Genomic DNA, 144,179 nt, shown 5'->3' with positions numbered 1-144,179 from the left:
GGGGTGTGTGTGTGTCTGTTTTTGTATGCGTGCATGCGGGTGTGAGTCTTGGTGAATGAGTACGTGAATGACTGAATGTGAGTGTACGTGTATGTTGTGTGTTGTGAATGTGTGTGTGTGACAATGTATGTTGGTGTGTGTTGCAGTGTGTGGGTATGTATGTGTGCATGCGTGGGTGGATGTGGGTATGCATGTGTGTATGAGTGTGTATGTGTGCGCATGTGGGTATGTAAATTTGTGGGGGCAGAAGAGGGAGGGGGATGGTGGGAGAGCACTCTGGGGAGGGGAAGGGGGACAAGGGAGACCCCTATCAGTGCCAGGGAAGGAATTCCCTGGCACTGATAGTACCTACCACCATGGTTTTCGTAGCAGTATGCTTGCCACGAAAACCATGGTGGTAGGCGGGGACATAATCCCAAGGGTGGGATTGTGACGCCCACCTGGCTGGAGACCGAAGTCTCCAGCCCGGTGGCCGTTACCACCCCTGCGGACGGAGTGGTACATTGGCGGTTTTGCTTGAGCCAAACTGCCAATGTCATAATTTGGGAAAAGGTACCGCCAGCCTGTTGGCAGTACCTTTCCACCAAATGACCGCAGATCGCCAGGGTCGTAATGAGGGCCTTAGTCATCAGAGAAGGGATTGCTAGCGCAAGTGTATTAATAAAAATGATTAATGAGTGTTCATGTATTCTGAATAAAGGATTTGTGTAGAAAATATAATAACGTAGAAAAATAATACACACATTTGAAAATGTGATTACGATGAGGGGCCGTCAATGTTCACAAAGTGTACTTACTAGTAGATAATATTGTGAAATGTTGAATATATGTTTGACTAATGTAGTAATATGTCATATTAAAGGTTATGTGTTATGTTCTAGGTTTATTAATTTTAGTCCTTAAATTAGCGAAGGTCTTGGCCTACTTGCCAGACCTCATGTCAAAGCTGCATTTCTTAATGTTTAATAAATGGCTGTCCTAGAGAGTTAAACTGTGATTTTCCATTTTGCATTGTTTAAAATGTGCTCATAACTAAAGGTTCACATGAGAACCGACTATTAGAAGATGCTGTTCTTGCTAATGTAACCTTTTGGGTGTAATTTGTGTTAGACTGACTTTCTCAGGAGGAGAACACTGGAGATACTGACTGAAGTAGAAGCCCCAACAATATTGTTACCTGACAAGCCAGATGATGAGGACATTGTAGAACAACCAATCAACGACATGTGAACGGAGTAATAGTAGCATTCATAGATTTGAATTTTAGTTTTATTGGACAAAATGTGAACATGCAAATAAGTGACCAATAAAGATTTGGGAAATCATTTTAGTAGTTTTAATTTAACAGAACTGCACGGGAGAGGGATAGCTCATTCTTGCCCATTTTGCGTCCTGACAAGAGACATGCTTAACTTTACTGCTTAAAGAATTTGTGCTTTCTGAACTTTGATGCGGAATCCAGATTGCCTTGTTGGTCGACTGATTTCCTGAGGATGAAGACTGACTCTGCTTGCTGATCCACACTGAGGATAGGTATTATGAATTAGACTGTTGACTATCATGTGTATCGCTTTTCCTTGCTAGGTACCAACTGCACTGTTTTGATAGAGCCATAGTTAGATGTTTTTCCAAATTTGTGTTACTAAATTGTTTTGCATGAAGCCCAACATGGTGATGCTAATCTAGTATTAGTAAAGGATCCTCACTAATGAAATTAGGCTAATAGGGAATAAGGCATGACAAATTTCTCTGCTGAACTCGGATGTATGTAATCACTTTGACGCAGTCGACTTTGTTAAAGATTTGTACCATACCCTTAGAATGTGTTGTAGTAGATAAAACTTTATTCGACTTTCCAACAAGTCATAAAAGCAGTACATAAGAACACAACTTATATGAAAAAAGCACAATAAATACAATGAACACAATAAATACCAAGATTAAAATGCATTATCATATTAATTAATCCAGTTGCGAATATTTAAGTAGGCTGGTTAGCTTGATGACAGTACACCCATGGACTTTCTTACTGTTATTATAGAGCATACAACATTTGCTAAAATTCCACATATTTCACTGGAAGAAAAGATCTGTAAATTGATGTACGCTGTGCGACACTGTCGCACGTTAATCAATCTTAAAAAAGGCATTAACTTGCGCTTTCTCTGTTTTTCATAGAATTTACAAAAAAGGACCACATGTATTGTAGTTTGTACTGACTTTGCATTGCAGGGACATGCCCCTAAAATTACACTCCAATCATTCATACTCGGAAAAGTTACTAAACGATGTAACGTAACTAGCCTTAACTTTGCATGGACAAAATGATGCTGAGGTTTTACCACGTTTACCAGGTAGGGCTGCATGCCCTCTGTGGACATGATTAGTTGGTTAGACATGACACTATGCTTTTTTGACTCTACTTCCCATCTCTGATCTTCTAGGTACTTCAAGGTCAACGCCCTCAACTCCTTCCTAGTCAGTCTTTCCAGTAATTCTGGGTATTCTTTGTGGCCCATGTTTCCAAAGAAGGTCACAATATACTTCAGCCATGGGACTCTTAAAGAACGTACTGATGCCATACAATCACGTAAAACTGCCTTGTTTAGGACAGTGTATTCTGAGGTCCAAACTTTCTGCCATAGTAATAATGGCTGAATCTTTATTAAGTTGGCTAGGAAGGGAACCCCTAGTTCAGCGTGGCTGATGTATGATGAGGTACTATTTGGTATTAACAAGTATCTCAAAAAGTCATTTTCCACCATTTGGAACAGGTTACAGTTGGTGTATCCCCAGATGCCTGATCCATACATGGCGGCCGGGATGCATTTGGCTCTGTAAACTTTTACCATATTCTGTGGGGTAGTCACCCCTAACCTTTTTGAGAAAATCTTCAGGGCCGCCGTTGTTTTCATGATCTGTACTTTTTTAGTTTTCACACAGTGTACCCAGGAACCTTATTTATCAAACATTATATCCAGGTACAAAAATGTTCGGGTTGTATCAATTTTCTCTTCTTGTGTGATACTATTATAGATTTTACTCGATTTCCTACCGCAGTTCATTGTAAAGGTGTTAGAGCGATTAACGGTGAGACCCAAGTCTGTCATGAAAGTTATACAAGTATTTAAAAGTTTTTGGAGGGCTAATGGAGTCCGGGCCGTAAGTACTGCATCGTCTGCGTAGAGTAGGGCCGGGATAGGGCGTTGGCCTATTTGGGGAAGGTCTTTACATTTACTTATTAATTCACATTCTAAGTTGTTTATATGTAATGAAAACAGGAATGGAGCTAATACACAGCCTTGACGTACTCCTCTGTGTATACCAAAAGGCCTAGTACATTCTCCTCTTATCCCATATCTCACCCTTGCTCTACACCTTGAGTACAGGTCTCGTATGAACTGTATTATTGTCAGTTCTACCCCTATACTACTTAAAATATCCCATAATTTTTTGTGTATTACGCAGTCAAATGCTGAAGATAGATCTATGAAGGCCAAGTACAAATTACCCTCCCTGATCTTTGTGTATTTCCCAATTATGATGTTTAAATTCAGTCCTTGTTCCACCGTGCCTATTCCTGTGCGGAAGCCTTAATGTAATTCAGATAGAATATCATTTTCCTCAGCCCAGGATTGCAATCTATTCAGGATGATTCTCCCAGCTAATTTGGCTGATGTATCGAGTAAGGAGATTGGTCTATAGCAAGCTGGGTTGAGGCGGTTGCCTTTTTTAAATATAGGGACAATAGTAGAATCTAGCCACGATGGTGGTGGTCCTTGCATACAGGAAGCCCTCAATACCTGCGTCAGTAGGGGGCCCCATAGTTCTATATTTGCCTTATATAAATCTACCGGGACACTGTCAGGGCCCAGCGCTTTCCCCGCTTTACTTGAATTTATGGCTTCTACTACCTCCTCTAAGCTAAACTGGGGTGTTATAATTGTGCGTGGGTTTTCCTGAATAGCAAGGCTCATTAAGGAATCTATTGATTCTATACCGCTAGGGTGACTATATATCTTAGAGAAGTAATCAATCTAATCCTCTTCTGATATTGCAATTTCCATTCTGGGGACATGTCTATCCCCTAACACAGGGGTGTTTATTGTTTTCCAAAAGAGGATGTTATCCTTTTTAAAGCTAGCATGGTGTAGGGTTTCCCATATATTTCCTTTCAATGTGGATTTCCTTTTTTTTATGGCCGCCTTATATTCCTGCCTCCGTAGACGTCTCTCATTCGAGCATCTTGTAGGGGCACTTAAGGCCTTTTTTAATCTCTCATGTGCTTTTATACAGTCATGGTCAAACCAGCCTGTTTTCCTTTTCTGTCCTGCCTTTCCCATTTTATTAGTAAGGGTTTCTTTCACACCTTGTGCTATCACCAAGAAAGCAGTTAGCCATTTTCCTGGATCTATGTCATCGCTAAGACAATCCACAAAGGCTTGGTTATGATCACAAATTAGCTGTTTCAATAGGTCCTTCGAGTCTATCTGCGACCATCGCAATGAATATCCGTTACGCGAGGCTAGCTCAATATCATTTACCAGCACGGTTTTATCCTCCGATACCAGTATAGGGGAAATTAGTGGTATTTTTAAACTCTAGGGGAAGTGGTCACTTATTGCAATATTGTGAAGTGTATAATTGGTAAGGTAATGTGCAAAATGGGTAGACATTAAAACATAGTCAATCACTGTCAGCACCCCTTCTGTTAAAAGTTGGTTTGAACTGTGGATCATCAAAATAAAGTTTGTTTACAAAAGCCAAGTTGAATTTTTGCGCCAGTAGATTCATCGCATCACCTTGCATATTATGTAAAAAATGAGGACTCAGACCAATGTCTTCCATATCCCAGCCACACACCTTCTCCGAGGTTTCTTTACAGAGATAGACATTAAAATCACCGCCCCATATAATGAGACTTTCCCATCTAGTTTTTGTACATATTTTCTCTAAGTCCTCTCCCATCTCTGTTAAAATAATAGGAACCTCTCCTGGCGATGCATTGTTGTAAAAGTTATTAATTACTAGCTGGATCTTCTGATACAGGTTACTCCTAATCATTTGGTAATATACCTTCGAAATGTGCATATTTAAATTTGATAGCGGAAGTTTGTTAGAAATATATGGGCATAAACCCCCTTTCGACCTACCATGTCTAGTCTGTACTGCCGGTGTATGGAATGTTTTATATCCATTTATATGGACAGGATTCACAAGCCAAGTTTCCTGAAGACATAGACATGAAAAATCTTCAATAAAATTCATCCAGAGCTCATTACTGGGCTTATTACTTAGACCTGCCACATTCCAGTAAAGTAAGGCTATTTCCAATTTCTGCTGATTTTGGCACTGTGCATTATTTATGGTCAGGCGAGATCTACTTCTATGAATTGTTTGGATTAATGTCAAAGAGAGATCTCTCTGGCTTGACTGCCTCCCTTCTATATTCGTTTCCAGTAGTATCTCATAGGATGTCTCTTTCTTATCCATGCTGAGTCAGTCTAGATCTTCTAGTGTTGAGAGAGGTTGGAATCTATTACAAGAAAGAATGGAGTCAGAACTAGGTGAGGGTATTTTGTGCAGTAGTTGTGCGTTGTTAAAGTAATGCCCCACAGGACTTTGATTAAAAAAAAACAGAGGTAATAACAGGATTCTTTGTTGGGTAACCTGCCTAGACCCTAGTTCACGGATAATTCTATCCACTAGGTTTGGGGATTTAAACGAAAGGACCACACAATCTCCATCCAATACTTTCTGTCTACTACCTATCCACTTAATTCTTCTGACCATTTTTATATCATCAAAAAGAGGCCCCACCATTCTAGAATCCAAACGTGATCCTATCCAATTGAGGGACTTATTCCTCAAGGCTATCCATGTTTCCCGTTGGTGATCAGCTACGGGTGGAACCTTAGCCAGGGCCACTACATATGGTGTTGCCTCTGGGGGGAGGTATAAAAAGAAATAAAAATCAGGAGATAAAGGGGCTGCTGACGTAACATCTGGACACACAAGTGAGAACATTCTGTTGCCTTTCATATAATATATGATTCTATTTTGGACAAGTTTGTAATAATGGCCGACGACTGAGACTGTGCACACAAACCCTGTGACTAAGATATCTAACTGGGGTCGGGTTGGCCTTTGTGTTTCACCACACGAGGAGTCCTGGGGGCTGGTAAACTAATTTAACTTGCACATTTTCCTTAGCCTTATTCCTATTCAAGAATAAGTTTAAATGTGTTGTAGTTCAAGCCTTGATTAGATTATGTTTCTTCTGCCGCTTTGGACAGCCAGTATTTTTTCTGTATGTGTTTCATTTGCTTTTGAGATTAATCTACATGACCTTAGCATTGTTAATATAGGGAAATAAATATGCAAACTTTTACTGAAGGTGTGGTTATTCATGACTTAAAGGTTATGGTGCTTGACAATTACTGACTCCATTGATTATTACTATTATTGATTGTTGTTGATTTTGTGCATTGGTAATTGATTATTGATTTGTTTGTACTGGAGTTATGATAAGAACATCTTAATTGTGAGTCAAAAGGTTCATCAACCTATTTGCATCCCCCTGTAAGTTTACTTTTTAAGGTCAGATGCCCTAACAAGTACTATGGAGCACAGGTACATAAAACAGATCTGCACATGATTCGTACTTGGTAACCAATCTCCCTCTTCCCCACCCCAGGGCAAGTATACTGTTTAGAAGTTTAGTCCACGGCGTGCCCTCCATTTCCCCCAGTTCGCCTCATGCTTCTGAGGACAGACCCACGCCTCATAAATTGGATTTTCTACTTGAGAGCACCAGTCCATCCCGGCTCACAATTTCGTAACTGATGGCATCTCCGGACTTTTCCATTGTTACGCAATGTCTTGTTTGGCCACTAGGCAGGCTAGCACAATGAATATTCTCTCCATTCGTTCCCCTCCCAACTCCTCCTAAAGGCCCAATATCGCCACCCTCACAGTAAAATCAATCGAGCATCCCAGAGCCGCAGAGACCTCCTGCCCCACCTCCTCCCAGAAAAGGCACACCCTCTGACATTCCCAGGCAATATGCAAGAGATGTGCCCCCAGCTGACCACACCTCATACATCCCATGGAGGTCCCAGAATTCATGTGTTGAAAGCGATGCAGGTGAGATATGTCATGTAAAAATAGGTTATCTGCGTCATCTTCAATCGCGCCGATATTGCTATCTCTCGGGGTGTGAGGTAGGCCTCCCTCCAATCATCCTCCCACCTGTCACGTAATCCGGCAAACCCGTCTGGTGCGCTAGTCAGTAATGAGTGGTAGGTCCGGGTAAAGGCACCCTTTCCCAGTCTTCTCAATAGGGGTTTCGCCTCAAGAGGGCTGTGGTCAGGGAGAGACAAGGTCAGCGGCAGATCAGTTCCCAGGGCGTGGTGCAACTGAAGAAAGGGGAAAAACTGGATATCAGCCAATGCATAGTGATCCTTCAGCTGCTGGAATGACATCAGTCCCTCTGTGATTTTTGATTTAACACATGCTTTATTCGATCGGTCGATCATCAAAGCGAATATACAATAGTAAAGGAATAAGGATAAAACCAATAATAATAGTATTATAATAGTTCTTTACAGTCCCTCTGTATTAATCACGTCTCCCAGATATGTAATTCCAATACTATCCCATTGTTGAAACCCCTGTAACTCAGAGACTTGCCAGAGCCACGTGCCCTGCCATAGGGGTGTCAGTTTAGTGAGGTGTCGCTCCCACCCATCAACTGTAGGGCCGCCCTCCAGCACCTCACCGCCACTTGTGTACACTGAGAGGCGGCTCAGAGAACCCGGCCACCGTATAGCAGTTCCAAGAGGCCCTCAAATCCTGCATGCCAGATCTCCAGCCGGTAAGCCGGATTGTCCCAACCCCATTAAACCACTCATTAATGGGGACCATCTGGGTCACCAGATAGTAGATGTATATATCCAATATTCCCATCCCTCCCTCGTATGGAAATTTCTGCAACAAGCTGAAGGCCACCCAATGTCACCCTCCTTCCCATATAAAAGAGGTGAGCTTGGAAGTAAGGGATCGGAACAAGGCCCAGGGCACTAAGGCCCATAATTATACTTTTGTAGCACAACATTAGTGCAGCGTTATGACGCAAAAACGGCGCTAACTTACAAAATACAATTGTATTTTGTAAGTTTGCACTGTTTTTGCTCCAAAAAGCGGCGCAAATTCAACGCTAAAAAAGTATAAATATGGGCCTAAGTACAGGAAGTTTATCAAGGCGTACAAGTATCTGGGGGGGCAGATCATCTTAAAAAGAGCACTGCGACACAAAGGGTTCAGGGGCAGGCGTCACCATAGGCCCAGGTCCACAACCAAGGCTCACGCAAGGGGTTGGAAGTTTAATTCCCAGGCCAGCTCTGTGATCATAGAGAGATGGATTCCCAGGTATTTGAAGGCATTGCACATTATTGGCATGGTGGGACACCATTTGTTTCCCCCCGCTTGGACCCACACCTCCACCAGTAAAAATTTCCCAGGGTTCAAGCACAGTCCTGAGGCCTCACTTTACAGTGTCAGGAGCTTGAGACATCAGGGCCAGAATCCCAAGGCCTCCTCAGAAACACCAGGACATCATCTGCGTACAAGGATACTTGATCCTCGCAGCCGCACATCCACAGTCAGCCATCCATAAGCGGGTCCCCTTGGAGGAAGCATGCTAGCGACCCAATGGCCAGGGAAAATAGTAAAGAAGAAAGAGGGCAGCCCTGGTGCTTTCCTCGCCTGATTAGGAAGGGGTCCGACAAGATGCCGTTGACCCTCACTTGTGCCGATGGGTCATGATAGAGGAGGTGGACCATCCTTCTGAACTTTAGACTGAAGCCCATACAAGTTAGTACCTCTTTCAGGAAGTTCTACACCAGGGTATCAAAGGCCTTGTGGAAATCCACCAGGAGGAGCGCTGAGTCACCCTCCAGTCTATCCGTCTGGGAGAGTGTCACTTGAACCCTTCTGAGGCAATAATGAGTGCTCCTACCCAGCATGAAGCCGCACTGGTCAGGATGGACAAGGAAAGGCAGCGTGCAGGTCAGTTGAGTAGCGAGTGCTTTAGCAAATACCTTAATGTCCGCATTAATCAACAAGATGGGTCGGTATGATGAACATTGGTCACAAGGTAAGTCGCTCTTAGGTATAACAACAATGGTGGCACAATCAAGACTGGCGGGGAATGCGCCTCGTCAAGTTTCCTCTTTGTAGGCGTTCACAAGAAGGTGGACCAAGCGCAGCCAGATCGTCTTGTGGTATTCTATGGGAAAGCTGTCCGGACCCGGGGTCCTCCCGGTTTGGAGGTCCAATATGACACATTCTACCTCTTCGTCCGTCAGAGGCAGATCCAGCTCCGCGGCCAAGGACACCGGAATAGAGGGCAGTAGAATGTCTTTCAGAATGGGATTTTCCTGCTCCGCTGGGGGCTGGGGAACTCGGGTATAGAGGTCCTCAAATTAGGAGGTAAAGGTGTGCGCTATCTCCTCCAGGCCCTCCCGAGCAACACAGGTCTGGACCCTAATGAGGGGTACCACCCAGGCTGAGACATCTCAGGTTGCCAACCAATACAGCAACTATGTGCACCCACTGCCCCATTGCCAATATGTTTTGCCCTGCGCGCTGGCCCCCCAAGTCACCAAGGACCACATATGTTTGCAATTGTAGATGAAACAAGCCTAAAAAGGAAACTCTTAGTGTAATTAGAGTAAGAACAACTCATATCAACAACCCAACCTCCCTCCCAACATCCCCCACCCCACACTTCGCCCCTTGAAGCATCTGTCGCCCTACCGCAACACATTGCAAGCTAACAAGTAAACTGTCAAGTGTGGGGGTCCTTCCATTCTGGCTTTGCGCCCCGGCAGCCGCCATGCACTGCCCTTCAAGTCCCATACACAGGGATCAACCCGCAACCTCCTGTTCACTCCTGGGAGGTCAGGATCGTCTCCGTCAATACAAACAGTGTGGGAGTGGCTATCAATTCGGCATCCAGAGCATGCTCCTCCTGTAGATCGTTAGCCGGGTGAGCATTTGTGCTCCCCCTTTGCTCCTTGGCCGCCATCCGGGCCCGTCACGACAGGGAGCGCTTCCTTCGCTGGCTCCCCTCAGGATTGCATCCTTGTCCCTGAAGTTCAGGACCCGCAGAATGACGGGCTGGGGGGTGCACCAACCGGAGGATGAGGCACCAATGAGCATTGCACGTGCTCTAGAACAAAGTTGGTGGACAGCTTTCCAAGCTGTCATCCATGCTTGGCACCACTCCTCAAGTGCCACTGCCAGGACAGGTGCATCTAAGGCCTCCAGCAGGACCAACAGCCACAAGTTGTTGCGCCGAGCCCGGTTCTTCGTGTCTTCCGCTCTCTCCTATGGATGTGCCATTGACTCAGTGAGGGTCGAAACCTGCCACTTAAGAAGGGCCAGATCTTCTTCCGCCACTGAGATACTCTTCTCCGCCTCAGTTACTTTCCCTGGTCACACTTCTAGGTCCTGCTGGATCAGCTAGATATCTACTTGAAGTTCATCTACCTTATGTTCCACAGCCCCTCACGAGTCTTGGATCGCCTTAAGGATGGCTTCAAGGTCTGGGCGGGGTGTTGTCGACTTCAGGGGTGAGCCTGCAGCTCCAGCCTCTCCCTCTGTTGTGGCAGGGAACGTATATTGGTCCATTGTTATCTGGGCCTTCACAGGAGGCTGCTGTTTGTTGCGCCCCATGGCAGCTTGAGGGAACCCCCTGCCACCGAAAGCCTCGACCACACCCTCTTGCGGCCTCAGCCCAGCTCGCATCCAAGGGAGGGCGTACCACCACTTGTCACTCCGTCGCCACTTGGTAGGGGGGAGCAAGAAGGGACCGCGAGTCGGACCTCAGTGGTCTTGATCCCAACTTTCACCTCCATGACCCCACCGACGCACCGTCCACTGAGTCTGCCTTTGTGCACCACGCTGCCTACCGGGGTGTGTCAGCAATCAACCCACCTCTTTTGTCTCCCAGTGTCACCCGCGCAGGTCTGTCCCTCACCAGCCCTTTGCCGCCTCTGGGGTCGCTGGACAGGGCCTGGGGCCTGCCAAACAGTCTGTTAGGGCCAAACCGGCCTGGGCGCTCTCTACACGTGCCCACAATTTCACGGCCATGTGGCGCCATGCATTTGTACAGCTCTGGAGCTGCTTCTACCAGCCGCCGGGTCCGCAGGACCCATCTGCAGTCATCTGCCGGCTTTCTCTATGCTGAGAAGCCCCCCAATGCTCCAGCAATCACGGGGCGAGGAAAGTCAAAGCCCCTCAGGTGGCACCCGCCATTTTAGAGTCAGGTGGGCCTGTGGCAGGCGCGTAGTGCCATCCAAGTGTAGTACCAGAGGCCTGCCGCTCCAGTTCCGACGAGGCTCCGCCTGCCCCCAGTCCGCAGCTCTGTCTCGACGGCCCGAGTTGTCGGGGTCAGGTAGGATGATGTCGGATTCTGAGCCAGCTGCGGAGCTCCACTAAAGTGCGACTGCCATGGTGGCTTGGCACACCCCATCTTCTTCCATTCTTGTTGTTAAATTCCACCCTACTTATTTTTTATTTGGTTTAAGTTGTGATTCAGCAATATTATGTGTACCCATGAGTATGCTTTTAGTTGTGTTATTCGTGCCATGATGCCATTTTGGGAGTAATTAAAAGAGAGAGGTACCTTTCTGGTTCAATAGTTGAATACTAACCTCCTGTTGAGCAACTACATGTTTTTCTTGGAGTATATCAAAATAGATAACGTTCAGCTGGATCAAAGTACATTGGAAAGTCATTACAGTGCAACTATTTCCCAAGAGGGAAAGCCTCTTCATGTCAGAAGCTCAACCAAGAGTCTTCTGTGAGGGTTAGGGAGAAACAGGGTTAGGGAGAAACATTTCTAAGTCTCTACGAGGCATTTCAAAGGAGTAAAGGCAAAGAGAAAGGTACCAATCCAAGGGGGTCAGCTTTCAAGATATGGGGTAAAAGGGGTTCAGCTTCTCATCTTTAAGAATCTTAAGTTCTTCTTCTTACCAAAGTCCTGTCAGGTATTGACATATTAAAGTTCAGAAAGCAATCTGATTCGTCAGAGCAACAGTTCAGTTGACATTGAAGGAGCATCTTCTAACAGAAATCGATCATACAACTCCAACAACTCCATCTTTTCCCAAGTCTGTCATGAGAACAGAACCCATCCATATAGTTCCAAATGAGATTGAAACAAATGTTTAAATTTCTAGTCCACAGTCCAGGATGTTCCACATCCAAGGTTGAATTCTTACAACTCTCTATGTTTATAACAATAGGCATCTATTACTAAACTAGTCTTCTCTTGGGAACGAAGTCTGAAAAAAAAGGTCACGTTATCATGGTGATTGGACATGTTCGGCACAGTCACAAAATACAGGGCCTAGCAGGCCTCACTTAGGTTAATGTAAGTGAGTTAATACAGCACATTAATACATTCAAATAAAACACAATTGTATTATGTGACTAAATATTTTATTTTACTAATCCTTCATTAGCATTCATGTTACAATAACTTTATTGAAATTACTCTGTTTATACGTTTCATTCAATATAACATAGAACTACATTTCTCTATTTTTGCACACAAATTTTTACATTTAATATATGAAATTCAACATAGTTTCAATACAGACTGTTAGTTTAGAGCCTAAATTATAACATAATCTCAGTTTAATCCTTCAAACATTTAAATAAACTTCAGTTCCACCAGAGTGTAAGTCATTAATTTAAATTAATGAACATTTAAAATGGCTTCTTAGTGTACCATTCTGCAGTCAAATTATTAGTACTTTGATTAACATGACACATAGACTGTCACGTATATATGATCACTATAATATGAGGGACAGCACTAAAATTTCTGCTACATCAATCACAAAAAATATTAGTGACTAACCAAGTCTCCTGTAACACTACGATCTTGTAGGAGCTAATAAACAAAAGCCACAGCTTATCAATAATTTTTTATTTCCTGTCCAGAAATATTCCAGTGAGTAATCCTTATTGTAAACAGAATATTCCCCCATTTTTCAGTGGGTGGAGAGTAGGTATGATCGGAACAAACAACATGAGGGGATTCATGACGAGCAATAGATGTAATTGAATGTCAGTCCAACTCATGCTCGCTCTGAAAGCATGACAGCCTCTTGTGAAGATGTAACAAATTATTATGCTCCGATGTGGGTCTCGAGTAGCATGAATGGGGCAGAAAGTTGGATGAAGGGTGAGCTTATGGCAAAAGCGGAATGCAGCTATGTATACCAGCGTTGATCATCTGGCTACTGTTAAAACTGGCAACCTTGGCTTGGCTTCCCCTATTGTTTTGCCCCCTGACCTCTTGTTCTTCTGACTTCATTTTCACTGGCTTTAGTATTCTGTGTACTTTACCACTGCTTACCAGTGGTAACACTGGCTTATCCCCAATTGGCATATTTAATTTACTTGTAAGTCCCTAGTAAAGTGCACTGTATGTGCCCAGGGCAGGTACATTAAATGCTACTAGTGGGCCTGCAGCACTGATTGTGCCACGCACTATAGTAGCCCTTCAAACATGTCTCAGGCCTGCCACTGTAGAGCCAGTAGGTGCGGTTTTAAACTGACATTTCGACCTGGCATGTGTTCCCACATGCTAGTGCCAAACCTTCCTTTTCATTACATATTTGTCACCTCTAAGGTAGGCCCTGGTTAGCTCCAAGGACAGGGTGCAGTGTATTTAAAAAGTTGGACATGTTTTATTAAGGTTAACATGTCCTGATAGTGAAAAACTATAACATTTTTTTTTCACTACTGCAAGGCCTATCTCTCCCAGCGGTTAACATTAGGGTTACCTTGAAGCAACCTTTAAGTGTAACTACCAATTGGGAAAATATAGAAATTTGAAGTTTGGTGCCTCTAGACTCACAATTTAAAATCACAATTTATGGTGAAGTCAGATTTGAATTTGGAAGTCTGAAAAATAAACTTTTAGAAAGTTGGCATTTTGCCTCTACCTGTCTCTCAATACAAGTCTAGGGTGGATAACAACTGAGCTTTTTGCATTTCCTCTAGACAGTCACACACAAAGGGAGCTTTGATGTGACATTTTCATTCTGATGGTCCATTACGAGGCTGATGGGTCTTCCTGGGCTATATGGGAGGGAGGAACTAATGCTTACACCTGAATAGGGCTATGCCTCTCCCCACACAAAGGGCTGCATAACCCCCTGTAGGGTATCTGGAGCCAGGGAAGGAAGTGCCGGGACCCTGTGCACTTCAAAGGCCTCTCTTTGAAGTCTCCCCCACTTCAAAGGCTCAACTGGGTATAGGTACTGCACCCCAATCCCCACCAAATCAGAACTCTACTGAAACTAAGGACAGAAGGACTGGTGTGCTGCCAGAAGGAACTGACACTCTGCTAATTGCATTGCTGTGTGCTGTGCTGGAGAAGGGACTGCCACTTTGCTACTTGCTTTGCTGTCTTGGCCTGCTGCCTCCTGCTTCTTGCCTGGAGTGAGAATCTGGAGTGGATCTGTTATTTACATGCTTGAACCCAAGATTCTCCAAGGGCTTGTTGGCTTGCCTCCGTTCTTCCACAGTCTTAGGCACATCAAAGACTGCCTGCAGCTCTCATGGTATTGCTGGACTCTGCCATCTGTGAGTCCTACCCTTGCCCAAGATGCTTCCCTCCAGTCTTGGGCCTCAGAAGTGGGTTCTGCTGCTGTTTTCTGCACAAACTGGTACAGTGACCAAACTGCATGAACAAAAATTGGTTTATTGCTCCACGGACAAAGAGGCTATTCAACAACAGTGGATTCACAGCCTGCGCAATCCGACGACGATGCATCGCATTCATCTCAACCGAGTTTGATGTTGACGCAGGACCCAACTGTAAGGCTCGACAATGATGCAGTGACCCAACTGTGTGGAAAAGATTGACATATCATCTCCGCATTTACTTCTTGTACTGTTTCAGTGGACCCTGCTTGGGTTCTGTAGCCAGCCTACCCTCCATCGCTCTCAGCCTGAACTTTGGATTTGCACCGGTCCCTCATGACTTCAGGTACCTTTTGGCTGCTAGTGAATTCTAAGCACTATTTTTAGTTTATTCTTTAAAAAATCATATCTCGACTTCTACTGAATACATTTTTTCCAATTTGGTCTTGTTTTACTCAGATGAATATTCTCTATTTTCCTAAACTGATGTGGAGTCTTTTTGTTTTACATGATGTTACTGTAAATGTAAGTGTTGCACAAATACCTTTACACATTGCCTCTTACGTTAAGCCTGGCTGCTCTTTGCCAAGCTACCAGAGGCTGAGCACAGGTTAATTTAGGTTGGGTATCTGACTTACACTAGCTTGGACAGGGTGCATACACCTGCCAACTAGAGACCCAATTTCTAACAGCTCCCAAGCATAGTTCTAACAAAGTTTGGTTTGCTGAAGTTGATGACTACGCAATCCCCTTCAAACTTTTTCTCAGAAGGGCCAATCCAAAAAACTTTCCTCACAGAGAAAATACTCTCAGAGTCATAGGTGTAGCAGCTATGAAAGACAATGATTGACTTTATTTGTTAGCTGTGTGTCATCTTCCTTGACACTTATACCCAAATTAAGGACACTGTCTAAAATTAGAAAATAGGGGCGGTGACAGGGAGTCACCCTTATTTATTCTTGTTTAATAATATGCTAACCTGTAACACACTTCATCATCACATATACGTGTGCACACATTATCTTACACTTAGATTTAGAGCAATGAAAACGATTTACAGGATCTTGTTTTGTTACAGCTAAGATGTAAAGTTGACATGAGTGGGCCTAGGTTCCTCAATTTATTTGGAAATACATGCTGTATTTCTGCTGTTGTGCATAACTCTTATTCTGTTTCAGGCACAGGAGTTATTGTGTCCTCATTTAGAAATGCTATTCTTTGATAGTTTACATTTTGAAGGCCTAACATAGCCATTATTTTGCTGAGACAATGTTTCCAGGCACCTGCAGGTTGGGAGGAGGAGAGGTGAATACTCCTTTGTGATCTATCGGGAAGGTCTCAATGATGGAAGAAGTTGGCATTGTATTATCTGTGAGAAGGAGACTGACACCAAGTATAGAAGGAACAAGGCTTTTGGATTGATTCTCCTGTGTGGGAACCTGAAGAATGTATTGGTTGGACAGAAGTAATGTTTAAACTGTGCGAAGCTTGTTACTTAGGTCGCCTTCCCCTGTCCACCTTAGAAGGGGGACACCTTTCCCTTCTCATGAGGCAAATGCTGCTTATTTTCCTGCTCATAGAGATACTCTTGAGAGTAAGTACATTACTTCTTATTCAAATCAGAATCATTATCTGGCTTCTTTTTTGTTGCTATATTTGCTAACATTTGCTGCTTTAGAATTTCTTCGACCTGCCCAAAGCCTTAGTTTAGCATTAGGGTGCTTCCCTTTATGGAAACAAGACGCTGTTTAGATTTGCTGACTTTGCCTTTAATATTGCAATGGTCATCTTTACTAAATTGAATTACTTGGATTATATTCAAATTCGGTGTATTCAGGTGAATCTTAATTTATTGACTAATGGATTTGATTAAGATTGTAATTTTACTAATTTGCCAATAAGCTTTTATGATTTGCAAGCTTAATCCCCTCTGTTGTTATACCGGGGGAAATCTGCTTCACTGTCATTGCAATATTATCAAAGTTGTGATTTCAGCCTCAGTTTGAGAAAAAGCTCCATCCGAGTGCATACAGCACAGTTCTGAGATTGTGCCCTGATTTGGTGGTGCTAATACCATTCTTATCCAATCTACTATCTGGTAGCATGGTATGCTTTTCACTGTGACATAGATATTTAGAATTTGACCCAGAACCTGTTTGAATCTGCCCTAGCCCAATCCCCTTCTCCAGTTTCCAATAGTTCTGGTGGTGTCCTGGTGTTCCTGGGAGGTTGCAGTGTCCTAGGAGTGTGAGTATAATAGGGTTTTATATCTTTGAGCATGTTGTCAAACATTGCAGTGTTTGTGGACTGTGATGAGTTCGTTTTTTGCACAGTGTGGTGTCCATTTGAGTCTACAAGGGTTCCAGGTTGTTATTAGACGGTGATATGTGTATATTGCTTGAGTTGATGGAAAGAAACAGGCTTCTTCCAGTTTGGTTATCAGACTCAGGTGTAGTCTAAGATTCTATATAAACACTGAAGTAATCACGTTGTAACGTGTCTGTTTAGGTTTGTGGTGTGGACCATGAGGTGCTATCAGCCACACATTTTCGACATCTTTGAAGAACCTAGGTCAGGGGAATCACAATGATGGTGCCTGAGAGGGGTGCAGGGTTGTGTGCTTGGTACAACCTTAGAGGTAGACCAGAGTGGTCCATATGTGGAATTAGAGGTGAAAGGCCACCCCGTGTCTTTTCTTATCAACACTGGTGCTACTTGTTATACTGTACTATCTACAGTGGAAGTCCCAAACCTACCCCTCTCAGGGAAACAAATCCAAGTTATAGGCATTGCCAATAGGCAGATAGTAATCCTGGTTCAGTTAAAGTTCCTGTTAGGATTGGTCCATTTAAAGAAGACCATCAATTTGTAGTCTATGATTCAAGTCCTGTGAGTCTCTTAGGGAGAGAGCTGTTGAGAAAGCTCAACTGTATGATTTATTGTATACCAAAAGGCATTGAGCTTCAACACATGATGAATATGCAGAAGTACTTAGAATCCCATAGTTGGTCTTTTCTTTGTTTTGACAAAAGAAAACTTGCCACTCAACTTAAGGGATTCTATCTAAGAGGGTGTTTGGGATTTCTCTGGCAAAGACATTAGGCTGATTAAAGGTGTTCAACCTGAAAAGAGAATGATTAAACAGGATGCATAGTTTAGTTGTACACCTCAATACAACCTCTCACCAGAGGCGGTGGCTGGAGTTACCCTTGTAATTGAATCCATAATGGAATAGGGCATTTTAAAGGAGATTTTAGGGAGCCCTTCTAACTCCCTGATCATGGGGATACAGAAATCAAATAAGAAGTGGCAGCTCGTGCAAGAAATGCAAAAGAATAATAATATTGTTTTCCCATGTTTTTCTGTGGTACTAAATCCAGCGGTAATACTGTTTCAGATCCTTTGTACTGCCGAGTGGTTCACAGTCATCAGCCTGTGCCAAGACTTATTTTCCATCCCATTGCATGAAGACAGCCAGTTCTACTTTGTGTTACAATTCACAGACAGAATTCTTCTTTGTGCTGAGTTCCTCAAGGGTATACACGGAGCCCCTCTATTTTCAACCACATCTTGAAACATAATCTACAATCATTAAAAGAGCCTTTTAACTCAGTCCTGATTCAATATATCAAATACTTTTTGGTGGTATCAAGAATGCAAGAACCATGCAGGCAAGATACAATAGCCCTGTTGAATCACTTAGCTGAAAATGGACATAAGGTGTCCCCAGCCAAATTTGAAGTACTGCCAAAGGCAAGTCACTTTGGAGCAAGAAAATTGTCTCGAGAGAGAATCTCTGCCATCCTGTAGATGAAGCCTCCAATAATGAGGAGAGGAGTCAGGATCTTTTTGGGAATTGTGGGCGACTGTCTTCAGTGGATTCCCAGCTTTTCCCTAGTGGCCTAATCCCCACAGATGCTTACACACAAAGATGAGCCAGATACGTTGCCATTGGACAACAATTGTAAAATGTTCTTTCTTGAGCTGCGAGAAAATTTCTGACTCCTGCTCTAGGAATGCTAGACTATGAGGAACATTTTATTCTCCACTATTCTAAGAGGGAAGAGTGATCCTTGTCATTACTGACTCAGATGCATGGAAACAGTATGCACCCTGATGCTTATTTCTCATCTTGGGGAATATTTATACTCCGTCTCCGCTGATTGTGCGTCAAAAATTTTGACGCACAATCAGCGCAAACGTTGCCCCGTATTTAAACTTTGATGCCCGAGCCCGCGGAAGACAAAATTCCGCATGTGCGTCATTTTTTGGATGCGGCAACCCGCCTTGCGTTAATTATATGCAAGGTAGGCATTCCCGTCCCAAAAATGGCTTAAAGGGCCGTGCGTCGTATTTATGCTTTTGGGCAAAAATGACGCACGGCCGGGAGGCGGAGCCAGAAAATGACGCACAGCCCGATTTGCGTCAAAAATTAAGGTCTGGGTCATTGCAGGCGTTAAACTGGGGCAAACACACCTGTATTTAATCAGAACACACAGAACAAACAGCAGAGCAGCAACAGGGAGCCATGGAGGTGATTCTAATCCAGCGTGCACGCAGATGCAGAGCCCAGCAGCAACAACAGCAGCTACAACAACACCAGCAGGGACCCCAAAGGCAGAGCAGAAGGCAGGAGAGGATATTCTGCCCAAGAACAACCCTTCAGGGCCTCAGGGAACACGACATCATACAGAGGTACCGGTTGAACTGGCAGGCCATTCAGCAGCTGCTGCGCAACATTGAACAGCAGTTGGCCCCCACTTTGGTGACACCCTGCACCATCCCAACAGAAACAAAGCTGCTTGCCGTACTTCACATGCTGGCAAGTGGCTCTTTCCAAACAACTGGTGCCCTGGTTGGCGGTATATCACAACCATCATTCTCCGCCTTTTTGCCCAAAGTACTGGATGCCATCATTCGACTGACACCCCGCCACATCTGCTTCCCTAACACACTGCAGTAGCAGCAGGAAACAAAACAGGGGTTCTACGCAATCAGTGGCTTCCCACACGTCCTTGGTGCAATCGACTGAACACATGTACGCCTTGTGCCACCTGCTGCAACTGATCACCTCTACCACAACAGGAAGCACACACATTCCATCAATGTGCAGGCCATTGTCGATCACAAGGGATTGATCACCAACATCGTGGCTAAATATCCTGGGAGTGTACATGACTCATAGATCTTCCGTCACTGCACCATCAATGAACACTTCCAGGATGGACGGTATGGCAATGGACTACTTGTTGGTAAGTACAAAAACCTACTTATATACTCACTGCACAGCAACCCTCTAGGACACACAACACATACACCACAACAGCAACATGTCAACAGGAACACACTGAGGTCGTGACATCACTAGCCATGTTTCTTAAGTCACCATTGAACCTGTCACACATTGGAAATTACTGTACAGCCTAATGTGAAGACGTCAATGAATGTGGTTGCCTAAATGTCACCTTGCAAATTGTAAGTGTCCCAATGACCTTTACATTAATACATTGCATAAGTTTCAAGGTATGGGATGTCCTGGGTACTTTGATATGAACGTGTTAACAACACTTTAAATTTTAACTCTGCATGGAACTATCATCTCACCCCCAGTGAAGACACACGGACACCTGTATCACAAGTCACAATGCTAGGGATGGCACACTGTACTGCAAATCCCAAAACATACTGCTGACAAACGGTTAGCAGACAAACACTCGTTCAGCCAAGGAAACAACACAATGCAGATGGTACAGCCTACAAGCATAGGATGTCACATTAGTACACAAAAGAGTCACAGACAACACAAGACAACTACTGCCATGAAAGGTCATTTCAATAGTGCCAGCTACATCAACATGATCCCATTCATTTTCTCTTGCAGCTGATCAGGGGTATGGCATCCAGCCATGGATTATGACACCATTTGGCAACCCAAGTACAGCTGCAGAGCGTGCATACAACGAGGCCCATAGGAGGACACGCAGCACTGTCAAGTGGACCTTCGGCATCCTCAAGTCAATGTTTCGCTGCCTCGACATCACTGGTGGTAGCCTCCTATATTCCCCCGAGATGGTCTGTAGGATCATCCTCACATGTGCAATATTGCACAATATTTGTAATAAAAGAAACATTCCCCTCCTGGAACCAGAGCCACACATGCCTGAAGAGGAGGAAGAGGAGGATGCTGGCCTGCAACAGGAGGGGGAACTACAGAACACAGCTGCTGGTATCCGCAGGCGGCAACAGATTGTAAATAATTTCTTCTGAATATGATCACCTTCACCACTTTAGTTAACTAATTTAAATAAACACCTATTCTAATCACCATATCATGGTCTGGCTATTCCTTTTTGCACACCTTCATCTCTACTTATCTGAATAAGAGTGTTGCTTCATGGAGCATTGCTGAGATACTGAGTAGGACACGGAACATCCCAGAGCTAATGTGATGCCTAACATACAATGGTCACATACACACACACTCTTAATGACATATATAATGTACATATCTCCTTTGAAGGCCAATAGCAGAGGACCACAACTATTTCACACATACATGTTGAAAGCAAGGTCCAACGCAGCATATGGCACACAACTATGACACCATCACTCAATAAGGGGAAAACAAGCAGTTTTGACATGAGGCAGTCAATGTGCTTTGGCATCACTAACAGGAATGCCTGACCAGACCCTTGACAGCAGTTAGTCCAACTGCATCCAATATTTGCAAGGAATATCTGTGACTAGAGTCCCATAGAAGCAGAACAGAGACAGCACAAGTGCCACACATGTGACATGCATTGCGCACATGACATTCCATGTACATGTCAGCCCATTTCCTAACTCCTGACACACCCATGCACCTGGTCACAACCCACCTGTCGGAAGAGGTCCCTGGAATACTAAGATGTGTACCCTGATAATACCTCCTCTACACACACAGACCAACATTAGCAAACCAGTGTGCTACACCCTTTCCTAAGGTATGCCATTGTCATATGACATCGGACTGCAAGGACGTCAGGTCAATTTATACACTGTCTTCTAGTTTCAAAGCCCTGTTAGCACATGTAGATTGCTTCCCCTTGTGAAAATGTCTGTTGGCCCTTAGAATGCAAGTCTCACCTACAGGACTGGTGAGAAACAGATGCAGCCCACACCTGTGATCACCTCCATGCACACCACCCATTGCAAAAAGCACTGCCCCTGATGATGCCTGGCACAGCATAGGAGTTGCCATTATGTCAAATACACCGTCAACCATTGATACTAATTAAGCCGTGTAACACAGCCCTTGGGTTCATTTGTCACCTTCAAAAACACAGGAAGTACACAGTTTCACATGTCAACTGTCTAGTTTGTCCTCCAAACAGTCTCAGTCAGACCACTGATTATGTAACTTGTCCAGTAGCTGGCTCCTGAATCACCTTGCATTCTGTCAGCCTGACTGGCAACTGTCTGTGCGTCACACTAAAGTATCCCTGTGTCTACATATGTACCACACGTGCGTAAGAAAACCACCCATTCATCAGGGGGCATTGGGCATGGGCTTCTTCCATGCATACCCAAATACATTGTATAGCATCATCTGCCTTTTAACTGTACCATTTGAGTTACATCCTCTTGGAAAAGCAAAATTCATGGCCCATCCCTTGTCTGGGTTGCATATATGCATGAATGACAAAGTCTGACAGTGTCCCAGGGTCATAGGCAGGGATTGGGTACGGGGCTTTCAGCACAACCAGCAACCTCTGATAATGTCCATGAATAATACACAAATGTCAGAACCATGACAGTTCACACACAGCATCACAGTGCGCACAACATAGTGATGGGCCATGTGTGGTGAATAGCTGCGAGAATAAACAGCACAGAGGCTATGATGTTCCCAGATGCAGTGGGAAGTGCAGAGGCCAACCTGTGTACAAATGTTGTAATGACACCTGCCGGAACATGACAATTGAGACATTATCTCACTCAGCACACCAAGGTTGCCCTGTTGACTGTCTCATTACACGTCTTTAGTGACAGGGTGGGACCATCCACATGTTGGTTCACATGTCCACATCGACTTTACTCACATTGATCAACAAAGGATACTCAGTAGTTACAGGAATCGCTGCCACTGACTCATGATGAGTCCTGGTCCGAACTGTGACAAATTACACCCCAAACAATCTACAGGATCATCATTGGACCACACACATGAACAATACACATATGTGCAATTGATCACTGGAAATATGTGGACACGTGCTGTCTTGTATGCTGGTCCACCACAGCCACTTGATAGTTGGGGCTCACTTCTATGGCCTCAACTGTGGTGTCATCATACATATGAGATTGACCCTTGTCTGTTTCTGCAAACAACATGGTACCCACTTCCTCAATGCATGTGTATGACTCACTGCGGGAATCATCAACTAGTGCCTAGGAAGCTCTTACCAATACTCTAGGACATAGGATGTAGAAAATGTGGACCATTGACATGAACATGCGTCTGCCATCCATCTGGTGCATGCTATGTCACATGTGGTGTCTACGTGACCCTAAAACTTGGAAGTATACTTTACGGGTGTTGTTACATGTATGACTAACACATGCCCTTGCTCATTTTAAATTTGACTTGCATCTTAGGAGTGGACACATGGACGTCACATTCATACAACCATATGTACAATTATGCTTCATGTGATATACACACACACTTGGTCAACCAACACATTAGTTGTCAAAGCACACACTTTGAGCCAAAGGCAATTAGGTATAGTACATATGTGCGTCACAATGCTATCCTCTCCTTATGACAAACATGCACAATTTGTGCCACACATATATATAGGCCACATTTATGACCATCTATGACGTCAGCCAACAGTAAAAATATTGTGAAGGGTGTAGTGGATGATGTTCCGCTGCTGTGTGATGTCACACATGTGAACATACACCATCAACACCATACTGTCTTCAATTAGCCAATCTCTGAAGTGTTCCAAATGTAAAATAACCAAAAAACAAGTAAAAAAGCCCCAAACCAGTTAATGCACTGTAATTTTGACGTCTCTAGCGGTGTGCGTCATTTTTTTTTACCAAAACTGTATTTGCGTCATTTGTTTTGGCACACAGGAGTGAAATTTAGCCCGCATCCAGATATTTGTACAGTCCATGTATCATTATGTGGATGCGGGTTAATATTCACGTCTGTGCGTCAAAAAAATGACGCAAATACAGTTTTGTGCAACAAAAAATGACACATAACGCGAAAAAGGCGGGACTTTTCATATAGGAAGTGATGTAATGGGATATCCTGTTTACAGATCATGTACAGTGGGTGTACTTTCACTTTCATTTTGCAGTCTATGATCCTTCTAGACTGTGTTGCTGTGTAGAGAGTGTTGTCCAGAGATTTTGTGCTGTATTTGTCCGGTGTGCTATCTGTAAAGTCCTTTTGTGAAATAAATATTGTTTGTGTATACTGTAGTACTGTGTTTTGTCTACATTTGTCCATTTATCTTGTGTATTTCTTGTTTGTGGGAGTCTGTTGTGGGTAGTGTTAGTTTGGGGATAGTTAGGCTCTTTTAGTGTTTAGGTTTACTTTTTTTCTGTCTTTTTACCCCTACTTTCACCCTTTTCCCCTTTCTATTTATTTTACCCCTATTCCTTATCTTCATCTATAAGTATGTCTGGTAGGCCACGTCTTGGCAGGATGGGGGAAGAGGAGTTGGGGGGCTTCATCTGGCTGGTGACACATTTCTTGCCGCTGATGATCCATGCAGGGGGCAGGGTCATACAGGGGTATCCGACAGAGGCGCGCAGAATCCGGTCCAGCATCACCTGCAGCGTGTGTATGCCAGCCAGAGGAGTGACCACCAGCTGAAGCACTGGTGGGCTGACCTCATCACCAGGGAGCAGGATCTCTTGGACCACCTGGGAATCGATTGGTGGCACTGTTGGTGAGTACGACTATTGTTAATGTGCACGATTAAATGCTCTGTAGTGACATCAGGGGATTAGTGCAATGTCTGCCAGCTAACTTGATGACTGTGTGCAATGCTGGGGAAATATAAGGGGATCATTGATGCATTATGGCAAGGATCACAATTGCTAGCTGTCAGCTAGCACGTGCTCAGCAAACTTACAGGTAACTTTACCATGAAAGAAATTGGTGCCGCCTTTTTGTCAGCACAGCTAACAAAGTAGGAGCCAATCATGTCTATATAAGGTACTATTGACAGAGAAGTACAGATGTACCAACATTTAGGCTAACTATGTTGACGCAATTGCTAGACTGACTTTAGAATCACTACATGATGCTGAAAATGAGTGCTGCCTTCACGTCAATTGATAATAGCAAAGTGGCTCAGACATTGGTCTCATGTTAGTCTGGTGAGTGTGGAAGGAAAGCGTTCACAGAAGTACTATGAATGTGTGGGATTATTGTGTTTCTTGATCTTTTTGGATACATGTCAGTTCATGATTTGAAAACATCGTGAAAATGTGTAAAGAGCCCTCAGCTAACATCTTAAGATGTTTGTTGGAATTAGTTGAGCCACAATCCAAATATGAATGGCAGTCCAAGTGAATGCACATGGCTTCACATCTCCATGGTTGGTGCAAATCACCATAGATTGGCCACATCAATTGACTATACTGTAACAACAGGATGGCTTACAGGAGTCCCTGCCCCTTCCTCTGTACATTGGGCCTATGTGCAATAAATGTGTCATGGCCACAAGGCATGTTTGACTGGTAATGCAGTCCTCAAGTAACCAGGCGTTGGATGTTTCTCTTGGATGCACATGATGAGACGATTACACTCCATATTGTTTTGTGCTCACCAATTATGGGGCAAGTTTGCAACCACATGATAGTTAGGGCCAATGTATGTGTGCAGATATGTGTGTAACTGTCACAGGAAACCCATGCTATGTACAAGTTGGCCGTGAAATATCAGATGCAGTACCATCATGTCTGAATGGCTGCCATTTCCTTATTCAGCCTACACATTGTAAATGATTATGAAATTGTTGCACTGTGCACAGATTTTGAGACATTTCTTCCTTCCATACCTTACAGGTGGACCGGCACCCTACACTGTGGGAGAGGTGGCGACATTTGAGGACCCCGACCACTCCAGTAAGTGTTGATATGTCTGTTATGTGTTGTGTTTGCTGGTTATGGACTCATGTGAGTTGGACCCATAGCAAGGTGTGATGCGTTGGGCAAGCTTTTCACTTATTCCATGAGTGGGAATGCAGTTCTCACATGTTTTGAGTTTGCCAATGCGTATCCAATGGTATCATGTAGGGATTGTAGGACATCCCTGTAGGCCCCACTGTGAGTACAGGGGATTGTCATGTGTATGACACTTGTATCACCAAGAGTCGCAATGGAAGTCAGCCCCTATTTAGTCAGCCTGTCAGACCCACATTCTCTAAGATTGGTAGAGCTAATAGCTTTCCAATAGACATCTGCTTCCCTATTTACCTACGTAAGTTTGAAACAGTAGGTAGAACCTCCTAGCAGCATGTACTTCCACATGTAGTGCATCAAGTCTGTGGAATCTGAGTGTAATGGCCTAGGTGTGCATGCAGTTCATGATCATGGGTGTTCTAGCAACTCTGTGTCTGATGTAAGTCAGGCCTCACTGGAATATATGTTGTGTACTAAGTTCTGCATTTCCTGACATGTCTGACCCTATGAGTGCTCTAGGGTTTGCTGACTTCTAATTGTAGATAGACCTTACCTTTGGTGTGTCTGTAGAGACAAACATGTGTGGAGTTGCCTATACACTCCTCGGTTTACATGTTGTTGGCAAATTATAGTTGTGTATCCACCGTCCCCCCTCAAACACGGCCATGGGTTTGTGAATGGGGTACCTAGTACTGATGCTACCAGTATGTTACACATGCCTGTGAATAAGTGACGGTTTGGTTGCATACTAGTATACACACTCAGGTTTGGCACATGGTACCATACTGGAAAGTCCAGTTACAACTTGCAGACCATGTGGCTTTAGTTTTGCTTTCCGTACACTGACATTTGTAGCCCAGCTCTTGGTGGAGGATATACAGCATGATTCTTAGATGATAACTGTCATAACTCAGATTGCAAGTCAAAGCCAGTTGTTACCCATCTTGAGGGTTATGGATGTACTTTGTGTGATGTGACCTTTGTTGTCTGGCCTGCCATATACTTCCTCAGGGACATTCAATGCTCTGTATCGTGATATGAGCTGTTACAAGTACAGTAGATGTAATGTCTGATTAACTTGATGTGCCGTTTCACACAATGCAGTTACTAATGTAACATATCTGCATTTGTCTTCACAGCAGCTAACATGACTCCAGACCAGGTCTGTGAATTTCAGCGCCGGGCCATGCAATACCAGCACATCCTGCTGGTGGAGTCGGGGTTCCGGAGGATGGCCCGGCGATATCGCCATGAACGGGCCTCCGAGACATGGCGAGCCTTCCCACAGGGTGGGCCTACTTTGCCCACCACAGCCACCACAGAAACAACCACCAATCAGAGCCAGGTGGCCCCACCCACAGCTGCCACTGTTGATCCAACATCTGCTGGACTTCTTGGCCCCAGCATTGCCACCGGTGCAGGACAGCCCACACAGACCTCCTCCACCGGTACCCAGACTGCCACTGCTCCATCTGTTGACCCTGCAGCCTTCAATAGACTTGAACATAAGATGGACAAAGTGCTGCGCAAGGTGAGCCACCTGAGCCGGGACGTGCGGCACATTAAACGGCGGGTTAAGGATATTAAGAGGACCCTCCGGAGGGCCAACCTCTAGACACTTGATTTGATGGACATGATACCCTCCCCTCCCTCCTCTTTCCTTGTTCTTATAGTTAGTGGGCTTAGGGGGCTTAGTGTTAGGTTAGTATAGGCTGTTAGTTTAGTTAGCACTAGTGGGTGTGGGGTGGGGGGTCCTGCTTGTTTCATTTTTGACTTATTACATGTTGGCCATGTTGGGGTTCTTGTGTGTAAAAAAAAAATATATATATATATATATATATATTTGTTTAGGATTGTATAGTATGTGTTTAGGTTAGTATGTGTTGTCCTCAATGTGTCCTGTCTCATAAGAGGGGTGGGGGGTAGACGGTAAGAACGTTTCGTTACATGTGATTAGTAAGTGTAGCTTAGGTTAGTTAGGGACAGTTGTGGGTAATGAGTAGTCAGGGTAGATTAGGGTAGGTAAGATTTTTCCTTCAGTTTCCTCATCTATGGTTAGCTTTTAATAAATATTTGGTTACCCCTTAATAGTATGTGTTGAATGGTACTTGATCGTGGGTTTGGATTCAGTGTACATCAATTTTGTACTATAACATCTGTGTCCTATGCTACTAACAAATCCCAACTGAGCTGTACAATTGGCAGCTAGCCCAGAGCTACCTTGCAAAGTGTCTACCCTTTGTTGCAACCACCAATCACAGTTAATATGGATCCCAATGTGTTTCTGTTGATAAGTGTGTTTTCAAAGTCACTAACAGTGCTTCCAGACTTGATATTGGGGAAACAGGTTTAGGTCTCACTGCAGTGTGATGATCATGCACACCCTTATAAGATGATTTCTCATTGGCAATCTTGTATTCTTGTCTTCATGACCCTCATACATCATTTGTGACACAGTTCGGCATGATTACCTATTGTTATGTTAACTCAGACTTCATTTGTGCAGTTTTTTTTGTATTTACTTAGATTAGTGTGGCATGTTTATTGTGTTATTTTTGCATGGTGAAAACATTTTGTGGCCACTATTTGATGACTTAGTTATCCCCTGAGGAAGCATTCTTCTGTCCTACACAGCATGGTGGTGTATGGTTTATCACTTCATCAGATTTGTCCCTCAGGATGGGCTAAGTATGATACAATCATGGGCACTGTGCAGATTTCTCTAACTACATAATATCAGGACAGTTGTATTGAGAAGCTACGTCATTTGACAGTAGGCACATTTCAGTTATCTACTGCACAGTTAATATGTCACATTACCCAGAGACAGATTTGTTGTGTAAGTGCTATTTATTGAAAAGTGCTGTAGTGCTATATGTACATTGTCCATGATTGTGAGTCCATTATAGTGATATCTTCCATTGTGATCCAACACAAGGGTTTACCAAAATGCTTTTGTCATGCTGGGGTTGCTGTTTCAGACAGTGCAGAGGGACAGACTTAGCCAATGAGTAGGAGAGAGACAATCACTGGGCTGGGTGACAAGATATACAGTGGTTAGCAGAACAGTGCTTGAGTACAGTTGTTGTAAGACTGTCATGTTTCAAAACGCAGGACTTTGGTAATAGTTGGCCATGTGGCAGGGACTAGTGCTTCCGGGTACTTTTCCTTGTGAATGTGATCTGTTCCATGTCTTCTTCTGATGTGTGTGTTGCCTGCTTTGTCCTTGTTGTTGTTGGTTGTGAAGGGGCAACACACACCTCAGTGTTAGAAGACGTGGAGTCAGACATCCTGGTTGCTGCTCCCTGTGAAGGTCTTAAGGGCAGTACTGCTGCAAGGAGGGCCTGCTGGTTCTTGAGAATAGCAGCCACATCACAATGGTAGGCAGCCAGGTCGTCCCTGAGGGGTTCAATGTTGCATTCGTGCACGCGTTGACAGGATTGCTGTTGTAGGTGTTGGGTCAACTGTATTACAGCTGTGCTGATTTCCTTCTGGGTTTTCTGCAGTTCCTGCAAGATAGATGTTAGGGCTTGCATAGCTGCTGCCTGATCTGCAAATGACATCATGCATGAACGCACCCCCTTTAGGCTGGCTGCCATATTTTGCATCCCCACCCGCACCTCCTTGGCCAGCTCCCACTGTACTCCAACTACAGTTCTCTCAAAGCTGGTGCCAGTGTTGTCTGAGTCCTCAGCTGTATTGGAGCTGGCAGGTCTTACAATTGGGGTGGTGGGTGGTTCCTCTGCGATGGCTGCTTGTTCTGTGCTCCTCCTTGTAACAGAAGGCAGGGTCTGGAGGGTTTCAAGGACCTTTTGGATAGTCTCCTGGGGAATGTTTATCAGCTCGTCATCCATGCCATCAGGGAAATCTGGGACAGGCATATCGGCAGGAGATCCATCTTCCTCTGCAATGAAACAGGGTACAATTAATGTGTCTGTGTTGTGGCAATTTTGATGTGACGTGCCTGCCTCTTGATGAATTCACTTTGTGATCTTGTTTAGTGTTAATATCTGCAGTCCTTCATATGGGCATTGTTTCAGGCCTATGGCCCACCTGTGTGTCACATGTATGGTATTGAGTTATCAGACTTGTCAGCCTCATCGCCTCTAGGTGTTGATTTTAGCCAAATAGAGAATTGCCACCTTCTTTTCCTACTCGACCCTCCGTGGACATCCATTCTCATGGTGAGACCTTTCACTGGCTGTGGGTGTTCTGATGGCCCTGGCAGCACACTTAACAATCTGGACCTGCCCCAATTCCTGATCGTTTACATCGACTTAAATGTAATTGACATGTGGCATATCCTATGCATGGCAATGTTATGATCTGATATGGATGTTGACATTGTTAATGGGTCCTGCTGATGTTGGGTAATGTGTGTTACATTGGATTGCCCTGATAGTCGTATCAGTGTACTATTTCGTTCTCTGACTGTGCAGGTGTATTTCAGTGACCAGTTACATGTGTCCCCTCCTCAATGCTGCTGTTTGAGCAGTATGACATTTGGGATGTTGTCCTGTTACCCAGGCACAGAATGGACCCTGACATATGCAGCATGGGTGTGTCCTTAGTGCTGTGTCGCTCCTATTGTTGTTTACTTTGGCTGATGTTTGTGACAACTATGGGCATTGACATTTGAGAGTACTGGGGCCTTTGTCTTGTTTCTGGGGATTGTTGCAGTTGTCATCCTCACCCCCTAATTTAGGTGTGTATGATCCATGGGGAGGTTACTGCCATTGGCTACTTGAGCTGCACACAGATCAGAGGTGGTAGTGGTAACTGTTGTCGCAGTTACATTGCAGTTGTCGGTTTGGCTAGAGGATTGCTAATAGGGCCCTAATTAATGTAGGGGGTATGTTGGCTGACGAGTGCCAGGATGTAAGTTTGACTTAGTGGCCTTCCCTCCTGTCGTGGCTTTCCCTTTGCTCCATCGTTGGCATGACAGCATGCCCCCATGGGACTGTTGTTGGTGTAGTGTAATGGTGTGCCCCAGCTTCTGTCTGTGCAGGCCATGCCCCAATGCTGTGCCCCTTTACCCATGCAACTCCATGTATATGATGACTTCCATGCATTTTGTGGTTGGTATCCGCCCCCGGTTGCAGTTAACATTTGTGCATTTTAATTCCCCATGCAAATTACCCTGCATCTGTGTTGTCTCCTGGTAGTCTGCGCTGTCCTGTCCTTGAATCCCTGTGACGATCTCCTCAGGGATGACGGCTGCGACCATCTCCTCCATGTTGTCCAGGGCCTCCTGGTGTGCTGGACTCCCCCCTCCAGTTTGCAGCGCTGCCTTCCTGTTCCTGGCCATCTTTTCCTTGGTCATGCGTTTGCAGTCATGCCAACGTTTCTTGCACTCGATGACTGTTCTGCATACTTCAGCCACACTGTTAATCTTGTCGACAATTTGTTGCCATATAGCCTCTCTCCTACTGATTGGCAACTTTGAGGTGACAAACAGTTGGTGCTGGTGTTCTGTCACCTCTTTAACCAGAATTTCCTGCACCTCTGCACTAAAACAACACTTTCTTTTCTTCTTAAAAGTGTCCTGGTTCTTGTGTGGGTCCTCCTGGCTGGTTCCTGGTCTGCTGTCATCTTCCTGGGGTCTGTAGTGGCATCTGGAATCCATTTTGGCTCTCCTATGGTGAAATGGCTGTGTTTGCTGTGTTTTTTGACGCTATTGCGTAAAAAAAACGGCGCATATCCGGTTTGCGGTGTCGTAAATCGTCCCACAGTCATTTCCGCCATGTTAACGTCGTTTTCCTTTAAGACTTGACACCGCGGTGTGCGTCAAAAATAATGACTCCCACCTGTTGTTTGCGCCGCTGTGCGTCAAAGTATAAGTATGACGCCCGCACGGCGCACCAAAATGGCGTTAGCCGGCGGTAATATTTTTGACGCAAAACTGCGCCGGCACAGTTTTGCGTCAAAAAGTATAAATATGGGCCTTAGTCTTTACCAGGTCACCACAGCATTACTAGGTTGCCTAAAGGCAGTAGCTACAGTGGGTGTCAGGATTCAACAATGTAAATGGTATTAGGATGGGGTACTCTCTAACAGTCAAGGTGCCCCGTTCCATAGATATCTTGCCTACACACACTCAAACTCAGCACATGACCAACAGTAATCTCACCAAGTATGAACAGGCTATACTTGTTGAGAACATAAAGCTTAAGAGATGCTCATGTCTTAATCCTGCTACTCTGTTACCATTGCCTGCTGCTAACGCAAATAATGATGTGGTAGATCATGACTGCTTGGATAATACTGAGTTGTGTACCAAGCAAAGACTTGATATTCAAGATGCCCTTCTTGAAGAGCATGATTATATTCTGTTTGTAGACAGCTTTTTCTTGAGAGAGGAAAGGGGGATTATGAAAGCAGCCTACGGTGTATGCGCTTTTGAAGGTGTAATTGAAGCCTCCTGTTTGTGCAAAGTGAGCTCTACTCATGTCATTGTTCTGATTGCTCTTACCAGAGTCTGCTGTGCCTCTGACAGCTTAAAAATCACCATCGACAGTAATAGTCAGTACAAGTTTGGCATGGCATGGTATAGGTTTAACGCCAAGCTCTGTGTAATTGCATTGAGTTATGTCATAGATGTGTGACATGTAAATAGCTAAATACGGGTAGGAGAACCCCAGTTTTGCCAGCCACAGATCAGGCAGTCCTTTTAACCACATGTTGTTGAGACGCCAGTTTGAAATATGCCCTGTTACATTTTGGTTTTGGTTTCAATATCTTGATGATGGATGGAGGCACACCTGGCTAAGAGGAATGACAGTATTACCAAACTGCTGTTCAAAGAGTTAATCTTTCATTTTAGGGTTCCTGTTTTACTTGAATCACATCATGGCAGCCACTTCAAGAATGGGGTGATGAAGCATTTGTGTACAGCTCTGCAGGTGGACCGCAGGTTTCACTGTAGTTACCGATCCGAGGCTTCAGGCATTGTGGAGCAGATAAACAGGATGCTAAAATCCCACGTTGCCAAGGTGTGCGCATCCACGTCTTCGAACCTGATGCTCTTCCATTGGTGTTGATGAGTTTGAGAAGTATTCCAGATCACAGGGCAGGTTTGTCCCTACATGAAATACTTATGGGCAGAGCCATGAGACTACCTGTTGTACCTGCAACTGCACTCATGAATATTGCAGATGACATGGTTCTTAACTACTGCAAAGGACTAGCTGACGTATTGTGTTCTGCCTCTAATCAGGTTCACTTGGTGACTCCCATCCTAAGGCCAGAGCAGTGCTATGACCTCAGTTCTTGTGACTGGGCTTTGGTAGAGAAACACATGAGAAAGTTCTACCTGGATTCCATATAGCGTGACACTTACCAAGTAATTCTGGTCACAAACACTGCTGTTAAATGTGGAGGCCTTCCAACTGTATACATGCCTCACATACTTGAACAGTGAGACAAGCTGAAGAAGAGGTGGTAACAACCACTACCGATGTATAGAGGCAATGCTTGGTGCAACAAGAAAGCTTGGATGGAGAAGACAAAGAATGTACTCCAGTGTCTCAGTGTCAACTCGGGACAAGTGAAGGGCGTGTGGTAAATGGGCCATAAGTAACCACCGCCACCCAAACTGAAGAAGCTGTAAGTGCAGGTTATGAGCTGGGAGAAGGTACCATTAGTGTGACCAGAGGGAGGGGGCAAAGAAATAAAACAAAAAGTTGTCAAAGCGAGCAAAGAGACATAGAGGTTCTGTGTCTCTGGAACACAGTCTAGACATTATCAACAAGCAGACAGGGATCAGTGAGCAAAGTCACAGTGAACAGCCAGTAGTCAGGAGATCAAAGAAAACACAGGTGTCCAGTCGAAGGTACTCAGCTCATGACTTGACATAATTTCCTGAAAGTGAAGGTGACTCAAGAATACATGAGATTGATGATCAAGAGACCGTTTTTGAGAAACCACTGTGCTCAAAGCTGCCACACATTCTGATTTTGTTTGAACCCTGATTTTGAATGGATTAAAGTTAAATAATATTTTTGAAAGATTGAACTGAACCTTTGACTGAATTTTGTGCTGACCGTAGGGCCCAGGCTGTGGTAAAAGAGGCATCACCGCCATAATACTGATGCATAGAATATGGAAACACAAACGTATTGGTAAAAAGATATTGATAACAAAAATATTGACTCCCTACACTTAACCACAAACATCAACAGCACAGATATTGTTAAAAATATTTATTTTTACCTATATCAATAACAGAAATATCAGAAACAAAAATATTGTTACCTTTAAGCAAACATACATGTAAAAAATATTGATTCACACAATATCGACCACGATAATATCACCAAAATGTTTAAATTATCATTAATAAATATTAAACAATCCCTTTTTACATAAAAGACTTATTTAAAAGTAAACCTAACACCTTTTATGCACTTGTTTAAATTATATATAAATATATTACATCACCAAAATATATACCGTTCACCCCAATATATTATATACCTAAAATCATAACAACACAACCTAAAAATAATTAAAATTAACTACAAACTTGTAGACAACAACCATATATATAAAATATTTTTCAAAATGATATATCTTACACTATAAATAAAATAAAAATTAGCGTTTACCATAGAAGGACCTAACGACTAAAATAAAATTACTTCAAAAATTACAATCGCTGCAAGACTAGGAAAACTCTGCCAGATTCTCTAACCACACCATTCAAAAAGAAATATATACATCTCAACAACAACCTAACCAAGTAAATAAAACATATTTAAACTAAAACGTACTTGTTAATTAATTTCAAAATGTAAAATAGCATATAATTATTAACCCCTTATCTGCCATGGGCGTAATGGTTACGTCCTGTGGCGCAGCACTCAGGTGCCACGGACGTAACCATTAAGGCTCTCATTACAACCCTGGCAGTCCAGGACCGCCAGGGCTGTTTTGGCCGAAGCACCGCCAACAGGCTGGTGGTGCTTCAGAGGGGATTACGACCGCAGCGGTAGCGTTGTGTTCGCACTGCCGGGGCCGGCGTTTTTCTGCCAAATTTGCCCCAGCGGTGATAATCCGCCAGGGCAGCGCTGCTTGGGATTACGAGTCCCCGACTGCCAGCCTTTTCCTGGCGGTTTGAACTGGCAGGAAAAGGCTGGCGGTACGGGGAGTCGCAGGGCCCCTGGGGGCCCCATGCAGGTTTTCACTGTCTACTATGCAGACAGTGAAAAGCACGACGGGAGCAACTGCACCCGTCGCACGGCCGCAACACCGCTGGCTCCATTTGGAGCCGGCTCCTATGTTGCGGCCCATCATGGATCCCATAATGACCGTGGCGGGGGTGCGGACGCATTGGGGGCCGCCATCAGTCAGATCTTCCGCCCGCCAAGGTCATAATGAGGGCCTAAGTCCTGGGACCGGCCCTTGGGGAGAAGCACTAACTTCCTACCCACCCACCCCAGGGCAGGGATGGAAGGGGAATTGCTTCCCATTCCACCCCAATTCCCCCATCTCATGACGTCAGCGCGCAATTGTGCGCTGACATCATTAGAGGGTGCTTGTCGCGCTGAAAGCCATTTGCTTCCAGCGCGACGAGGGAGACGAAGGTGAGTTTCTCCTCTGGTCGGGGGGGGGGGGGGATACCTGTAAAAGAGGCATTGGGGGAAAGGAAAGGGATTATTTATTTTGTGAATTTCATGTTGCGAGGAGCAGCCCCTTTGGCAAGTTTTGCTCCCCTAAGGGGGCATAATGTTTGGTGCAATTTCTGCCCCACTTAGGGGCAGATCGCCCTATTATTTTTAGGCCAATCTGCCCCCAAGGGGGGCAGAAACCACGATGATACCAGGGATTGTTTAATTTTCTTTTTTTGTGTTGCGTTCGGCCCTTTGTGTAAGGGTCACTCCCAAAGGGGGCACAGCACTGTGGGCCATTTCTGCCCCTGGCCTGTTTTTTTTAGGTCCATCTGCCCCCAATGGGGTGTAGTACCCACTACGGCACCAGGGATTTTAGTTTTTTTGTCAATTTCAGTATGGGGGAGCGACCCCTTGGGTAAGGGTCACTCCCCTTTGGGGGGCAATATGTTTTATGCCATTTCTGCCCTCTTGGGGGCAGATCGGCCGATTATTTTTAGGATGATCTACCCCTGAAAGGGGCAGAAACCACGATGAAACCAGGGATTGTTTACTTTTGTTTTTTGTGGGGGGAGGCCCCTTTGGTAAGGGACCCCCCCAAAGGGGGCACATCACTGTAGGCCATTTCTGCCCCCCTTGGGGGGAAGAAGCCACTAAGGCACCAGGGATTGTTCTTGGTTTTTTTTTTGTGTTGGGGGGCGGCCCCTTGGGCAAGGGTTGCTCCCCTTTGGGTGCCAATATATCTGTATCTGCCCCCCTAAACGGCGGATCAGTCTATTATTTTTAGGCAGAAGCCACATAGACACCAGGGAATATATTTTTTTTAATGTGTTTGGAGGTGGCCCCTTGGGCAGCGGTCTCCCCCCCATAGGGGGCACAAGGCTGCTGTCCATTTCTAACCCCCTTAAGGGCAGATTGGTCTACTATTTTGTAGGCCCATCTGCCCCCAAGGGAGCAGAAACCACTATTCACCAGTGGAAATTTCTAAAGGTTTGGTGGCAGGGTGTTTGTCGGCTGGCAAAGTATTTGCATCTGTGATTATAATGTTTTATTTCTCCTTTTTCTTCTAGGTCAAAGCTTTTGCTTCCTTTGCTGTGACTCCTTGCGGTTTTGGCAGTGGCTGACCAGTAGTTTGCGTAGTTGCATGTTTTAGGTAAGAAAAAACAATTTACTCCAAATGACTATCGTTGTCATGCATGAATGACATTTTGTAAGTGGTGTACTAAATGCAGGATTGTATGTGAAATTGTCCTTAGATTAGTGCACAGTGATATTTGTGTTGTCTTATGTGTAATTTCCTTTTTTCTTTTAAGTGGGATATCATTGGTGATTGCTATGGCTGTGCAGAGTAGTTGCTGGTGAGTCTAGCTTTTTCAGGCAAGTGAGTGGTATAGTTTTTGAGTTTATAACTCTTAGTGATAAAGCCACACTTTCTTTATTACTTATCTTACACAGTGCTGGTTGTTGGTGATGCATTTGTCCAGTGACTTTTCGTGACCGCTCAGCAGGTTGTTGGTATGCTTTTTGAGTCATCTTCTGGCCATGATTATGAGACTGCCTTTGCATTTGAGGCAGAGGAGGAAGTGCAAGATTCTGGAAGAGAATTTTCTGTCGGAGAGGAATCATCTGATGATGAAGCCACTCTCAGTGCTGATGAAGTGCCTGTTTTAGAGGAGGACACCGATGTGCCAATAGTGCAGCAGCCAGTGGCTGAAAGGATTCCATTGGAAGACCTGACCTCTGGGTTGCCCCAAACAGGGAGCAGGCAGAATTGCCTGCCTTTACTGGTCTCCCGGGGTATAGCGTGAATACAGAAAACTTTTTGCCTGTCAATTTCTTTCAGTTGTTTATGGACTATATATTTTGTCAAGAGATTGTTAAGCAGACTAATTTGGATGCAGAGTAGTATTTGAGGGACAGCGCTGCCAGACTTAGGGCACATTCTAGAGCTTTTGGAGGCTGGCCTGATTTTTTAGTGGGTACCTATGGTACTTACATCTTATACCAGGTCCAGTTATCCCTTATTAGTGAAATTTAGGCAGTGTCTAGAAGCCAGGCTCTCTAGGGGTAGCTGTAGCTGAGCAGCCAAGGCTTATCTAGGAGACATGCAGCTCATGCAATACCACTGTAGTCACACAATACTCACACACATGAAAGAAAATACTCAGTGTTACAAAAATAAAGGTACTTTATTTTAGTTACACAAATACCATAGAGACTATACTACCTTAGGAGGTCAGTAATATACAAATTATATACACTAGTATGCAAAATCAGGTGTAAAAACAGTTAGAAATCAGTGCAAATAGTGAAAATCACAATAGTTAGAAATGGGCCTGCGGAGCACAAACCATATACTAAGAAAGTGGAAAGCGAATGTTGGTTTCCCACCTAGACAAGTATAGTGTGTAGAGGGGCGCTGGGAGTATTAGAAAACACCAAAGGTAAGTAATAGAACTCACCTCAGAGCCCAGGAAAGCAGGAGTAAATCACAATAACTTTCGAAAACACACAAGAACACAAGAAAGAAGATAATTCAAGAACCAGAAGAGACTGCAGGACTCCAACAGTGGATTCCTGGATCTGAAGACCTGTGGAAGAAGGGGACCAAGTCCAAGAAGCTACCCCCCCAGGCCCTGACATCAGTCGATTACCTCCTCCTCGGAGACCTGAACTTCCACCTCAAGGACCGCACCGACCCAAATACCACTGCTCTACTCGACAACCTCACCACCTCCGGCCTCAGATAGCTGGTCTCCACACCCACACATATCGCAGGACACACACTGAACCCCATCTTCACCTCAAGCGACCGGATCACCATCAAGACCATCTCCACCCCAGACTGGACTGACCACTGCTACATACACTTCACAATCACCGCACCCAGCAGCTGCACCCGCACCTCCCCAGGAAATGGAACAAAATCACAAATGAGCAACTCATCTCATCGCTCGCCAAATACCTTGCTCCCCCCTCTGACGACGCCAAACCAGTAGCATGCAATCTCAACGCATGGATCACCGAATATGCCAACACTCTAGCCCTTCTCCGGTTGACATCAGCCAAATGCATACTTAAGTTCAGCTGGTTTACCACCGAACTCAAAGAATCAAAGCGCACCCACAGACGTTTCGCGAAAAAATGCAGGAATAGCCAATCCAGTGAAGACCTTGCCTCATTCAGAGCCGCAACCACCAGCCACCAATGAAAAATAAAGAACGCAAGGAAGGATGCACTCCGGGAGCGCATCAACTCCTCTGCATACAACTCGAAAGAATTCTTCTCTGTCATCAATGAGTTCACAGATCCCCCACTCTGAAGCCACCAGCATCCCCGTCACAGGACCTCTGTGACAAACTCGCCTCCTTTTCCCGCCACAAGATCCAGGACATCTACAACAGCTTCCTGTCACCTGGTACAAGAACCTGCGACTGACCCACCCCCCCCAGAACCCGCCCAGACCATCCACGACTGGTCCACGCTCACCACAGAGGAAACAGTCAACATCATGAACAGCACCCACTCCGGAGCCCCCGTGGATCCCTGCCCGCACCACATATACATCAGAGCCAGCGAACCCATGGCCCGAGCTTCATAACACAATCAACTGCTCCAATAGCACAGGCACCTTCCCTGAGGACTGGAAACATGCCGAAATACGCCCACTCCTGAAGAAACCTTTGGCCGACCCATCAGAACTAAAGAATTTCCAGCCCATCTCGCTGCTACCCTACCCTGCCAACGTACTAGAGAAAACAATCAATGAACAACTGCGGAAGTTCATTGAGGCCAACAACTCATTTGACAGCTCCCAGTCCAGCTTCTGCAGCAATCACAGCACAGAGACGGCACTCCTGGCAGCCACCAACGACATCCAATTACTCCTAGACCATGGCCGCACCGCAGCACTCATACTCCTCGACCTCTCAGCAGCTTTTGATACGGTCTCCCACAGCACTCTGCGCACCAGACTCCATGACATAGGAATCCACGAAAGAGCCCTGGAATGGATCCACTCCGTCCTCTCCTTGGAGGAAGCAAAGGGTTACACTCCTGCTCTGCAACTCCAGACCCACATGAGTCAACTGCGGAGTCCCACAAGGAGTCCCACGCTGTTCATCGTACACATGGCCCCTCTTGCTGCCATCGTCAGAAGCCACGGTATGAACATCGTGTCATATGCCAGTGACACACAACTCATCAATCCCCTCACCGAAGACATGGCCAAAAGGAACTTTCATGCAGGAATGGAAGCTGTCACCACCTGGATGAGAAAAAGCTGCCACAAGCTCAACTCCAACAAGACGGAGCTCATCATCTTCAGAAACACCACCTCAGCTTGGGCTGACTCCTGGTGTCCCACATCACTCAGCACCCCCCCTGCACCGACCGAGCAGGCCTGCCACTTAGGAATCATCCTCAACTCCTCCCTATCCATGACCTGCAGGTAAACTCTGTCACCTCCTCCTGCTGGCACACACTCCACAAACTTCAGAAGATCTTCAGATGGATCCCAGCAGACTTTCATAGGACAGTCACCCACACCTTAGTCACGAGCAAGCTTGAATATGGCAATGCCCTCTAAGCCGGCACCTCAATTAGCAACATCAAAAAGCTTCAATTCATCCAGAACGCCTCTGCCAGACACATTCTAGATCTCCCTTGACGAGAATACATCTATCAACACCTGAGAACCCTCTACTGGCTACAGGTTAAGAAGCAAATCGCCCTCAAACTTCTCACCCTCATGTACAAGACCATACACAACACAGGACCAGCCTACCTGAACCACCACGTTTCCTTCTACACCCCGCTAGATCCCTCTACATCACCCAGATGGCCCCTCGCATCCACAAAACCACCACCGTTGGATGATCTTTCATCCAATGCAGCAAAGAGCTGAAACAACCTCCCCCTGCACCTCAGACAAAGCCTATCGCTCGCCATCTTCAGGAAGAACCTCAAGAAGTGGCTCTTCGAATGAGGCCCCTCCCCACCCCCGCACCTTGAGACCCTCACGGGTGAGCAGCTGAGCTTTACAAATACTGATTGATTGACTGATTGAAGCACAGAAGAGTGCAGGGAGGACAGGAGTCCCTGCTAACCCAGATGAAGGTGCAAAAAGAGGAACCACCGTAGAGTAACAACAGTCAGTACTGCACCCAAGAAGACGGATATGGGTTACTGGTTGGTGCAGATGATGTCACATGCCGGATGAAGGATTGCAGTCTGGTTTGCGTCGCTGGATTCCGCCAACAAGCCTTGGCACACACAAAGCTCACAGTCAGTGGAAAACGGCGCTGCCTGGGACCAGAAGGGACCTGGTCGACTCTACGCAGGAGGGAGAGCCAGAGGGGGCTCTCAGCAACTCAGAGAGCCCAAAGAGGACCAGGCAGCGCACATAGGAGTCCCACAGCACGGGGACAAAGGAGATGCAAAAGGAGGCCCACAAAGCACTACAACAAAGGATTCCACACCGCCGGACAACCACTCAGGAAGATGTGCGTTGCAGGATAGAGTGCTGGAGGCCAGAGCTGCACAGTGCATGAAAAACTTCATGGAAGGATGCCAACAAGCCTTGGCAGCTGCAAAACACGCAATGCACGGGGGTACTGTCTTGCATGGGGAGGCAAACTCTTACCTCCACCAAAGTTCAACAGTAGGACATCAGGACCACTTCAGTCTACCACCCGTGAGGCTGGATCCTCGCAACTCGTCAGGAGAGGAAACCCACACCTCCGGTCATTGATGCAGAGAGGTGCCTGCTAAAGCAGGGGAGTGACTCCTTCACTCCAAGGGAGATTCCTTCGTTCTTCTGGTGCAGGCTGAAGACAGGCTGTCCTCTGAGGATGCACGACTGGGAAACAGTTGCAGTTGCTGGCAGGAGCTGAAGATACAATGTTGCAGAAGTCATCTTTGCTTCTTTGTTGCAGATTGTGGAGTTCCTGAGTGTCCAGATGCAGTTTCTTCAGTGAGAAGGTGAAGTATAGAATGCAGAGGATTCCTGCTGGAATCTTGCAATCCGAATCTGCAGAACCACCTAAGAGAGAGAGAGATGCTAAATAGCACTGAGAGGGGTATTTGTCAGCTAAACAGGTAAACATCTATCAGGGGAGGGCTCTGACGTCACCTGCTGGCACTGGCCACTCAGATGCTCCCAGAGTTCCCTGCCAACTTGGAATCCAAGATGGCAAAACCCAGTGACTCTCAGGAGGACCTCTGAGCACCACCTCTGGGGTGGTGATGGACACGGGAGTGGCCACTCCCCTTTCCCTTGTCCAGTTTCGCGCCAGAGCAGGGACTGAGGGCCCTGAACCGATGTAGACTGGATTATGCAAGGAGGGCACCAAATGTGCCTTCAAAGCATTTCCAGTGGCTTCCCCTCCCAAACCTGTAACACCTATTTCCAAAGGGAGAGGGTGTAAAACCCTCTCCCAAAGGAAATCCTTTGTTCTGCCTTCCTGGGCTTGTGCTTCTGAAGCAACAGGAGGGCATAAACCTGTCTGAGAGGTGGCAGCAGCTGGGGCTGCCTGGAAAACCACAGAAGGCTGAAATGGCAATACTGGAGGTTCTCTAAGGATCCCCCAGAGTGCATGGAAACATACAACCAATTGTTGCAAAAGCATTAGGGTATAATTCCAACATGTTTGATACCAAACATGCTAACTTTCGGAGTTACTGTTATGTAGCTGGACATAGGTAGTGACCTATGTCCAGTACATGTGTAAAATGGCGTCCCCGCACTCACGAAGTCCCGGAAAATGGTCCTGGAGGTCTTGGGGGTACCTGCTATAGGGGTGACTTATAAGTGACCTGGTGCTTTGTAAATGGCAGTGAAAAGGTGCATGCACCTTTTCACACAGGTTGCAATGGCAGTCCTGTAGAAGCCTTTGCATGGGCTCCCTATGGGTGGCAAAAGATGTGCTGGAACCCCAGTGCCCTGGGTACCTCAGTACAATGTACTAGGGACGTATAAGAGGGCACCAGTGTGCCAATTTCAGGTGAAATACTGGGTTACCAGTATGTAACAACAAAATGTAGAGGAGAGATAACATAATCACTGGGGTCCTGGTTAGCAGCATCCCAGTGAACACAGTCAAACACACTGACATCAGGCAGAAAATAGGGATAACCATGGCAAAAGGAGGTTACTTTCCTACACAACCCCCTGCCCAAACGAGGGACAATAAGGCTAAGCTTGCCCAGATGAGTCTTCATTGTCTAAGTGGAAATATCTGGAGTCTGCATTGGAGTGGTTACTCCCAGGTCTATGTTCCACTGTAAAATCCATCCCCTGTAGGGAAATGGACCACCTCAACAATTTAGGGTTTTCTCCTTTCATTTGATTTAGCCATCATAAAAGTCTGTGTGCTGTCTGAACAATGAAATAAGTCCCAACGAGGTCTCAACTTCTTCAAGGCCCAGACCACAACAAAGGCCTCCCTCTCTGTGGCTGACCAAAGCTTTTCTCTAGGTGATAACCTTCTGCTGATAAAAGCTAGTGGTTCATCCTAGCCCTCTGTATTGAGTTGTGATAAAACTGCCCCAACCCCTACCTCTGAAGCATCAGTCTGAACTATGAACTTCCTGGAGTAGTTTGGGCTTTTTAAGAACAGTGCAGTGCACATGGCCTGCTTTAGTTCCTCAAGAGCTTTCTGGCAGCTAGCTGTTCATATAATACCTTTTTAGGCATCTTCTTTGAAGTGAGGTAATTAAGAGGGGCAACAATGGAGCCATAGTTCTTAATGAAGCTCCTATAATACCCAGTCAGACCAAGAATGACTTTGACCTGGGTCTGTGTTGTAGGGGGAGCCCAGTCAGTCAGTCAGTCAGTCAAAATTCTTTATTCGACAAAATACCATAAAAGCACAAACCATTTTATACAAATTAAAAGTTGAAATACATTTAAAAAATATGCAAAGCATTGTTTACAAAACATTTCAGCAGCATAACCCAAATCCAAAACTAATTACACTACCATATCAGCAAATTCATGTCAATTCCTGGAAGCAGTAGAAAATCTAATAAGATTTAAAACAGAATAATAAATCTGATACCCTTCGATTTTATGCGAAGTCATAACAGCCTTATAATGTGAAACTTTTAACTAAGTTATAAAAACAGTATAAAATTATTTAAGAACGTTAAAACTATGCAGGAAAAAATGACAGATGCTCACTGATATCAGAAATCACGAATTCATTTTAAAGTCATATCCGTTTCCAAATTAAACTATTGTACAACTGTATCAGCAGATTCATATTGTTTCCTGGTAGCGATAGCAGATCTAATCAAATTTAATACAGGATAACAGATTTGAATTTCTGGCAGTTTTTGAACATAAGTCATAGCATCCTTGTAATGTATGAACTTTAATTTACATAAAAGGGGCAATATATCTAGTGGTAGTATAAAGTGTACAAAATAGGAAAACGTGACATGTGCTGGCATCGCAGAGACAAGGTGGAAGCTCTTTTTGCCAAATACATTGTTTAGGGAAGGCCACTCTATAATGAATTAAGTTTAATCTGAATGAGGTTAGAAAGGAGCATATTAATGGACTCGATAACCAAGTTAAACAGGGTTCCATAGTAGCCACGGTTGAAATCTGAACATAAGGTTCAAAGGTTTTCAGTTTCAGGGCACTACGAAATCTAAGGCTCAGGGTATAATCAGTATGCTGTACACCTCCTTTGCATTTATTGGCAAAGACTCTGTCTGTAAGCATGTTCTCAAGCCCCAAAGTTTGAAAAGATGTTTGCAAATATGAGAGCCAAGGGATTCTATTTGATTTGGCCAATTGTAAACAATCAGTCATACAATCTTGAACCAAACTAGCTGCAGGGTTTCTCCAGCTTCCATGCCACACCAGAAGTGGGGTGAAAGGAATCAAATCCTCTATATATCGTAAACCCAGTTCCTCATGGCAGATCATATTTGCTGTATTCTTGGGTATCAACAATAGTCTGTGGGCAAATTTATTCTCAACACATTGAAGCAAGTCTACTTTAACGTAACCCCAGAAACCCACCCCATATGTAGCACACTTAGAATGATAGAGAGTAACAATCTGAGATATTGGCCTATAGTCCTCTATATAGCCCAATTTAATGTGCAAAGCAAACTATCGCTTCTATATTTCTCATCAGTTGCTGGGTCTTAAATTTGAAATGGGAGCTCCATAACATAGAGGAACTCAAAGCATACCTAAATAACAAAAGTATTTCACCTTATTAATAATATTTCCTCCCATAGTGAATTGTTTAGACCTTGTATTTCGCGGGTCACACATCATTACGTACGTCTTTGAAAAATGTACTTTCAAATCAAGGTCCTGCATAAAAGTTAGAAAAAGATCCAACAGGCCTTGAAGACTGTTAGCTGTACACACAATTAATACAGCATCATCTGCGTATAGTAAAACTGGGGGCTGTCTCGGTCCCATCTTAGGGACATTTTTCCCATATTTTATTAAACAATCATAGAGCCCATTGATATATATCAAAAATAAAAATGGTGCTAAAATGCAGCCTTGCCTTACTCCTCGTCTTGACAGAATAGGGGGGGCTCCCTCACCATGCAAACCAAACTGAACGCAGACCTTTAAGTCTGTATGTAAACGCTTTATTAACTCCAACAAGTTCAAATCAATCCCCAGGGTTTCTATAATTTGCCAAAGTTTCCCTCTATTTACCAGATCAAAAGCACTTGAAAGGTCAATAAATGCCATATGAATGGATTATTTTTTAGGAATTACGTATTTGCTAAGAACGAGATGCAAATTTAGTGCTTCTTCTACTGTGCCTATGCCAGGCCTAAAGCCATATTGGATTGGGGAGAGAATCTTTGACTCCGTCACCCAATTCGCCAACCGTGATAGGATCACACTCCCAAATATCTTAGCCGTGGAATCTATAAGGGAGATTGGCCTATAACAAGTAGGATCTTGTCTATTATCCCTTTTAAATATAGGGATAATAATGGCCAACTTCCATAAAGAAGGAATGTTATTCTTTACTACACTTCTTAGCACATTTGTGATTAGCGGACCCCAAAAATTTGGCATAGATTTAAAGATGTCTACAGGCACCCCATCTGGTCCGGGTGAATTCCTGGCCTTGAACAATTTATTGCTGAAGTGACTTCATGAAGGTCAATGGAAATATCTAGAATGTTCAAATTAGATTCTGCAGGTTTCTGCTTGATACTTTCATCCCCCTCAATTGGTAAATCATTTCCAGAATAGAATACCCACGTAAAATGATTCACCCATACAGCTTCTGAAATCAAACAATCAACGTCTTTAGTATCGTAATCAGAAAAATACGGATGATTTACCACCTTCCAAAATTTTGATGTATCCTTCTGACCCCTTGCCATTTTAACTAGATCACGGGAATAGGGAATAGTTCTGAGAGCTTTTTTTAGGTTTTTGTGAGCAGCTGTGCACGCAGAGTTGACCCATCGGTGTACCACTGTTATCAGTGTGACAGAGATGGCATTGCTTGAATGTTCATATTCTTGGACTCTGAGATCATGGGTTGACTGATGTGACAGACATATATTAATGGAGTCTTACTTTGATTTTGTAATGTCCTGATTAAAAGCATTTGAATCTAACTTTTCCCATTTCATGCATATGAGCGAGCGTAGCTTACATAACCTATATTAAAATGAAATGTTTATATCAATGTGCGATGATGCTGCATAGAAAACAATAATAATAGCGATTCTGCTTAAACGTGCACCTGAATTATGACCACGAAGAGTGGCCACCAATGTATACGCAAACTAATAATGATGAATAAAATGTTTATGTTATGATTAATTAAGCTTACATTGACATTTATACTGCTGAATCTGTATTCATAATCTTTATAGGCCTTAAGTTAGTGTGAGCTACGGGTTTTAGCTGCCCAGCTCTCATATTAAATGCATTTTTCTGTTTTTCCAGTGTGCTGACTCGCAAAGGGCCATGACCCTGCAAATGTTCTTTTTCTTCAACTTGGAAGACGAATGTAACTATATTAATTCCGTTTCCAAGCGCATATTCGGTGCCTTGGATTAAAAGTTATGAGCAAATTGAAACAAATGTAATGAAATGTACAAGGTCACTTAGACTGATGGACAATGAATCTGCTGACCCAAAAGACATGCCAAAGAGTGAAGTAACGCCGGATGTGCCACCTCCAAAGACATCAATTATGAAGACCAATCGAAGAACCGTGAATAAATGTGGGGTGACAATTGGGATTACCAAATGCTAAATTTGATAGGTTAAAGATAGTGGGGTATAGTAAGAGTCCAATAGAATTTTGGGGGAATGTACTACAAAAAAGGGATAAAAACCCATGTCACAGAAGGGTCATTAGAATTAGGTAGGGAATGCTATTGATTTTATCCAGAAACTCTGTCACTCTGTTTGGTGACTTTGAGACTTATTAAACCATCCTCACCCACAGACTGCCCATTTTACAGTTTTCCTCCTTACAAGGGAAATGTCCCTTTGCCCTTTTAGTTGAGCCTTGCCTGATGGCGTTTGACTGATGTCCTGAAGACGAAGACTGAACCTGTAGGCTGACCTAATTTTTGGAGGGTAATTATGACAATGCAATTTGTAATTTGTCTGTTTGCTTTTCCTTTCTAGGTACCAACTGCTTGCTTTTGACAGAGACCATATCTAGATATTTGCCAAATTGGTGTTCTAAATTGTTTTGCATGAAGCCCAACATGCCAATGCTAATTAGTGGTTAGGATAGGTGATCATCAAATTGACGCAAATGAACAAATGACTGACAATGCTTTGTTGAATTGATGTGATATCAATACTATGCTATATTCTGATCTATGTTTACGTCGTGTTATATTCTAATGTTTATGATTTTTGCCTTATTGAAATATTACCAAAGTTGCCATATCATAACTATGCTGTTGTGTTTCTTGGCTTTAAGGTTGACGCACTTAATCTTAGACTGTAACTAATAGGGAATAAAATTCATAAAATTCTATTAACTGGTGTGGTTATTCATGGCTGAAAGGTCATGGTTGTATCATCAATTTGATTAATGTCTTTGACCAAAGTGAAATGTATTTTTGTGATAAATATTGATGACATTATTGATATATTGATTGACATATTGATCAGCTATCTCGTCCTATGGTGTCTCTCAACTGGGTCCAAAGATTCATTGGCCTAAAACGAGACCTAATATTTAATAAATTAACATAAAAGGACGCGTTAACAGTTCTGGTAGCAGAACAACGGTTTGGCCCTTTGGGGCCCTAGGACGGAGAATCATTGTTTAAATCTGTTTTTTCTGTGATAATGAAAATTGGAGGTCTGATGGGTTTCTAAATTTACCATGACTTTCCCGGGATCTCGGAGCCTGCCTAAGTGAGTTGGGGATGTTCTCGGTGTCATAATGTGTATAGTATAGGGTTTTGTTCTTGCTCAGCTTATGCCTTTTGCAGGTGATTGTGAAATCTGTGTGTATCTCGGCCAGGTAAATGTTGTTTTAGTAGGAGTGGGCGTACTCCGCAGTATGAGAGTAGGGAAGTCGGCGTACTTCATATGAGTGTGGCACTTTTTGCTCAAAATTATCCACGTGGTTAGTTGTTCATGTACGGACCTGTCGTGGTCTAAGACTCCGGAGTATATTGACAAGTGTAGGAGACACTTGGGTTTATGTTGTAATCTGTGCGGTTTAATAGGTCAATCGGGCGTGGTTGACAAGTCGAGTTTGAGTCAAAGTGTATGTGTGAAACCTTCGATGGAGATTTGGCAAGTTCTAAAGTGCACTAGGACGAACCATTGACAAGTCAAGAGTAGAATTTGCAGGTCGAATTCTGCTTGCGTATGGGGGAGCTGAGAAGGAGAGAGTAGCGGCCGAGGCTTCAAGTGAAATCTCTGTAAAGTTCTGAAGCGAATGTGTTACCTTTCCTGTAGTAAACCGGCAGATTTGTGTTGTCATTAAAGGTGCTCACAATAATTTTACATTAGTTTGTGTGAATTCAGTGAGGGGCGGACTAGCCGCAAGACTTTGTCAGCTGCAGTGTGTGAGTGTGACGTCAGTGGTGCCGCGCTGAGATAGGTCAGTCGTCGAGAGGGGCCGCGCACGGATTGGCTGCCGTCCGTGAGAGGCAATAGGTTGAGAAAGGTGGGTGAAGAGTGTCCTGGGAACTAAGTCACTTCCTGATTAAATACAAATAAGAGAAATCGCAAAATGAATTTTGTCAAGGGATTTAAGAGCGCTCTGAAGGGAGATGCATATATTATGGCAACTGATGGGGAGCCTACACCGCCTGAGGGTGCTCCAGGTTACATGGTTATGGAGGAGAAGGGTGTCCTGCCTTGTTTATGGATGAAACAGTGGCGCAAATTAACAGAGAAAGAGGGATGTTTAACGTTCCCAGAACATGGGACGTTCAATCCGAAGGTGCTAGAGAACTTAAGGTGGATGCTAAGTACACAAAAACCACCTCCGAGGCCAGCTCAATATGAAGCTTTAGCGATTTGGGATTTGATGGCTCTTAAACATAGACAAGAAAGGTTCCAGAGAAGGCTAAAAAGGGCAGAAAAGTCTTATGCAGAAGCTAGGTGGGATAACGAGAACAAAATGTGGAGACGGGGAATCGTTGACGGATTAAAATTGTTCCCAGCAATAGCTCAGGGAGAAGAGTCACAGGGAAAGAAAGCCTCCTGTAAAACAGATAAGGACTCTAGTAAGTCTAAAGAGAATAAGAGACCTTGGGAAGAGGAAGACGATTCAGACGATGAGGAATTCATGGACCGATTATTACATGATCGCCCGCCACCTTATGCGGTGAGCGACAGTGTTCCAAGCACTAGCGTGGCTCCTGGGAACCAAACGCAGGAGAAGGGAGTTACTGATACGGTACAGACTAGTGATACGACTTCGATACAGAATGGTGTCAGTGTACTTGAGACTACTACAAATCTGATAGTGCCACCAGACCCGATATATACAAAATCAAGGTCAGTGCAGATTGAGTCAACTCCGAAATTGCTGTCCTAGCCGCAACCACAATTGATACCGGAGTATAACCCAATAGCTGGTCCTCCATTAGTACCTGTCCCGGGTACTTTGGAACAGACCTATGGAGTTACTGCTCCACGGAGTTTGGGACCAGGTCAGACACCTGCTGCAATAACATTACCAATTACTGTCGGTCCACCAGTGCCATTGTATGCACAAGGCAAATCTGGCGTATGTGATCAGGGAGTAATGAACCAAGATGCAATAAGAGAAGGGTCCATAGGAACTCTCAAGATAATGGCTCCAGGAGAACAAGCAGTCGAAAAGTCGAGGTCCTTAATAGACCTTAGCCCAGTAGAAGCACCCTTGGAAGCAATGCGTCAGGCAGGGTTAGGGGTTTTAACTCCACAGACGATAAGTACGAACACCTCACAGTCGCCAATGATACATGCAGGGAACATTTCACTGCAAGGTTTTACAGTACAACAGCTGAATGAATGGCTAGAAAAAAACTTATACTTCACAAAAGACTACAGTGACTGCAATGGATCCAGAAAAGACAGGGCAAGATGACTACCTACATTTTGTGAGACTGGGAGTGGAAGCTGCTGAATTAGTGGAAGGTACGATGGGGGTAAACAGATTAGAGTCCTACACTGAAGCAGAACTGAGATTCCTGTGCCCCAAGATTACCAAAGAAGTGGGCAAGGTGCATCAGAGATTAGCAAACCTGGCAGACAAATGCATTATTGACATTGAAAACACTAAACATTTGAAAAGAAGCTACAGATTAGACTTTGATTCGAAAGATTTTGAGCACATGAGGTCTCCCGGAATGAAGGCACACTTAAAAGAACTATTGCAAAGTGCGCAAATTTGGGGTGCATTAGAAAAATGGGAAGGCAGATGGGCAAAGAAAAGAGATAAGGAAAAAGGTGACAGTCCAGGGTCAAGTCAGACCAAAGCCTCACCTGATACAGAATCAGTAAAAATACTACCCATGAGAGAAACAGCTGGTGGTGTTTTAGTACATGTACCGTGGTCCAGAGGAGACATCCTATCCTTTACTAACGATTATCCCAGATTGAGGGAGAAACCGATCGAGTGGTATCAGCAAACAGACAGGTTCGTGAAGCTTGCAAAGTGTCTCTGGGAAGACTTGAATACCTTGCTCGAGATCATTGTTCCGCCTGATTTATGGCTCGAGTGTAAGAGAGGGGTAGATTGTCCGACGAAGGAGCCGGCAAGGGATAAGGTGACCGGAGCTCCCTCTGAGGAGGTGATGAAGTACTATCATAAGGTGATTGAGTTTTTGAAACAAAAGGTGTCGCCGAAGGTGACTGATTGGCAGAAGATTGACCGGACCTCGCAAGAGGTTAAGGAATCAATACATGCTTATTATGAGACGTTGTTAAAGGCATTCAAACACTACAGCAATACTGAGACCATTGAGCCAAAGGACATGAACCATCTTGTGTTCAGATTTGTTGAAGGGCTGAGGCCAGAGGTCAGTCAAATGATTAAGAATCATTTGATTTGTTGGCAAGCGAAGCCAATTGATGAGGTGTTGCAGTATGTCGCAAAATATTGTAGCGACGAAATTGAGTTAAAGCAGAAAAAGCTGAAAGAGATGGTGATGCAGATAAGGGCTGCACAGGCAGGAATACAGGGAAATGGAGTCCAGCAGATGATCCAACAACAACCGCAAATGAATAGTGTGTTTCAGGAGCAATCGAGAGGTCGAGGCCGAGGGTTCATGAATCGCGGTCCAGACTTGAATACTGTTGTGGTTCAAAATGATGTACAAGGGGTGAAAAAGATGTCACCATGCCACGCGTGCGGGGGCGTGGGGCACTGGAAACGTGAGTGACTGAATGTGGTACAGGATGGTGTCGTTCAACAAAGCACTAATGCCGGTACATTACAAAATGTAAAAGGTCCAAAACTGAGACATCAAAATCAGAATTTTCAAAATAACCTGGTACAGATGCAAGGGGTGCAGCCCATGCAGCAGATGCATATGCTGCGTTTTCAGCCAGCGCAGATGCAGCAAGTACAGCAGCAGGTTCCCATGGTACCTAGACAGCAAATGCAACTACAATGGCTCCGATGGGACAGCAGCAGGTCATGCTTCCTCAACAGGTCACAGGTCAGGTAATGAGTCAAAATAATATAGTACAGCAATTCCCATTACGAGGTGAAAATGGCATTAATGAAGAATGGTTGGATGATAGCTCAGATAGTGAAGAATGCAGGCTTGCAGCATCCCTAGAGGTGGATCAGGGGGGTCCCTATGTGGAGGGGAAGGTAATGGGTTACAAAGTCTCGTTTTTGGTCGACACTGGAGCTACACGCTCTACAGTCAGGAGTGCGGAGGTTCCGAAATTACCACTTTCAGGGCGTACCATAAGGATAGTCGGAGTAGCAAACCAGTACCTGACAAACCTGATTACAGATCCAGTGCAAGTTGAGATTGGCAACTTCCAGGGACTGCATAGATTTGTAGTCTGTGATTCAAGTCCAGTATCCCTACTGGGAAGGGACTTACTGTGCAAGACAAAATGTTTGATTACCTGTTCCAATGATGGAATCGAAGTACAGACAAATAGTGATGATGAAGGAGATGAAGGTCAGTTCTCAGAGGAAGAGACAGGGACGACAAATGAGGATTATCCTTTGATTACCTTGTTTCCGATGCTTACAATGATTGACCTACCTGTCGAGTTACAGGGAATTGTGACAGAGAAAGTGTGGGATCTGACAGGAAAGGAAGTGGGACTAATAAAAGGTGTGGAACCAGTTAAAGTACAAGTGAAGCCAAATGCAGTGTTTCCCCAGGTGCCACAATATCATATGGCACAAGACGTTCTTATTGAAGTGTCACAAATAATTGCAGATTTTCTAAAACAAGGAGTTCTGAAGGAGGTCTTGAGCAGTCCATGTAATTCTCCAATAATGGGTCTGAAAAAGCCCTGTGGGAAAGTTCGAATTGTGCAGGATTTGAGAAAAATAAATGAGATTGTGGTAAAATGTTGCCCCATAGTGCCCAATCCAGCAGTAATCATGTTTCAGGTTCTGTGTGATGCTGAATGGTTCACCGTTATAGACTTGTCACAGGCACTCTTTTCGATACCTCTTCACGAGGACAGTCAATTTTTGTTCAGTTTCAAATTCCTGGACAAGGTGTACAGTTGGTGCAGAATTCCTCAAGGGTTTTCTGAATAACCGTCCATCTTTAATCAGATATTGAAAAAGGATTTAGAATCCTTAGTACTGCCTTTTAAATTGAGTCTAGTGCAGTACATCGATGACTTGCTGTAGGAGGCTGGACTGGCTTGTAGTGAGTACCAAGGGGTACTTGCACCTTGCACCAGGCCCAGTTATCCCTTATTAGTGTATAGGGTGTCTAGCAGCTTAGGCTGATAGATAATGGTAGCTTAGCAGAGCAGCTTAGGCTGAACTAGGAGACGTGTGAAGCTACTACAGTACCACTTAGTGTCATATGCACAATATCATAAGAAAACACAATACACAGTTATACTAAAAATAAAGGTACTTTATTTTTATGACAATATGCCAAAGTATCTTAGAGTGTACCCTCAGTGAGAGGATAGGAAATATACACAAGATATATATACACAATAGCAAAAATATGCAGTATAGTCTTAGAAAACAGTGCAAACAATGTATAGTTACAATAGGATGCAATGGGGAAACATAGGGATAGGGGCAACACAAACCATATACTCCAAAAGTGGAATGCGAACCACGAATGGACCCCAAACCTATGTGACCTTGTAGAGGGTCGCTGGGACTATTAGACAATAGTGAGAGTTAGCAAAATAACCCTCCACAAGACCCTGAAAAGTGAGTGCAAAGTGCACTAAAGTTCCCCTAAGGACAAAAGAGTCGTGTTAGAGGAATAATGCAGGAAAGACACAAACCAGCAATGCAACAACTGTGGATTTCCAATCTAGGGTACCTGTGGAACAAGGGGACCAAGTCCAAAAGTCACAAGCAAGTCGGAGATGGGCAGATGCCCAGGAAATGCCAGCTGCGGGTGCAAAGAAGCTTCGACTGGACAGAAGAAGCTGAGGTTTCTGCAGGAACAAAAAGGGCTAGAGACTTCCCCTTTGGTGGACGGATCCCTCTCGCCTTGGAGAGTTGCGCAGAAGTGTTTTCCCGCCGGAAGGACGCCAACAAGCCTTGCTAGACGCAAATCGTGCGTTTGGCGTTTTTGGACGCTGCTGGGGCCCAGGAGGGACCAGGAGGTCGCAAATTGGACCTGCAAAGAGAGGGGACGTCGAGCAAGATAAAGAGCCCTCAATGAAGCAGGTAGCACCCGGAGAAGTGCCAGAAACAGGCACTACAAAGATGCGTGAAACGGTGCTCGCCGAAGTTGCACAAAGGAGTCCCACGTTGCCGGAGACCAACTTAGAAAGTCGTGCAATGCAGGTTAGAGTGCCGTGGACCCAGGCTTGGCTGAGCACAAAGGATTTCCGCCGGAAGTGCACAGGGGCCGGAGTAGCTGCAAAGTCGCGGTTCCCAGCAATGCAGCCCAGCGAGGTGAGGCAAGGACTTACCTCCACCAAACTTGGGCTGAAGAGTCACTGGACTGTGGGGGTCACTTGGACAGCGTCGCTGGATTCGAGGGACCTCGCTCGTCGTGCTGAGAGGAGACCCAAGGGACCGGTAATGCAGCTTTTTGGTGCCTGCGGTTGCAGGGGGAAGATTCCGTCGACCCACGGGAGATTTCTTCAGAGCTTCTGGTGCAGAGAGGAGGCAGGCTACCCCCACAGCATGCACAAGCAGGAAAACAGTCGAGAAGGCGGCAGGATCAGCGTTACAGAGTTGCAGTAGTCGTCTTTGCTACTATGTTGCAGGTTTGCAGGCTTCCAGCGCGGTCAGCGGTCGTTTCCTTATCAGAAGGTGAAGAGAGAGATGCAGAGGAACTCGGCTGAGCTCATGCATTCGTTATCTAAAGTTTCCCCAGAGACAGAGACCCTAAATAGCCAGAAAAGAGGGTTTGGCTACCTAGGAGAGAGGAAAGGCTACTAACACCTGAAGGAGCCTATCAGCAGGAGTCTCTGACGTCACCTGGTGGCACTGGCCACTCAGAGCAGTCCAGTGTGCCAGCAGCACCTCTGTTTCCAAGATGGCAGAGGTCTGGAGCACACTGGAGGAGCTCTGGACACCTCCCAGGGGAGGTGCAGGTCAGGGGAGTGGTCACTCCCCTTTCCTTTGTCCAGTTTTGCGCCAGAGCAGGGGCTAAGGGGTCCCTGAACCGGTGTAGACTGGCTTATGCAGAATTGGGCACATCTGTGCCCAACAAAGCATTTCCAGAGGCTGGGGGAGGCTACTCCTCCCCTGCCTTCACACCATTTTCCAAAGGGAGAGGGTGTCACACCCTCTCTCAGAGGAAGTTCTTTGTTCTGCCATCCTGGGCCAGGCCTGGCTGGACCCCAGGAGGGCAGCTGCCTGTCTGAGGGGTTGGCAGCAGCAGCAGCTGCAGTGAAACCCCAGGAAGGGCAGTCTGGCAGTACCAGGGTCTGTGCTACAGACCACTGGGATCATGGAATTGTACCAACAATGCCAGGATGGCATAGAGGGGGCAATTCCATGATCATAGACATGTTACATGGCCATATTCGGAGTTACCATGGTGAAGCTACATATAGGTAGTGACCTATATGTAGTGCACGCGTGTAATGGTGTCCCCGCACTCACAAAGTTCAGTGAATTGGCTCTGAACAATGTGGGGGCACCTTGGCTAGTGGCAGGGTGCCCTCACACTAAGTAACTTTGCACCTAACCTTTACCTGGTAAAGGTTAGACATATAGGTGACTTATAAGTTACTTAAGTGCAGTGTAAAATGGCTGTGAAATAACGTGGACGTTATTTCACTCAGGCTGCAGTGGCAGGCCTGTGTAAGAATTGTCAGAGCTCCCTATGGGTGGCAAAAGAAATGCTGCAGCCCATAGGGATCTCCTGGAACCCCAATACCCTGGGTACCTCAGTACCATATACTAGGGAATTATAAGGGTGTTCCAGTAAGCCAATGTAAATTGGTAAAATTGGTCACTAGCCTGTTAGTGACAATTTGAAAGTAATGAGAGAGCATAACCACTGAGGTTCTGGTTAGCAGAGCCTCAGTGAGACAGTTAGGCACCACACAGGGAACATATACATGCACACCTATGAGCACTGGGGCCCTGTGTGACAGGGTCCCAGTGACACATACATATAGGCCACAAACCTATGAGCACTGGGGTCCTGACCAGCAGGATCCCAGTGACACATAACAACCATACTGAAAACATGGTGTTTTCACTATGAGCACTGAGGCCTGGCTATCAGGATCCCAGTGAGACAGTGAAAACAGTGACAAACACCCTGACATACACTCACAAACAGGCCAAAAGTGGGGGTAACAAGGCTAGAAAGAGGCTACCTTCTCACACAACCCCCCCCCAAACGAAGGACAATAAGGCTAACCTTGGCCAGTTGAGACTTTATTGTCTAAGTGGTGATAAGTAGAGAGTAGCTCTGCAATAGACTGGTTACTCCCTTTATCATCCACTATATGGTTACTTCCCTGTGGGGATGTAAACCACCCTGTTTGAAGTTTTTTAGCTAAGTAACAATGTGAAGATGTATTTTCAGAGTTTCTATCAGTAAGTTTTAGTTTAGAGCAGTGGGAATTGTCCACTGAACCTATTTGTAGTGATGGAAATGCCAGACAGGGATGCTGTCTCAGAAAAGCCATAGCTGGGCAAAAACTTTGTCCATATGGCTGGAAGAGAGAACAGGGATGCTGTTTCTCTTGGGTTGGAGCAGGGCAGGGATGCTGTCCTATCAGCTCCACACTAGGGCAGGGATGCTGTCCTAAGTGTTGTGAGGCAGTGCAGAGTTTCTGCACTAAAGTTTCTCTGGGAGGGTTGGAGGGATGCTCCATGTTAACTAAAATGGTGCTCTTTTTGTCACCAATGTTAGTTATCCCACAGAGAGGTACTTCTACCTCAGGGAGTCCAGCTATGCCAGCTGATGATTCCCTTGGAACAGGTGCCACCCCAGGAGAGGTTTCTCCCACCACAGGAATGGTATCCTGAATGGTAGGGAGGTTAGGGGATACTGTGATACCCTTTTTACCTGTTGATGGAGAGGGATCCTGAGTTTTCAGGCCTTCTCTCCTTTGCTTTTTCATTTCAGTAGAAATGAGAGGGAACAATTCCTCAGGGATGCCCAGCATGGCTGCATGGGCATAAAACTCTACATCAGCCCACCCTGAGACTTCTAGGTCATTACCTAAGAGACAGTCTACAGGTAAGCTAGGTGATACCACCACCTGCTTAGGGCCAGTAACTCCACCCCAACTAAACTGAATTATAGCTAAGGGAAGAAACTTAGTGGAGTTATGGACATCAATAATCTTATACTGTTGTCCAATGATGTGTTGATCAGGGTGCACTAGGTTTTCAGTCACCAAAGTGAAACTGGCACCTGTGTCCCTGTAGGCCAAGGCCTCAACACCATTTATTGAAACTGTCTACCTGTACTTATCCATTGTAAGGGGACAAGCAGCCAGTGTGGCAAGGCCAATGCCACTAGGTGTGACAGAAACTGTCTTGGGACTGATTACATCAGTTTCCACTATGGACCCATAAGTGAACCCAACTACACCCTTTGCTTGACTGTTGCCAGCAGTCCCACCACTAGTACCACTACTGCTAGGGGCACTAGAGCTTGATGTATTAGTGGTGGTAGGCTCAGGGGGTTTACCTGGACAGGACTTATCCCCTGGCCTATGGCCTCTGTTTTTACACACAAAGCACCAAGGCTTTTTAATGTGTGCTGGTTGGGAAGAAGAGGAAGAATTTGTTTTATCCCCACCCACTGAAGAGTGTTTAAGATTTGAAGTGGGATCTTTGGTTTTACCCTTATCCCCATGCTTATCTTGAGATTTTTCACCATCTTTCTTCTTATTGCCATCTTTGTCACCCCCTGTATGAACTTTTCTGTTCACCCTTGTTCTGACCCATTTGTCTGCCTTCTTTCCCAATTCTTGGGGAGAGGTCAGATCAGAGTCTACCAGGTACTGGTGCAACAAATCAGACACACAATTATTAAGTATATGCTCTCTCAGGATTGTGTTATACAGGCTTTCATAATCAGTAACTTTACTGCCATGTAACCACCCCTCCAAGTCCTTCACTGAATGGTCAATGAAATCAACCCAGTCTTGTGAAGACTCCTTTTTGGTCTCTCTGAACTTTATCCTGTACTGTTCAGTGGTTAAGCCATAACCATCCAGGAGTGCATTCTTAAGAACTGTAAAATTATTGGCATCATTTTCTTTCACAGTAAGGAGCCTATCCCTACCTTTTCCACTAAATGATAGCCATAGGATAGCAGCCCACTGCCTTTGAGGGACATCCTGTACAGCACAGGCCCTCTCAAGTGCAGCAAACCACTTGTTAATGTCATCCCCCTCCTTATAAGGGGGAACTATCTTGTGCAGATTCCTGGAATCATGCTCTTTTGCAGGATGACTATGGGGAATACTGCTGCTGCCACCATGGGTATCTAAACCCAACTTCTGTCTTTCCTTCTCTAATTCTAAAGACTGTCTATCCAAATCCAGCTGTTGCTTCTTGAGCTTCAGTCTGGTTTGTTCCACTCTCAATCTATTGAGCTCCCTTTCTAACAATCTGTCATAAGGGTGGGTGGGAGGGACATTTCTAGATACAGAGGTATGATGGGAATGAACAGAAGGAGACCTGTCCCTTACAGAGGGCACCCTAACAGCTTGGCTACCAGTATCATGTGAGAGCACACCATCAGTATGGTGTGATTCAACTTCTGTACCAACTATGCTAGACTGTCTAGTAATGGGCAGGCTGAGAAGTTTCTTTCCTGAACCTTTTCCTGGGGGAGTCCCTGGATCAGATTGAGAACCATTAGCTACTTTTTCACCAGATTTGGCACTTATGGCCTTATCCTGTACTGTAAGCATATTAATTAACAGTTCTAAGGAAGGATTCTTCCCTACACTCAAACCTCTCTCTATGCAGAGACTCCTTGCTCCTTTCCAGCTAAGGTGATCATATGCAAGTTTGGACAGTTCAACATTTTTGCCTGTGCCAGACATTTTTTAGAGAGAGTTAAAGTGATAGAAAAAGAGAAAAAAGTTTTCAGAACTTTTTGGAAAGACAGAAAAAAACTTTTTACACTTTTAAGAACTTTTTGAAAGTTTAGGAGTACTTTTCAGCACTTAGAAAAGAGTGAAAAGAGGAAATGCAAAACTTTTTGGCTATGTGTATATACACTGACCTTGTTTTGTATATTTTTCTCTTATGAAAAGTACAATGACAAGAGTGGTAAGTAGTCTCAAGCACTTATCCCACCACTGCACAACCAATGTAGGAGGCTGGACTGGCTTGTAGTGAGTACCAAGGGGTACTTGCACCTTGCACCAGGCCCAGTTATCCCTTATTAGTGTATAGGGTGTCTAGCAGCTTAGGCTGATAGATAATGGTAGCTTAGCAGAGCAGCTTAGGCTGAACTAGGAGACGTGTGAAGCTACTACAGTACCACTTAGTGTCATATGCACAATATCATAAGAAAACACAATACACAGTTATACTAAAAATAAAGGTACTTTATTTTTATGACAATATGCCAAAGTATCTTAGAGTGTACCCTCAGTGAGAGGATAGGAAATATACACAAGATATATATACACAATAGCAAAAATATGCAGTATAGTCTTAGAAAACAGTGCAAACAATGTATAGTTACAATAGGATGCAATGGGGAAACATAGGGATAGGGGCAACACAAACCATATACTCCAAAAGTGGAATGCGAACCACGAATGGACCCCAAACCTATGTGACCTTGTAGAGGGTCGCTGGGACTATTAGACAATAGTGAGAGTTAGCAAAATAACCCTCCCCAAGACCCTGAAAAGTGAGTGCAAAGTGCACTAAAGTTCCCCTAAGGACAAAAGAGTCGTGTTAGAGGAATAATGCAGGAAAGACACAAACCAGCAATGCAACAACTGTGGATTTCCAATCTAGGGTACCTGTGGAACAAGGGGACCAAGTCCAAAAGTCACAAGCAAGTCGGAGATGGGCAGATGCCCAGGAAATGCCAGCTGCGGGTGCAAAGAAGCTTCGACTGGACAGAAGAAGCTGAGGTTTCTGCAGGAACGAAAAGGGCTAGAGACTTCCCCTTTGGTGGACGGATCCCTCTCGCCTTGGAGAGTTGCGCAGAAGTGTTTTCCCGCCGGAAGGACGCCAACAAGCCTTGCTAGACGCAAATCGTGCGTTTGGCGTTTTTGGACGCTGCTGGGGCCCAGGAGGGATCAGGAGGTCGCAAATTGGACCTGCAAAGAGAGGGGACGTCGAGCAAGATAAAGAGCCCTCAATGAAGCAGGTAGCACCCGGAGAAGTGCCAGAAACAGGCACTACAAGGATGCGTGAAACAGTGCTCGCCGAAGTTGCACAAAGGAGTCCCACGTCGCCGGAGACCAACTTAGAAAGTCGTGCAATGCAGGTTAGAGTGCCGTGGACCCAGGCTTGGCTGTGCACAAAGGATTTCCGCCGGAAGTGCACAGGGGCCGGAGTAGCTGCAAAGTCGCGGTTCCCAGCAATGCAGCCCAGCGAGGTGAGGCAAGGACTTACCTCCACCAAACTTGGGCTGAAGAGTCACTGGACTGTGGGGGTCACTTGGACAGCGTCGCTGGATTCGAGGGACCTCGCTCGTCGTGCTGAGAGGAGACCCAAGGGACCGGTAATGCAGCTTTTTGGTGCCTGCGGTTGCAGGGGGAAGATTCCGTCGACCCACGGGAGATTTCTTCAGAGCTTCTGGTGCAGAGAGGAGGCAGGCTACCCCCACAGCATGCACAAGCAGGAAAACAGTCGAGAAGGCGGCAGGATCAGCGTTACAGAGTTGCAGTAGTCGTCTTTGCTACTATGTTGCAGGTTTGCAGGCTTCCAGCGCGGTCAGCGGTCGTTTCCTTATCAGAAGGTGAAGAGAGAGATGCAGAGGAACTCGGCTGAGCTCATGCATTCGTTATCTAAAGTTTCCCCAGAGACAGAGACCCTAAATAGCCAGAAAAGAGGGTTTGGCTACCTAGGAGAGAGGAAAGGCTACTAACACCTGAAGGAGCCTATCAGCAGGAGTCTCTGACGTCACCTGGTGGCACTGGCCACTCAGAGCAGTCCAGTGTGCCAGCAGCACCTCTGTTTCCAAGATGGCAGAGGTCTGGAGCACACTGGAGGAGCTCTGGACACCTCCCAGGGGAGGTGCAGGTCAGGGGAGTGGTCACTCCCCTTTCCTTTGTCCAGTTTTGCGCCAGAGCAGGGGCTAAGGGGTCCCTGAACAGGTGTAGACTGGCTTATGCAGAATTGGGCACATCTGTGCCCAACAAAGCATTTCCAGAGGCTGGGGGAGGCTACTCCTCCCCTGCCTTCACACCATTTTCCAAAGGGAGAGGGTGTCACACCCTCTCTCAGAGGAAGTTCTTTGTTCTGCCATCCTGGGCCAGGCCTGGCTGGACCCCAGGAGGGCAGCTGCCTGTCTGAGGGGTTGGCAGCAGCAGCAGCTGCAGTGAAACCCCAGGAAGGGCAGTCTGGCAGTACCAGGGTCTGTGCTACAGACCACTGGGATCATGGAATTGTACCAACAATGCCAGGATGGCATAGAGGGGGCAATTCCATGATCATAGACATGTTACATGGCCATATTCGGAGTTACCATGGTGAAGCTACATATAGGTAGTGACCTATATGTAGTGCACGCGTGTAATGGTGTCCCCGCACTCACAAAGTTCAGTGAATTGACTCTGAACAATGTGGGGGCACCTTGGCTAGTGGCAGGGTGCCCTCACACTAAGTAACTTTGCACCTAACCTTTACCAGGTAAAGGTTAGACATATAGGTGACTTATAAGTTACTTAAGTGCAGTGTAAAATGGCTGTGAAATAACGTGGACGTTATTTCACTCAGGCTGCAGTGGCAGGCCTGTGTAAGAATTGTCAGAGCTACCTATGGGTGGCAAAAGAAATGCTGCAGCCCATAGGGATCTCCTGGAACCCCAATACCCTGGGTACCTCAGTACCATATACTAGGGAATTATATGGGTGTTCCAGTAAGCCAATGTAAATTGGTAAAATTGGTCACTAGCCTGTTAGTGACAATTTGAAAGTAATGAGAGAGCATAACCACTGAGGTTCTGGTTAGCAGAGCCTCAGTGAGACAGTTAGGCACCACACAGGGAACATATACATGCACACCTATGAGCACTGGGGCCCTGTGTGACAGGGTCCCAGTGACACATACATATAGGCCACAAACCTATGAGCACTGGGGTCCTGACCAGCAGGATCCCAGTGACACATAACAACCATACTGAAAACATGGTGTTTTCACTATGAGCACTGAGGCCTGGCTATCAGGATCCCAGTGAGACAGTGAAAACAGTGACAAACACCCTGACATACACTCACAAACAGGCCAAAAGTGGGGGTAACAAGGCTAGAAAGAGGCTACCTTCTCACACTTGCTGATTGCATCCAAAACAAGGGATAACTGTAAATATGAAACAATTGCCTTACTGAATCATTTGGGAAAGAACGGACATAAGGTGTCACACAAGAAGCTGCAATACTGTCAAAAAGAGGTGAAATACCTAGGGCATCTAATTGAAAGAGGGTGCAGGAGAATATCGAAGAAAAGAATAACAGCGATTTTGCAAACGAACCCTCCAACAACAAAAAGGGATGTCAGAATGTTCTTTGGAATGGTGGGCTACTGTCGCCAGTGGATACCCAACTTCTCGATTATCTCAAAACCTTTGATAAAACTGACAGGCAAAGAGATCAAGGATGAGCCATATACCATAGCCTTGTCCAAAGAAGAGCTTGAGTCATTCATGGAATTGAGAGAGTGCATGTGCAAGGCACCAGCGTTGGGTATGCCTGATTATACGAAGCCTTTTCTACTGTTTTGTCATGAACGTGATGCTTGTTCTTTGTCTGTCTTGACACAGGTCCATGGAGGTGCAAATCGCCCTGTAGCGTATTTTTCAGCTACCTTGGACCCCGTTGCAGCAGCCTTACCGGGTTGTTTGCGCGCAGTTGCAGCAGTTGGTCAGAGCCTTACGCAGTGTGAAGGCATAGTCATGGGATACCCCCTAACAGTAATGGTTCTCCATTCAGTTGAAATTTTGTTGACTCGAACTAAAACACAGCACATGACAAATGCTTGTCTTACTAAATATGAGACAATTATACTGGGGTCACCAAATGTTTCTCTGAAACGATGTACTGTGTTAAACCCAGCAACTCTACTTCCTGCTGAAAACACTGAAGTCAATAATGAGGAGGAATTTGAGCATGATTGTCTTGAGGTAACGGAATTATGTACCAAGCCACGACCAGATATTCAAGACACACAGCTGAAAGAAAATGATTGTATCATGTTTGTTGATGGGTCTTGTTTAAGAGATTGCATCGGAACACTGAGGGCTGGTTACGCTGTATGTACCATAGCAGGTATAATTGAAGCTTCCTGGCTCGAGAAAGTGTTTTCCGCACAAGTGGCAGAATTAATTGCCCTTACTAAGGCATGCCACGCAGCTGTGAATCTGAGAGTCACTATCTATACTGACAGCACATATGGATTCGGAATTGTACATGATTTTGGCCAACTGTGGTCGCAGAGAGGTTTCATGACCTCTTCTGGTTTTCCTGTGAAAAATGGTGAACAAATAAAGGATTTGTTTCATGCCATTCAGTTACCTCTTGAAATTGCCGTGGTGAAATGCAATGCTCACGTTAAGTCACAAGACTTTGGGGGTCATTCTGACCCCGGCGGTCTAAGACCGCCGGGGCCAGGGTCGGCGGGAGCACCGCCGACAGGCCGGCGGTGCCCCGCAGGGCATTCTGACCGTGGCGGTTCGGCCGCGGTCAGAAGAGGCAAACCGGCGGTCTCCCGCCGGTTTACCGCTGCCCTTAGAATCCCCCATGGCGGCGCAGCTTGCTGCGCCGCCATGGGTGATTCTGACACCCCCTACCGCCATCCTGTTCCTGGCGGTTCGCCCGCCAGGAACAGGATGGCGGTAGGGGGTGCCGCGGGCCCCTGGGGGCCCCTGCCGTGCCCATGCCAATGGCATGGGCACGGCAGGGGCCCCCGTAAGAGGGCCCCGCAAAGTATTTTAGTGTCTGCTAAGCAGACACTGAAATACGCGACGGGTGCAACTGCGCCGGCTCAATTCGGAGCCGGCGTCCTCGTTGCAGGGGCATTTCCTCTGGGCCGGCGGGCGCTCTTTTGGAGAGCGCCCACCGGCCCAGAGGAAATGTCTAAATGGCCGCCACGGTCATTCAGCGGCGGTACCTTGGCGGACGGCCTCCGCCGTCCGCCAGGGTCATAATCAGGCCCATAGTGTCTATGGGAAACAGCTATGCAGATCAAGTCACAAGGTTTTGCGCATTGAACTGTATATCGTTCAAGGAACAGTGGGAATTGTTACCGCAAACTGAAAATGACACATGTTTGAACCTTGCATTAAGGGTGGTTGATACCCTAGATGAGTTAAAGAGATTACAGGGTTGTGCTAGCAAAGAGGAAAAACATTCCTGGCAAAGAATGCAATGTGTACAGAGGGCTGATGATTTATGGGTCTCAGAGGAGGGGAAATTAGTCTTGCCAAACAGCCTTCTATCACAATTCGCAAGATTATATCATGGACAGGTTCACCTTGGGAGAGATGCAATGATCAGGTCATTCAAAATCGATTGGTTTAACCCAAAATTCAGACATGCCGCAGAGGTTACCTGTCACAGATGCATCATCTGTCAACAGATGAATGCCGGAAAAGGAACTGTGGTAACTTTGAGCCACAGCTGGTGGTCCTTTCAGCAAAATGCAAATGGATTTCATTGAGATGCCTGTTTGTGGAGGATTAAAGTACATGCTGGTGATTGTGTGCGTTTTCATTCACTGGATTGAAGCCTACCCCACACGTAGAAATGACAGTCTCACAGTTGCAAAGCTGCTGCTTAGGGAACTAATACCAAGGTTCGGGTTTCCGGTCTCTATAGAATCAGATAGGGGCAAACACTTCGACAATGAGGTGATTAAACTCCTGTGTGCCGCATTAGACATCGAACAAAAGCTGCATTGTAGCTACCGTCCTGAAGCATCATGACTAGTAGAGCAAATTAATGGTACTCTGAAATCAAGAATGGCAAAGATGTGCGCAGCTACCAATATGAAATAGCCAGATGCATTACCCTTAGTGCTGATGTCAATGAGGAACACCCCTGATAAGAAAACAGGACTGTCCCCCCATGAGATCCTCATGGGCAGAGCTATGAGGTTGCCAGCAGTACATGCGAATGCTCTATTGAATATCACAGATGATATAGTGTTGGACTACTGCAAAGGTTTGACTGACGTGATTCGCTCTTTCTCTCACCAGGTAGAGGCTAACACATTGCCACCGATTGGAGATCCAGGTCACACCCTACAGGCCGGTGACTGGGTGGTTGTCAAGAAGCACGTGAGAAAGTCGTGTTTGGAGCCACGTTGGAAAGGGCTGTATCAAGTAATCTTGACAACAACCACTGCTGTGAAATGTGCAGGTGTTCCAAATTGGATACATGCCAGTCACACAAAGAAGGTAACGTGTCCAACTGACGAGGAACTTGAAGTTTCCGGCACAACAGTTCCAGGAAGAGAAGTCTCAGGGCCAGAAAACAGCCAAGTGGGAACTGAGACTGCAGGAGAGCCCACTGAGAACAGCCTCGTCCCTCAAACAGTGAATGAGTTCGAGAGAGGTGACAGAGTGCCTATCTCAGTAGAGGCGGCAGGAGAACTAAGTCAAGGAGAGGTTCTCCCAGAAGTAGACGGATATGGGTTAGAACTTGAACCCGTTACAGATCAAGAAGAAGAAGGAGAAGAAGAAGGGGAAATAATAGAATGAGATCAGAGTGCACCGGCATCTCCTGAGCCAGTTGCAGGTCCATCAAGTGAAAACACCATATTGCAAGAAGAGGGTGCTGTCCAGCGTCCTGAAAAGACATATCGGAAGAAGACGCTTAAGAGTGATAACTGGCCAGAGAAACCACTTTTAAGTATAAGAAGCATGCCAGATGAAACTATAATAGAGGAAACTGATACATCCCGAGTGGAAGATCTAAGTGAAGGAGAACTGCAAGGTGAACGCAGGTTGAAGAGAAAGAGAGTCGCAAACAGAAGATATACAGGTCCTGAATGGGCGTATGCTACAACATCTGAATGGCAACAAGAATTCCTAGCATTCTGTTTTGATCGAGAAGTACCAGGTCAATACTATGGTACCTGAATTAACTCAAAGGTAAGACTTTGTTAAAAATCGAAATTGAAAACTAAGAAAAGAGACTTATAAATTACCGGAGACTTATAAATTACCGGATGTGACCTTAAAACCTGATTTGACTTTGGGAAACCTGATTATGACAAGCTGCTAACCTGATTTGACAAAGGGGTCCTGGAGCAAGTGAAAACGCTGTAAATACACGCAGAGAAAAAAAAAAAAAGAGAGAGTTCTATATCATCCTCGAGTTGATTGTTATTTTGCTCTCTGATTCTATACAGACATGGCTTATAATAGAAGTAGTAATAAGAAAAGTAAGGTGTGTGGTTGGTTAAGCCTTATAATAGGTATTGTGTGTGCAATAATAATTGTGGGAGTGATTGTGGGAATGCCGTAGTTGGATAAAAAGACTATTAACGCTACTTCAAAACCTGAAACAACAACACTAACACCGTGGGCAAGGTTTGAGCAGGATGCAAGACACTTGCATGAGGGAACCAATTCAAAGGGGGAACTTTCTACTAATGTCTTCTATCGCTTGCTGAATGAGTATGTGGAGACCATAGATGCGAAAGACCGTTATGTGTGTACCAAGATTCCTTCATCAGTACAAGAAGGGGTTACCTACCATAACCTTCCTTTAACATACGGGATTGGCTGTAGTTTGCTACTAACCAGATTCTATAATCAAGAGCATGTGCAATACTATTATTAAAATCTGGATGTTGTGTTCTCTTTTGTGCCTGTGATTGAATTCTTGAACAAGCTAGCTAAGGAACATGATATAAAAATAGTTAGAGGATTCTTTGAGCCGACGCTTACATTTGGAACTGCTTATGCACATCGCAATAATCTGACCTGCTTAATGTCACCTGTAGAGAAAAGCTTTTTAGAGAACACTGATGATAGATGCAAAGCATTAAAAGAAAGATTAGAAAAAGGGTTAGAAAAACGCACAAATGCAAATGATTATGCTTACACCGCAATCAAAACACAAGGCAAATTAGCTATAGATGCATTACATGTAGGTAGGCTTTGTAGATATAGGCCGAAATCTGGGCAGGACAATTTGTTTGTGGGAACGAGTGAATGTAGACATGTGTTTTTGTTTCAGAGTAAATGGACATTTATGTTGAATGGACAGGATCCAGCGATCCCTGGGATCTATTACATCTGTGGACTTAGGGCCATATTTATACTTTTTGACGCAAAACTGCGCTGCCGCAGTTTTGCGCCAAACTTTTTACCGCCGGCTAACGCCATTTCGTTGCACCGTGCGGGCGTCAAATTTATACTTTGACGCACGGTGGCGCAATCAACAGGTGGGAGTCATTTTTTTTTACGCACATCGCGGCGTCAAGTCGTAAAGGAAAACGACGTTAACGCGGCGTAAATGACTGTGGGACGATTTACAACACCGCAACCCGGATATGCGCCGTTTTTTTGGACGCAATAGCGTCAAAAATACCAGCGAACACTGCCCTTTCAGCAGAGGAGAGCCAAAATGGATCCCAGATGCCACTACAGACCCCAGGAAGATGACCTCAGACCAGAAACCAGCCAGGATGATCCATACAAGAACCAGGACATATATAGAAAAAAAAGAAAGTGTCGCTTCAGTGCAGAGGAGCAGGAAATTCTGGTTAAAGAGGTGACGGAACACCAGCACCAACTGTTCATCACCTCTAAGTTGCCAATCAGTAGGAAAGAGGCCATATGGCAACAAATTGTTGATAAGATCAACAGTGTAGCTGAAGTACGCAGAACAGTTACCGAGTGTAATAAACGCTGGCATGACTGCAAACGTAGGACAAAGGAAAAAATGGCCAGGAACAGGAAGGCAGCACTGCAGACAGGAGGTGGGAGTCCAGCACACCAGGTGGCCCTGGACCACATGGAGGAGATGGTTGCAGCCGTCATCCCCGAGGAGATCGTCACAGGGATTCAAGGACAGGACAGTGTAGACTACCACGAGACAACGCACATGCAGGGTAAGTCGCATGGGGATTTAAAATACAATAATGTTGACTGTAAGCAGGGGGGAAATACCTACTACACATTGCATGTAAGTCATCATATACATGGAGAGGCATGGGTAAAGGGGTGTGCATGGGGGCATGGCCTGCACATACAGAAGCTGGGGCACAACATAACACAACACCAACAACAGTCCCATGGGGGCATCCTGTCATGCCAACAATGGAGCAAAGGGAAAGCCTCGACAGGAGGGAAGGCCACTACGTCAAACTTACATCCTGGCACTCGTCAGCCAAAATATCTCCTACATTAACTAGGGCCCTATCACCAATCCTGTAGCCAAAACAACAACTGCAATGTAACTGCAACAACAGTTGACACTACCACCTCTGATCTCTGTGCAGCTATAGTAGCAAATGGCAGTAACCTCCCCATGGAACATACATACCTAAATTAGGGGGTGAGGATGACATCTGCAACAATCTCCTGAAACAAGACAAAGGCCCCAGTACACTCATATGTCAATGCCCATAGTTGTCACATACATCAGCCAAAGTAAACAGCAATAGGAGCGACACAGCACTAAGGACACACCCATGCTGCATATGTCAGGGTCCTTCCCGTGCCTGGCTAACAAGGCTAAATCACAAATGTCATACTGCTCAGACAACAGCATTGAGGAGGGGACACATGGAACTGGTCACTGAAATACATTGCAAAGTCAGAGGACCAAATAGGACATTGATACGATAATCAGGGCATTCCAATGTAACACACATTACCCAACATCAGCAGGACACATTAACAATGTCTACATCCATATCACATCATAACATTGCCAAGCATAGGATATGCCACATGTCAATTACATTTAAGTCAATGTGAACAATCAGGGATTGGGGCAGGTCCTGAGAGGCAATTGTGCTGCCAGGACCATCAGAACACCCACAGCCAGTGAAAGGTCTCACCATAAGAATAGATATACACGGAGGGTTGAGTAGGACAAAAAGCTGGCTATTCCCTATTTGGTACAAAGCAACACCTAGAGGCGATTAGGCAGACAAGTCTGATAACTCAATATCATACATGTGACACACAGGTGGGCCATAGGCCTATAACAATGCCCATATGAAGGACAGCAGATACCAATACCAAACAAGATCACAAAGTGAAATCATCAAAAGGCTGGCATGTTACGTAAAAATTGTCACAACACAGACACACTAATTGTACCCTGTTTCATTGCAGAGGAACATGGATCTCCTGCCGATATGCCTGTCCCTGATTTCCCTGATGACATGGATGACGAGCCCATAAACATTCCCCAGGAGACCATTCAAAAGGTCCTTGAAACCCTCCAGACCCCACCTTCAGTCACAAGGAGGAGCACAGAACAAGCAGCCATCACAGAAGAACCACCCACCACCCCAATTGCAAGACCTGCCAGCTCCTACACAGCTGAGGATTCTGACGACAATGGCACCAGTTTTGAAAGAACTGTAGTTGGAGTACAGCGGGAGCTGGCCAAGGAGGTGCGGGTAGGGATGCAAACTGTGGCAGCCAGCCTTGAGGGGGTGCGTTTGTGCATGATGTCATCTGCAGATCAGGCAGCAGCTATGCAAGCCCTAACATCCATACTGCAAGGACTACAAGAAACTGTAAAGGAATTCACCACTGCAGTGAGGGAGTTGCCACAACACCTCGCACCCCAAACTTTTCACTGCATGCATGAATGCAATCATGACTCCCTCAGGGCTGACCTGGCTGCCTACCATCGTGATGTAGCTGCTATTCTCAAAAACCAGCAGGCCCTCCTTGCTGCAGTACTGCCCTTAAGAACTTCACAGGGAGCAGTCACCGGGATGTCTGACTCCACGTCTTCTAACACTGAGGTGTGTGTTGCCCCTTCACAACCAACAACAACAAGGACAAAGCAGGCAACACACACATCAGAAGAAGAAGACATGGAACAGATCACATTCACACGGAAGAGTACCCGGAAGCACTAGTCCCTGCACCATGGCCTACTGTGACCAAGGTCCTACGTTTTGTCAATTGCCAGTCTCACTACAACTATACTCAATGACTGTTCTGCTAACCACTTTATAACTTGTCAGCATTGCCAGTGAATGTCTCTCTCCAACTAATTGGCAAATCCTGTCCCTCTGCACTGTCGGTAACATCACCCCAGCATGTCCGGAGCATCATCCACACCCCTTCTGTAGGATCACCATCTAAGATTGCACTAGAACGGACTCAGCAAACCTGGACAATGTACATATTGCACTACAGCACCTATAAATAAATAGCACTTGCACACCTAGTATGTCTCTGTGTAATTTGACACATCAACTGTGCAGTAGAGAACTCAAAAGTGCCTGTGTGACAACCATGTAGCTTCTCAATACAACTGTCCTGACATCATGTAGTCTGATACATCTGTGCAGTGGCCAGGTTTGCATCATAGCCTGCCCATCCAGAGGAGAATAACTGATGAAGGGAGAAACCACACACAATCATGCTGTGTTGGACAGAATAATGCTCCATCAATAGAAATCAAAGTCAACTAATAGTGGCTGATAAATGTGGTCACCATGCAATACTAAAACATTAAATTATGCAGTCTAATCTAAGCAAACACAACTAAACAAAGCATCAATCAACCTTTCTGAGTAAACTTCCAAGAAGGGAAGTCATGCTGAATTTTTGCACACATGATCTATGTCAGTAATGAAGACAAGAAGACAAGAGTGTTAACAACACCTCATCTACAAAGATGTCCCTGAACATCACACTGCAGTCCGACCTAAAAAATTCCCCACAATACCAAGTCTGGAAGCACACTTTGTGATGTTGAAAACATACTCATCAACACAAATCTTTTGTGACCCATGTAAACTCCAAATGGTGGTTCTATCAAATGGTGGATACTTACCAAGTTAGCACAGGGGTAGCCGCCATTTTAAACCTCTTATTTCTTTGGTTTGTAGCATAGGACACAAATGTCATAGAACAACAATCGCTACACTGATGGCAAGGCCATGATCAAGTAGCAGTTAACACATAATGCAAATGGTTAACTATATATTTATTCATAAGTATTCACACCAGAGGCAACTAAGGGAAAAGTCATACATACACTAATCTAACCTGACTACTCCTAACCCACAACTGTCCCTAACTAACCTAAGCTAAACTTACTCTACACATATAACACATCGATCTAAACATCAACCCCCCACCCACCATTATGAGACAGGACACATGCAGGACAACACATACTAACCTACACACTTACTATACTATCCTAAACAATCATATATATATATATATATTTTTTTTTTATATATATATATATATTTTTTTTTTCTAAACAGACAGGAACCCCAACATTGACCCCCACCCACCCACCCACACACTCAATAATGAAAAGTAGAAAGAATAAGGACCCCCCACCCTCCTCCCTAACACTAACTAAGCTAACAACCTATACTAACCTAACACTAATCCCCCAAACCCACTTATCATGATAAAAAGGAAAGAGGAGGGAGGGGAGGGATAAATTAAAATAGACCATATCAGTCCTAGAGGTTGGCCTTCCGTAGGGTCCGCCTGATGGACCTGACCCGCTTCTTTATGTAGGCCACATCCTGGCTCAGCTTGTCCACCTTCCTAATGAACTTGTCCATTTTGCGGTCTAAAGCCTGGAATGCCGCAGGGTCAATTGGAGGTGCTGCTGCTGTCTGTGTGCTGGCAGAGGTGCTCTGTGTGGGAGTTGTTTGTAGCCCACTGGACTGTCCTGCAGCTCTTATATTGCTGGGTCCTGGTCGTGCTGCAGAGGCAGGGACAACTGTCCCCACCGTTTCTGGGGCCACTTGGGGAGAACTGGTGGTTGTGGTGGTGGTGGCTGTAGTGGGCAACGTTGGGCCACCCTGTGGTGAGGCCCACCATGCTCCGGAGGCCCGATCCGCCTGGTATTTTCGGTCCATCCGTCGGAACCCCGACTGCACCTGCAGGATGTGTCGGTACCTCATGGCCCGACTCTCAAATTTATGCCTCTGTGCGGCACTCATGTTTGCAGCTGTGAAGAGAAAGGGCAACTATTTACCATAGGAAATGCATTGTGTGGAATAGCACAATGGGTCAATTGGAAATTACTTTTACTGTAGTTGTAACAGCTCATATCACCATATAGATCATTGAAACTCTCAGAGGAAGTACATGGGAAGCCTGCATACAAAGGGCATCTCATACATAGCATATACAATTATCTACATGATGGGTGACATCAGCCTAAACTTCTCATCATAAAAATGACTAATGCAGCCTACATTATGGCTGCACCTCCTCCGCCTATTGCCTGGACTCCATATGTCAGTGTATGTGATAACAATCACAACCCTCAATATCTGCAATTTGTAATTGGATTTGCTAGTATAGAACTCATGTGCCATAACCGAGTGTGTACACTAGGTTCAAAACAAAGTTTCAAATGGTCACAAGTATGTGTAACATACTGGTTGCTACAGTCCTAGGTACCCTATTCCCAAACACATGGCTGACTTTGAGGGGGGGTGGGAAGAACATCCAAAAATCCCATAATCAATGCACACCCAGGAGTGTATAGAAAGCTCAACATGTTTTTGCCTCCACACACACACCACCAGTGAAGGGCTAGCAACAAATCGGAGTCAGCTAAACCTTGTCCTATCCAAAGTCCACACATGTCAAAATGTACTGACTTAGGCCAACATCACATACTACCAGTGAGGCATATTTTTCTACAGACACAGAGGAGCAAGAACACCCATGATCATGAATAGCATGTACACCTAGGCCGTTGCACTGTAGTCCCACACACTTCTAGTACAACTTGTGGAAGTACATGCCCCCGGAAGATCCAACCTACAGTGTACTCAGTACATCGTTAACTAGGGAAGCAGCAGATTTCAGACAAGCCATTTGCAGAAGCTATCTGGGAGAATGTCTGTCTGAAATGCAGACTCAGTCCGAGACAAGTCCCAGAGCAACTCTTACATTAACTAGTGTATTCCACATGACTCACCCCATTCCCCATAGTGGGCCCTACAGGAATGGCCTACAGACCCAAAATCAGACAAATGGATAAGCATAGGTCAACTCAAAATGAAGTGATAACTGAAATCCCAATAATGGAACAATACTAATGAATGGGCAGCGCATCAAACCTTGCAATCTGTTGAACACACAGTAGTCCATCATGCATCACCAGCAAACATAAAAAATACCACACATGCAAAACTCACTGTAGGTGTCGGGGTCCTCAAAATGAGCCACCTCTCCCACTGTGTACGGTGCAGGTCCACCTGTAAAGCATGGAAGGAAGAATGTACTCAGAATCAGTGCACTGACGAACAATTGCAAATACAAAGACAATGTGAGAATATGACATGAGTAATGAAACCCTTTCACACATGCTCATACTGCATGGAATTATTCATGCGCAACATTTACATCGGATGAGTCTCCTGCTACAGTTACACACCCTACTACACACATGCAGTGGCCCGGACAGTCATGTGGTAGCAAAGATGCACCTCCATTAGTATGCAGCAACAATATAGGTGTGCATTCATCTCATCATGTGCATCCAAGAGAGACATCCAAAAGCTGTTTACTTGAGGACTGCCTGACCTCTCAAACTCAAACAGCCTATGTGGTCATGACACATATGTGACTGATAGGTACATGGTACAGAGGGCCAGGTACTTTGGCAATACCTCATGTTGTTACAGTTTCATACATTGATGTCTCCAAACAATAGTGATTGGCACCAAACATAGATGTTTGTACCCTAGTCCATACCTTTGGACTGCAATCCCTATTCTGATTTGGGCACAAGTGACAATAAATACCAGTCTAAAATGTTAGCTGAGGGCACCTGAGTCCTTAACAAATATGGTTCATGCTCAGATCAGGCATGCAACAATTAGATGTGAAGGAGCACATTTATCACGACAAGGCATGGCACTTCCAAGAACATTTTCCCTACACACCAACCAGACACACATGTGACATATGTGTGGACAACATTGCTAACTTCAATTGACGTGAAGGCAGCACTCATTTTCAGCATCATGTAGGGTTTACAAATGTCAGTCTAGCTATGGCGTCTACATATGTAGGTATGATGTTTCAACATCCATTTTTCACTGGCTATTGTGACCTGTAGAGTCCTAATTGCGTCATTAATGTGTCGCTTGTCTGACACAAAGGCGGCACTACATTACATTCTGCTACAGGCAACCGGTATGTGTAGAAAACATGAGCTACCTGACTGCTAGCATTTGTCAACCTTCATATTGTGCATCAATTACCCAGTAGGTTTCCCTAGCATTACACACAGTCAGCTACTTATCTGGCAGATTGGGTAACAATCATCACACGTCACCACACAGCTTTAAATTGTGCACATGTAATTGATCTGTATTCACCAACATGGCCACCAATCCTGATTCCCAGGTGGTCCAGCAGATCTTGCTCCCTGGATATCAGATCAGCACAGCGGTGCTTCAATTGATGGTCATTCCTTTGGCTACCATATAGACGCACCAAGTGATGGCGCACCTTCCCCCACCGGACTTTACGGGCCTCCGTGTGATACCCCTGTATCACCCTACCCCCAGCCTCCAGCATGAGTGGGAGGAAATGGCAAACAAGCCATATAAACCCCCCCAATTCCTCCTCACCCATCCTGGAAAGCCGTGGCCTACCAGACATGTCAGCACTGACAAAGGGGAAAACGTTGTAGAAAAAGGAAAAGGGGGAAATGGGGAAAGGTAGAGTGGGGAAATACAAAGAAAACTTAAGAAGAAGAGCCCAACTATCCCCTATATTACAGTACCCACAACAGACTCCCACAGACAATAAATAAAACACTGGACTTGACAAATGAATACAACACAGACTCAGACAGTATTCTACAACAAGACAATGATGACAAAAGCACAATTGAGATAGTACACTGGACACAAAAGCACTAATACACAGGACAACACTTTGCACACAGCCACACAGTCTAGAATAATCTGAGACTGCAAAGTGAAAGTGAAAGTACACCCACTGTACAGATTCTGTAAACAGGATATCCTATTACATCACATCCTGCATAAAATGGCCGCCGTTTTTTTCCCGCTATGCGTCATTTTTTCACGCATACAGCTTGTGCATCATATTTTTTGACGCATAGGAGTGCAAATGATGCAGAGTCAAAAAAAAATCATCATTGGTAGATTATATTTGTTTGAGGCATATTTTACAGTTCTAGAGTTGAAAATTAAGCAGCTGAAAAATATGATATCTAATTATGAAAAATATTTTTGACTCTGCATTATATGCACTCATGTGCGTCAAAAATTATGACGCACAAGATGTATGCGTGGAAATATGACGCATAATGTAAAAAAATGGAGGCCATGTTATGCAGGATATTATGATATCTATTTATGAAAATAATTTTTGACTCTGCATTATCTGCACTCCTGTGCGTCAAAAATTATGACGCATAAGCTGTATGCGTGGAAATATGATGCATTATGACAAATATGACTTTCATTTGTCAAATTGAGAAATTAATTTTGTCATGACCAAACGGTGCTAAGTGATACACATTTGGGGTTAGCTATAGCAAATGTCCCTTATAGGATGTATAGAAGGTATTCACAGTGCAATGGTAATGATTGGCCAGAATGGATATTACTCATAATTGTACACATATGTAGGTAATTGCTGATTGCTAATTTCAAAATATGAATGGGATACCAGGATGTATTCCTTAGCAAAAATGTGTCCACATTTATCAAGCTAATCAAAATTAAATAAAGGCCAATTCGGTAGTGCAATTGTCGCCTAAACTTTTTTTGGGGGTAACCATGTCCTATTTACAAGTTAATGTATCTAAAATGTGTTTTACTTTTGACATGTAGGGCACACTTGCGCCTTATGCATGTGTGTGCTTCACATGTGCATAAAAAAATTATATTTGGGGGGCAGCAGAGGTGGACTTAGGCCCCCAGCACCCTAGGGTTTGCTCTTCCAGACTTGCAAATGTATTCAAGGGTGTCCCAAATTCAGTAATGCTAAACCTTCAGCAGCAGGCCCATGGAAGCAAATAGGGTATGATTCACTGTTTGCTATTCTGTAATCCCATTTGCCCATTTGACGTTTGCCCTATTGATTCTTTGGAGAATTCTGACATACCATTTTGCATTGATTTTTTGGCAAAATCTCAACGTTCCTTAAGTCATGATAGCAAATAGGTTGTTGATGTATGTGGCCCTTTATGCATTACCTGGTTTAGAGGCATGTTTCATTCTTCCTGCTAGGTTACAACTGGGACACTACTGTGATCTGCTGCTTGCAACCATTTTGTTGATTGGATGGTACATGTACATGTGTGTGGTCCAATATTGATCCAGTATCAATTGTCAAGGTGTATGTTGTCACTGTAACGTCCAGGTCTCCTCATGAGTTAGTGGCAGCTAATCGTGTATCTAATGGGTATCGTTTGTAGCAAAATTTGAGAAAAGCCATTGAGGACATGGTCACCTACACATGGATGGTCCCACCCTGTCACTGAAGACGTGTAATGAGACTTTCAACTGGGCAACCTTGGTGTGCTGAGTGAGAGAATGTCTCAGGTGTCTGGATCCGGCATGTGTCATTGCAACATTTGTACTCCAGTTGGCCTCTGTGGATGGTAATGTATCAGGAAACATCATAGCCTCTGTGCAGAAGTAAATGGCTGGTATTCAGCACACACGACTCATCTTTATTATTTGAACAATGTTACTCAGCGTGTGAACAGTCAGGGTCCTCATATGTGTTGACTTTTCATGGACATTATCTGAGGTTGCTGGTTTGGATGGAGGCCACTTACACCATCAAACACTATGGTCCAGGTCCACTGTCACACTTTGTAGTTTAGGCATTAATGAGGGCCAGACAACGGAAGGGCCATGATTTAGCTACTCAAGGGCACTGTCACAAATCTGATACAAATAACAGTCAAATGATGCAATACTATGTATTTGAGTATACATTGATGAGGCTAATGACAAATTAGTGTCTGAGGTACAAGAGGTTTTGGACAGCACGTGTGGTCCATAGGTGGACCCCAGGTATCTTTAGGGTGACCCACGGACAGGTGCCAGTCAGGCTGACAGGATGCTGGGTCAATCAGGAGCAAGTTCTTTCAGTAATTACATGATCAAGTGTTCTGACTAGGACTGGTCAGAGGGAGCAGTAGACAGTTGACATGTCACACTGTGTATGTCCTGTGTTGTTTTGAAGGTGACACATGAACCCTGATAAAGTGTTACACGGCAACATTAGTAGCAATGCTTAATGATGTAATTGCTCAAATTCCAACATCTATGCTGTAGGAGGCATCAGCAGGGACGGGGCATGTACATTTGGGTGGTGTGCATGGAGGGGATCACTGGTGTGGCCTCCATCAGTGTCTCACTAGTCCTGTCAGATGAGATTTGCTGAAAATTAGCCTACAGTACCTTTCACAAGAGAATCAATCTACAGGTGATTCCAGGCCTTAAAAACTCCAAGCCAGTGTATTAAATGAGCTGAGTTCCATGCAGTGAGATGGTACTATGACAATGGTAGGCATAGGAAAGGGTGTGGCACACTGGATGACTCTTGTGAGTGTGTGTGTGTGTAGATGAGGGAATCTCAGTGTACACAAATCAGCATTCCAGGGACCTCTTCAGACAGGTGGGGTGTGACCAGCCGCAGGTGTGTATAATGTTTTTAGAAAAGGGCTGACATGTAGATGGGATGTAATGTGCTGGATGCTTGTCATAGGTGTAGCACTTGTACTGTGTTTGTTCTGCTTATGTGTAACTCTAGTGACAGATAGTCATTGCAAAGATAGTAAGTAGTTGGAATTACTGTTGCCAAGAGTCTAGTACTACATTCCTGTTCCTGAAGCATTAGCATGTGAACTGCCTGATGTATGAGGCCTTTTTTCCCCTAGTTGAGTGATGGTGTTTTAGTTATGTGCCATCTGCTGCGATGATCCATGTTTACTACATGTATGTGTGGTCCTCAGCTATTGCCCTTCAAAGGTGAACTGTACAGGATGTCTGTCATTTACATTGTGTGTGTATGTGACCATTGTATGGTGGCCATTACATTTGTAGTGTATTTTTTTGTGTCCTGATTGTTATATCATTATTGCTCAATGAGACGACATTCTTCTTCAGATATTTCAAACTAATGGTGGGCAGAAATGAATAGGCCAAACCATAATGTGGTGTTTGTTATCAGTGTTTATTTACAATAGTGATGGTGATAATTATGAAAAGAAATTATTTACAATCTGTTGGCGCCTATGCACTCCAGCAGCCGTGTTTGGTTGTTCCCCCTCCTGTTGCAGGCCAGCATCCTCCTCTTCTTCGTCTTCAGGCATGTATGGGTCTGGTTCGAGGAGGGGAATGTTCCTTTTTACACAAATGTTGTGCAATATTGCACATGTGAGTATGATCCTACAGACCATCTCGGGGGAATATAGTAGGCTACCACCAGTGATGTCGAGGCAGCAGAACCTTGACTTGAGGATCCCAAAGGTCCGCTCGACAATGCTGCGTGTCCTCTTATGGGCGTTGTTGTATGCCCGCTCTGCAGCAGTACTCGGGTTCCCAAATGGCGTCATTAGCCATGGCTGTATGCCATACCCCTGATCAGTAGAAAGAAAAAGACAGAATGGGATCATGTTGATGTAGCTTGCATTATTGAAAAGACCTTTAATGGCAGTAGGTGTCTTGTGTTGTCTGTGACTCTTTTGTGTACTGATGTGACATCCTATACTTGTAGGCTATACCATCTGCATTGTGTTTTTACCTTGGCTGAGCACGTGTTTGTCTGCTAACCGTTTGTCATCAGTATATTTTGTGATTTTCAGTGCAGTATGCCCTCCCTAACATTGTGACTTGTGATACAGGTGGCTGTGTGTCTTCACTGGGGGTGAGATGATAGTTCCATGCACAGTTAATATTGAAAATGTTGTTAACACGTTCATATGGAAGTACCCTGGACATCCAATACCTTTAGACTTATGCAATGTATTAATGTAAAGGTCATTGTGAGACTTACAATTTGCAAGGTGACATTTAGGCAACCACACTCATTGACGTCTTCACATTAGGCTGTACAGTAATTTCAGATGTGTGACAGGTTCAATGGTGACTTAAGAAACATGGCTAGCGATGTCACGACTTCAGTGTGTTCCTGTCGACATGTTGCTGTTGTGGTGTATGTGTTGTGTGTCCTAGAGGGTTGCTGTGCAGTGTATATATAAGTAGGTTTTTATACTTACCAACAAGTAGTCCATTGCCATACCCATCCATCCTGGAAGTGTTGGTTGATGGTAGACTGACGGAAGAGGAATGAGTCATGTACACTCCCAGGATATTTAGCCACGATGTTGGTGATCAATCCCTGGTGATCGAATATGGCCTGCACGTTGATGGAATGTGTGTGCTTCCTGTTGCGGTAGAGGTGTTCAGTTGCAGCAGGTGGCACAAGGCGTACGTGTGTGCAGTCGATTGCACCAAGGACGTGTGGGAAGCCACTGATTGCGTAGAACCCCTGTTTTGTTTCCTGCTGCATCTGCAGTGTGTTAGGGAATCAGATGTGGCGGGGTGTCAGTTGAATGATGGCATCCAGTACTTTTGGCAGAAATGCGGAGAATGATGGTTGTGATATTCCGCCAACCAGGGCACCAGTTGTTTGAAATGAGCCACTTGCCAGCATATGAAGTACAGCAAGCAGCTTTGTTTCTGTTGGTATGGTGCGGGGTGTGACCAAAGTGGGGGCCAACTGCTGTTCAATGTTTCGCAGCAGCTGCTGGATGGCCTGCCAGTTCAACCGGTACCTCTGGATGATGTCATGTTCCCTGAGGCCCTGAAGGGTTGTTCTTGGGCGGAATATCCTCTCCTGCCTTCTGCGCTGCCTCTTGGGGTCCCTGCTGGTGTTGTTGTAGCTGCTGTTGTTGCTGTTGTTGCTGCTGGGCTCTGCGTCTGCGTGCACGCTGGATAAGAATCACCTCCATGTCTCCCTGTTGCTGCTCTGCTGCTCTGCTGCTCTGCTGTTTGTTCTGTGTGTTCTGATTAAATACAGGTGTGTTTGCCCCATTTTAACGCCTGCCGTGACCCAGGCGTTAAATTTTGACGCACATCGGGCTGTGCGTCATTTTTTGCCTCCGCCTCCAAGCCGAGCGTCATTTTTGCCCAGAAGCATAAATACGACGCACGGTCGTTTGCGTCATTTTTTGGACGGGAACGCCTACCCTGCATATCATTAACGCAGGGTGGGTTGCCGCATCCAAGAAATGACGCACACAGCGGAATTTTGTCGTCCGCGGGCTCGGGCGTCAGAGTTTAAATATGGGGCAACGTTTGCGCTGATTGTGCGTCAACTTTTTTGACGCACAATCGGCGCAAACGGAGTATAAATATGCCCCTTAATGCTTATTACCGTCTCCCTAAGGGATGGTATGGGACATGTTATTTGGGAATAGTTTTCCCAAAGATTTACCAGATTGACGACTTAAAGCAAATACCTAAAACGTCTGAATTACAACATGCTAGACAAAAACGAGAATCAGTGGCTGCTGTCATTGGTGATATATTCAGAGCTATAATCCCTTCAGTAGGGGTTATCTTGAATTCTATGAAGATTCAAAAGTTGTCTACTATTGTGGATAACATGCTGACAAATTTTACAGGGGCTATACTCCTGATGGACACTGAACTTGCTGCAGAAAGAGCTATGACTCTTCAAAATCGGCTTGCTTTAGACATTCTTTTAGCAAAGAGTAGAGGGGTCTGCAAGATGCTCAATGAGCGCCATTGTTGCTCATTCATTCCGGACAATAGTAAAAAGATTAGAGGTATGCTTACTAACCTAACTAAAGATAGTGCAGATTTGAAGGATTTGAAAGAACCTGGAGTTTGGGAGAAATTTGGAAAGGGAATTGCCAGAGTAGGGAGCTGGTTTACCAACACTTGGAATGGGGTACTTGCAAAAATACTAATGGGTCTATCAATTGTTCTGGCCTGTCTATTAGGATTATGGGGGGCATGCAAAATAAATTAATAATAAAATTAAAAAAAATGGAACAAAAAGAACCAGGAGAAATGAAGAAAGTGAAAGAGAGAAAATGTTCAATGAAATCTGGGAGAGTTCACATAAGGGAAAGATGTTGAAATGCGCATTATGCGTAAAGTGAAAAATAAAAAATGAAAGGTTAAAGGAAAAGGTTTTTTGTGATGACGAGCGTCATCAGAGGAGGGACTGAGAGAGCGTAGCTTACATAACCTATAATAAAATGAAACGTTTATATCAATGTATGATGATGCTGCATAGAAAACAATGATAATAGCGATTTTGCTTAAACGTGCACCTGAATTATGACCACGAAGAGTGGCCACCAATGTATATGCAAACTAATACTGATGAATAAAATGTTTCTGTTATGATTAATTAAGCTTATATTGACAGTTATACTGCTGAATCTGTATTCATAATCTTTATAGGCCTTCAGTTAGTGTGAGCTACGGGTTTTAGCTGCCCAGCTCTCATATTAAATGCATTTTTCTGTTTTTCCAGTGTGCTGACTCGCAAAGGGCCATGACCCTGCAAATGTTCTTTTTCTTCAACTTGGAAGACGAATGTAACTATATTAATTCCGTTCCCAAGCGCATATTCGGTGCCTTGGATTAAAAATTATGAGCAAATGGAAACAAATGTAGATTAATGAAATGTACAAGGTCACTTAGACAGATGGACAATGAATCTGCTGACCCAAAAGACGTGCCAAAGAGTGAAGTAACGCCGGATGTGCCATCTCCGAAGATGTCAATTATGAAGACCAATCAAAGAACCGTGAATAAATGTGGGGTGACAATTGGGATTACCAAATGCTAAATTTGATAGGTTAAAGATAGTGGGGTATAGTAAGAGTCCAATAGAATTTTGGGGGAATGTATTACGAAAAAGGAATAAAAACCCATGTCACAGAAGGGTCATTAGAATTAGGTAGGGAATGCTATTGATTTTATCCAGAAACTCTGTCACTCTGTTTGGTGACTTTGAGACTTACCATCCTCACCAATAAACTGCCCATTTTGCAATTTTCCTCCTTACGAGGGAAATGTCCCTTTGCCCTTTTAGTTGAGCCTTGCCTGATAGCGTTTGACTGATGTCCTGAAGATGAAGACTGAACCTGTAGGCTGACCTAATTTTTGGAGGGTAATTATGACAATGCAATTTGTAATTTGTCTGTTTGCTTTTCCTTTCTAGGTACCAACTGCTTGCTTTTGACAGAGACCATAGCTAGATATTTTCCAAATTGGTGTTCTAAATTGTTTTGCATGAAGCCCAACATGCCAATGCTAATTAGTGGTTAGGATAGGTGATCATCAAATTGACGCAAATGGACAAATGACTGACAATGCTTTGTTGAACTGATGTGATATCAATACTATGCTATATTCTGATCTATGTTTACGTCGTGTTATATTCTAATGTTTATGATTTTTGCCTTATTGAAATCTTACCAAAGTTGCCATATCGTAACTATGCTGTTGTGTTTCTTGGCTTTAAGGTTGACTCACTTAATCTTAGATTGTAACTAATAGGGAATAAAATTCATAAAATTCTATTAACTGGTGTGGTTATTCATGGCTGAAAGGTCATGGTTGTATCGTCAATTTCATTAATGTCTTTGACCAAAGTGAAATGTATTGTTGTGATAAATATTGATGACATTATTGATATATTGATTGACATATTGATCAGCTATCTCGTCCTACGCTGTCTCTCAACTGGGTCCAAAGATTCATTGGCCTAAAACGAGACCTAATGTGTAATAAATTAACATAAAAGGACGCGTTAACACATACACCAGAGTTTTTATTGAATACAGATTTTCTTCTCAGTTCTCTATTCTTTGAGGCCAGTTTGATGTTATAAACTAGATCAATAAATAGGGGATTATGATCACTGGTGCAATGGGGTATTATCTTTAAATCAAAAATTAGATGGAAATCTAAAGAGCTGATGACAATAAAATCAATAATACTCCCTTTGGAATTCCATGTAAATGTGGACATTTTTTGGGTGTTTGCAGACACTTTTCCCCTTGCATATACAAGATCAAACTTACAGATAAAATAATTTAAAGCTTCGCCTTCATTTGAATGAGTAAAGTGGGTTAACATCTCTCTACCCTCAGTAAGAACACTGCACAGATGTGGAGTTTCCTGATGGCATAGGGGCGTATTAAAATGTCCTACCCATAGCATGACTAGCTCTTTATCCTATAGCCGAGTAGATGAATCAATAAAATCTATTACATCTTCAAGGTTTCTCTTCAGGAGACCACGTGGGATATTATTGTAAAAGTTTATTATCAAAGTACCCTTACTCCCCTCAATTAATAGTAAAACAATCATAAAATAAGATGAGGACCAGATTAAAGTTGCCTCCATTTTTGTTAAGTGTAATGAAACAAGAACTAGAAGGCCACCTCTTGCCCTTCCCGCTATGGAGGTTATTGCTGGTTTCTGTAAGGATAAATAACCATCCAATAAAAATGTGTCCTTTGACCAAGTCTCTTCAAAGCAGATAATATCATATAAAGATATAAATTTCAATCAATCTGGATGTTTTATTTTAGACAGAAGGCCCGCAATGTTCCAACTAATTAATGTTAAAGGTTTATGTCCTAATTCTTGTACCAATTCTTTCAGTGTAATGACATGAGCCAAAAAACTAGGAGGAGTACCTGTCATAACCACCTCTTCCTCTAGTGGAGATGTATCATGATCTTCACCTACCTTTAGCCCCTCCGGGTCATCCCTACCATGCCTATCTATATCTGTAAGTCAATCATTCTCATCTAAGGAATTGAGAACCTGAAAGCGATTAATAGTAGGAACATTTGTCCAGTCTTGTGACGTAACCAACCCTGGATTATGTTTACAATGAACTGCAGTAGAAAATAAAGTAGTCTGGTCATAAAAGTAACTTAATGGGTAAATTTGAATCTCCTCTTTGGTCCTAGCACAGTAATCCAGATCAGCCAACAAACGCTTAACTAGACAGGGATTAGCAAAATTAATCACAACACAATCACCCTCAGAAACTTTCTTTGATGGACCAACCCATTTCACTCTACGTGCCATAAGAATCTTATTATTTAAATCCTCTTGATGTTTAGATTTAGTCCTCAACCAATGAGCAGATTTCCTCATTAAGGCTTGAGTGTCTTCATTAGTACAACTGTCCAAGGGGACACATTTACTAAAACCAAAACATACGGCACACATTCGGGAGGTAAGTGCAATATCTCTTCACAGTTAATAGAATGAGTAGGCGGGGGTTTAAACACCCAAGGTGAGCCTGTCCAAAGATAGTTTATGCTCAATATATGGGGATCCAAGACCATCTGAAAGTTGAGCCAGAGATGAACCCATTTCATTTTGGTGGAAGATTAAGTATTGCATTTTCGTTTTTAGACACAGACTCTTGATTATGTACTTTCCCAGAATTAGGGGGTCCTGAATTGATAATTCGAGAAAGTGTGCTAATCACATTGTTATGGAAATAGTCCAGTCTCTTAGTTAACAAACTGATAAGTTTCTCCTCCAAAGCTGTACAAAATGGTTTGAGTATGGAGTCAATTATATGAGTGGGGTCGTTTAAGATATCTTTTTCTCACTACATTCATTTGTCATGTCAAAGGCTACCAGTTGTCTAACATTATTTCCCGGTTGTTTGTAACTTCTCTTTTTAGACCCTGGAGCTTGCTTTATATTCTTAGCCCTTCTTCCCTGTTTCCTCTTTTTAAAAGGTGGAGAATCCACCTGGGAACAATCAGGAGTTAAATTTATATGTAATTCCTTAGTTTTACTTGAGTCTTGCAGGGATGGAGCACAGATTCCAGGCTGTGAAATGCCTGAGTTAGAAACTTTCAAAGGTGACTGTTCCACTTGCGTAGGATTTATAAAAACAATATGTTCCAGGGGTGGCCTCTGAGCAGATTTCTGGACAGTCCCAATATTTTCATTTACTTGCTCTAATTCAGATTCTATAGCCCCTATCACAGATGATAAATAGCAAGTAATTGATGTTTGAGCTAAAGAGCCCAGTCCGCCCTCCCCTTTTTGAATACTATTCTTTCTTTTCCCCATTAAGTGGGTAATTCACGTACCTTAGGGAGTCTGCATATAGTAAAACACTTGACCACTCCCCTAAATGGAGGGGGCCCGACCCAACCTAATCCGGCTGTTGATGGGTGCAGATGGCACGGCCCAGGTACGGCCCGCACACGTCCCACGCCGTGGTGGCAAGGCGGCATTTTCAAGGGGCATGGGGCCTGGTTCCTTCCCAACAGCAGCGCCTCCTGGTTCAGTGCTCAGTGGAACCTAGAGTCCTCATAAGGAATGGCGGCAATGCAGTTGGCAAAAAAAGGATATGAATGGTGTCCCTGACCACGTCCTCTCCCAATATATCTTCCTTCTCCTCTGCCTTAGCCACGTATGTGCGTTGTTCCTCAGAGCCAAGAGGGGTGGCCCAGCCGGGGCTCAGTCAGTGTCAGATGGGCGCAGATGAGCCTGCCCTTGGCCCAAGCTTTGCCCGCGCAAGTCCCGCGCTGCGGAAGTCGAAAGCGCTATTTAGCTCATCCTCCGGCGTCCTCCGGTGTTGTAGGCGCTGCCCCCTGTGTCCCTGGGGACAGCAAAGCAAAAATCAGGCGTCCTGCGCCGCAGGAGTCAAAAGCACTATTTAGTGCGTCCTCCGGTGTTGTAGGTGCCACCCACTGTGACCCTGGGGGCAGCAAAGCAAAAATAAGGCTGGATCTTCTCCGGTAGTGATTAAATCTGTTCTCCACCTATCAGGTGTCTCAGATAAATCACCTTCCCCTGCCCCATCTGGCATTTTGAAGCCTTGATAGTGAGGCCTTCCTTTTGCGCATCCTCCAAAACTTTCCAGAGGTGGACAAGGTGGTGATCCCAGGTAGAGCTAAAGACAGCAATATATCTAGATATGCTACACTGAAAGCTTCCAGGCCTTGGAGGATGTATTCACCAACCTCTGAAAAGTGGCAGGTGCATTCTTCAAACCAAAGGGCATGACTGTAAATTGTAAACTGATAATGCCCTCCAATGGTTGAGAAAGTCGTTTTTGGTTTAGCATCTTCTGATAATTTGATCTGCCAGTACCCTGCAGTCAAATCAAAGGAGCTTAGATACTTGGCGGATGCCAGTGTATATATTAGCTCATCTGCCCTGAGTATAGGGTGAGCATCAAACTTGGTGACTGTGTTGAGCCCTATGTAATATACACAGAGCCTCATCTCACTTTTCCCATTTTGAGAGTGAGGTTTGGGTACAAGCACCACTGGGCTAGCCCAGGGGCTATCAGAGTGCTCAATCACTCCTAGGTCAAGCATTTTCTGAACCTCAGCTTTAATGCAATCTCTGACATGGTCAGGTTGCCTTTAAATCTTACTCTTGACAGGCAAACTGTCCCCTGTATCAATGGTGTGCTCACACCATGGAGTCTGACCGGGTGTCAGAGAAAAGAGTTCAGAAAACTGGTCTAAGAGGTTCCTGCAGTCCTCCTTCTGAGACTCAGTAAGGCAGTGTGCTAGGATGACTCCATCCACTGAGCCATCAGCTGCAGTGTTGAAGAAGAGATCAGGGAAAGGGTCACTCTCTTCTTCCTGTCCCTCATCAGTGGCCATGAGCAGGGTTAAGTCAGCCCTGTCATAGTAGGGCTTTAAGCAGTTCCCATGAAGTACTCTAAGAGGACTTCTAGGAGTGCCTAGGTCAACTAAATAAGTGCCCTCACTATGGTGTGTGGTTCACTCCATTTATCTTGAGGTGCTCTGTGTGCTACAGGCTCCAGGACCCACATTGTCTGTCCTGGTTGGTACACTGTCAGGACAGCCTTCTGGTAATGCCATTGCTTCTGCAATTCTTGACTTGCCTGAAGGTTCTTAGTGGCCTTTTTCATATACTCAGCCATTCTAGATCTAAGGCAAAGCAGATGATACTCTATATCTTGTTTAGGGGTGTTCAAGCGTTGCTTCTACCCCTCTTTCACAAGAGCTAATGGACCCCTAACAAGGTGACCAAAGGGGCTGTAGCCCATTCCTTTCTGGGGTACCTCCCTATAGGCAAAAAGGAGGTAAGAGGGTAATATGGTGTACAGCAATGCAGCAAATAACGTACTAATACTAAGCCACTGTCAAAACTGGATGGTGGATGGGAGCTTCCACATGTACCCTAAACCATTCCCTCAGATATACACCATACATGCTGAATATCAAAACACAAATAACCCTTTTATAGATGAACTACTACTACAAAAAAAATAAAGCAGCACTTACTACTAACTTTTAAACTACCTTAAACATAAAACAAATAACTGCTACCCTCCAAAATAATCATAGACTTTGAACAAGCTGTCATTCAAACCATTTTCAAAATTTACCCCAAACAGCCAACAAGTCTATCACTATCATTTCAACCAAAGGATATGGAGACACCTCCAACAATCTGCACTAAGGTGGTGTTTACGAGTTTGGCGTTTTTTTGGGAAGACCGCCGATGTGGCGGTATCCAAAAGACTGTCAAGTTGGCAGTCATACGGCTGCCGTATTACAAGTTACACTGTGAACTTTGCCAAAAAACCGTCAAATTTCTGAAACTGCCAGGACACTGGAGGACTGAAAAGAAGCAGTTCCACTACCAGCAATGCCAGCCCGACAAAAAAACTCCCATTATATTACGATCCACAAATCACAAAAGCGGTTCTTCTATGGCGGAAATCCATTGGCGGTGAGACCGGCAGCAGTCTCAACTCACTTCAGTCAGAGCACAACATCACATTTGAATACGCCACACCTAAAACACATCTACACACTCAGCACATCTACTCACTGCACTATGTAACATACCCCTACACAACCCATAATCCTTTGCATCCAGAATGCCATTCACATATAGCTCTTCTATAGGCACACATCCACATTTCATTTAACACTCAACCCACATTGACACAACATTTACAATACACACATCACTAGCACACACAATCTGCTACAAACATTACCCACTCACATCACAGCACCTACACTTCACCATTTACCAAACACTGCACCCTTTCACTTACAAAACCCCAACACAGCATCTACACATCCACTACCATGTCCCCAAAAAAGCACCCACATTTCACACATGAAGAGTTGAGGGTCATGGTGGAGGAAATTGTAAGGGTAGAGCCACACCTGTCCGGAGCACAGGTCCAATATACTTCTATAGCTAGGAAAATGGAGTTGTGGCAAAGAATAGTCAACAGGATTCAATTCTGTAGGCAGCCATCTACGCACAAGGGAGGACATCAGGAAGAGGTGGAATGACCTACGGGGTAAGGTGCGTTCCATGGCATCCAGGCACCAGCTAGCTGTAATGAAGACTGGCGGTGGGCTCCCACCTCCTCCCCCTACTTTCACATCATGGGAGGAGACGGTCCTGAACATCCTAGATCCTGAGGGCCTGACAGGCATACCTGGGGAGGTGGAGTCCGGTAAGTACCCACAACATTCATGTCACACAACTGTCTTATCCTACATGCTCCCTCACTACCTAAACCCACCCTAGTGAACATTTTACCCACTACATCTCTGTCCAAATCACCTCCTATCCCTCTCTGGCATGCCACACCTCCACTGAGCTCATCTGGCCTCAGAGTCCTTGGAAATGGCAGATGAACTACTGGCTAATCATATCACTACAACTCCCAGAATGCACTATCCCATCTTTGTGAAAACCTGAAACGTGCACAAAATATCACGTCATGCATGTATAACTAATTTACTATTTACAACATCTGGATTGTTCTAGTGTGGAACAGTACAAGTCAATAATAGCAATGCAATGGCTCACACTAGCAACCAAAACAAAACACTGCTTTAGCTGAGTGCCCATTTATGATGGCCACAGATTAAAGATCCCAAGCTAGAAATAGACTCACCTGGATTGGAAAGCCAGATGGCTGAGTCGATGCACATATATTACATCCAGATACAGGCCAATGTCCCTTGCATACTCACATACTGTGTTCCTACAAGGACACTATTCTGCATTGTGCAGCTCTTATTTATGCCATCTAGCATGGCTGACTGTTTACTAGGTAACTAACCTAGCCTAACAATTCTTTACATGGAGATTGGAAATCAAGTCACAGAGTTGTATGTACAAATAAGTTATGCTGCGCAGCAGCTATCAATGTAATTGCTGGGAATCATATTAAGACACTGTCAGCATCTTACACAAATGCAACACTATACTCATTTTAACCTGAACTTTGTGTCTCCCTCCCTCCACAGGTAACCTTGCCATTGTCACCATGGAGAGAATGCCAGAGACTGTCACTCCCCATCTGGGTGAAGGCCCCAGTGAGGACAACACTCTTGGATGTCTGGACACTGACGAAGAACCTGGCCCATCTGGGACACCTCGTCAGTCAACGACTCTCAGCCTCACCCTGCCCACATCAACTCCTCCCAACCCTGTTGCATCGACATCACAGGCAACCATTCACCCTCAAACCTTTATCCCAAGGACTGTATCATTTATTGTGTGCCCCACAGAACAGGTACCTGAGTCTAACCTTGCCACCCCTGACAATGATGGACCTGTAACCACTGGGAATGGGCACACTGTGTCAGGGGCACAGGCATGTGGGGGTAGGATGTATGGGAAGAATGCTGTGGGTCAGAGGATGGGGCCTTAAAGGGACACAAGTGACCAGGAAACCATCTCCCAAATCTTGGGAGCCTACCAAAGTTCCCAAGGCATGATGGGCCAAGTCATCATGATATTGGAGGAAATTCAAACGCTGCAGAGGCACCACCACCAGGAAGTCATGGTGCAATGGCAGACACAAAATGCCCATCTGGCTTCCATTTCAGAGGTGCTGAGGGACATGAATACCACCCTGATTAGGTTTTTTACCCAACATCTGACCCCTTTGACTAGCAATGAAACATCAGCCCCTTCCACAGATGCGGCTACTATTAGAATGGAGGCCCTGCCAGGGGAAGGGCATGCCTCAGACACCCCTCTCTCTGTAGCTGAAGAACCCCTGCAAACATTGACGTCTACCCAGACATCTAGCAGGAGCAGATACCAAGACAAACCCTCTGCCAGGAAGTGAACCTCTCCTGAATTGTCCCCCTTGTGTGCCACTGATACACCCTGTCCTGAAACCTAACTACATGTTCCAATGGTACAAGGACACTGGACCTGTGTGTCCAACTGGTGTAGCAGCTACCCTGATGATTTCATCCACCATGACTTCACCCATCACTTTTATGTTCATTCCTTTCCTTTCATAGTTACATATATTATTTTGATATGCACAATAAATCAAACTTAAACACAGGTCCTGTGTATGTGTCTTTTATCATCCATGTACAATAGTTATGCATGCAAACTCTGGTCTGATCATGTCCCTCTCTATTGTACACCCATTAATATGGACATCAAACTGGGACTCCATCAGCAGGAGACTCATTACAACAGAAATGTAACAGGATAGATTTCAAAGAAGTTGAAATCCACTTCTGCACACATTTATAGGTAGAATTGCAAACAGCACATACAGCATGACTGAGAGGATCATCAGGATGTATGCTAAGGTATCACACAGTCCAAAAACACAGAAGTCAGGGCCATGGTAATCTACCTACAAGGCAGGAGGCACACAGACAGGTCCTCTGTATCCCCTGGTATAGCCTTTTCACATACCTATATCATAGCTTCAAAATCACATATCCCATGGAACATACAACAATGATTACTGAAGTACCCAGTCCTGAAACCTTTCCCTGACATTGGTCCCATACCTGTAGGATTATCACTCACCTATGTCAGTCTACAGTGACATGCTCATTGGTCTGCAAAGTAAGAACACAATGACAGCTAGATCCAATGTAGATCACAAACAAATCAACCCATTGTGATGCGAGAGGCTATGATCCAACATTTACACATGAGCCAGATACTTCTCCAGACACCTCCTACACCCAATTGGTTAAATGTACGGGAAAATCCTTTTCCACCATAGCGTCATGATGGTATAACAATCTTGCTTACACCCCACTTAAACAACACTAATATTACCAGGTTTCAGTCATGTCCATTTCTCATGTCTGTCAGCAATTCCCATCTGCTTCTGACACTGTCTTTCCTTAGCCAAAAGTTGCTGAGCCAAACAGGATCTAGGCACATGTGTGAGTGAAAGGGAAAAGGCCAATGGAGCTCACTACACCCCCACAGATGATAAAAGAAAGGCGGTGACATGTTAACCATCAACATCTGGTTGCACAATTACATCACAACAATAGGTTAACTTCACAAACCTAATAATCAGTTGAAGTATTGATTGATGAGTTCTGCCCTAGAGTCTCCTGCTTTATCTTCCTCTTTATCACTTGGCATATCTGCATTTCAATGTATAGGTTCTGCTGTCTCCCCCTCATCTGGTATCAATAGTATCCGACGTCTCAGAGAAAGATTGTGGAGAATGGAGCAGGCAATCATTATTTGACATACCTTGTTGGATGAGTTGAGGAGGGCTCCTCCTGAGAAGTCCAAGCACCTAAATCTTTCTGTCAGGAGCCCAAAAGTCTGCTCAACTACACACCTTGTCCTCCCGTGGGCCTCATTATAGCGGACTTCCCCCTCGCGTGGTTGGGTACCTCCCTGTTTTCAACAGCCAAGGACAGTTTGGATAGCCAGAGTCTCCTGTGAACAAAACAGTTGAGCAACACAAACATGTCTGTGGGACATGCAACATTGTGAAAGCAGGAGACATACATTGTAAACACACATTTCAATTGTAACTTACCAACCATCCAGGCTCTTTCTGTGTAGAGTCGTATCATCAGCAGTGGGACATTGCTGTTCCGCATGATGAAGGAATCATGGACTGATCACGGATACTTTGCTGTGACTTGTGAAATATACTGGTCTGCCAGATACACCACCAGAACGTTGATTGAGTGGTAGTTTTTCCTGTTCCCATACACATGTTCATTGGCACTGGGGGAAACCAAGGCTACATGGGTGCCATCAATGGCTCCAACCACATGTGGAATGTGTCCCATAGCATAAACGTCTGCCTTCACATAGGCCAAATGCGCTCGTGGGGGAACCTGATGTAACTGTCAAGATATTTCAACAATGAACACAGTACATCCTTCAAAACCAGACTGAACATGGGCTGAGACATCCCTGCTGTTAGAGCCACTGGATTCTGAAAGGGCCCAGTGGCCAGGAAGTGTAGCACTGACAAGACTTGAATGATGGGAGGTATGCTATAAGAATTGTGAATGGCAGGCATCAAATCTGGTTCTTTAAAAAGTTCTATGATGGTGTGACGATTCAGACACTATGGCCCTTATTACAACCCTGGCAGTCGGTGTTAATGCAGCACTACTACCGCCAACAGGCCAGCGGGAAAAAAAAGTGAATCACGACCATGGCGAAAACCGCCCACACAGACAGCCACTTTAACACTCCGACCGCCACGGCGGTAGAAACAAACACCACGGCGGTAACCGCCAACAGATAGGCAGAGGACAAAGTACTGCCCACTGTATTTCAACACCCCTATCCGCCACCTTTTCTGGGGCGGAACCAACGCTATCAAAAGGACGCCGGAAACAGTACACAGAATGGAAACCACTCACCTCTCAACACCCAACGAGGAACCAGGACGCCATGGAGCCCGAACTAATGCTGCTCTTCCTCCTGCTCTATCAGGAGCAGGACAGACGCCGTCGACGACCACGGTGAGTACTGCACCTACAACACAGGGGAGGGGGGAGGGAAAAGAGAGTGACACACACACGCAACACGCAATACCCCCACTCCCACCCTCACCCACAACAACATACACACAAATACATGCAGCAACATTACATATACACCCCATCACCCCCTGGAAGAACGCAAGGACAAAAGGAAATCATTTTAACGATTGTAATCATGAAAAATCTGATAGTCAAAAATCTAAATTCAGTATATACAAATATGTACACCAACTACACAAGTCTGGATAGTGTACCAATCATTGTCCGTGGACCACTGGGCCCAAAATGCATGGGCGAAGCCCACACAAGATACCTGACTGGAAACGGAGAGAACACTGGTGGATGTATTTCTCCACTGGTTCTGGTTGGGGCATGGTGCCCAGAATGCTTCATCCTGCCAAGGACTGAGGTAGTGGATGTATCTCTCCACTGGTCCTGCCAAGGACTGAGGTAGTGGATGTATCTTTCCACTGGTTCTGGAAGGGGGCCTGGTGCCCAGAGTGCTTCATCCTGCCAAGGACTGAGGTAGTGGATGTATCGCTCCACTGGTTCTGGAGGGGGCATGGTGCCCAAAGTGCTTCATCCTGCCAAGGACTGAGGTAGTGGATGTATCTCTCCACTGGTTCTGAAGGGGGCATGGTGCCCAGAGTGCTCCACGTGCAGTGTGGCCGGTACAATTCCCTCACCTGGGTGTGTGTGCCACGAGATTGCCGAGGTATAGGTAGCATGATACGCCATGGAGGCAGTGACATACCCCACACTGCTGTGGCTTCGCATTCCACCTGCAGGTGCAAACAGTGATGCAAGTCATGCCTCATAGAAGCTGGCCAGGGTCCAGGAAGTCTCCTCCAGCCTCGGACGACTGACCATTGGGGATGGTAGCCATGTCAGTGGTGGTGCCACTGTCTGAGCATGTCGCGGGGCTGCTGGCGGTGTCTGTGGCGGCGGTGCTGGCGATGGTGCATGGGTCAGCACCTGCTGAGGGGCACAGCTGGACATCTCTTGCAGCCTCGGACGGCTGCCCACTGGGGAAGAGGCTGGGGACTGTCGCTGAGGCTGTAGACGTGCCAGTGGCTGTGCAGGTGGCTGTGCAGGTGGCGGGCAGGTGGCGGTTGTGGTGGCGGGGCAGCTTGCGGTGTTCGCCGCTGTACAGGTTGGTGTGGTTGTGGACAGAAGGTGTGACACTGGTCCCTCAGTCTGTGCCACCGTGCCCTCTCCTGACCTGCTCTTGTGCTTTTGTCCCTTCCCCACCTTTGATGATGCCGCAGTTGTCTTTCCACTATCCCCCTTTGTTTTTGCTGAGCCCTTGGTGGCTGGTAGGTGCGGCTTCTCCCTCCGGGATGTGGGCACCTTTTTCACCTTGGCAGGTGGCAGAATGTCCTTGCCCTCGCTACGTGGCACACTGGCAGCCCTGATGGGTGGCGCACTCGATGACCCCGCAGTTGCTGGCACCTCTGTGTCTGGGGATTTGGTGGCTGAGGTGCTGGGCTGGGACCTGGAAAGCCTGGCCCTAGGGGAAGGACGGGGGGAGGAGGTGTAGGGAAGAGGCCAATTTTAGCCAGGAAGAGTTTTTTAGACACACTGGGACGGGAAGATGGAGGGCGTTTGGGAGTGGAGGAAGAGGTAGTGGTTGTCGGAGGTGTACGTCTGCTGAATTTGGGTGAAAGTGCATGGGCCGGAGGCTGTTGTGAGGTGGGTGGCTGTTGGGTGTGTGTGTGTCTGCGTTTGTGTACTTTGAGAGGAGGGCTCACAGACACACTGGGAAAGGACACTGGGGATGTGTGAATGGTAGTGGGAGTGGTGATTGCACGTGAGCGGTGTGTGGTGATGGGCGTGCTGGTGATGGAGGTAGTGGCTGAGGATGTAGTGCATGCAGGTGTGAGTGGAGACGAGAAAGGGAGGGTGGAGGAGGACGTGGAGGAGGGGGACACAGTGGAGGCAGTGGATGTTGCTGTGTCTGCATGGGGATGGTGCTTGTGTGAGTGCCTGTGGGATGTGTGGTGCTTATGTTTTCCGGAGCCACTTTTGTGTGTTGATGTGTGTGCATGCTGGTCTGATGGTATGCTTGGGATAGGCTGAGGTACAGGGGATTGGGTCTGGGTGGAGGAAGTTAGAGGGGAGAGGCTGGACACAGGGACAATGGCTGCCATCAGTGCTGAACCCAGAGCCTGAAAAGCTCTCTGTTGGGCCAATTCCCAGAATTAATGCCCTACAGGTATGCATTTCTTCGTTGCAAATGCCTCTCAACACCCTGGATGGCATTCAAAATGGTAGATTGCCCAACAGTGAGGGATCTCAGGAGGTCAATAGCCTCCTCACTGAGGGCAGCAGGGCTCACTGAGACAGGGCCTGAGGTGCCTGGAGCGAAGGATATGCCCACCTTCCTGGGTGAGCGGGCACGGGACACGCACTGAGGGGCTGCTGGGAGGGCGGTGCTGGTTGGAGGGGTGGTGGCTGTACCTGTTGATGCGATGGGCACAGAGGTGCCCACCACCGCAAGGGAGCTCCCATCAGAGGAGGAGTCGCTGTCACTGGTGTATGCTCCTGTCCCTGCCGTGGAGCTCCCCTCGCCCTCCGTCCCATTGGTGGCTTCAGACTCTGTTGCTTCACCCTCTAGGGCCAAGTGGGTTGCAGCTCCCTCCTGCTCCGGTGCCACTGCTCCTCCGCCTGATGATGCTATTGCACACAAGAACAGGGAGACCACAAAAAGAGGGGGAAAGACAGAAGAAAAACAAGTTCAGTGCATGCAACACCACTACCGTTGGCGGACATAACACACAGGGAGCAGCCCTCAGCACTACGCCATGCACTAACAGTTCCTAGAAAATTCACCTGACCATGGGGTACGGAGGGCCTCCTAAGCCCAATTGCTGCACACCTGGAAGTCACAGGAGCCTGACTAGGTGTAGATGGCTCTTACCACTAGTGGGGTTGGGGTGCCACATAGCCTGCCTCACATGGGGCCTTGCACACCAAGTTTGCCCTTACCTAGGGGAACACACTGCCCACCTCTCCCACCCAGACACCTCGTTATGCGCACAGTCAGCTGAATGAGATTGGACTCACCTCCTTGTGGCTGCTGTGATGCCCTCAAGCACCCATCCAACTCCAGGTAGGCCACCGCCAGGATCTGAGACATCAGTGGGGTCATGGTGCGATGGGCACCCGTTCCACGTTGGGAGGCCATCCCCGGCTGGGCCTCCGCCGTCTTATTGCTCCAGCGGCGCAGGTCCTCCCATCTTTTACGGCAGTGGGTGCTCCGTCTGTGGTAGACCCCCAGGGCCCGGACATCCTGGGCAATGGCATGCCAAATACCCTTCTTCTGGTGGGCGCTGACCTAGAGGAATGGTACAGGGGGAAAGAAAATTACTCACCCGTCCGGACTGTCATACTCATTGCGCACCAGTTCCCACCCATGCCCTGACGCACATACACTCACCATCCGCACATGCAGGCCTCAGCCCCCATGTATCTTCCATCTACACCACTCAAAGCAGGCATTGCCCATGCAGCATGCTCACAGTGTACTCACCTGTTTGTCTGGAGGACCGTGCAGTTGCGTGTACTGGGGGAGGACCCCATCCACAAGTTTCTGCAATTCCTCCGAAGTGAAGGCAGGGGCCCCTTCCCCATGAAACTGTAGCTATTGTCGCTTCCAGACACAGGTCACAGCAGCACTTGCAGTGTAGGTCCTCTCCCGTTGAAGGTCAGGTATCAAGTGAGTGAACAGACAGAAAATGGCGGTCACGTTCGCGGCGGTGCGTACCGTCACCACCGGCGTACATCATCATTGGCTCCTGGGACCCATAGGGCCCAATATTAACCAGTGCAGAATTGCGCCGCGGTCTTCGACCTCCAACCACGACGGTATACGACGCCAGTGCAGTTACCTCATATCCCCTTGTCCCACCTTACAGGTCAGGCAGCTGCCATTTCAGGGGGCCACATGGGATGGATGAAAACTGCGTCACACCTATCTAGGCTGGGAATACAGAGAGATACCAGCACATTGCGGATTACTAAAGTTTCTGCAAATAACACATTGTGATACCTCAGTGTTGGATGACTCTCTGCTCGCTGTTCTCCTCCATAGGGCATGTCTGCTGGGGCAGGTCATGAGATGGCGGTATCCTCTGGTGTACAGACCCCTGGTGGACCTGTCGACAATGGAAGAGAGACACATCATAATCACATACAGGCTTGATCGTGCAGCAATCATGGAACTGTGTGCCCAGTTGGAGCCAGACCTGATTTCAGCTATCCGCCATCCCACAGGGATACCCCCTCTAGTGCAGGTCCTGTCTGTACTCCATTTCCTGGCCAGTGGGTCTTTTCAAACAGCAGTGGCCATGGCATCAGGGAAGTCCCAGCCAATGTTCTCTAACATGTTGTCCAGAGTGTTGTCTGCCCAGCTGAAACACATGCGCAGCTACATCGTTTTCCCTCAGGTGGAAGATTTGCCCACAGTGAAAGGTGACTTTTATGCCCTGGGACATATCCCCAACATCATTGGTGCCATTGATGGTACACATGTGTCATTTGTCGTCCCCCCCGCAGGAACGAACAGGTGTACAGAAACCGGAAAAGCTACCATTCAATGAATGTGCAGATGGTGTGTTTGGCAGACCAGTACATCTCCCATGTGAATGCCAAGTATCCTGACTCAGTGCATGACGCTTACATTTTGAGGAATAGCAGCATCCCTTATGTGATGGGGCAATTCCTGAGGCACTGTGTGTGGTGAATAGGTGAGGCCAAGGTCCCAATAAAGTTGACATAGTTGTCTGGGTATGGGGTTGTCCCTAAGGGTTAGTGTGTGTCTAAAAGTTGTCCCTCGACATTTGCAGGTGACTCTGGTCACCCCAACCTCTCATGGCTACTGACCCCAGTGAGGAATGCCAGGACAAGGGCATAGGAACGTTACAATGAGGCACATGGGCGAACAAGGAGGATAAGAGAACGCACCTTCGGCCTCCTGAAGGCCAGATTCCGGTGCCTCCATCTGACAGGTCGTTCCCTATACTACTCACCGAAGAAGGTGTGCCAGATAATCGTGGCCTGCTGTATGCTGCACAACCTGGCTTTGTGACGCCAGGTGCCTTTTCTGAAGGATGATGGGCCAGATGGTGGTCTTGTGACAGCTGTGGAGCATGTGGACAGTGAAGAAGAGGAGGCAGAAGAAGAGGATATTGACAACCGAAACAACATCATCTTGCAATACTTCCAGTGAGACACAGGTAAGAAGATGTCACTGCTTCCCACATCTCATACTGTTGTTGGAGCTAGCATAAGTCTGTCATTTTCATTCAGTGTATGGACACTTTGACTTTCCATTTCACAGATCTGGGTCCCACATTGTGCCCTCTGCTATGTTTACTCCTGGCCTACAGCAGCATAGATATCGCAATTACACATTTGTGAAAGCACAGACTTTCAGATTGTTTTGTGATTGAAGTGTGTTTATTCCTGTGCAAATATGTGGAGGGGGTTGTAAAATGGGCTGGAGTGATGGTGGAGGTATGTCCATGGCAGAGTCCTGTCTATTTGTTTCACAGGTGCATTGTTCAAAGGGGCATAGGAAGTGGAGCAATGGCAGTTTAAGGATGGACAGGGTGACATAGTGGGACAGAAGAGTGACATTCAGGGCAGTCTTATTTCCTGGCTGGAGTCTTGGCAATGTTCTCTGTCTTGTTCCTGGATCTCAGGGACTGTTTGCAGAGTGATTCTCCATCTGCAGGGGGTGGGGTGCTGGTGGCCTGTTGGTCCTGTGGCGGTGCCTCCTGTCCACTAGCACCAGCGGAGGTGGAGGGCTGTTCATCATCCAGGCTAGTGTCAGGGGCCCGTTGGTGTGCCACTGTGTCCCTCCTGGTGTTGAGAAGGTCTGCCAGCACCCCTGCAATGGTGACCAGGGTGGTGTTGATGGACTTCAAGTCCTCCCTGATCCCCAGGTAGTGTTCCTCTTGTAGCCACTGGGTCTCCTGAAACTTGGCCAGTACCGTGCCCACGGTCTCCTGGGAATGGTGATAAGCTCCCATGATGTTGGAGAGTGCCTCATGGAGAGTGGGTTCCCTGGGCCTGTCCTCCCCCTGTCGCACAGCAGTCCTCCCAGCTTCCCTGTTATCCTGTGCCTCTGTCCCCTGAACCGTGTGCCCACTGCCACTGCCCCCAGGTCCCTGATCGTCCTGTATTAGTGGGTTTGCCTGGGTTCCCTGTAGTGGTGGACACACTGCTGATTGACGTGTCCTGGGGACAAAGGGATGGGCCCACTGGGTGGGTGCTGTGGTGGTGGTTCCTGTGGGGGGAGGTTCAGTGGAGGTTTGTGAATGTGTCAGGGGAACCGACTGTCCCGAGGTCCCTGATGGGCCGGGCTGGTCATCTTGATCCATTCATGCAGAGCTGCTGTCATCACTGTGGGTCTCTTCTGTGGGGGACTGGATATGTCTGGCACCTCCTGTCCGGTGACGTTGGGTATGGGTCCTGTTGGGGTGTAAATGCGTAGTTATTGTATCTGTGTGTGCCATCTTGTGCAATGGATGAGTGACCCTCGACTCCTGTGCTTGCATTATTGGCTTGGTCCTTGTGTGATTGGTGATTTTGGGGCATGAGTGAGTCTCTGTACTGGACATGCTTTGGTGATGGGTGTCCTTGCATTGGTGTTACATGTAGGGCTTGGTTTTGGGATATGTGGGTTGTGTTAGTGGGGTATCTGTGGGTTGTTGGGGTCATGGGTGTGAGGGTAAGGGTGGCGGTATGTGATGGCATGCAGGTGGGGTGTGGGGGATAAAGTAGTAAAGATATGTCTTACCAGAGTCCAGTCCTTCTGCTACTCCTGCGAGGCCCTTAGGATGCAGTATTGCCAAGACTTGCTCCTCCCATGTTGTTAGTTATGAGGGAGGATGTGGGGGTCCACCGCCAGTCCTCTGTACAGCAATCTGGTGTCTTGAAACCACGGAACGCACCTTCCCCCGTAGGTCGTTCCACCTCTTCCTGATGTCATCCCGTGTTCTTGGATGCTGTCCCACTGCGTTAACCCTGTCGACAATTCTGCGCCATAGCTCCATCTTCCTTGCAATAGAGGTGTGCTGCACCTGTGATCCGAATAGCTGTGGCTCTACCCGGACAGTTTCCTCCACCATGACCCTGAGCGCCTCCTCAGAGAACCTAGGGTGTCTTTGAGGTGCCATGATGTGGTGTTGGTGTTGTGTGAGGTGGTGTCTGTTGTGATGTGTGAGGGGATGTGTTGGTGTGTGTTGTTTGAGGTGCATGGATGTTGTGTAAGTGATGGTGTTGTGTGTCTGTGGATGCTGGTATTGTTTTAGGTAGTCTCTCTCGCTGGCCTTCTTTCAAATTTTTGGTTGTAAGGGTTTGTGGGTGATGTGGGTGTGTGCTTTATATTGGATTGGGTGTGTGAGTGTGGTGTGTGTATGTGTATCAGGTGTGTGTTTTTCGAATTGTCCAATGTGGTTGTGTTTTGCAAGTGTGTGTGTATTTTGAGTGCGGCGGTGTGTACCGCCAATGGATTACCCCAGTTGAAAGACCGCTGCGTTGATTTGTGGGTCGTGATAGTGTGGGCGTATTCCTGTTGGTGTGACGGTGTCGGTTTTGGTATCGCCAGTTTATCACTGACCTTTGGTGTGGCAGACTTGTGTGGTTGTCTGCATTGTGGCGGATTCCGAGCTGTGGGTCGTAACACCTGTAGCGGAATTCCAGGGCTGCAGTGGTATGTTGGTGGTCTTCTGCACGGCGGAAAGCGGGATTTACCGCCAGGGTTGTAATGAGGCCCTATGTCTGTATACATTGTCTTTCCTCCATGGTGTGCAGGTCTACTAGTGGATGGTTCACTGATGGTTGTCTTCCTCTCCTCATGGCAGGGTAGCTATGTGAAATGATGTAAACTTAGTATGTGACATTGCAGCATGCACACATCAAGTACAGGCAATTAAATTACTCACATATAACAGCTGTCGATGATGGCTACCACCGCTGGCATAAACAGTACAGTACATAGCTATGCGCCCGATGACACCCTCCTTGGTGCACATTGCCTCAACTAACGGGGAATTACACTTATAAATTCAACTGTTACTGTACATGTTTGAAAGACTAATCGTTAAGACATGTTTAACACATATTGTTGGATATTATAAATATTTTCGTAACACATAGGAACCTCTGAGTAGTTGTACCTTGCTATCAACACAGCATTTACGGTACAGATGCACAAAAAGTAAACATGAGGGCAGTACTTACAGATGTACAGCATAATATGGGGTATAGTTAATGACGCAGATTATTAAACACTTCCATACATTAAATGCCCTCAAAATGGCAGCCGCCTGACCTACTGTACTGGACATGTGGAAGTGACCTAAGTCTGCCGGCGGAAGTCGTCATGGGGGTAGGCAGTCACAACTGCTGTGTTAATTGCCATTGGAACACATTTCTGCTATTGGCCGACTTGGGCCAATGGCTATGTCCACCTACGGTGACGGTCATGTAAGTGGCATCCGTGACCAGTATCTTGTGCAGTATAGCTCACTTGACTACTGACAGTGCTGCCAGCAAGACCTCCACGACCTGAGCTGCATGCCATGTCCTACAGGTGATACGGCACCTGCCTTCACCCCTGAAGAGCTGGAGAAGCTAGTGGACGAGGTCCTACCCCTCTGTGAACAGCTATATGGTGCACCAGAGGAGCAGGTGAGTCCAATGTTATACCAATGTGTGATAGGTGTGGTATATTATGGTCTACTGTTAATGTAAACTAGTGAAAGTATTGATACTTGCAGATGGTATATTGTGAAGGCGTGTGAGCTGCGAGGATGGGATTGTTTGCCTACTTGCTGTTACTGATGTGTTCTGTTCACTACTATTGGCATGGTGCCTGTGGACATGACTTTCTCCTTTTGTCTGTGTCATCCATGCAGGTCACCGTCCATCAGAGGAAGGGGATCTGGTGTGCCATTGCTAAGCAAGTGCGGACCCTGGGTGTCCACAGCTGGCACAGCACCCACTGTAGGAAGCAGTGGGAGGACCTGAGACGCTGGGCCTGGAAGACCGCAGAGGCTCAGCTGGGAAAGTCCTACCAGCAAAGAAGGGGTGCACGTTGGACCTTGACCCCCCTAATGGCCAGCATTTTGGTGGTGGCCTACCCTGAAGTGAATGGGCATTTGAGGGCAGCACAGCAAGGGGATAAGTACTGACAGAACACATGACCTTTCCTTAGTGCATGCTGTCTCAGTATTGCAGCTGTGACGGTGTTGTAGGTGTTACAGGTATGTTGACTGCTGAGAATACATGGTACTTTAATTGCCAATATACTGACAGAGATATGGTATTGTGCATGGAAACATGTTGATCACCTTTGTATGACTGCATGTGGAGATGCACATGTGACTGAGTCATATGTGTGACTCTACTCAGCCATATATATTTGTTACGTGATGTTTCATCCTTCCCACTTAGTGTCCCCAAGTCTATTCATCATAATGGTGTGTTAGGTAGCTCTAAGGTGTCTGGCCACTCCTATTTCACTGGATCTGCTCTATGTGCAACATTGGCTCTGACAGATGAGTTACAGGGCCAAGTAATCCTCTGTCCTGAAACAGTTGGACACTTCATGTAAGGCTGTCATCCAGATCAGGCTTTTGTTATAGCCAACTTATGAGGGTTGAGGAGGTGTCCCCATTGTCATGTCATATTCACACAATGGGAAATGTGAAGCTTGATAAGGATGGACATCCTACAATGGGGTACTCATGTTGTCTCTTAGACCTTTACATTTCATGGTATTACACTGACATGTGTATAAATAACTGATATCCCAATGTGTTTATTGTAGAGAAGACAAGTGACTTGGCTGCTTGACCCTCTGCCCATGTGTATTGCCCATGCTAGTTAGGCCAATGCCATACATATATGAGTGCTACATATGCTATTTGCTGCCTACATCATGTGTCAATTGATACTTCGTGCCTGATCATATATTGCATATATTGTATCCTCTTTTTTTCCAGACTTATCTTAGCTGATCTGAGGTTGTTTGGAAAGTTATGGCTTTGGCCCTGCTAATTTTTACCTGACTTAATGGTATAGCAGATGTTCCATATCACATACAGCTGTTGGTGTTGTGGGATATGTTGTTGGTAAAATAGCTTTCCTTTAGGTACATGTGTCATTAATGGATACATTGGTATTTGTAGGAAAGCACCCCTTTTTTGGCATGTTACCCTCAATTTCTGCCTGATGTCAGTGTGTTTTTGACTGTGTCACTGGGATCCTGCTTTTCAGGACCCCAGTGCTTATGGTGTATGGCCTGCTTGTCAGTGTGTTTCACTGTTTTCTAAATTGTCACTGAAGTCCTGCTAATCAGAACTCCAGTGCTCATGCTCTCCCTGTTTCTAAATGTGTCACTACACACTAGTGACTCTGTATTTCACTCCAAATTCACATACTAGAACCCCTTATAAGTTCGTAGCATATGGTACATAGGTACCCAGGGCATTGGGGTTCCTGGGAATCCTTATGGGCTGCAGCATTTCTTTTGGCACCCATAGGGAGACCATACAAACACCTCTTCAGGACTGTCATGTGGAAGAAACCAACAGATCCTTCGTATTGTTATTTCCCAGATTGCATTGGACTCTTGGCATTTACTACTATTTATTTGACATATTCAAGTGGTGCACCCCCGTATTGTGGTTTCTTAACAATTGTGTGTCTGACTTGGTGCACCAGTATTTGGAAGTCTCAGATGTGACCTCTCCCCAAGAATTGGGAAAGAAGGCAGACAAATGCGTCAGAACAAGAGTGAGCAGAAAAGCTCATACAGGGGGTGACAAGGACAAGTAGAAGGATGGTAAGTCTCATGATAAAGGTGGGGATAAAGATAAACAGTCAGGGTGTTCATCAGGTCCCCAAACATCTTCTGGGGGTGGGCACAAATCCTCTTCCAACCAACAGAAAATGCCTTGGTGTTATTTGTGTAAAAGCAAAGGCTATTGGGCAAGTGACAGTGCTTGTCCAAAGAAAAACACCAAAGCTCCCGCCACCACAGCCCCTACTGCTTCCACTAGTGCCCCTATTAATAGCAGTGGTGGTGGAAAAAGCACTACTAATAGCTGTGAGAAAGTAGCCTCTTTCTAGCATGGCTAACCCCACTCTTGGCCTGTTTGTGAGTGTGTCAGTGGGTTTTTACTGTCTCACTGGGATCCTGCTGGTCAGGACCCCAGCGCTCATAGTTTGTGGCCTAATGCTTAACTGTGTCACTGAGGTTCTGCTAATCAGACCCTCAGTGCTTATGCTCTCTCTGCTTCTAAATGTGTCACTATAGGCTAGTGACTTAATTTACCAATTCCAATTGGCACACTGGACCCCCCTTATAAGTCCCTAGTATATGGTACCCAGGTACCCAGGGCATTGGGGTTCCAGGAGATCCTTATGGGCTGCAGCATTTCTTTTGCCATCCATGAGGAGCTCAGACAAACCCTTTCACAGGACTGCCACTGCAGCCTGCGTAAAATAGTGAACACACTATTTCACAGCCTTTTTCACTGCACTTCAGTAACTTATTAGTCACCCATATGTCTAACCTTCATTTACTGAAGGCTAGGTGCAAAGTTACTAAGTGTGAGGGCACCCTTGCACTAGCAAAGGTGCCCCCACGCTGTCCAGGGCCAAATCCCCGGACTTCGTGATTGCGGGGACGCCATTACACATGTGCACTTATATAGGTCAGTACCTATATGTAGCTTCACAATGGTAACTCCAAATATGCTATATTCCATGCATCCTGGGGGCACCACCATGGACCCTCAGTACTGCCAAACCAGCTGTCTGAGGCTTGCACTGCAGCTACAGCTGCTGCTACCTCACAGACAGGGTTCTTCCCTCCTGGGGTCTGAGCAGCTTAGTCCCAGGAAGGCAGAACAAAGCATTTCCTTTGGGAGGAGAGTGTCACACCCTCTCCCTTTGGAAATAGGTGTTACAGGCTTGGGAGGGGTAGCCTCCCAGAGCTTATGGAAGTGCTTGCATAAGCCAGTCTACACCAGTTCAGGTACCCCAAGTCCCTGCTCTGGTGTGAAAACTGGACAAAGAAAATGGGGGTGACCACTCCCCTGTCCATCAGCACCCCAGGGGTGGTGCCCAGAGCTCCTTCAGTGTGTCCCAGACTTCAGCCATCTTCCTTTCCAAGGTGTGGGGACACTCTGGAGGCCGCGGAGTGGCAAGTGCCAGCAGGTGACATCAGAGACCCCTCCTGATAGGTGCATACCTGGTTAAGTAGCTAATCTCCCTCTCAGGGCTATTTAGGGTGTCTCCTGTGCTTTTCTCTTCAGATTCAGCTTGCAAGTTCCCACCAGGAATCCTCTGCAACTCCTGCTTCATCCTCTGACCATCGGATCAACCACAGACTGCTCCAGGAACCTCTGTAACTGCAACAAAGTATTTAAGAAGGCTACTGTAACTCTGCAACTTCAGCTCCAGCCAGCAACTGCAACAGTTTCCAAGGTGTGCACGCACTGAGGACTCCCTGTCTTCACCCTGCACCATAAGGACCGAAGAAATCTCACGTGGAGTGATGGAGTCACTTCCCCGCTCCAGCAGGCACCTTCTAAGATGACAAACGGTTCTCTGGTACTTTTCTCCTGGCGACGAGAGTGCTCCCTGCAACACAGATGGTGGACCGAATTGACCCAGACTGTCCAAAGTTCCAGCTGCACAAATTTGGTGGAGGTAAGGGCTTGCCTTCCCCGTTTGCGACAGTACCCCTGTGCACCACATCATCTCTACCTCCTGAGGCCTCTGTGCACTATTTGCAAGAATCCTTCATGCACAGCCTGTCCGAGGTCCCCAGCACTCTACCCTGTGAGGCTCAACTCACTGAGTTGTTCTCCAGGGGCGTGGGACCTTCTTTTGTAGTGCTGCAGCAACCCCAATTTGCACCTTCTTTGTCCCCGTGTCCTGGGACCTCCATGGGTGTTGCCTGGTCATCTGTGGGTTCCCTCCAGTGTTGGGAGCCCCCTCTGCCTCCTTAGCCCGTGTTGAGGCACCCTGTTCCCTCCTGGGTCCAGCCAGCACGATTTTGACACCATGACATTGCTTGAACAAAGACTTGTTGGACGAATCCAGCGCTGCAACTTGCCTGCATCCAACATCTCGATGTGGAACATCCTTTGCATCATGCAGGAACCCACAACCATCTTCTTTGGTGCTCTTCTGCAGACTTCTTCCAACCGGAGAATCCTCTTTTGCATCATCTTATAGGTTGGCAAGGGCTCCTGCCCTTCCTGGAATCTTCTGCGACTTCTGGACATGGTCTCCTCTCTTTACAGGTCTTCAGGTCCAGGAATCTACCATCTGTTGATTGTAGTCTTGCTTGGTTCTTGCAATAACTCTTATCACGACTTGTAGTGTGTCCTGAGGAAACTTGTAGTAATTTACTCCTACTTTCCTGGGCTCTGGGGTGGGGTATTTTACTCACCTTTGTGGTTCTCTTACACTCCCAGCGCCCCTCTACACACTACACTTGTCTAGGGGACAATTGGTGATTTGCATTCATCTCTCTTTGTATATGGTTTGTATTGCCCCTAGACCTACTTCTTCCTATTGCATTCTATGGTATTTCTATTGTTTGCACTATCCTATGACTAATTACTTACCTTATTGTGGTGTCTAATGTATATATTGTCTATAATACTTACCTCCAGAAGGAGTATTGCGCCTAAGATATTTTTGGCCTTGTGTCACTAAAATAAACTACCTTTATTTTTGGTAACACTGAGTATTGTCTTTACTTATGTATCAGTACAGTGTAACTATAGTGATAGTGCAGGAGCTTTGCATATCTCCTAATTCAGCCTAAGCTGCTCTGCTATAGCTACCTCTATCAGCCTAAGCTGCTAGAACACTACTACATTTCACTAATAAGGGATAACTGGATCTGGTATAAGGTGTAAGTACCCAAGGTACCCACTACAAACCAGGCCAGCCTCCGACAATAGCCAATTTAAGGGTGTAGCTGGGCTCACTTTTGGTAATGTAGTGGGGGTTGGTCTAGTTAGGGAGACAACTGAGGCTTTTTTAGTCTCAGATGGTGACATTGACCTTGCCACCTTGGTTGCTTGTCCCCTTAATATGGATAAGTACAAGCAACTACCCCTAATAAATGATGTTCAGGTTAAGGCCTACAGGGACACAGGTGCCAGTGTCACTATGGTGATGGAAAAACTGGAAGCCCCAGCGCAACACCTACTTGGTCATGAGTACCAAGTTACTGATGCCCATAACAACACTGTTAGCCACCCCATGGCTGTTGTGAATCTCAACTGGGGGGGAGGTTACTGGTCCACAGAAAGTTGCGGTATCCACTGACCTACCTGTGAAATGTCTACTGGACAATGATTTGGAAACCAGCTTGGGCTAAAGTGGAATTGGAGGCTCATGCAGCAATGCTGGGCATTCCTGGGCACATCTTTGCTCTCACCAGGGCTCAGGCCAAGAGACAAAGAGGACAGAGAAACTTTGATCCTGGAACAATGGACGAAGTGCTCCCAAAAACTAGGGGTAGAAAGGGCAAACCCTTCTCCACTATCCCTCCCTCTCCAGAAGATTCCCCTTGTGATGAGGATGAGTCAACTCCTTGTGCAGAACCTACACCTGAGGACTTTAGACTGACACAGCTGAACTCTTGGGTGCAGGGGGGCTTGCCAGGGAGGAACTGAGTGTGACACAGCAGACCTGTCCCACATTAGAGGGTTTAAGACAGCAAGCTGTCAACAAGAAGGAGGGGATGTTAGTGACTCTCACAGAGTTTACTGGGAGAACAATCTCCTTTGTACTGAGGCAAGAGGCGCAAAACCTGGTGCTACCAGGAGACTGGTCATTCCCTTGCAGTATAGGGAATTCCTCCTAACACTTTGACATCACATTGCCCTTGCTGGACATCTGGGGAAAAGTAAGACTTGGGACAGATTGGTCCCTCACTTTCACTGGCCTCATATGTCAGAGGACACAAAGGAGTTTTGTTGCTCCTGTGTGACCTGCCAAGCCAGTGCCAAGAATGGTGGCACCCCAAAGGCCCCCTTACTCCCACTGCCAGTGGTTGGGATGCCCTTTGAAAGGGTAGGGGTTGACATTGTTGGCCTTCTTGACCCTCTAAACACTTCTGGTAATAGCTTCATCCTTGTGGTAGTAGACCATGCCACAAGATACCCAGAAGCCATCCCCTTAAGGACCACTACAGCACGTGCAATGGAAAGGCCCTCCTGGGAATATTTTCCAGGGTGAGCTTTCCGAAAGAAGTAGTATCAGACAGGGGTAGTAACTTCATGTCTACATACTTGAAAGCTATGTGGAAGGAGTGTGGTGTGACCTACAAATTTGCCACACCCTATCATCCACAAACAAATGGACTGGTTGAGAGATTTAACAAAACTCTCAAAGGCATGATCATGGGACTCTCTGAAAACTCAGGAGGTAATGGGATGTCCTACTGCCATGCCTCATTTTTGGCTACAGGGAGGTACCCCAGAAAGTAGTAGGCTGCAGCCCCTTTGAACACCTTTTTGGTCACCCTGCTAGGGGTCCACTTGCACTTGTCAAAGAGGGGTGGGAGCAACTCTTGAAAGCCCCCTAAACAAAACATTGTGGATTATGTGCTTGGCCTGAGATCAAGAATGGCTGAGTACATGAAAAAGGCCGCTAAAAACCTTCAGGCAAGCCAAGAGCTACAAATGCAATGGCATTGTAGGAAAGTACCATCTTTCTTGGCATGTTACCCCAAATGTCTGCCTGTTTGTCAGTATGTTTTGCCTGTCTCACTGGGATCCTGCTAGTCAGGAACCTAGTGCTCACAGTTTGTGTCTTAATGTGTGTTGTCAGTATGCTTAACTGCGTCACTGAAGTTCTGCTAACCAGAACTCCACTGCTTATGCTCTCTCTACTTACCAAATTAGTCACTATAGTTTAGTGACTTCATATTCCAATTCCACATGTCACACTGGACCCCGCTTATAACACCCTAGTATATGGTACCTAGGCACCCAGGGCATTGGGTTCTAGGAGAACCTTTTGGGCTGCAGCATTTCTTTTGCCACAAATAAGGAGCTCAGACACCCCTTTCTTCAGGCCTGCCACTGCAGCCTGAGTGAAATAATGCCCACAATATTTCACAGCCATTTTCACTGCACTTAAGTAACTTATAAGTCACCTATTTGTCTAACCTTCATTTACTGAAGGTAGGTGCAAAGTTAATAAGTGTGAGGGCACCCTTGCACTAGCAAAGGTGCCCCCACGCTGTCCAGGGCCAATTCCCTGAACTTAGTGAGTGTGGGGATACCATTACACGGGTGCACTACATATATGTCAATACATATATATAGCTTCACAACGGTAACTCCTAATATGGCCATGTGAGGTGTCTAAGATTATGGAATTGCCCCCCCATTCCAAATCTGGTATTGGGGGTCCAATCTTATGCATACTAGTGGCTCCGCCATGTACTCCTGGTACTGCCAAACCAGCTCTCTGAGATTTCCACTGCAGCCCCAGATCCTGCCACCTCACAGACAGGTTTCTGCCCTCCTGGGACTAAGCAGCCCAATCCCAGGAAGGCAGAACAATGCATTTCCTTTGGGAGGAGGGTGTTACACCCTCTCCCTTTGGAAATAGGTGTTACAAGCTTGGGAGGGGTAGCCTCCCAGAGCTTCTGGAAATGCTTTGAAGGGCACAGTTGGTGCCCTCCTTGCATAAGGCAGTCTGCACCAGTTCAGGGACCCCCAGTCCCTGCTCTGGCACGAAACTGGACAAAGGAAAGGGGAGTTACCTCTCCCGTGTCCATCACCACCCCAGGGGTGGTGCACAGAGCTCCTCCAGTGTGTCCCTGGTGTTAGCCATCTTGGATTCCAAGGTGTGGGGACACTCTGGAGACCTCTCAGTGGCTAGTGCCAGCAGGTGACGTCAGAGACCCCTCCTGATAGGTGCATATCTGGGTAGGTAGCCAATGCCCCTCTCAGAGCTATTTAGGCTCTCTCCTCTGGGTGTTTCCTCAGATTCAGCTTGCAAGACTCCTCCAGGAATCCTCTGCATCCTCTGCTTCAGCTTCTGACCATCGGATCAAACACAGACTGCTCCAGGAACTGCTGTAACTGCAACAAAGTATCCAGGACAACTCCTGTGACCTGCAACTTCAGCTCCAGCCAGCATGCAGTACTTTACTCTTACTTTCCTGGGCTCTGGGATGGGGTACATTACTTACCTTTGGTGTTTTCTTACACTCCCAGCGCCCCTCTACACACTACACTTGCCTAGGGGGGAATTTGTGATTCGTATTCCACTATTTTAGAATATGGTTTGTGTTGCCCCTAGGCCCATTGCATTCTATTGTATTTTCTACTGTTTGCACTATTCTATGCCTGTTTACTTACCTGATTTTGGTTACCAGTGTATATATTGTGTATAATACTTACCTCCAGAAGGACTATTGCCTCTAAGATACTTTTGGCCTTGTGTCACTAAAATAAAGTACCTTTATTTTTGGTAACAGTGAGTATTATCTTTTATTGTGTGTTAATACTGCGTAACTATAGTGGTATTGCAGGAGCTTTGCATGTCTCCTAGTTCAGCCTAAGCTGCTCTGCTACAGCTACCTCTAGACAGCCTAAACTGCTAGAACACTGCCTGCATTTCACTAATAAGGGATAACTGGACCTGGTATAAGGTGTAAGTACCTTAGGTACCCACTACAAACCAGGCCAGCCTCCTACATTGGTGGTGCAGCGGTGGGATAAGTACTTGCAATTGCTTTACCACTTTGTTACTAGTGCTTTTCACAAGAAGAGTGTACTCCAATACTTAAAGCTATATACAATTGTACCTAGCTGTTATTTTTCATTTTCTAAAAAGTTCTTTCAAACTTTCTAAAAGTTTTTTAAAGTTTTGAAAAGTTGTTCTTTTTTATATAAAGGTGGGCCAAATAGTTTGCTAATTTTTTACTCTTCTCCCTAACCTCTTTCTTTCACCATGTCTGTTGTAGAGGCTACCCCCAGGGCTGTAAAGACAACTTATGAAAGCTTGAATTTCAAAGGTTTGAGGGGTCTCTGCTTAGAAAGAAGTTTAGGGATTGGGAAGAACCCCAACAAGGAATTTCTCTTGAATCTCCTCCTGCAGGATGACCAGGAACATCCTACTGGTCAGGTACAGTCAGAGGGGGAGGTAGAGGGAGATTCCACCCAGGTAGATTCAGTAGACCATTCTGAAGATCCAGGGGACGGTCCTTCCACAGATCTTTCCATAAACAAACCTCCTAGTGTAGCTGGTAGTGGGAAAGGGTCACACACAGGTAGGGCACCCTTCACACCTAGAGGCAAGGTCACTAGAGTTACTCAAGTTAGGGAAAGGTCTTCCTCTGCTAATTCCCATGTCACTTCTGTCTCAGAGGTGTCACACGTATCCAACCCTGAGGATCAGTCCCTAAATAGGGAACTCAGAAAGCTGAGGTTGGGGGAGGCCAGACTGAGGCTAGAGCAGCAACAGTTGGCCTTAGACAGGGGATCCCTGGTTGTGGAAAGGGAAAGACAGGGGTTGGGGGTTAGCTCCCCATGGTGGCAGCAGCAGTAGTTTCAGGAACCCCAGTGTTAGAGAACATACATTTGTTTCCAGAAACCTACACAAACTAATGGATTAGTTGTGAGATTTAACAAAACTCTCAAAGGCATGATCATGGGACTCTCTGAAAACTCAGTCCCTCGTTTGGGAGCAATGGCATGACCAGAAGGCTGTCCTGACTGAGTACCACCCAGGACAGAAGGTGTGGGTATTGGAGCCTGTGGCACCAAGAGCACTCTAAGGCAAATGGAGTGCACCACATCTTATAGTGGGGAAGAAGGGTGAGGTCACTTACCTGGTGCACCTAGGCACTCCCAGAAGTCCTCTTAGAGTACTTCATGTAAACTGCCTGAAACCCTACTATGATAGGGCAGACTTGACCCTACTCATGTCCACTGAGGAGGGGCAGGAAGAAGTGAGTGACCCTGCCCCTGACCTCTTCTCCAAAACTGCAGCTGATGGATTAGTGTAAGGAGTTATCCTTGCAGACTGCCTTACAGAAGAGAAAAAGGAGGACTGCAGGAACCTCCTAGGTCAATTCTCTGAACTTTTTTCACTCACATCTGTTCAGATCACTCGGTGTGAGCATACTATTTATACTGGAGACAGTTCACCTGTCTAAAGTAAGATTTATAGGCAGCCTTACCATATCATAGACTGTACTTAATCTGAGGTTCAGAAGATGTTGGACCTAGGAGTGATTGAGCACTCAAATAGCCCATGGGCCAGCCCAATGGTGCTAGTGCTAAAACCTCATTCTCAAAAAGAGAAAAAATGAAATTACATTTTGTGTGGATTGCAGGGGGCTCAATGCAGTCACCAAGACTGATCCTCACCTTATACCCAGGGCTGATGAGCTGATAAGTACACTGGCATCTGCCAAGTATCTGAGCACTTTTGACTTGACTGCAGGGTATTGGCAGATCAAGCCATCAGAAGATGCTGAACCTAAAACTGAATTCTCAACCATTGGAGGGCATTACCAATTTACAGTTATGACCTGTGGCCTGAAGTATGCACCTGCCACTTTCCAAAGGCTGGTGAATACAGTCCTCCAAGGTCTGTAAGTTTTCAGTGCAGCATATCTAGATGATATTGCTGTTTTTAGCTCCACCTGGGATGACCACCTGGTGCACCTGTGGAAAGGTTTGGAGGCCCTGCAAAAGGCAGGCCTCACTATCAAGGCTTCAAAATGCCAGATAGGGCAGGGAAATATGGCTTATCAGGGACACCTAGTTGGTGGGGAACAGGTTGAACCACTACAGGAAAAGATCCAGACTATTTTAGACTGTTCTACCCTATTACTCAGACCCAGGTCGGAGCCTTTCTCGGTCTCACTGGGTATTATAGGAGGTTCATTAAGAACCATGGCTCCATTGTTGCCCCTCTTAATGACCTCACTTCAAAGAAAATGTCCAAAAAGGTATTATTGACAGCCAAGCTGTCAAACAGCTTTTGAGGAGCTTAAGCAGGCTATGTGTACTGCACCTGTTCTGAAAAGCCCAAACTATTCTAAGAAGTTCATTGTCCAGACAGATGCTTCTGAGGTAGGGTTTGGGGCAGTGTTATCACAACTTAATTCATAGGGCTAGGATCAACCTGTTGCTTTTATTAGTAAAAGGTTGACTCCTAGAGAAAAGCGTTGGTCAGATATAGAGAGGGAGGACTTTGTTGAAGTCTAGGCCCTGAAAAAACTAAGACCCTACTTGTTTGGGACTCACTTCATAGTTCAGACAGACCACAAACCTCTCTTATGGTTAAAACAGATGAAAGGAGAAAACCCTAAATTGTTGAGGTGGTCCACTTCCCTACAGGGTATGGACTTTACAGTGGAACATCGACCTGGGAGTAACCACTCCAATGCAGATGGACTCTCCAGATATTTCCACTTAGACAATGAAGACTCCTCTGGGCAAGGTTAGCCTTATCGTCCCTTATTTAGAAGGGATTGTACAGGAAAGTACCCTCTTTTTGGCATGTTACCCCCATTTTCTGCCTGATGTTACTGTGTTTTTGACTGTGTCACTGGGATCCTGCTAGTCAGGACTCTAGTGCTTATGGTTTATTGCCTGCTTGTCAGTGTGTTTCACTATTTTCTAAATTGTTACTGAAGTCCTGCTAATCAGAACTCCAGTTCTTGTGCTCTCTTTGGCCCTCATTCTAAGTCTGGCGGGCGGCGGAGGCCGCCCTACCAGACTTCCCCCCTCCAAAATACCGCTCCGCGGTCCAGAGACCGCGGAGGGTATTCCAAGTTTTCCCCTGGGCTGGCGGGCGGCCGCCAAAAGGCCGCCCGCCAGCCCAGGGGAAAACAACCTTCCCACGATGAAGCCGGCTCGTAATCGAGCTGGCGGAGTGGGAAGGTGCGACGGGTGCTACTGCACCCGTCGCGTATTTCACTGTCTGCTATGCAGACAGTGAAATACTAGCGGGGCCCTCTTACGGGGGCCCCTGCAGTGCCCATGCCATTGGCATGGGCACTGCAGGGGCCCCCAGGGGCCCCGCGACACCCCCTACCGCCATCCTGTTCCTGGCGGGCGCCTTGGAGGATTCATTTGGGCAGCGGGAAACTGGCGGGAGACCGCCAGTTGTCCCGGTCCGACCGCGGCGTTACCGCCGCGGTCGGAATGCCCAAGGGAGCACCGCCGGCCTGTCGGCGGTGCTCCCGCCCCCGTTGACCCTGGCGGTTCTGTACCGCCAGGGTCATAATGAGGCCCTTTGTTTCTAAATTTGTCACTACACACTAGTGACTCTGTATTTCTCTCCAAATTAGCATACTGGACCACCGTTATAAGTCCCTAGTATATGTTACATAGGTACCCAGGGCATTGGGGTTCCAGGGAATCCTTATGGGCTGGAGCATTTATTTTGCCATCCAGAAGGAGACCATACAAACATTTCTTCGGGACTGTCATGGCAGCCTGAGTGAACTAGTGTAAGCACTATTTCACAGGCATGTTCACTGCACCAGGTCACTTATAAGCCACCTATATGTCTAACCTTCAGACCCAGAAGGCTAAGTGCATACCACCAGTGTGTGATGGCACCCCTTCACTAGCAAAGGCGCCCCCACGTTGTCCAGGCCCATTTTCCCAGACTTGGTGAGTGCGGGGACGCCATTATAAGTGTGCACTACATATAGGTCAATACCTTTATGTAGCTTCACAATGGTAACCCCGAATATGGCCATCTAAGATGTGTTACAACTGGGAATTGTACCCCAGTACTGATTCCTGTATTGGTTGCACAACGCCATGCACCCTGAGGATCTACCATGCCCCCCCAGTACTGCCATACCAGACTTTTGAGGTTTCCACTGCAGCCCCAGCTGCTACCACCTCAGAGACAGGCTTCTGCCCTCCTGGGGCTTGAGCAGCTCAATCCAGGAAGGCAGAACAATGCATTTCCTTTAGGAGAGGGGTGTTACACCCTCTCTCTTTGGAAATAGATGTTACAGGCATGGGAGGGGTATCCTTCCAGAGCCTCTGGAAATGCTTTGATGAGCACAGTTGGTGTCCTCCTTGCATAATCCAGTCTACACCAGTTCAGGGACCCCAGTCCCTGCTCTGGCATGAAACTGGACAAAGGAAAGGGGAGTGACCACCCCCCTGTCCATCACCACCCTAGGGATGGTTCCCAGACCTCCTCTAGTGTGTCCCTGGTTCTGCCAATTTGTTTTCAGAATGGTCAGGGAACTCTGGGAGCATCTGAGTGGCCAGTGCCAGGAGGTGGCATCAGAGACCACTCCTGATAGGTGCTTACCTGGTTAGGTGACCAATCCCCCTCTCAGGGCTATTTAGGGTATCTCCTTTGGGTGTTTCTTCAGATTCAGATTGCAAGACTCCAGCAGGACTCCTCTGCATCCTTTGCCTAACATTCTACCACTGGATCAACCACAGAACTGCTCCGGGAACTCTACAACTTACGACAAAGTATCCAGGGCTACTACTGCAGCTCTGTAACTCCAGCTCCTGCCTTCAACTGCAACAGTTTCCAGATCATGCATCCTCCGAGGACTGCCTGTCTTCAGCCTGCACCAGAAGAATTGAAGGAATCTCCCATGGAGTGACGGAGTCACTTTCCTGCTTCAGCAGGCACCTCTCCTCAGCGACGACTGGTACTCTGGGTCCCCTCTCCTGACGACGAGCGTGGATCCTGGAACACCGGTGGTGGACTAAAGTGACTCTGACTGTCCAAAGGTCCAGCTGTCCACGTTTGGTGGAGGTAAGATTTTGCCTCCCTGTGCCAGACAGTAACCCTGTGCACTGTGTGTTTTGCAGCTCCTAGGGCTTCTTTGCACTTTTCCAAACATTCCTTTGTGCACACCCTAGCCCAGGTACCCAGCACTCTATCCTGTGACGCTTAGCTCCCTGAGTTGTTCTCTGGCGGAGTGGGATCCCTTTGTGTAGTGCTGCGATGACCGCATTTGCAACTCCTTTGTCCCCATGTTTTGAGACTTCTGTGGATGCTATCTGGTCCTCTGAGAGCTTGCAAGTCTCCTAGTTCAGCCTTGGTTGTTCTGCCTCCTGCTACCTCTAGACAGCCTGGCTTCTAGACACTGACTAAATTTCACTAATAAGGGATATCTGGACCTGGAATAAGGTGTACGTACCTTTGGTACCCACTACAACCCAGGCCAGCCTCCTACAGTATTCAGTTGTGTAAGTGTTAAGTCAAGACTTAGGTAGTGAGAATCACATATCAGGACAGTTGTTGGTGATGTAGGTGTTCTTATGTTGTCATGTTGAGGCTCCTATTCTGCATGTCTGGTGGAATGGTATGAGCCCTTCAAGCACATTGTATGGTGTCCATAGTTTTGTTGCTGTAACTCTGCTCCCTGTGGTTGTCTGTTGGTGTATCCTGTGTGCTAAGTAGCCCCCAGTTGCAGTAGATGGAGTTGTAGTCTTTGTGACAATGTATTTGATTAGTTGGTGTTGAAGCTCCTGACAAATCTTTTACTAGTATTTGCATAGATGTTTCCCAGACATGTAATGTAAATTTGTGATGCCCACTGTATGGGAAACCCATATGTGGTATATTCATCAGAGATGTTTCCCATTTTGTAAGTTATGGACAAAATGATCAGCTGGGCATATGATTGGAAGGCAAGATGCTGTGACATATGTGAAGTGAGATGACTTACCTTTCATGGGACATGACTTTTGGTAATGGACTGGGCAGGTGTGGTGTCGGAGTAGGCATGATATTGTGTTATCTGTCACCTGCATTTCCTTAGATTGATGTGATGATGTAAAAGTTTTGATTTAGTCAAACCATCATGTGCATGATGCTTTTGAGTCACAGGTGATTTGTTGGGATGGTCAGGTAGTGGTCAGATGGTTGGCTTATGCTGTGGGTGCGATTGAGGTCAAATGGGAAAGTTGGAAGTATCTTCTTGTGACATTGTGTAAGTTCTGAAGGGTTTTTAACTGGGACTTTCCTAGCAGGAGATATATAGCTGCTGTTGAGCATGTTGTAATGTTTGTGGATGTGAAGAATTGGATGACCCTCTCTTTCTCTATCTCTCTGTTTGTGTGCATCGGCAGGTGAAGGAGACGGGGCACAGGCGAGTGGGGAAGCTGCCGGCTTACGGGACCCGGGAGTGTCACCGAGAGACAGGATCTACATCATCATCCTCAGAATCCTTCTCCAATGGACACTCCCTGGTGGTGGTGGACCCATATAGGACCACCCCAGCACATCTTTGTCTGCCATCCCTCTTTCTACCACCGCTCTCCCTGTAGCTCCCAATCAGTTGGCTGTGCCCCATCACCCAAGAGGGCGGGCTTCTGCTTTGCTGCAGGCACCTCTACCTCTGCCCCTGCCAGCCCTGCAACCCTCAGTGAGGAGGCTATTGACCTCCTGAGGTCAATCTCTGTGGGTCAGTCGACCATCATGAATACATCCAGGGACTTGCAAATCAAGTCCAACAGAGTAATGAGTTCTTGGAGGGCATTTATGCTGCACTGGCTGGCCTACAGAGATCCTTTCAGGCTCTGGCCTCCACACTGATGGCAGCCAGTCATCCTTTGTCTTCCATTCCCCCTCCACCTTCCTCTTCCCAATCACAAACTTCTCTTCCCCGACCCAGCCAAAGCACACAGACAGACAAGCATACATCCACCTAAACATCCATGTGTAGCTCTGACAAACACAATCACCACAAGACACACCACTGGCATGCACACAAGCAACATACATCTACAGACACAGCAACAGTCACAACCTACCCTGACTCCAACACCACCCCTAGCATCACAGACACAATACCTGAAACACCCACACATACCACACCAACATTCACAGATCCTGCCACTACACCTATCTTACCCATAGAGAGCATGACAGCTGCCCCTCAAACATCCACCCCAGTCACCACATCTGCAGACACCACAACCACAGAAATGGCTACATGCAGCACATCCACCATACCTGTAGTCACCACCCCAACAGACAGCCACCCACCTGCCACGGCATCTCCCAACAGTTCTACCTTCCTCCTCCCAAGACACATTAACACCCACACTAACCCACCCAACAGACACCCACCACCCACAAGCATACCTCGCACAAACATGCACCCAAGACATCCACAACAGCACCTCAGGCAACCACTCTCTCTCCCTCCACACCCAAACTCTTTTGCTATGACTGTCCCCGTGGGTCTAAAAATTCTTTCCTTTCAGAGTTTTCCCTTTTCCCTACTCCTCTCCCACCCCGTGATACCCCTAAACATTTTGTTTCCCTCCCCAAGTCCGGAGCTTCCACCTCCAAGAATTACCGTGCCCCCTGCAAGTACCCAGGCTTCTCCCCCCCAAGAAGTCTACCCCTCCCAAGGGTACCCAACCCTCCACTAAGCCTAGACCTAAGCCCCCCCTCCCAAGCCCAAGCCAAAAGGTCCCCCTCCCAATCCAAAGCCCATACCCCCCTCTGGCCCCCCAACTAATTCCTGAGATGCCTGCCTGCCCCCTTGATGCCCCTATCTGTGGAGGTTACATGGCAGTCAGGAGTCAAGTTCGAGGCACCAAGATGTGCATCAAGTGCATGTTGCACTATTGAAAATTGGACTGGCTTATGGCTTTGGGCATTATGATATCGGTTCAAACTTTAAATATATATATGGCTTAACCAGTTGCTGGTTTCAACATTACATCTTTGTCTTGGATTTATTTACTTAGGGTATATTTGAAAATGGCTAACATTGTTTGTGTGTGAGTATTTGTGTGTCAGTGGTGATTGTGCTACCTGTTTTGTCTGGGCAGCATCTGAAGTTGCGTGCAGTGCATTTGTCCCCCTGTTTTGGATGTGTGTTGTGTGATGGGCATGTGTATGTTGGGGACATGCTGTTGTGATGGTATTAAGTGGTGCTTGTGTTGACATGTGTTTGTTACAGTGTTGTGTGCCTTTGCGTACTTGGACTGTGTGCGTGACTGTGTGTGGTGAATGGTATGTCAGATACTTTGTGATGTGTGTTTGGTGGGTATGTTGATTGCTGAGTTTTATGGTTGTGTGATAGTATGTGTTTGTTCCCTGTTGGTGGTACGTTGTGTTGTATGTGTGATATGTCAATGAGTAGTGTCTATTGTGGGTGGTTGCCAATGCTTTGCTGGTTTAGTGGTTGTGGTGTTGTAGTGTCGTTTGGTGGTGATGTGTGTTGTTGTATGTGATTGGGCCAGTGCTGTGTTTCTGGAGGTAGGTGTGTATTTGTTGACATGCGTGTGTGTGATGGGCCTAGTGTGTGTACTATGTATGTGCAGGTGTTCATGTTGCTGTCTATGAGTGTGTGTGTCAGTGTGAGGTTACGTGTGTGTGTCGCCCTTGCCATCCTTTCCCGGTTGGTATATTGTGTGTGCATATGTACTTTAACATTTTACAACAGTGACAGGTAAGCGTGTGTACTTAAGGTTGCTGTCGTCATTGATTCCGAAGTCGTTGGGCAAGCAGAAGCAGCAGGAAGACGTATAGTTCTGGTTCCAATGCGGCTCCGGATGATTATGGCTTCCTGTAGGTGAGTGTCTCCTTTTATATATTTGGCTTCTTCCTGGGTTTACGTGGTGTTGCGCCTGTGGTAGAAACCTTGGTGGTATTCTGCATCGTAATCTGTCCAACAGAAACATGGTCTCCTCCATCCTCAGGTGGCTACCGTCGTCCGTGGCGGCCTGACTGCAGTGGCGGTGCCAGTGGTGGTTTGGCTGTATTCTGTTGTGAATACCGCCTTGGTCATAAGGTGGCGGTCTTCTCCGCCAGCCTGTTGAGGGTACGATCACCAACATGGCGGTCCTTATATCCGCAAGACTCGAACTGAGGCCCTGAGTGTAGACCATTCTGCAACAGCAAATTTGCCTTTGAAATGGAAAAAAAATTATAGCATTAGCCTATGTTTCTGTCACAAAGATAAGTAACTACTATAATTTACTAATCAAATACGTTTTTTTACCAACAAAATAAAATCAAAATAAGCTCCATAATGGATTATTTAGAAGACATTTGGATTGCCAGACTGCATTGCTCAGAAGACAGATTTCAACCCAAATTTGAAATACTATGGTGGAATGCCAGCACCTTGACACAGGAAGCCAAAACAAACAATGCAGTGGAAGAGTGGCACAGTACTTACCAAACGACACTAGGCAAAACCCAACCTGCACTCTATACAACAACTACGAATTCAGCAATCTGTTAGCTATATTGCCCCTAAACTTGGCATACAAACCAAAATATTGTGCAACATTCTACAATATAAAGTCAAACTCTACATAAATAACAACTGAGTAGATCACTTAGAAATAATAGCCAAAAACATATTATAAATAAAATAAACCTAGCAAACCTACGAAAAACTATCACAAACTCTAAACTAACATAAAAATATATAAATAATAAATATATCATGTTGGTTGGGGACGTGGCTTGGAGAGCCAGGATAGCGGACAAGCTCTAGCAGGGCTCTGTTAGGAAGCCCTAATTATCCTTTGGAAATCCGCTGATAGGCATCGGACAGGGTACGGCTGCGTAGCGGATTACTGCAGTTGTGCCTGGTAGCCTCTGTCTACACCTGTAGCGTGGGCAGTAAAAAGAAAAACAGGTGCAGAGACTGAGAAGGCACCTGCATCTCCAGCACACATGCGGACTGGGGCTGCCGGCGGGCATAGGATATGGCGACAGCTGCATTGAGCTGCAAATTCAGGGTGGTCAGAGCTGGTGGTGCCCCTGCTTTACCCCCGAGCGGAGTAGAGAGACATCTCGGGAGCGGAGCACCAGTTGGCGGCTTGCCCGGAGAGTGGAGGAGGTGAATGGGTCTAGGACGAGAGACAGTCATGTGGGAGGAATGATTGAAGGAGACTCACGCTCCATGGTCTGTGCTGTGCCGGCGAGCATGCTCCTGGGCCCTGGTTTGGAACGGACCCTGTGCTCCCCCGAGGGTCACTGGGCCCGGTGGGTGACTTTGAGGGGGACTGGGCCGGTGGCATCCCTGCTTTGCCCCCCGGCAGTGGAAGGAGGCATCCCGGGAGCAGAGCACGAATTGGCAGCTGGCCCAGGGAGAAGAAGAGGAGGTGAGTGGACCCAGGATGGGAGACAGCTGCGTGAGGGGAAAGCTTGAAGAGGATGCACACTCTGCGGCCTGTGCTGTGCCGGTGAATATGCTCCTGGGCCCGTGCTTCTCCCGGGCTCTGATAGAAGTGGGGAGCCTGATCATTGTTGAATACTGACATCTGGAGGCGAGGGGCCATGTGCCTGCCTCACTGTGGCCACGCTGGTGGAGCTGGGGCTCTCGGGGTCAGGCCCGGCTGAGGCGCAGCCACCCCGTTTGGAACAGACTGGACATTGAGAGATGCCTGGATGGATGCTTGGGACCATCACCCCTTGCCTTCCTGGAAAGAGTAGTGGTGGTGGTGGGCACGTAGGACACGTTGAGCACAGCGGCCCAGACCTGGAGTCAATATGGCACCAGAGTGGTGAACAAAAGCCTGCGAGAGAGGGGGTTTGTGCAGTGATCCCTCGGGCTGATACAACTGCAGCTGTCTACCTGCGACTTGGGACCACTCGTGCTGCTGCACCCCCTTGGTTGACACATGGGGCATGCAAGCGGTCCTCACTCCTTGGATCTTAGCCACAGTGGATATCCTACAACACACGCATGCCCACAGGGAACGTATCCTGCTGATGCACATCCACCACCTTAATTGTTTGGTTACCCGACTGTTCTGCCAACGCAGACTGTTGCAGACTGGTGTGATGGTGGTTGGCTGTCACTACCCTACAACCCCCAATACCCAGCTTCATTGAACAGGGCTGCATGACCTTAGAGATGGGCACCAAGGGGCGTCTCTGCTATGGAACTGGCACCAACCCCCTGGCGTCAGGGTATGGTACATCAACGTCCACCGGCAAAAATCTGGATGCTGTACTGGTGGCGGTGCTGTGACTTGGATCAAACAAGAGCATCACTGGAGAATAAGATCGACAAAGTGGCCACCAACCTCACCTTGCTTTGTGCTGATCACCGCAAGCTGGTGGACAGGACTCGCTCACTAAAGTGCAATTTGAATGACCTTACCCCTAAGACTCAACAGATGGAAGCCTCAGTACAGTCGCTATTTGGCCACATAACTGCATTGGAATACAGAGCTGAAGGTGCAGAGAGACACACGAGAAGGAACAACACCTGTAATGTGGACCTCCCGGAGGTAGTAGAGGGCATCAACGCTGACTCCTACATAAAGAAGAAGATACGCAAGCTGGTCCCAACGGAGTCGCTTTCGCAGTTTTTTCCATTGAGCGAGCTTTTTGCGTTCCAGCGCGGTCTCCGCACTCGGGGTCGAATCTGCAAACCCTCCTGTTCCGCTTGCTTCATTATGTGGGCGGAGACGTCATACTGCGAGAGGTGAGGTCACTTTCGTCCCTCCAAGTGGGCAATGCTAAGGTAATGATGTTCCCTGATTACACCACAGCAGTGCAGAAACAGAGGAGCACCTTCTTATCAGTGAAGCGTAAGTTGCGAACCCTCAATTTAAAGTACTCTCTCCTTTTCCGTTCCAGGCTGTGTGTGGCGGCCTTATACTGTTGAAGCCACTTGGGAGTGGCTGGAATCTACAGGCTTGACTCAGCAGCAGGCCTCAACGACGGGTCGAGGCGAGTCGTGGGAGTCACAGCCTGACCGTCGGAGGGATCAACAATGTTGTGAGACTTACCCCTTGCGGTTGGGTCTTGCTCCTGACTTAGAACAAATCATAGAAGGCAGCCGCCGTGCTCTGCAATCTGCGGCAGCCATCAACGAAACGGCACCTGCCCCAGACCTTGAGAGGGGCCCCAATGGTTTTGGCAGTGTAGATGAAACCTCAGTGGAGAACACTCAGAAGCTGGCTCCCCGGCTCCCCCTGATGTGACCCCGCAGATAGCAGACAACATAATCTGAATTTTAAATTACCCTGGATTTTCACTCACACTGCTGTGTCAACTGCCTGAAATTATCTAGTGACACTGGAAGGGGGATCACCTTTGCTCTTCCTCTCCAACTTTTATTTCTTCCTTGTCTTCCATGCCTGTCCCTCGCCTATCCCTGCCTTTTCCTTCCCCACAGTTCATTCTTCCCAATTGGGTTACTTGCTGGGACTCTGCATGCATTTCATTGTACTGTTATGAACACGCTATGCTAAGTATCTGATCCTTGCCTATACACATACTACATGTGGAGCTTCCACTACTTTTTTTGACAGCTCCCCCCCTTTGTAGGTACTTCTTCCTCTAGCTTAGTTGTGTTGGATCAAGAGGTTTGGTAGTTTGGGCAGATACTGGTTGCTCCCTGCTCTAATGGTATTCTGTTTTAGTCTTGGAGCATATGTTTGGTTCTTGCTGCAATTGTCTGTGGTTAGATGGAGCCTAGCCTTCCACTCCTCCCCCCCCGTAGACTGGTTGCTGACTGTGGGGCACCTCTGCGACCGCACTGCAGTGATGTATATTTTTACACCCCTACTACCTACCAATGACCAACACTAACATTCTTACGTGGAATGTGACAGGTATACACTCACCCACGCACAGATACTACATTTACACCTACCTCAAAAGACATTTGGTACATATTGCACTTCTGCAGGAAACGCACCTTGTGCTCCCAGAGACCACAAAGGCTACAGCGGCGCTGGCGAGGGAAACTGTTTGCAACTCACTTCTCCTCATATGCTAGGGGGGCTCATATATGGATCTTACCAGGTACCCCTTCGTGGCCGAGGAACATGACATTGACGCTGATGGTTGATATGTGTTTGTACGTGGACACTTAAATGGCCATGTACTATTATTAGGATCAATTTATGCACCAAACACAGACCAAACTTCATTCTTCCATCAATTATTTGCCATTCTTTCACGTTGGAGTGGCCTCCCTTAGCTCATCGGAGGGGATTTCAACAGTGTCTGGGGCTCGATCCCTCTTTCCCACCATTGCCTACTGCACCCATGATAACTGCTGCGCGATCATTGCTGGAGTGGGTTTACTCATTTTCTTCTGCCCACACCAATTGCACGTGTGGCTTGACAGAATCCTATGCACGGTTAGCCTGATTCACGCAGTGCTGCAAACTGACTATCTAGGTCGCACCCATCCTGATCACAATCCACAATATTTACAACTGATGTGGGATAACTCTGCTCCTCTTATCCCCACTTGCCGGTTACAACCTGAGGTGCTGGAGGACGCCCCCTTCCGGGTGTCTCTAGGCACTGCCATAACCGGATATTTTGATTGTAATGACAGCACTGCAGCCTCAAGGCTTCTTGAATGGGATGCATTTAGGGTTATCATGCCATGACATGTGAAGACAGCCAGTGGAACATGAGCAAATCTATTGAAAGTGATTTAACCTGAGTGGAGGGAACCGTCTTGCAGTATGAGAATCGTGCAATCCGTGATCCTTTGGAGAAATGCAGACTTAAAGGCAGGCATAGGGAGTGCAGGTCCCTGTTGCAGAGGTTGTACTACCTTAATTATGCAGCATGCTCAGCTCGCTTACATGCTGCAGCTGATAGATCCTGTTGGCTTCTAGCATGGTTGAAACACCAGGAACAAGCCTGTACTCCTAGCTTGGCATTATCTTTTGCCATGGGACACATGCTTCACACCCAAAGTGAGATACACGAGGAGCTCACAAGAGACTATACAGACTTCTACCAATTGACTGTGTCGGCAAGTGCTGTGGAATCTGAAGCGTTTTTCTCCCCACTCTCCCTTCCCTGCCTTATGACTGAACAGCGGACCGAGATAGACGAACCCATAACGCTGTTTGAGATACAGGACAGCATGCGTGTCATGGCTACTGGTAAAACCCCGGGTCCTGATGGCCTCCCGGCTGAATTTTATAAAACGTACTCAACCCTGATTGCCCACTCTTATTGAGGCTGTACGAGGAGGCTGTATCGGCGGCCACCCTTACTGCTTTACAATGGAAGACTTTACTGACTTTACTCCCTAAGATAAGAATCCAACGGAAATGGGCTATATAGGGGTAATGCTTAATACAGATTAAAAGATCCGGGCCAAAATCCTGGTTACCAGTTTGGCACCTCTGGTGCCTAAATTGGTTCACTTGGACCAAAACGGGTTTGTTCCAGCACGCATCACTTCCTTGAATCTCAGGCAGTTCTTCCACGTCATAAATTATTCTACACAGAACTGGCCTGAGGCCGGCTTTTTACTACTGGACCTTGAAAAGGCCTTTGATTTTCAGGAATGGCCTTTTCTGTTCGCTGTATTACGCCTTTGTGGACTTAGGCCCCATCTTCTACGGCTGGTGCAGCTGCTGTATAATCAGCCCCTGATCAGAGTTAAGACTGGCTCGATCATTTCTGAGCTGATTTTGAGTGCCAGAGGGACCCGCTAGGGCTGCCCACTTTCCCCATTGCTATTTTCGTTGGCAATGAAGCCCCTGGCAGTGGACCACCATTGACTGGGAGAAGTCTGGAGTATTCCACTGGGAAACGGACCACATATTGTGTCACTTTATGCAGATGATCTTCTCCTGTATTTCAGAGACATTTCCATTATTCCTGATGAAGTCGCTGTCTTAACGTAGCGTTTTGCTACTTGGTGTGGTCTGCGCGTGAACTGGGCAAAGTCATGCTTATTCCCTTTGACGCTAGACTTGAAAGATCCCGGCCTTGTATATTCCTTGGCAACCCAGGACATTCTGATACCTGGGAATCCACGTATATCATTCTATGGGGGACTTATACGACGTGAATCTTAATTGAGCGGTCACATCTATCCGAGCTCAGAATGCCTTCTGGCAAATGCTGCCACTATCAGTGATGGGACGAGTGGCCCTCCTGAAGATGGTGGTCCTCCTGCAGCTGTTATATTACTTCTCCAACTTACCTCTGTACATTCCAGCCAGATTGTTTCAGAAATTGGAACCCAGGATTAGAGAATTCATTTAGAACAAGGGCTGCTGCAGAGGGGCACTAGCGAAATTGTAATTGCCACCTAATCAGGGCGGCCTTGTGGTTCAGAACCTGGAGCAATATTGTTTAGCCTCCCAACTGCAATAAATGGATCACCGACTTACAGCTGTCGGACAAGGCTGCTGTTCTGCCACCATGGACGCTTTCCAGGATATCTCACCTGTTTCATCCAATCACACGCATGGGGGCGTCCATCCCCCTGCTGATTGGCGTGGCACAACGCTGTTACCGTAGGAGCCTACACCTCAAGCAGGCAACGGTTTCTTATGCACCTGCGCTAGCCCTGTTGGGCACACCTAGAAATGCCCTGTGCAAATCTGCAGCAGGGCTGGAACCCTGGCACCCTGTTGGAATACACACCCTGGGAGATCTGTATAGAGATGGCACATTAACCCCCTTCGTCAAACTGGCGGAGGACACTGGTTTGTCTCCAGGTCAGGTTCTTCTGTACAATTCTTTACTAACATCACTGACTCAGCGCTGGGGAGAATTCTCCACTGAACCATTGACACACTTAGGCCCTCATAATGAGTTTGGTGGTCTATTGGCAAGACCACTGAAGTTATGGCCGCCACAAGACCACTAGTGTTGGCAGTATCCTGCACGCTGTATTGAGTCATCAATGAAGACTGCCAAAAACAGCCACAAATCCGACACCCCCTGGACACTGGCTGGCAGAAAAGATGCGGTCCCACAACCAGCACTGCCACACTGACAACATTCCGCCCACCAGATTACGATCCACAAATCAGCACAGCGGTCCCTCCATGGCGGAAAATCATTGGCAGTCCGACCCGCCGTGGACTGGACATACTCCTGTCAGAACACAACACCACATTGGACAGTTCAAAGATCCAACACCTGACAAACAACAGACACACCCACACACAGCACTATATAACACCACCCACACAACCCACAAGCCTTTGTGACAAAAACCACAGAACGAGAGAGGAGAGCAGCCACATTCACAAACTTAGCACCTACATACAAGAGGTACATATACACTACATACTCACAACATAACTCCACCATCTACACCATACACACATCACAACTACACACAAACACCACAACCTACCAGCACAACCAAACATCTCCACCTCACCAAGCACCCTACACTGCACCCTACATACACAACACCCATCCCCACCACAACCACTATTTCCCATCAAAATCCCCCATGCTTCACTGACGATGGGTTGAGGGTCATGGTCAATGACATCCTCAGGGTAGAGCCACAACTCTTAGGAGCACAGGTACAGCAAACCTCCATAGCCAGGAAAATGGAGTTATGGCAGAGAATAGTCGACAGGGTCAACTCTGTAGGCACCCATCCACGCGCAAGGGAGGACATCAGGAAGAGGTGGAACAACCTACACAGGAAGGTGCGTTCCATGGCGTCCAGGCACCAGCTGGCGGTACTGAAGACTGGCTGTGGGTCCCCACCTCTTCCCCCAGAGTTCACATCGTGGGAGGAGAAGGTCTTGGACATCCTCCATCCAGAGGGCCTGACTGGAATACCTTGAGGACTGTACTCTGGTGAGTAACTAACACTCCCCAGCACTAATTCGTCCTTGCCAGCATGCTTCCCCACCACCCAAAGACTCCCCAATTCACTCCTTCTCCCATCCAGACCCCTAATGCCCCTCTCCTGCATGCACACCACCACCCACCCCCAATGCTCACACACTCCTTTCCAAGTGCATGGATAGCACTGCCAACTACAATCATTACGACTCCCACAATACACTAGCCCATCCACATCAAAACCTGTAATATGCATGTCACATCACACATCTTGCATGTATGGACTGGCTTGTAGTGAGTACCAAGGGGTACTTGCACCTTGCACCAGGCCCAGTTATCCCTTATTAGTGTATAGGGTGTCTAGCAGCTTATGCTGATAGATAATGGTAGCTTAGCAGAGCAGCTTAGGCTGAACTAGGAGACGTGTGAAGCTACTACAGTACCACTTAGTGTCATATGCACAATATCATAAGAAAACACAATACACAGTTATACTAAAAATAAAGGTACTTTATTTTTATGACAATATGCCAAAGTATCTTAGAGTGTACCCTCAGTGAGAGGATAGGAAATATACACAAGATATATATACACAATAGCAAAAATATGCAGTATAGTCTTAGAAAACAGTGCAAACAATGTATAGTTACAATAGGACGCAATGGGGAAACATAGGGATAGGGGCAACACAAACCATATACTCCAAAAGTGGAATGCGAACCACGAATGGACCCCAAACCTATGTGACCTTGTAGAGGGTCGCTGGGACTATTAGAAAATAGTGAGAGTTAGAAAAATAACCCTCCCCAAGACCCTGAAAAGTGAGTGCAAAGTGCACTAAAGTTCCCCTAAGGACAAAGACGTCGTGTTAGAGGAATAATGCAGGAAAGACACAAACCAGCAATGCCACCACTGTGGATTTCCAATCTAGGGTACCTGTGGAACAAGGGGACCAAGTCCAAAAGTCACAAGCAAGTCGGAGATGGGCAGATGCCCAGGAAATGCCAGCTGAGGGTGCAAAGAAGCTTTGACTGGACAGAAGAAGCTGAGGTTTCTACAGGAACGAAAAGGGCTAGAGACTTCCCCTTTGGTGGACGGATCCCTCTCACCTTGGAGAGTCGTGCAGAAGTGTTTTCCCGCCGGAAGGACGCCAACAAGCCTTGCTAGCCGCAAATCGTGTGTTTGGCGTTTTTGGACGCTGCCGGGGCCCAGGAGGGACCAGGAGATCGCAAATTGGACCTGAAGAGAGAGGGGACGTCGAGCAAGACAAAGAGCCCCCACTGAAGCAGGTAGCACCCGGAGAAGTGCCAGAAACAGGCACTACGAGGATGCGTGAAACGGTGCTCGCTGAAGTTGCACAAAGGAGTCCCACGTCACCGGAGACCAACTTAGAAAGTCGTGCAATGCAGGTTAGAGTGCCGTGGACCCAGGCTTGGCTGTGCACAAAGGATTTCCGCCGGAAGTGCACAGGGGCCGGAGTAGCTGCAAGGTCGCGGTTCCCAGCAATGCAGCCCAGCGAGGTGAGGCAAGGACTTACCTCCACCAAACTTGGACTGAAGAGTCACTGGACTGTGGGGGTCACTTGGACAGAGTCGCTGGATTCGAGGGACCTCGCTCGTCGTGCTGAGAGGAGACCCAAGGGACCGGTAATGCAGCTTTTTGGTGCCTGCGGTTGCAGGGGGAAGATTCCGTCGACCCACGGGAGATTTCTTCGGAGCTTCTGGTGCAGAGAGGAGGCAGGCTACCCCCACAGCATGCACAAGCAGGAAAACAGTCGAGAAGGCGGCAGGATCAGCGTTACAGAGTTGCAGTAGTCGTCTTTGCTACTATGTTGCAGGTTTGCAGGCTTCCAGCGCGGTCAGCAGTCGATTCCTTATCAGAAGGTGAAGAGGGAGATGCAGAGGAACTCGGATGAGCTCTTGCATTCGTTATCTAAAGTTTCCCCAGAGACAGAGACCCTAAATAGCCAGAAAAAAGGGTTTGGCTACCTAGGAGAGAGGATAGGCTACTAACACCTGAAGGAGCCTATCAGCAGGAGTCTCTGACGTCACCTGGTGGCACTGGCCACTCAGAGCAGTCCAGTGTGCCAGCAGCACCTCTGTTTCCAAGATGGCAGAGGTCTGGAGCACACTGGAGGAGCTCTGGACACCTCCCAGGGGAGGTGCAGGTCAGGGGAGTGGTCACTCCCCTTTCCTTTGTCCAGTTTCGCGCCAGAGCAGGGGCTAAGGGGTCCCTGAACCGGTGTAGACTGGCTTATGCAGAATTGGGCACCTCTGTGCCCAACAAAGCATTTCCAGAGGCTGGGGGAGGCTACTCCTCCCCTGCCTTCACACCATTTTCCAAAGGGAGAGGGTGTCACACCCTCTCTCAGAGGAAGTTCTTTGTTCTGCCATCCTGGGCCAGGCCTGGCTGGACCCCAGGAGGGCAGATGCCTGTCTGAGGGGTTGGCAGCAGCAGCAGCTGCAGTGAAACCCCAGGAAGGGCAGTTTGGCAGTACCAGGGTCTGTGCTACAGACCACTGGGATCATGGGATTGTGCCAACTATGCCAGGATGGCATAGAGGGGGCAATTCCATGATCATAGACATGTTACATGGCCAATATCGGAGTTACCATTGTGAAGCTACATATAGGTAGTGACCTATATGTAGTGCACGCGTGTAATGGTGTCCCCGCACTCACAAAGTTCAGTGAATTGGCTCTGAACAATGTGGGGGCACCTTGGCTAGTGCCAGGGTGCCCACACACTAAGTAACTTTGCACCTAACCTTTACCAGGTAAAGGTTAGACATATAGGTGACTTATAAGTTACTTAAGTGCAGTGTAAAATGGTTGTGAAATAACGTGGACGTTATTTCACTCAGGCTGCAGTGGCAGGCCTGTGTAAGAATTGTCAGAGCTCCCTATGGGTGGCAAAAGAAATGCTGCAGCCCATAGGGATCTCCTGGAACCCCAATACCCTGGGTACCTCAGTACCATATACTAGGGAATTATAAGGGTGTTCCAGTAAGCCAATGTGAATTGGTAAAATTGGTCACTAGCCTGTTAGTGACAATTTAAAAGTAATGAGAGAGCATAACCACTGAGGTTCTGGTTAGCAGAGCCTCAGTGAGACAGTTAGGCACCACACAGGGAACACATACATGCACACCTATGAGCACTGGGGCCCTGTGTGACAGGGTCCCAGTGACACATACATATAGGCCACAACCTTATGAGCACTGGGGTCCTGACTAGCAGGGTCCCAGTGACACATAACAAACATACTGAAAACATAGTGTTTTCACTATGAGCACTGGGGCCTAGCCATCAGGATCCCAGTGAGACAGTGAAAACAGTGACAAACATCCTGACATACACTCACAAACAGGCCAAAAGTGGGGGTAACAAGGCTAGAAAGAGGCTACCTTCTCACACAACCCCCCCCCAAACGAAGGACAATAAGGCTAACCTTGGCCAGTTGAGACTTTATTGTCTAAGTGGTGATAAGTAGAGAGTAGCTCTGCAATAGACTGGTTACTCCCTTTATCATCCACTATATGGTTACTTCCCTGTGGGGATGTAAACCACCCTGTTTGAAGTTTTTTAGCTAAGCAACAATGTGAAGATGTATTTTCAGAGTTTCTATCAGTAAGTTTTAGTTTAGAGCAGTGGGAATTGTCCACTGAACCTATTTGTAGTGATGGAAATGCCAGACAGGGATGCTGTCTCAGAAAAGCCATAGCTGGGCAAAAACTTTGTCCATCTGGCTGGAAGAGAGAACAGGGATGCTGTTTCTCTTGAGTTGGAGCAGGGCAGGGATGCTGTCCTATGAGCTCCACACTAGGGCAGGGATGCTGTCCTAAGTGTTGTGAGGTAGTGCAGGGTTTCTGCACTAAAGTTTCTCTGGGAGGGTTGGAGGGATGCTCCATGTTAACTAAAATGGTGCTGTTTTTCTCACCAATGTTAGTTATCCCACAGAGAGGTACTTCCACCTCAGGGAGTCCAGCTTTGCCAGCTGATGATTCCCTTGGAACAGGTGCCACCCCAGGAGAGGTTTCTCCCACCACAGGAATAGTATCCTGAATGGTAGGGTGGTTAGGGGATACTGTGATACCCTTTTTACCTGTTGATGGAGAGGGATCCTGAGTTTTCAGGCCTTCTCTCCTTTGCTTTTTCATTTCACTTGAAATGAGAGGGAACAATTCCTCAGGGATGCCCAGCATGGCTGCATGGGCATAAAACTCTACATCAGCCCAACCTGAGGCCTCTAGGTCATTTCCTAAGAGACAGTCTACAGGTAAGCTAGGTGATACCACCACCTGCTTAGGGCCAGTAACTCCACCCCAACTAAACTGAATTATAGCTAAGGGAAGAAACTTAGTGGAGTTATGGACATCAATAATCTTATACTGTTGTCCAATGATGTGTTGATCAGGGTGCACTAGGTTTTCAGTCACCAAAGTGAAACTGGCACCTGTGTCCCTGTAGGCCAAGGCCTCAACACCATTTATTGAAACTGTCTGCCTGTACTTATCCATTGTAAGGGGACAAGCAGCCAGTGTGGCAAGGCCAATGCCACTAGGTGTGACAGAAACTGTCTTGGGAGTGACTACCCTAGTTTCTACTATGGACCCAAAAGTGAACCCAACTACACCCTTAACTTGACTGTTGCCAGCAGTCCCACCACTAGTACCACTACTGCTAGGGGCACTAGAGCTTGATGTATTAGTGGTGGTAGGCTCTGGACAGGACTTATCCCCTGGCCTATGGCCTCTATTTTTACACACAAAGCACCAAGGCTTTTTAATGTGTGCAGGTTGGGAAGAAGAGGAAGAATTTGTTTTATCCCCACCCTCTGAAGAGTGTTTAAGATTTGAAGTGGGATCTTTGGTTTTACCCTTATCCCCATGCTTATCTTGAGATTTTTCACCATCTTTCTTCTTATTGCCATCTTTGTCACCCCCTGTATGAACTTTTCTGTTCACCCTTGTTCTGACCCATTTGTCTGCCTTCTTTCCCAATTCTTGGGGAGAGGTCAGATCAGAGTCTACCAGGTACTGGTGCAACAAATCAGACACACAATTATTAAGTATATGCTCTCTCAGGATTGTGTTATACAGGCTTTCATAATCAGTAACTTTACTGCCATGTAACCACCCCTCCAAGGCCTTCACTGAATGGTCAATGAAATCAACCCAGTCTTGTGAAGACTCCTTTTTGGTCTCTCTGAACTTTATCCTGTACTGTTCAGTGGTTAAGCCATAACCATCCAGGAGTGCATTCTTAAGAACTTGGAAATTATTAGCATCATTTTCTTTCACAGTAAGGAGCCTATCCCTACCTTTTCCACTAAATGATAGCCATAGGATAGCAGCCCACTGCCTTTGAGGGACATCCTGTACAACACAGGCCCTCTCAAGTGCAGCAAACCACTTGTTAATGTCATCCCCCTCCTTATAAGGGGGAACTATCTTGTGCAGATTCCTGGAATCATGCTCTTTTGCAGGATGACTATGGGGAATACTGCTGCTGCCACCATGGGTTTCTAAACCCAACTTCTGTCTTTCCTTCTCTAGTTCAAAAGACTGTCTATCCAAATCCAGCTGTTGCTTTTTAAGCTTCAGTCTGGTTTGTTCCACCCTCAACTTATTGAGTTCCCTCTCTAACATTCTGTCATCAGGGTTGGTGGGAGGGACATTTCTAGATACAGAGGTATGATGGGAATGAACAGAAGTAGACCTGTCCCTTACAGAAGCCACCCTAACAGCTTGGCTAACCGAAACATTACTACCAGTATGGTGAGAATAAATGCTTTTGCTATGATGTGAGACAACACTATTTGTATGGTGTGGCTCATCATCATTACCAACTATGCTAGACTGTCTAGTAATGGGCAGGCTAGGAAGTTTCTTTCCTGAATCTTTTCCTGGGGGAGTCCCTGAATCAGATTGGGAACTATTAGGTACTTTTTCAACAGATGAGGCACCTATGGCCTTATCCTGTTCTCTAAGCATGTTAAGTAACAGTTCCAAGGAAGGATTCTTCCCTACACTCAAACCTCTCTCTATACAGAGACTCCTTGCTCTTTTCCAGCTAAGGTTGTCATATGCAAGTTTGGACAGATCAACATTTTGGCCTGTGCCAGACATTTTTAGAGAGAGTTAAAGTGATAGTAAAAGATACAAAGTTTGTCAGAGCTTTTAGAAAGACAGAGAAAAAAAACTTTTTAAACTTTTTAGAACTTTTTAGAAAGTTAGAAGTACTTTCAGCACTTAGAAAAGAGTGAAAAGAGGAAATGCAAAACTTTTTGGCTATGTGTATATACACTGACCTTGTTTTGTATATTTTTCTCTTATGAAAAGTACAATGACAAGAGTGGTAAGTAGTCTCAAAGCACTTATCCCACCACTGCACAACCAATGTAGGAGGCTGGACTGGCTTGTAGTGAGTACCAAGGGGTACTTGCACCTTGCACCAGGCCCAGTTATCCCTTATTAGTGTATAGGGTGTCTAGCAGCTTATGCTGATAGATAATGGTAGCTTAGCAGAGCAGCTTAGGCTGAACTAGGAGACGTGTGAAGCTACTACAGTACCACTTAGTGTCATATGCACAATATCATAAGAAAACACAATACACAGTTATACTAAAAATAAAGGTACTTTATTTTTATGACAATATGCCAAAGTATCTTAGAGTGTACCCTCAGTGAGAGGATAGGAAATATACACAAGATATATATACACAATAGCAAAAATATGCAGTATAGTCTTAGAAAACAGTGCAAACAATGTATAGTTACAATAGGATGCAATGGGGAAACATAGGGATAGGGGCAACACAAACCATATACTCCAAAAGTGGAATGCGAACCACAAATGGACCCCAAACCTATGTGACCTTGTAGAGGGTCGCTGGGACTATTAGAAAATAGTGAGAGTTAGAAAAATAACCCTCCCCAAGACCCTGAAAAGTGAGTGCAAAGTGCACTAAAGTTCCCCTAAGGACAAAGACGTCGTGTTAGAGGAATAATGCAGGAAAGACACAAACCAGCAATGCCACCACTGTGGATTTCCAATCTAGGGTACCTGTGGAACAAGGGGACCAAGTCCAAAAGTCACAAGCAAGTCGGAGATGGGCAGATGCCCAGGAAATGCCAGCTGAGGGTGCAAAGAAGCTTCGACTGGACAGAAGAAGCTGAGGTTTCTGCAGGAACGAAAAGGGCTAGAGACTTCCCCTTTGGTGGACGGATCCCTCTCACCTTGGAGAGTCGTGCAGAAGTGTTTCCCCGCCGGAAGGACGCCAACAAGCCTTGCTAGCCGCAAATCGTGCGTTTGGCGTTTTTGGACGCTGCCGGAGCCCAGGAGGGACCAGGAGGTCGCAAATTGGACCTGAAGAGAGAGGGGACGTCGAGCAAGACAAAGAGCCCTCACTGAAGCAGGTAGCACCCGGAGAAGTGCCAGAAACAGGCACTACGAGGATGCGTGAAACGGTGCTCGCCGAAGTTGCACAAAGGAGTCCCACGTCACCGGAGACCAACTTAGAAAGTCGTGCAATGCAGGTTAGAGTGCCGTGGACCCAGGCTTGGCTGTGCACAAAGGATTTCCGCCTGAAGTGCACAGGGGCCGGAGTAGCTGCAAGGTCGTGGTTCCCAGCAATGCAGCCCAGCGAGGTGAGGCAAGGACTTACCTCCACCAAACTTGGACTGAAGAGTCACTGGACTGTGGGGGTCACTTGGACAGAGTCGCTGGATTCGAGGGACCTCGCTCGTCGTGCTGAGAGGAGACCCAAGGGATCGGTAATGCAGCTTTTTGGTGCCTGCGGTTGCAGGGGGAAGATTCCGTCGACCCACGGGAGATTTCTTCGGAGCTTCTGGTGCAGAGAGGAGGCAGGCTACCCCCACAGCATGCACAAGCAGGAAAACAGTCGAGAAGGCGGCAGGATCAGCGTTACAGAGTTGCAGTAGTCGTCTTTGCTACTATGTTGCAGGTTTGCAGGCTTCCAGCGCGGTCAGCAGTCGATTCCTTATCAGAAGGTGAAGAGGGAGATGCAGAGGAACTCGGATGAGCTCTTGCATTCGTTATCTAAAGTTTCCCCAGAGACAGAGACCCTAAATAGCCAGAAAAAAGGGTTTGGCTACCTAGGAGAGAGGATAGGCTACTAACACCTGAAGGAGCCTATCAGCAGGAGTCTCTGACGTCACCTGGTGGCACTGGCCACTCAGAGCAGTCCAGTGTGCCAGCAGCACCTCTGTTTCCAAGATGGCAGAGGTCTGGAGCACACTGGAGGAGCTCTGGACACCTCCCAGGGGAGGTGCAGGTCAGGGGAGTGGTCACTCCCCTTTCCTTTGTCCAGTTTCGCGCCAGAGCAGGGGCTAAGGGGTCCCTGAACCGGTGTAGACTGGCTTATGCAGAATTGGGCACCTCTGTGCCCAACAAAGCATTTCCAGAGGCTGGGGGAGGCTACTCCTCCCCTGCCTTCACACCATTTTCCAAAGGGAGAGGGTGTCACACCCTCTCTCAGAGGAAGTTCTTTGTTCTGCCATCCTGGGCCAGGCCTGGCTGGACCCCAGGAGGGCAGATGCCTGTCTGAGGGGTTGGCAGCAGCAGCAGCTGCAGTGAAACCCCAGGAAGGGCAGTTTGGCAGTACCAGGGTCTGTGCTACAGACCACTGGGATCATGGGATTGTGCCAACTATGCCAGGATGGCATAGAGGGGGCAATTCCATGATCATAGACATGTTACATGGCCAATATCGGAGTTACCATTGTGAAGCTACATATAGGTAGTGACCTATATGTAGTGCACGCGTGTAATGGTGTCCCCGCACTCACAAAGTTCAGTGAATTGGCTCTGAACAATGTGGGGGCACCTTGGCTAGTGCCAGGGTGCCCACACACTAAGTAACTTTGCACCTAACCTTTACCAGGTAAAGGTTAGACATATAGGTGACTTATAAGTTACTTAAGTGCAGTGTAAAATGGTTGTGAAATAACGTGGACGTTATTTCACTCAGGCTGCAGTGGCAGGCCTGTGTAAGAATTGTCAGAGCTCCCTATGGGTGGCAAAAGAAATGCTGCAGCCCATAGGGATCTCCTGGAACCCCAATACCCTGGGTACCTCAGTACCATATACTAGGGAATTATAAGGGTGTTCCAGTAAGCCAATGTGAATTGGTAAAATTGGTCACTAGCCTGTTAGTGACAATTTAAAAGTAATGAGAGAGCATAACCACTGAGGTTCTGGTTAGCAGAGCCTCAGTGAGACAGTTAGGCACCACACAGGGAACACATACATGCACACCTATGAGCACTGGGGCCCTGTGTGACAGGGTCCCAGTGACACATACATATAGGCCACAACCTTATGAGCACTGGGGTCCTGACTAGCAGGGTCCCAGTGACACATAACAAACATACTGAAAACATAGTGTTTTCACTATGAGCACTGGGGCCTAGCCATCAGGATCCCAGTGAGACAGTGAAAACAGTGACAAACATCCTGACATACACTCACAAACAGGCCAAAAGTGGGGGTAACAAGGCTAGAAAGAGGCTACCTTCTCACACAACCCCCCCCCAAACGAAGGACAATAAGGCTAACCTTGGCCAGTTGAGACTTTATTGTCTAAGTGGTGATAAGTAGAGAGTAGCTCTGCAATAGACTGGTTACTCCCTTTATCATCCACTATATGGTTACTTCCCTGTGGGGATGTAAACCACCCTGTTTGAAGTTTTTTAGCTAAGCAACAATGTGAAGATGTATTTTCAGAGTTTCTATCAGTAAGTTTTAGTTTAGAGCAGTGGGAATTGTCCACTGAACCTATTTGTAGTGATGGAAATGCCAGACAGGGATGCTGTCTCAGAAAAGCCATAGCTGGGCAAAAACTTTGTCCATCTGGCTGGAAGAGAGAACAGGGATGCTGTTTCTCTTGAGTTGGAGCAGGGCAGGGATGCTGTCCTATGAGCTCCACACTAGGGCAGGGATGCTGTCCTAAGTGTTGTGAGGTAGTGCAGGGTTTCTGCACTAAAGTTTCTCTGGGAGGGTTGGAGGGATGCTCCATGTTAACTAAAATGGTGCTGTTTTTCTCACCAATGTTAGTTATCCCACAGAGAGGTACTTCCACCTCAGGGAGTCCAGCTTTGCCAGCTGATGATTCCCTTGGAACAGGTGCCACCCCAGGAGAGGTTTCTCCCACCACAGGAATAGTATCCTGAATGGTAGGGTGGTTAGGGGATACTGTGATACCCTTTTTACCTGTTGATGGAGAGGGATCCTGAGTTTTCAGGCCTTCTCTCCTTTGCTTTTTCATTTCACTTGAAATGAGAGGGAACAATTCCTCAGGGATGCCCAGCATGGCTGCATGGGCATAAAACTCTACATCAGCCCAACCTGAGGCCTCTAGGTCATTTCCTAAGAGACAGTCTACAGGTAAGCTAGGTGATACCACCACCTGCTTAGGGCCAGTAACTCCACCCCAACTAAACTGAATTATAGCTAAGGGAAGAAACTTAGTGGAGTTATGGACATCAATAATCTTATACTGTTGTCCAATGATGTGTTGATCAGGGTGCACTAGGTTTTCAGTCACCAAAGTGAAACTGGCACCTGTGTCCCTGTAGGCCAAGGCCTCAACACCATTTATTGAAACTGTCTGCCTGTACTTATCCATTGTAAGGGGACAAGCAGCCAGTGTGGCAAGGCCAATGCCACTAGGTGTGACAGAAACTGTCTTGGGAGTGACTACCCTAGTTTCTACTATGGACCCAAAAGTGAACCCAACTACACCCTTAACTTGACTGTTGCCAGCAGTCCCACCACTAGTACCACTACTGCTAGGGGCACTAGAGCTTGATGTATTAGTGGTGGTAGGCTCTGGACAGGACTTATCCCCTGGCCTATGGCCTCTATTTTTACACACAAAGCACCAAGGCTTTTTAATGTGTGCAGGTTGGGAAGAAGAGGAAGAATTTGTTTTATCCCCACCCTCTGAAGAGTGTTTAAGATTTGAAGTGGGATCTTTGGTTTTACCCTTATCCCCATGCTTATCTTGAGATTTTTCACCATCTTTCTTCTTATTGCCATCTTTGTCACCCCCTGTATGAACTTTTCTGTTCACCCTTGTTCTGACCCATTTGTCTGCCTTCTTTCCCAATTCTTGGGGAGAGGTCAGATCAGAGTCTACCAGGTACTGGTGCAACAAATCAGACACACAATTATTAAGTATATGCTCTCTCAGGATTGTGTTATACAGGCTTTCATAATCAGTAACTTTACTGCCATGTAACCACCCCTCCAAGGCCTTCACTGAATGGTCAATGAAATCAACCCAGTCTTGTGAAGACTCCTTTTTGGTCTCTCTGAACTTTATCCTGTACTGTTCAGTGGTTAAGCCATAACCATCCAGGAGTGCATTCTTAAGAACTTGGAAATTATTAGCATCATTTTCTTTCACAGTAAGGAGCCTATCCCTACCTTTTCCACTAAATGATAGCCATAGGATAGCAGCCCACTGCCTTTGAGGGACATCCTGTACAACACAGGCCCTCTCAAGTGCAGCAAACCACTTGTTAATGTCATCCCCCTCCTTATAAGGGGGAACTATCTTGTGCAGATTCCTGGAATCATGCTCTTTTGCAGGATGACTATGGGGAATACTGCTGCTGCCACCATGGGTTTCTAAACCCAACTTCTGTCTTTCCTTCTCTAGTTCAAAAGACTGTCTATCCAAATCCAGCTGTTGCTTTTTAAGCTTCAGTCTGGTTTGTTCCACCCTCAACTTATTGAGTTCCCTCTCTAACATTCTGTCATCAGGGTTGGTGGGAGGGACATTTCTAGATACAGAGGTATGATGGGAATGAACAGAAGTAGACCTGTCCCTTACAGAAGCCACCCTAACAGCTTGGCTAACCGAAACATTACTACCAGTATGGTGAGAATAAATGCTTTTGCTATGATGTGAGACAACACTATTTGTATGGTGTGGCTCATCATCATTACCAACTATGCTAGACTGTCTAGTAATGGGCAGGCTAGGAAGTTTCTTTCCTGAATCTTTTCCTGGGGGAGTCCCTGAATCAGATTGGGAACTATTAGGTACTTTTTCAACAGATGAGGCACCTATGGCCTTATCCTGTTCTCTAAGCATGTTAAGTAACAGTTCCAAGGAAGGATTCTTCCCTACACTCAAACCTCTCTCTATACAGAGACTCCTTGCTCTTTTCCAGCTAAGGTTGTCATATGCAAGTTTGGACAGATCAACATTTTGGCCTGTGCCAGACATTTTTAGAGAGAGTTAAAGTGATAGTAAAAGATACAAAGTTTGTCAGAGCTTTTAGAAAGACAGAGAAAAAAAACTTTTTAAACTTTTTAGAACTTTTTAGAAAGTTAGAAGTACTTTCAGCACTTAGAAAAGAGTGAAAAGAGGAAATGCAAAACTTTTTGGCTATGTGTATATACACTGACCTTGTTTTGTATATTTTTCTCTTATGAAAAGTACAATGACAAGAGTGGTAAGTAGTCTCAAAGCACTTATCCCACCACTGCACAACCAATGTAGGAGGCTGGACTGGCTTGTAGTGAGTACCAAGGGGTACTTGCACCTTGCACCAGGCCCAGTTATCCCTTATTAGTGTATAGGGTGTCTAGCAGCTTATGCTGATAGATAATGGTAGCTTAGCAGAGCAGCTTAGGCTGAACTAGGAGACGTGTGAAGCTACTACAGTACCACTTAGTGTCATATGCACAATATCATAAGAAAACACAATACACAGTTATACTAAAAATAAAGGTACTTTATTTTTATGACAATATGCCAAAGTATCTTAGAGTGTACCCTCAGTGAGAGGATAGGAAATATACACAAGATATATATACACAATAGCAAAAATATGCAGTATAGTCTTAGAAAACAGTGCAAACAATGTATAGTTACAATAGGATGCAATGGGGAAACATAGGGATAGGGGCAACACAAACCATATACTCCAAAAGTGGAATGCGAACCACAAATGGACCCCAAACCTATGTGACCTTGTAGAGGGTCGCTGGGACTATTAGAAAATAGTGAGAGTTAGAAAAATAACCCTCCCCAAGACCCTGAAAAGTGAGTGCAAAGTGCACTAAAGTTCCCCTAAGGACAAAGACGTCGTGTTAGAGGAATAATGCAGGAAAGACACAAACCAGCAATGCCACCACTGTGGATTTCCAATCTAGGGTACCTGTGGAACAAGGGGACCAAGTCCAAAAGTCACAAGCAAGTCGGAGATGGGCAGATGCCCAGGAAATGCCAGCTGAGGGTGCAAAGAAGCTTCGACTGGACAGAAGAAGCTGAGGTTTCTGCAGGAACGAAAAGGGCTAGAGACTTCCCCTTTGGTGGACGGATCCCTCTCACCTTGGAGAGTCGTGCAGAAGTGTTTCCCCGCCGGAAGGACGCCAACAAGCCTTGCTAGCCGCAAATCGTGCGTTTGGCGTTTTTGGACGCTGCCGGAGCCCAGGAGGGACCAGGAGGTCGCAAATTGGACCTGAAGAGAGAGGGGACGTCGAGCAAGACAAAGAGCCCTCACTGAAGCAGGTAGCACCCGGAGAAGTGCCAGAAACAGGCACTACGAGGATGCGTGAAACGGTGCTCGCCGAAGTTGCACAAAGGAGTCCCACGTCACCGGAGACCAACTTAGAAAGTCGTGCAATGCAGGTTAGAGTGCCGTGGACCCAGGCTTGGCTGTGCACAAAGGATTTCCGCCTGAAGTGCACAGGGGCCGGAGTAGCTGCAAGGTCGTGGTTCCCAGCAATGCAGCCCAGCGAGGTGAGGCAAGGACTTACCTCCACCAAACTTGGACTGAAGAGTCACTGGACTGTGGGGGTCACTTGGACAGAGTCGCTGGATTCGAGGGACCTCGCTCGTCGTGCTGAGAGGAGACCCAAGGGATCGGTAATGCAGCTTTTTGGTGCCTGCGGTTGCAGGGGGAAGATTCCGTCGACCCACGGGAGATTTCTTCGGAGCTTCTGGTGCAGAGAGGAGGCAGGCTACCCCCACAGCATGCACAAGCAGGAAAACAGTCGAGAAGGCGGCAGGATCAGCGTTACAGAGTTGCAGTAGTCGTCTTTGCTACTATGTTGCAGGTTTGCAGGCTTCCAGCGCGGTCAGCAGTCGATTCCTTATCAGAAGGTGAAGAGGGAGATGCAGAGGAACTCGGATGAGCTCTTGCATTCGTTATCTAAAGTTTCCCCAGAGACAGAGACCCTAAATAGCCAGAAAAAAGGGTTTGGCTACCTAGGAGAGAGGATAGGCTACTAACACCTGAAGGAGCCTATCAGCAGGAGTCTCTGACGTCACCTGGTGGCACTGGCCACTCAGAGCAGTCCAGTGTGCCAGCAGCACCTCTGTTTCCAAGATGGCAGAGGTCTGGAGCACACTGGAGGAGCTCTGGACACCTCCCAGGGGAGGTGCAGGTCAGGGGAGTGGTCACTCCCCTTTCCTTTGTCCAGTTTCGCGCCAGAGCAGGGGCTAAGGGGTCCCTGAACCGGTGTAGACTGGCTTATGCAGAATTGGGCACCTCTGTGCCCAACAAAGCATTTCCAGAGGCTGGGGGAGGCTACTCCTCCCCTGCCTTCACACCATTTTCCAAAGGGAGAGGGTGTCACACCCTCTCTCAGAGGAAGTTCTTTGTTCTGCCATCCTGGGCCAGGCCTGGCTGGACCCCAGGAGGGCAGATGCCTGTCTGAGGGGTTGGCAGCAGCAGCAGCTGCAGTGAAACCCCAGGAAGGGCAGTTTGGCAGTACCAGGGTCTGTGCTACAGACCACTGGGATCATGGGATTGTGCCAACTATGCCAGGATGGCATAGAGGGGGCAATTCCATGATCATAGACATGTTACATGGCCAATATCGGAGTTACCATTGTGAAGCTACATATAGGTAGTGACCTATATGTAGTGCACGCGTGTAATGGTGTCCCCGCACTCACAAAGTTCAGTGAATTGGCTCTGAACAATGTGGGGGCACCTTGGCTAGTGCCAGGGTGCCCACACACTAAGTAACTTTGCACCTAACCTTTACCAGGTAAAGGTTAGACATATAGCTGACTTATAAGTTACTTAAGTGCAGTGTAAAATGGTTGTGAAATAACGTGGACGTTATTTCACTCAGGCTGCAGTGGCAGGCCTGTGTAAGAATTGTCAGAGCTCCCTATGGGTGGCAAAAGAAATGCTGCAGCCCATAGGGATCTCCTGGAACCCCAATACCCTGGGTACCTCAGTACCATATACTAGGGAATTATAAGGGTGTTCCAGTAAGCCAATGTGAATTGGTAAAATTGGTCACTAGCCTGTTAGTGACAATTTAAAAGTAATGAGAGAGCATAACCACTGAGGTTCTGGTTAGCAGAGCCTCAGTGAGACAGTTAGGCACCACACAGGGAACACATACATGCACACCTATGAGCACTGGGGCCCTGTGTGACAGGGTCCCAGTGACACATACATATAGGCCACAACCTTATGAGCACTGGGGTCCTGACTAGCAGGGTCCCAGTGACACATAACAAACATACTGAAAACATAGTGTTTTCACTATGAGCACTGGGGCCTAGCCATCAGGATCCCAGTGAGACAGTGAAAACAGTGACAAACATCCTGACATACACTCACAAACAGGCCAAAAGTGGGGGTAACAAGGCTAGAAAGAGGCTACCTTCTCACACAACCCCCCCCCAAACGAAGGACAATAAGGCTAACCTTGGCCAGTTGAGACTTTATTGTCTAAGTGGTGATAAGTAGAGAGTAGCTCTGCAATAGACTGGTTACTCCCTTTATCATCCACTATATGGTTACTTCCCTGTGGGGATGTAAACCACCCTGTTTGAAGTTTTTTAGCTAAGCAACAATGTGAAGATGTATTTTCAGAGTTTCTATCAGTAAGTTTTAGTTTAGAGCAGTGGGAATTGTCCACTGAACCTATTTGTAGTGATGGAAATGCCAGACAGGGATGCTGTCTCAGAAAAGCCATAGCTGGGCAAAAACTTTGTCCATCTGGCTGGAAGAGAGAACAGGGATGCTGTTTCTCTTGAGTTGGAGCAGGGCAGGGATGCTGTCCTATGAGCTCCACACTAGGGCAGGGATGCTGTCCTAAGTGTTGTGAGGTAGTGCAGGGTTTCTGCACTAAAGTTTCTCTGGGAGGGTTGGAGGGATGCTCCATGTTAACTAAAATGGTGCTGTTTTTCTCACCAATGTTAGTTATCCCACAGAGAGGTACTTCCACCTCAGGGAGTCCAGCTTTGCCAGCTGATGATTCCCTTGGAACAGGTGCCACCCCAGGAGAGGTTTCTCCCACCACAGGAATAGTATCCTGAATGGTAGGGTGGTTAGGGGATACTGTGATACCCTTTTTACCTGTTGATGGAGAGGGATCCTGAGTTTTCAGGCCTTCTCTCCTTTGCTTTTTCATTTCACTTGAAATGAGAGGGAACAATTCCTCAGGGATGCCCAGCATGGCTGCATGGGCATAAAACTCTACATCAGCCCAACCTGAGGCCTCTAGGTCATTTCCTAAGAGACAGTCTACAGGTAAGCTAGGTGATACCACCACCTGCTTAGGGCCAGTAACTCCACCCCAACTAAACTGAATTATAGCTAAGGGAAGAAACTTAGTGGAGTTATGGACATCAATAATCTTATACTGTTGTCCAATGATGTGTTGATCAGGGTGCACTAGGTTTTCAGTCACCAAAGTGAAACTGGCACCTGTGTCCCTGTAGGCCAAGGCCTCAACACCATTTATTGAAACTGTCTGCCTGTACTT

The sequence above is a fragment of the Pleurodeles waltl genome, chromosome 11 (genome assembly GCF_031143425.1).
Source record: "Pleurodeles waltl isolate 20211129_DDA chromosome 11, aPleWal1.hap1.20221129, whole genome shotgun sequence".
NCBI classification, from domain to species: Eukaryota; Metazoa; Chordata; class Amphibia; order Caudata; family Salamandridae; genus Pleurodeles; species Pleurodeles waltl.
This window is presented reverse-complemented; position numbering follows the sequence as displayed.